Here is a 102,919-nt window from a genome sequence, read left to right on the forward strand (position 1 = left end):
CTGATGTAATAAAAGTCAGTCTCACCTCCACCTACTTTCCATTTACCTCTAGTTGGCTTTTTTAAATTAATGATATGGAGCACAGTCATGTCTTACTGTCTAATTACTTTGTAATTAAATAACTATCATGATGCAGAAAAAGAAGTCAGTTTGGAATTAAACCTCTCAAACTTAATTATACGTGCAAATTACTTCATTAAATATCCACATTTCCATCAAACGTTTTACGCTGTTTCAACCAGCAGGGGCGCTGTGGTGTCTGTGTCCTGGCACAGAAGGTCACAGGTTTGATTCCTGCTTTTGTCAGTGATGTTTGTCCCGCTGTTTAAATAAATTACTGTGTGATAAAATAACAGCTCAATGGGTAAAAAAACAAACAAACTCCGCTATTGTTATAAAATATGAGGGCTGTCAATAAAGTAACGGTCCTTTTTATTTTTTTCAAAAACTATATGGATTTCATTCATATGTTTTTACGTCAGACATGCTTGAACCCTCGTGCGCGTGCGTGAGTTTTTCCACGCCTGTCGGTGACGTCATTCGCCTGTGAGCACTCCTTGTGGGAGGAGTCGTCCAGCCCCTCGTCGGAATTCCTTTGTCTGAGAAGTTGCTGAGAGACTGGCGCGTTGTTTGATCAAAATTTTTTCTAAACCTGTGAGACACATCGAAGTGGACACGGTTCGAAAAATTAAGCTGGTTTTCAGTGAAAATTTTAACGGCTGATGAGAGATTTTGAGGTGATTCTGTCGCTTTAAGGACTTCCCACGGTGCGAGACGTCGCTCAGCGCTCTCAGCCGCCGTCGTCAGCCTGTTTCAAGCTGAAAACCTCCACATTTCAGGCTCTATTGATCCAGGACGTCGTGAGAGAACAGAGAAGTTTCAGAAGAAGTCGGTTTCAGCATTTTATCCGGATATTCCACTGAAGGAATCGTGAATCTTGTGTGATTGGGGGCGTGTCCCTCCCCAAACACCATATGGGCGTGTCTCATGGCAAGCATGGAAACTGTTCCAGGCTAAACCTTTGTTTTGAATTGTTTGATTTTTACTGCTGTTCAACATGAAACAGTTAAAATCTCGCTTACAAACGGATTTTTCACAATTGTTTAACTTTTAAGGATTGTGTGATAAGATATGAGCTAAAAACGCTTCGACCTGGGGCCTCATCCGGCCCTCGAGCCGCCACTTTGAGCCCTTATAAGAAGACATCATAACCAACTCACTTCTCCCCCACCCCTCCTGTCCTCTTTATTTCAGCCTTTACAGCTGCTCTTCTCTTTTCTCTTTTTGTTGCCTTTTCATCCCGCCCTCCCTCTCCAGCCCCTCCCTCTCCTGCTGGTGACTCTCATGTTGTCAGTCACTTTAGCAGCTGAACAGACGGCAGCAGGAGGAGGAGCGGAGACGGTAATCCCCCCCTCTGGACCCCACCCCTCTCCAAAAGCCAGAATCTGGAAGCGCAAAAGGCGACGGGACGAGAACAAAACCTGTTCGATCCTCATGGACGCGTCTGTCAAATTCAGAGGCTGAAGACGATGACAATGATGGAGGTGGAGGAGGTGGTGGGGAGCGTTGAGGACTAAGACGTGGGATGTGAACGTGGAACCGGACCCTGACTGTGGGATCAGCATCAGCACCGCTCGGCGGATGGTGAGGAGGATGAAGATGATGCCGCAGGGTGCCGCATTGCCTGGCCGCCTTCAGTGAACCTCGCTGGCGGAACCGGGATGCTGTCATCATTACCGACACCACGCCACCAGGACCAGATCCACGTCAGGACGGGGATTTAAGGCCTAGCAGAAACCTTCTGCGTGCGTTGATCTGATGGATTTGTAGGAGCGGAACCGCATCTGGGCCAGTTGAGGTGGATTAGCGGGCGTCTGCAGCAGGCCTCCTTCTGAACACACTGCTCCTGCAGGGGATCGAACCATGACTCACTTACAGGCTGGCCTCTCCCCAGAGACTCTGGAGAAGGCCAAGTTGGAGCTGAAAGAAAACCCAGAGACGTTGCATCAGGACATCCAGGAGGTCCGGGACATGATCATCACCCGGCCGGATATCGGCTTCCTCAGGACGGATGACGCCTTCATCCTCAGATTCCTCCGCGCCAGGAAATTCAACCACTTCGAGGCGTTCCGGCTCCTGGCACAGTACTTTGAGTACCGACAGCAGAACCTGGACATGTTCAAGAACCTGAAGGCCACAGACCCTGGTATCAAACAGGCCCTGAAGGATGGCTTCCCAGGAGTGCTGGCTAACCTGGATCGGTACGGCAGGAAAATCCTGGTACTGTTCGCTGCCAACTGGGACCAGAGCAGGTACGAACAGGTGTGGGTTCATGGTGCTGGAGCACAAATAATCTTTAACCGGTTAAAAGTGAATTCACAGAAAAACGCAGGAGGAACCAGTGGAAGAGAGGAGCTGTTCTTTCAGCACCACGCTGTCATTAAGATCGAAACCCAAACTCCAGCTTCAACTCTGCGAATCCGGATCAGCTGTGATATTTAATCAGCTCTTACAAATGAACAATTAGAGAGAGAGAGAGAGAAAGTAAATATTCTGCAGGCTCATCAAGTAAACTGAGTAAACTCCACTCATTGATTCAAGCTTTTTAGCAGGGATGTCAAACTGGGGGCCCCAGGGCCAGATGCAGCCCTCAAAGCACGTTTACAGCCTAGGGGAGGTAATGGTCTAGTGGTTAAGGTGTTGGGCTTGAGTCCAGAAGATCATGGGGTCAAATCCCCGCCTGACTGGAAAATCACTAAGGGCCCTTGGGCAAGGCCTTTAATCCTGGTGTGTAGTGAGCGCCTTGTATGGCAGCACCCTGACATCAGGGTGAATGTGAGGCATAATTGTAAAGCGCTTTGAGCGTCTGATGCAGATGGAAAAGCACTATATAAATGCAGTCCATTTACCATTTATTATTAATCATATTGTTGTAAGTGTTGCAAAAAGCTGTTCCAAAGCTGTCATCTCATGGTGTTTTTGGCATTTTATGCCTTTAGTCCTGTTTATATGATGCCTCTTTATGGCCATCATCATGAAACATTTTGTTTTAATGTTAATTTATCTTCTTTGGAAAATGTTTATAAAAGGCCAGTTTATTAAGCAAGGTGTTTATTTATTTATTTAATCCAGTTTGTGCAGAAATCGACAATCTGAGGTTCTGACCTCTCATATAACTGTGGAAATGATTATTACAGCTGAGATGACTAAGGACCAGTTGACGACTAATGTTGACAATAAATTAATAAGGTGAAATCTAAGCAGCGGGCAGCACAGTGGATGAACGTTTAACACTGTTGCCTCACAGCAAAAAGGTCACAGGTTTAATTCCTACCTGTGTCCTTTCTGTGTGGAGTTTGCGTGTTCTCCCCGTGTTTGTGTGGGGTCCCTCCGGGTGCTCCGGCTTCCTCCCACATCCAAAGACATGCAGGTTAGATGGACTGGAAACTTTAAATTGTCTGTGGGTGTGAATGTGTTTGTTTGTCTGCATGTGTCCCTGAGACAGACAGGCGTCCTGTCCAGGGTGAACCCGCCTCACGCCCTATAGGCTCCACCCCCATGATCCTTAATTGGAGTAAGCAGTTGAAGTTAAACAGTTAAACAGCAAAACTACAAATTGATGATGAAAAAGCCCCTCTATAGATTGAATGGCGGCCTGGTTCTCTGTGTTTGAGTCCTTCTTCTTCAGCTCCAGGCTCATTTCTGGAAAGTGATTTTTGGCTCCTCGTGTCTGTGCTGGAGCGTCTCAGACTCTTTCCTGCAAACTAAAATTGATTCTTTGCTGGAAACAAACTGAAACTGAGTCCTGGAGATTTCCTGATTCTTGGAAATAAAAGTAATCAGTGATCAGAGGGAAAACAACCACATGAGAAATGTGGACACATAAATCTAACATTACTTCAACGGTTATTTGAAGCAGATTGTTTTAGTTTATGTTTTTAGTTGAATGTTGTTCACTGAATAGGAAACTGTCCAAACTTTAGACTGGTAGTGCCTATAAATAGTTTTAAAAGAAAATTAATGAGAATTGTTTGTTTTTTAAGAGGAATGTCTGTCCAGGTTCAGATTTCACTTATTCTGGAAGTGAGAAAATTCCCCTGACACTTTGTGAAAACATGATGTTTTCATGAACTTGATCTGAAAAGAGTCACTCTCAGCTGCATTGTCGTGAAAATGTTTTCACGCTGTGCAGTTGTCTTTTTTTACCTTTCTGTTTTATTTGATGTTTTGACCGTTTCTGTCTGCGTCCAACAGCTGCTTCTTTTTCTGTTAAGTGTTGTTTTCAGATGTGTTTTTTATGTTAATGAGAAAACAATGAAAGGCTATTGTTCTGCCACTTTCATGTCCCCCTAAATTTATGTCAGCTTCACAACACCCTCCACAAATAAAAAAAAGAAAAAAAATCTGTAACCTTTTCCCCACATTTAAGGTAATCTGGGACACTAAATACTGAGTCTCTCATCACTGTTTTTAAGACACAATTTTTATTTTAAGCAGTGAAAATCTAATTCTGCTCAGAGCAGTGTTCATCAATCAGCCTTTATTTATGTAAGACCTTTCCCATATTTTAGCACCTTTACACCTTTACACCTAAAATGGTGTGTGTTTCCATCTCAGGTACACATTTGTTGACATACTGCGAGCGATCTTGCTGTCACTGGAGTCGATGATTGAAGATCCAGAGCTCCAGGTCAACGGCTTCATCCTCATCATTGACTGGAGCAACTTCACCTTCAAACAGGCATCCAAACTGACTCCCAGCATGCTGAGGTTGGCCATCGAGGGGCTACAGGTAAGATGTTCTGCCTCCAGGGCGCATGATGCGTAAGTGGAGCATCTCCAACTGTCAGGTGACAGGAAACCATTATGATTTTTAACTGTCACTTTTTGTCCGCTACAAATGTGTCTTCAGTCATAATTCCAAGGTTCTCCTGGAGAGTCTTGAGTCCATCATTTATATGAAAAACCCAACAAGCTTCATTCAACAAGGAGTCGGGCCATCCAAATGTCACATCTCCTGTTGTGATCGTGACCATCGTGATGAGGAAATTAAATTTCAGCCACTTGTGATCTCATTATTCTGGAGGCCAGGATTTTACTCATGTCCCAGCAGTAATGTAGATCACCTGCTGGTTGGATGAGTTGTAAGTCCAGTGGTCAGTAGGGGTGGGGCATCTGCTGGCTCAGTTCTGGCTGCTTAAATCCTGATTGCCACCTGATTAAGAAAAAAAAAAACTAAAAACTGGAGCTGCTTCGTGTGAGGAAGGGGAGAATTCTGCATCATCAACCATTATTTCAACATTTTAAGTACATTCAGGTTGGGATCCTGAGTTGATCTGAATCCAAAGTTTAACATCACTTTGAGTAAACTTGACTTTGCAAGTTGATCCAACATAAGTTGGGAAAACTCAAGATTTTTGACTGTGGGCTGCCAGATGCAGAGTGCTTCAGTGGCTTATGTGAAGTCGTGGTATTTCAACTTCCTACACGTGTGTCTGAGAAGGATTTTGTAAAGTGGAAAGTCCTCCAAGATCCTCATAACAAGAACCAGGCCTACAAGTGTCACTGATTTCACTGATGTTTGAACTGCAAGTTCCATTTATTCATACCTCCAAGTGAGATAAATGAATAGAGTCCAGACATGACCCAGGAGAAAAAAACACCTGAGACTGAGCTGACCCAGGTCTCAGGCGGTCTGACTGTTGAAGACAAACAGAGAAAAGTTATTTTGTGGAACAAATGACCATCGACATCCCAAAATGCCAATCCTGAAAACTCTCTGTGGAGAGATTATAGAATGATTTTATTAATCACTGAAGTCTGTGTAACTGTCTGAACAAATGGAATTTGAGCTCAAATTGTGTGATTATCACAGTCATCACTGGAGGAACATCTGTGGCAGGTTTGATATATGTTCTCTCAATGTTTTAGCTGGTGGATTGAAATTTGATCTTAAGTCCATCTACATTTTGTCAAGATTAGTTGAAGATCTGTATTTTTTTGGGTCATTTTTACAATGTGCAGTTCATGGAAAAAATCTGCCACTTTGTTTGTTTGTGGTGATCTGTCCTAGGTTAGATGTTTGTTGGTTTGGTCTCAGGTTGTCTGACCTGAGAACATTAGATCACTGTTGATTTTGGTTGGTCTGGCCTGCTCTGAACCCAGTGGTGGTTTGGTCTTAGGTGGTCTTGGTAGGATGCATGCTTTAGCTCTCCATGTTCCCCTGAGGTAGAACAGGGATTAAAAATTGTTTGCTGGATCAAATATTTGCCCTTGTTTGTCTGGAAAACGTGCACAGGTTTACTACAGACTGGTATTCATTCATGTACCTGTTGTTTTTGTGTTTGAATATGGAGTTTGCTCTAAAGTCTCGGTGAGGGTTTTTGGTTTTGTTTCAGCGTGTGCAGCAGCTTGCCATCACACCATCCACTCTGGAGTCAAACGGTTCCACTTAAGAACAAGTGAAGCGTCGTGTTTGAGCTGTGAGCTTTAACACAGAGCAGCGGAAGGAAATAATGACATTTCCATTCTGATTACAGACCACTGCTGTGTGCTTTCTTCACGCCTCGTTTAGCAGGTAGATGATGCAAGAAGAAAGTGATTTTAGTGGCTGTTGCTTTGCTTTTCCTTCTTCTTTCTCTAATGAGAGCTGCCCGTCTTCCACTCGGCCTTCAGACAAGCAGAGGAACACGTGACGCTGCTGACTGGAGTTGTAGTGGTGAGTTCTGTGGAAAGAAAGGACTCCAGGAGGAAAGTCTCAGCTGTCCTCTGGTTCCCATCCAAACCTCAGTCGTGGTGCTGAGAGAGATTTATTGTGTTCTCAACATCACTGTGAATCATTTGCCACTTGGTGCTGGACTGCGTTAGTCAAAGTGAAGTCTGAGGGGAGCATTGAGTCAGACCCAGCGAGGCCTCAAACATCATCTGATCTTCTTCTGATTCAAACTATATTCGAACCTTCAGACCGACGTCTTATAAAGCAGAACTACAGTGGCTGTAAGACGTCCTCAGCATCAAATTATAAAGAAATAAACTCAATGTCTTCATACAATCATTTAACAAAGCTGCTCAATCTCAGAGTCGAACTAAATGTCTGCTGGATCTAAACTAAATCCAAATATGAGAGGCCTCCACAATAAGGCTCAAATAAAGTTGATGTTCACTGGATTCTATAACATGTGACATATGTTACCCTGTAACATGATAACTAAGTGTGACAGATGGTGCAAACTATTCCTTTTTAAAACCCTCTTAATCAATAATTTGCATAGGTTTTTAACAAAATGGGTCAAGTTTAACTTTTGACCCCTGTCAACATAGTTGCTGTTTTTACCCCATAACTCCAGAACATTCAGTCATAGATAGTCCAAACTATACCTTTTTAGAATCTTTATCGTCAGACAAACAATGTCATATACATTGATATGATTGGGGCTTTTTTTAAATGTTATATGTAGAATCCTTCATTGACCCTGACCTGGCTATAGCTACCACCCTGGGATGGCCACAGTACATTTTGGGTAGGACATGGTACACTGAAGCTGGTGTTATTTAGTCCCCTTAAGTTGTACCGAAGCCTTGCTTGGCTCGCAAACTAAACGTCAGGATTGGCCTTTTGGTTTTACGTCTTTCCCTGCAGTCACAAGAACTTCCCCAGATTCACTCCAAATAGAGGAGTATGTAACTTTAAAGCCACGTAAATCTGGTAAAAACAGAGTTCCTGTGTAAGACAGAGAAGAGTGAGGGAAGCCACCAACACACCCATGATGAATCTGAAGGAGTTAGAAGCTTTAGTGGTTGTGATTAGAGAGACTGTGATGTCACGAGCTTGGTTATTGCTTCATCAGTCACAGTCGAGATGTAAATCCAGTAGATTCTTTGTCTTTATTTTAACATGGCCTAACAATGTCACTTTACCATTAAGTTGTGACTAGCAGAGTCAGAATCAGAATCACCTTTACCTTTATTGTCATTGCACTGCAATCAGCACAAAATTTGCTTGTGCTTCCTCAAAGCTTTACCTTGACAGCAGTTAAACGGTGGAACCACTTGATGTTGAACAGCTGACAGAGGAGGGCAGAGATTACATGATCACTCATCTCAAAAAGTCATTTTGTGTCTGAGATGGTCATCAGCTCTGGATCAGCTTCAAATCATTTCCATTTTTATATTTCTATTATGTATTATGTATTCTTTTATGTTTTTTTTTTTATCATGGGGCTATCTTTATGACATCACAAAGTTCCAAAGGTATCTACTCTCCTCTGTCAGTTAACTTTCTGAGGACATTTTGTTTTTTCATTTTTCTTTTTTGTCTGACCAACAGTCCAATAATCAAAGATAATTAAATTACAGTTGTAAAAAGTAAATTTTATCTTGAACTAATTAATTGCTTATCAAAGTATGTTGATAGTTCGAGGATTTAGGGCACAGATAATCTGCCTCAGTTTGAGTTGGCATTTTGTCATGGCAACCATGACAATATCATTTTGGAGCACTCGCGTACAAATAGCATGTAGGTCACGTACTTTGGGACACAGTTTGGTCGCTCAAAGTAGAAGCTTTAAAGCACCATCCAAGTTAGCGCCCCCTGGAGGCTGTGGTGATGTCACAGAAGTGTTGGGCACAATAAACTACACACAGAGTCTTTGTTTTCTTGAGGTCTCTGAACATTATCAATATTAAACTTGACCTGAGAGCGGCGTTCGCTTACAAAGCATGAAGAACACAACATTTCCCTCTGAGGACGGATAATTTTCACCAACTGTTTGGTGAAAATCTTTTGACCATGTTATGTGTGTGAGGACAACTAACTTGTGAACACGAGTGAAAATGTTTGTTGCGTTTCATCACATTTGTATGTGGATGTTGATAAAATGTTGCAGTCAGAACATTTGAAATCAATTCTTAGCATGAGAGATCCATCACTGTTGGACAGGCACCAACACATGTTGAAGCTTTATTGGAAGATAGTCTGTTTATCGTTTATTACCACAAACTGAGCGTGTCAGTTGGACTCAGAGGTGTTGTGTTACCATGTCCGTCCTCAGGTTGGTGGTGTGAGTCATGTTGCTGAGGTGCTTCATAGCAGGTTGACACCATCTGACTTCAGTCACAGTGATGAAGATCAGAACCTCGGACAGTTCCTGCTACACTGTACTTCATCTGACCAGGTCACAAAAGCCTTTGTTTTTGATATTGACAGTTGGAGGAGGAGCCAAAAGGCCGCGCCTCACAGAAGTGGTGAGGAGGACAGTAATGGACATTGTTTGAAAGTGTTCCCATCTTTGTGATCCATTGCTGGTGATGCCACATGTCCATCCACAGAAGAACTACAGAAAATAATGTTCAACAAAGTCATATTTTAAAAATGATGTGGCCGGACTCCAGACATCACAGCACAGCTGACGGACGGCACACGAGGTGCACACTGACATTTAAATTCACACTTGTCTTCTGGGGATAACTGGTTTAAATGTCAGTCAGGAGGGAATACATTTTGGCCTGCAGGCCCCTCCCACTGACATTAAAACAAATGTTTTTGACGCTGACAGTCTAGTCAGACTTTCTGCAGCCATATGTCATGACCTTTGACCTTCTTCAGACATGAGTGAATGTTAAAGAGCTACATGTTTAGCTTCAGAAACATGCAGGAGTCAGATGTTTGAGTTTTTAACACTGGAACCCTTCACTGCACGGCCCCAGTGCTCCCACCGCTGAGACGGTCATCAATACCAGTGGCAGTAATTAAACCATTACTTAAAAAGCCATCACTTGACCCAGCTATCTTAGCTAATTATAGGCCAATCTCCAACCTTCCTTTTCTCTCAAAAATTCTTGAAAGGGTAGTTGTAAAACAGCTAACTGATCATCTGCAGAGGAATGGTCTATTTGAAGAGTTTCAGTCAGGTTTTAGAATTCATCATAGTACAGAAACAGCATTAGTGAAGGTTACAAATGATCTTCTTATGGCCTCGGACAGTGGACTCATCTCTGTGCTTGTTCTGTTAGACCTCAGTGCTGCTTTTGATACTGTTGACCATAAAATTTTATTACAGAGATTAGAGCATGCCATAGGTATTAAAGGCACTGCGCTGCGGTGGTTTGAATCATATTTATCTAATAGATTACAATTTGTTCATGTAAATGGGGAATCTTCTTCACAGACTAAAGTTAATTATGGAGTTCCACAAGGTTCTGTGCTAGGACCAATTTTATTCACTTTATACATGCTTCCCTTAGGCAGTATTATTAGACGGTATTGCTTAAATTTTCATTGTTACGCAGATGATACCCAGCTTTATCTATCCATGAAGCCAGAGGACACACACCAATTAGCTAAACTGCAGGATTGTCTTACAGACATAAAGACATGGATGACCTCTAATTTCCTGCTTTTAAACTCAGATAAAACTGAAGTTATTGTACTTGGCCCCACAAATCTTAGAAACATGGTGTCTAACCAGATCCTTACTCTGGATGGCATTACCCTGACCTCTAGTAATACTGTGAGAAATCTTGGAGTCATTTTTGATCAGGATATGTCATTCAAAGCGCATATTAAACAAATATGTAGGACTGCTTTTTTGCATTTATGCAATATCTCTAAAATTAGAAAGGTCTTGTCTCAGAGTGATGCTGAAAAACTAATTCATGCATTTATTTCCTCTAGGCTGGACTATTGTAATTCATTATTATCAGGTTGTCCTAAAAGTTCCCTAAAAAGCCTTCAGTTAATTCAAAATGCTGCAGCTAGAGTACTAACGGGGACTAGAAGGAGAGAGCATATCTCACCCATATTGGCCTCTCTTCATTGGCTTCCTTTTAATTCTAGAATAGAATTTAAAATTCTTCTTCTTACTTATAAGGTTTTGAATAATCAGGTCCCATCTTATCTTAGGGACCTCGTAGTACCATATTACCCCAATAGAGCGCTTCGCTCTCAGACTGCAGGCTTACTTGTAGTTCCTAGGGTTTGTAAGAGTAGAATGGGAGGCAGAGCCTTCAGCTTTCAGGCTCCTCTCCTGTGGAACCAACTCCCAATTCAGATCAGGGAGACAGACACCCTCTCTACTTTTAAGATTAGGCTTAAAACTTTCCTTTTTGCTAAAGCTTATAATTAGGGCTGGATCAGGTGACCCTGAACCATCCCTTAGTTATGCTGCTATAGACGTAGACTGCTGGGGGGTTCCCATGATGCACTGAGTGTTTCTTTCTCTTTTTGCTCTGTATGCACCACTCTGCATTTAATCATTAGTGATTGATCTCTGCTCCCCTCCACAGCATGTCTTTTTCCTGGTTCTCTCCCTCAGCCCCAACCAGTCCCAGCAGAAGACTGCCCCTCCCTGAGCCTGGTTCTGCTGGAGGTTTCTTCCTGTTAAAAGGGAGTTTTTCCTTCCCACTGTCGCCAAGTGCTTGCTCACAGGGGGTCGTTTTGACCGTTGGGGTTTTACATAATTATTGTATGGCCTTGCCTTACAATATAAAGCGCCTTGGGGCAACTGTTTGTTGTGATTTGGCGCTATATAAAAAAAAAATTGATTGATTGATTGAATACAAAGTCCAGATGTATGCATTATCAAAATATTCCAAAAGGTTCCCTCCCCGTGGGCAATGATTTTAGTTTTGGTTCAGCTTTGATATCTTGAGTCTTTTTCAAGATATAAACATCTATTTTGAAATCCTGAATCAAGGTCATTTGAGGGTCAAGGTTCAAAGAAAAGTTCAGATGCAAAGCCACAGATGATTTCTGTCCTTTAATGTCCTTTGCAGCATTAGAACAGCCACGTTAACAAGATATGACTGCTTCTCCTCAAAAGCTCACACGTCAGTGTCTCAAATCAAGGTCACTTTGAATGTCAAAATAAAATGTGAGGTGCAAAACTAACGGACTGCCCTCAATCCATATCTGACCACATCACGTTTATATGTGTAGCCATGTGGGAGGAGATTTTGTCACAGAATGACAGACGGACACCAACCCTATGGCAAATCTAAACAAGCTGTTTATTAGCTTGAGACTATATTTCCACAGACACAGAATGCAACAGGAGGATCAGCACAAAGACACACACACACATCATCTATTTATCTATCATATGTGTATAATATATATTGGAGCTTTCTGAAAATATTAACTCCCACTTCCTCCTTTCCATGTGACCAGCTGACATGTGTGCATCACTCTGGCTGGTGATGTGTGTCAGATCTTTCCTGGTGTGCCCAAACAGATGCTCACCAACTGTGGCAGAATCGCTGCCATCATGCCGATGTGCACCGCCGTGTCTCCGTAAACACTCTGACCGTCCTCTGCAGGCTGTGAGGTTACTAAAGGACAACAGAAAGCATGTCTGCACTCCATCATCCTCTTCGCGCCGTTAATTCCTCTCTTGCTCCTCCCCCTTTCACCTCTCCCCCCTCTCTCTCTTCAGTCTCTCCATCATTGTTCTGCAGATACGCCATTTATGTGATGTAACTTTTGAAAAGCATCAATGCTTCTCTGAGATCTTTTGCTTGAAGACAGTTAGTCATAACATGAGCACCGGTTCCATGGACATGAATCATTTTCAAACGTGAACAACAATCAGCGGTTTCTATAGAAACAGCATCAAGTCTGTTTTGGTGTTTGAACTCCGTGTCGTCACTCACGCCCACCGCCCCTCCTTTGTCCAACCAGCCCCCTCTTCCCACCCTCTGTGTCCACTCCCTCCCACCACATCCTGCCCACCTTACGTTGCCATGGTAACATATCAGCCTGCCATGCTGTCTGATTTGTCCTCGTCTCCAGATGGGCTTCTTTTGTTGGAACTTTTGTGAAGCCAGACAGAGTTTTCCACTTTGGTCTGTTTGAGTTTGTCTCTGTGGGCTGATCACAAATGTTTAGTTTACATAGGGGGAAAAAAGTGATGTGAGCTGACCTTGAGCGCCACCTATAATCATAGAATTGTAAAGATTTGCCCTCATATATTTGATTATTGAAAAAATATCTTGGAAATTAAGAGTATTTAAAAGAGAAAGCTGCCAAATATTTTTGTCACAGCAAATTTCACATTTCAGTCATTCAGAGCATGACCTTTGGTGACCTGTGTCAGAGTCACTGATGAAAATTTTGTTTAAAAAAATGTTCATTTGGTGGCAGGTATCTTCTGTGACCTAAATTTGAAGATAACTTGGAATAATCATGTCACAGCAAAGTGTCATAAAGGCTCTTAAATGAATTCAAACATGCTTTAAAGTGGTTCAAATCATAACATATTTGCCTCAAATCATCAAAACAGACTTTAATCTGGTTAAATCACAGAGGTTGTGGTTTTAAACTTAATCAGATGGTTTGACTGTCCACCATTCGGTGCATCACTTCCACGAGACTCGTCTTCTGTGTACACCTGTGTGTGTCGCGGTCACTTCTTTTTTTTTTTTTTTTCAGTCTCTCAGCAGCACATGAGATTCTTCTGTTCATCTTCTGTCACTTTCCATCCACATGAAGACGAGCAAATATCTCCTCCATTTTTCTGATGCTTCTCTGAACTAAATCATTTTTAGGGCTGAAGGCTGATCTGAGTTATCGCTGACCTTAAAAACCACAAATAAGCTCTTTGTACACTGAAACTTGCTTGTTGCACTTTTCTCCATAGTATGAATGCACTTCATAAATTACAGTGCATCCAGAAAGTATTCACAGCGCTTCACTACTTCCACATTTTATGTTACAGCCTTATTCCAAAATGGATGAAATTCACTTTTCCCTCAAAATTCTTCACACAACACCCCATAATGACAATGTGAAAAAAGTTTTTTTTTTTAGGTTTTTGCAAATTGATTAAGAATAATAAAACAAAGAAATCACATGTACATAAGTATTTGCTCAGTACTTTGTTGATGCACCTTTGGCAGCAATTACAGTCTCAGGTCTCCTTGGAAATGATGCCACAAGCTTGGTGAATTGGATTCTTGGTCACCTCCCTGACTAAGGTCATTCTCCCACGATCGCTCAGTTTAGACGGGCGTCCAGCTCTAGGAGTCCTGGTGGATCTCAACTTCTTCCATTTACAGATGATGGTCACTGTGCTCAATGGGACCTTAAAAGCAGCAGAAATGTTTCTGTTCCCTTCCCCAGATTTGTGCCTCCAGACAATCCTGTCTCAGAGGTCTACAGACAATTCCTTTGACTTCATGCTTGGTTTGTGCTCTGACTGTTAACTGTGGGACCTTATATGTAGACAGGTGTGTGTCTTTCCAAATCATGTCAATGTCACAATCATGTCAATCAACTGAATTTACCCCAGGTGGACTCCAGTTAAGCTGTAGAAACATCAAGGATGATCAGTGGAAACAGGAGGCACCTGAGCTCAATTTATGTGATTTATTAGGTTTTTTTTTTTATAAATGTGCAAAATCTAAAAAAAAAAAACCTTTTACATTGTCAGCCTGTTAACCTTTGACCTCATCAGTATGTAGCATCAGAGTGGCTAATTAGCTCAGGACATGCTGTGTGCAGCGTTTGTGTCTGGACTCAGAGGTTGTTAAAAATGCAGACACATAAAAGTTTTCTTGCATTGTTTTACAGTGATGCAATTGGTGTGAATGTAAAGAAGGTGGGTTTGAACTATGTGGACAAATTTAAACATGTTTTAAAGTGCACATAGTTTCCACAAAATAAAGCTGTTTTTTTTTCCATGAACAGTCGCTGCATGGTCAGAAGTCTGATAGCTTGGGGGAAGAACCTGTGGTTGTTCTGCAGGTCTGAATGTTTCGGTACCTCTTAGCAGATGGTAGGAGGCTGAAGAAAGTGTGTGTGGGGTCACGCGCAATGTTCCTGGATATCCTGTTACAGCGTCTTGTGATGGCTGGGAGTCGGTGCGGTTCCCGAAGCAACTGCTCAGGATACTGTCAGTAGCCCGTCTGTCGAAGGTGTTTTGGGGATGATTTGACCTTTGTCACACACACAGATCTGTTTATTTCTGTGCACGCACGGCTTGACGTCTGAGACTTCATGTTTTTATGCTGCCTGTTTGGTGCTTTTTTTGGTTTAAATTCAGGCAGAATATGGTTTTGTGCATATTTATGTGTTTTTAGGTCAAGCCGTGTTCCCTGGGCTGACGGGACCCGATCTTCTGCTAAATGACTTAGATCACTCGTTTCCTATCCTCTTCTTTGATTTCTGTTTTTTTTCCCCAAGTCTTCACCTCCAGTCTGAAGACTTTCTGCTCATTCTGAACTCTTTCCCCCTCCAGTCTGTTCTTCTCGTGCACTCTAATTCCCACCTGTTCAGCCCTCTGCTGCCATTTTTAGTGTTGCATGTTTTATGCAGCAGGTTTCTCCATCAAAGTGAAAAACACCATCAGAGCATAGGTCAGGGCAAAGGTCGTGCTTCAGGGGGCAGCTGATGGTCCAGACCCAAGTCTGACCTCCTTTGTATCAGCAGCTGCTGACGAGGATCATTTTCTCCTCCCCGTCTCTTTCTTAGCCAGAAAAGCTCTTCATGTCTCCTGGATCAACCAAAAGAACAAGAACTCAGTCTTTAATTGTAAAAACTATATATATATATATATATATATATATATATATATATATATATCAAAAATTATGGAATCACCGGCCTCAGAGGATGTTCATTCGGTTGTTTAATTTTATAGAAAAAAAGCAGATCACAGACATGACACAAAACTAAAGTCATTTCAAATGGCAACTTTCTGGCTTTAAGAAACACTATAAGAAATCAGGAAAAAAAATTGTGGCAGTTAGTAACGGTTACTTTTTTAGACCAAGCAGAGGGAAAAAAATATGGACTCACTCAATTCTGAGGAAAAAATTATGGAATCATGAAAAACAAAAGAACACTCCAACACATCACTAGTATTTTGTTGCACCACCTCTGGCTTTTATAACAGCTTGCAGTCTCTGAGGCATGGACTTAATGAGTGACAAACAGTACTCTTCATCAATCTGGCTCCAACTTTCTCTGATTGCTGTTGCCAGATCAGCTTTGCAGGTTGGAGCCTTGTCATGGACCATTTTCTTCAACTTCCACCAAAGATTTTCAATTGGATTAAGATCCGGACTATTTGCAGGCCATGACAGTGACCCTATGTGTCTTTTTGCAAGGAATGTTTGGCAAGATGCATTATCATCTTGAAAAATGATTTCATCATCCCCAAACATCCTTTCAATTGATGGGATAAGAAAAGTGTCCAAATATCAATGTAAACTTGTGCATTTATTGATGATGTAATGACAGCCATCTCCCCAGTGCCTTTACCTGACATGCAGCCCCATATCATCAATGACTGTGGAAATGTACATGTTCTCTTCAGGCAGTCATCTTTATAAATCTCATTGGAACGGCACCAAACAAAAGTTCCAGCATCATCACCTTGCCCAATGCAGATTCGAGATTCATCACTGAATATGACTTTCATCCAGTCATCCACAGTCCACGATTGCTTTTCCTTAGCCCATTGTAACCTTGTTTGTTTCTGTTTAGGTGTTAATGATGGCTTTCGTTTAGCTTTTCTGTATGTAAATCCCATTTCCTTTAGGCGGTTTCTTACAGTTCGGTCACGGTTCGGTTCGGACGTTGACTCCAGTTTCCTCCCATTCATTCCTCTTTTGTTGTGCATTTTCAATTTTTGAGACATATTGCTTTAAGTTTTCTGTCTTGACGCTTTGATGTCTTCCTTGGTCTACCAGTATGTTTGCCTTTAACAACCTTCCCATGTTGTTTGTATTTGGTCCAGAGATTAGACACAGCTGACTGTGACCAACCAACATCTTTTGCAACATTGTGTGATGATTTACCCTCTTTTTTAGAGTTTGATAATCCTCTCCTTTGTTTCAATTGACATCTCTCGTGTTGGAGCCATGATTCATGTCAGTCCACTTGGTGCAACAGCTCTCCAAGGTGTGATCACTCCTTTTTAGATGCAGACTAACGAGCAGATCTGATTTGATGCAGGTGTTAGTTTTGAGGATGAAAATTTACAGGGTGATTCCATAATTTATTCCTCAGAATTGAGTGACTCCATATTTTTTTCCTCTGCTTGGTCTAAAAAAGTAACCGTTACTGACTGCCACAATTTTTTTTCCTGATTTCTTATAGTGTTTCTTAAAGCCAGAAAGTTGCCATTTGAAATTACTTTAGTTTTGTGTCATGTCTGTGATCTTCTTTTTTTCTACAAAATTAAACAACTGAATGAAAATCCTCCGAGGCCGGTGATTCCATAATTATTGCCAGGGGTTGTGTGTATATATGTATGTATGTATATATATATATATATATATATATGAAACTATAAAACTATATATAAACTATAAACTGTAATGTTTTTTAATGCAAATGGCCAAACATAATTCTGAATTATTGTCCCTGAACAGACATATGAAGCAAAATGCATCTTTTTTGCAAACCTTTGGATCTATGTAGTAGGTCAGATTTTGTTTTTCTAAAATTCTTAAATGTTAGTGATTTTAGTTCCACTGAGTGTTGATCATTTCGGCCTCTCTGTAATCTGGACTAACTGTGCTTTATTTTGGTCAGAATATAATCTGACTAAAGACAAACTGTCTGACACACAGCAGGCATCATTATTCTGTGACAGACCTGCTGATTGTAAAATGGACTTGACCATTTCCTCTGGACGATCAGATTAGCGCCATCTTACGAAACTAATTTAATTAAAACATGCATAGAACGCATGGAGGTAATTTTTCATTTGCTGTAATGCGCCTGAAAATAATCCTCTTATTTGAAAATGGTTCTTTGTTTGTCAGAAAACAGCTTTTATGAACAGATTTTAACAAAATAAATTTTTTTTAAATACTTCAAATATGTTGTAAACTACTTTAAAACCAAACCTGAGCCTCTTGTGAACTTGATTTAAATAGTTCGAAAGCAAAGTTAAAATAGTTTAAACAAAATTTTGGTTTTCCCATTTAAGGGACTTTAAATACAATTTAAATGATTTTAAATATTAATGGTCTGTGCAGCCGCTTTAAATGGTCGTAACTGTTTTGAATTGTTCCACAATGAGTACCTATGGACATAATTTTAACAAGCTCAAAGAAACTTCAATATGTTCACAACAGCAGTAGCATAAAGCACTGCAATCTGCAGAATAAGGACACATTTATTTATCAGTACATTTGACCCAGAATACATTGCATTGGTGCAAGGTTTTTTTTTTTGTTTGTTTTGTTTTTTTGCATTGGTCCAACTCGAAGTGGTGGCCACCTTTTATTCATTCACAGATTATTCACCTTTTGGTGCATGTGCATTGGTATGGTACTGACTGTCTGACTGACTGAGAATTTACATACCTACCATACCTGGTTCTTAAGACCAGGCACCTAAGTGGCTCTACTCTGCATGTCCGGTGTTGCCGACTGAACGGTCCCCCCTACAAATCGGTCTGCCCTACTTCACTGTGCATGCGTCATTTTTGAATGTCAGCAGCGATTCACGGATTATCACCTCTTTTCTGCTTCAAACTGGCTCTAGTTATCATCTATCTCAGCAACAGTTATCTGAAGCTTTTGGACAACAATCATTTCCACATAAATTCAGCATTATTTCATCATAAAAGACAGATGAAGCGATCAGAGTGACACAGCAGCACATCTGATTCTGACGTGCTGTTGTGTCGACGTCATTTTGGACCATCAGTAACGACTCACAGATTATCACCTCGTTTCTGCTTAAAACTGACTTTAGAATGATTTAAGAGGTTTTACTCTGTCATCTGATGGCTAATAATCACATTATTCCCTTATCGCTTTGGGTGTAGAGACTCAGACTGAGAGTCAAGGTGCCTTGACGCTTGATTTGATGCACGTGCTGTGTCATGCAGGAGAGTAAACTTGTCTTTAGCAGGTGCAGACTGAACGTGAGAGGGACGCCGGCGTGTGCAACTGCCCAAACAGAATTTTGACATGTTCAAAAAATCTTTCACGCATAAATGTCGTGCAGTGTGGCGCGATCTGCTCGCCACCACTGTGTGCAGTTTGTCAAGTCAAGTAAAGAGGAAGTGAACAGAGCGAGTGATTGCGTCAGCACACCGCATCAGAGCGCAGCTCATCTGAAGGATTATAACGAGATGTTAAATCTATCATAAACATACTTTTACAGCTGCACACAAGAAGGAAAGAACATGCAACTGTTTTACCAAGCCATGACAATGTAAACATGACAAATAATTACCTTTTTAAACGGCTCCAACGGCTTTCTCCAGCTCGTTCAGCACACATGCGCGAATGGCTCCGGCTGGAGCACTCCTCTGTGATTCAGGAAGCGATTAGAGCTGTGTTCAGCAGCCAACTTGCAGAGAAAATGATTAATCTAATACGAAATACTTATTTTATATACGCAACGTCCAGCACACAGCGCATGGCAGCCGGTGGAACAAAGCGCGGTGTCCAGCCGGGAACACAGCGGGAGGGATCATCATGACAACATGCTTGCAAGTGCACGGATCAAACTCGTGTAAGTGTCAGGGCAGCTTCAGTCTCAGATGCATGTGCAGTGAAGGCACGGCGGACCGATTATTAGAGGGGAACATTTGGTTGGCCGCACCAGATCAAGAGAGAACAGCCAATAGCTATTTTTTTTTTTTTTTACTCTGGAGATGGCAACACAGGAACCAGTTGCACAATGGAGTTCCTCTTGACGGGTAGGTCACCGGCTATGTAAAATCAGCATGTATGAGGCCACAGTATACACGGAGAATGGTTCTAATATAAAGGCATACTTTCCAGATATTAGATATTGGACGTTATTTCTTTCCGGTGCATTCTCTCCACTGATCTGGATATCTCATTGGCCCACACACTCCGGCCATCTTACCACTCACAGGTTATCCACGAGCTGATTTTCTCATCTCCTTATTTTTGTTCTCCAGATAATGTAACCTTCATCCCTCCTAATCTATGTCTGCCATGATTAGCTATTTGATTTATTTCCTTTCTTTCTTTTCGTACTTTGACACATTCTTCCCTTCTATTCTCAATTACTCATATCTCACTGGGACAAATTCTAAAAATGATGATTTTTTTAATCAAAGCTTATACAAATTTTGTGCAATCATCAGCAAACTTATACACACACATATATATATATATACACGTATATATATATATATATACGTATATATACATATATATATATATACGTATATATACGTATATATACACACGTGTATATATATATATATATATATATATATATATATATATATATATATATATATATATATATATACACACACGAGGTCTGTGATGAAAAAAGCGGTCCTTTTTATTTTTTTCAAAAAATAAATGGATTTGATTCATATGTTTTTACGTCAGACATGCTTGAACCCTCGTGCGCATGCGTGAGTTTTTTCACGCGTCGGTGACGTCATTCACCTGTGGGCAGGCCTTGAGTGAGGAGTGCTCCACCCCGCCCGTCGGAATCTCTTTGTCTGAATCGCCGCTGCGGACGGCGCGCATTGCTTTATCAACATTTTTTCTGGACCTGTGAGGAATATCTGAGTGGACACTATTCGAGAAATTAAGCTGGTTTTCGGTGAAAAGTTTAATGGCTGATGAGAGATTATGGGGTGTTTCTGTCGCTGTAAGGACTTCCCATGGAGCGGGACGTCACGCAGCACTTCCAGGCGCCGTCGTCGGCCTGTTTCGACCTGAAAACATCCTAATTTAAGGCTTAATTCATCCAGGATGTTGTGAGAGAACAGAAGATTCAGAAGAGGCCGGCATGAGGACTTTATGTGGACATTCCACTGTTTAAGGACATTTTTTAATGAAAGACGTGCGCGCAAATTCGCCGAGTCGTTTCCGTGACGACTCGGCGAATCTGTGTGCGCCGTGACAGGAAAAACACCTCCGTGTTGAAAACCATTTGTAAAATTCAGGCAGCTTTTGATGGATTTCAACAAGTGAGTAACTGAGAAATTGTTTAACAGCTTGGGCATGTTCCAACTTGCCCGTTAAGGTTTCCAATGGAGGTGTTTTTCCTGTCGCGACCCCCCGCGGTCGGGTCCAGCCCGACATGCGACTCTGCCCGCACGTTCTTTCATTACAAAATGTCTGTTAACAATGGAATGTCCGAATAAACTCCTCATGCCGACTTCTTCTGAAAGTTCTCTGACGACTTACTGGGTCAACAGAGCCTGAAATGTGGAAGTTTTCAACTTGAAACTGTGAGACGCTGCCGCCTCGAAGTGCAGATCGCCGTCAGGTGCCGTGGGCCGTCCTTAAAGCGACACTACCAGACCAAAATCTCTCATCAGCCGTTAAAATTTTTACCGAAAACCAGCTGAATTTATTGAATGGTGTCCACTCAGTTGTGCCTTACAGTTTTGAAAAAATTTTTATCAAACAAAGCAACAGTCTCTGAGCCATTCCTAAACAATGAAAAAACGACGAGAGGGTGGACGACTCCTCACTCAAAGACTGCCCACAGGCGAATGACGTAACCGACAGGCGTGAAAAAACTCTCGCATGCCCACGAAGGTTCAAGCATGTCTGATGTAATCACACGTGATTCAAATCCATATGGTTTTTGAAAAAAATAATAAGGTCGGATACTTTTCTAATAGACCTCGTATATATACATAGGTGCCATATCATGAACAAAAGTGAACAAGAACAAAAGTGGGTGGATAACAAAAGTCATGATGGATAATAAAGCAAGTGATTTTTTTTAATAGTTGCACTGAAAAAAATAGAACACCACTTAACTAGTTACAGGCGAGTTAGTTTTCCCTGCAGTGACAATATTTATCACACACAGCTCTATGAGCTTCAGCCTAATATTAGTAATAAAGCGTACTTACTTACTGTGCTTTATACTGTTATTATTATGTTTTTATTTCTTTTACTCTTTTAATCGTGCTTTTAATCTTTTAATTTGTTTTTGGATTGTTTGTGTGTTGTGTTGTCTGAGTTGAGGCTCTACAAATTGAATAAACTGAATTGATTTGAAAGCTCGTAGCATCAACGCCTAAAGCTCCAAAACTAATAAATGTCTTAAAACAGTTCGTCCAACAACACAAAACTCAACATTTGGCTACACACAAGCCACTTATTATTATTATCTTTGCCTGTTGAAATTATTGTTCTTTACTTTCCATTTCAATCATACTCACAGGTGAAATGTTCATCCACAGCCTTTGAACTGGAGATTTGCGCAGTTTATAGCTGCACATGAAGGCATTTTTTGGCAAAATCATAAAGAATAAAGTTGCACGTGCGTCTCATTAAAGATCAGGAGCGCCATATGGGAGTGGTAATATGGCGGCCGATTTGCTTCAGAAATACTGACCAATGAGCGATCCAGTGTTATATCCACATCAGTGATTGTCTCTAAATTCACTCACCGTTTTGTTTTTTGTTTTTTTTTCTTCCCTCCCTCATTTTCACAATTCCTCATTAGCATAAGCTACATCAGAATCCAGTAATGCTCCACTTAAGCAGTCGGTGGCGGTAATGCACCGTGTTGGTTTGCAAACCGCCAATACAATCCAAAGAAGAAGACTGGCTGTCGCTGGTTGATGACGACGGTCGACGCTGCATCGCGTTCACTTCGGACATTTTCCGCGTTTGCGGTGTCGGTGACGACGTCAAGGTACGTTATTGTACATATTACTGTCAGTTTACGGAGTCTACACGTTTTTGCAATGAAGAGCGAAGACGTTTTTGTTCCGCTTGAGGACGTTAAACCCGTCGTGGAGCCTGCAACGGCTCATGCTGCGGTTCGGGCCTGGAACCCGTGGCCCCACCTGGAGGACTTCTTTGTCTTCAAGTCGGTGGATAAGAGCAACAACAAACTCATGTTTTTCCGCTGTGCCCTGTGCCAGCCCAAGCAGACAACCATCAAGGCACACATATCGAGCCTCTACAACCTGAAGTCCCACGTTAGGAGGAACCACTCGGCCCAGATCACCCGGTTCGAAGAGAGGATCAAGGCCGGATCCTCCCGCGGGAAACGCAGGGAATATCCTGGAAGCTCGCTGCAGCCATTTGCAATGAACACGTGCCAGCTTTCCCAGCCCACCATCGGAGAGGCGTTTGGTCAGTCAGCTGCTGGCGTCCATCAGTCTGTGGTGGACGCGAAGATTGTGGACCTGTTCGTCTGCAACATGCTGCCGTTGCATGTGGTCGAGTCCCCCAGCTTCATCCGCCTGATCAAGACCCTGGACCCCAGCAAGACCTCCATGTCGAGCCGCACCCTGGGCAGGAGGATCTCGGCCAGCCATAAGCAGCTGGAGGAGCATCTTATAAGGTATTTTTAATTTATACAAGTGTATTAAATATTATTATTTTTAAATATGATCATATTTTCCAAATCTGCCACTGTGTTCCAATTTTCCTCATTTTGGTGTAACTTTGTCATTAAAATCTTTAGAAACGCAATTTTGTTACACTTAAGTTGATTTTCATATCTTTTTTTTAAAATTCTTAACCATAAGAAAGGTATAATAGTGTGTGTGTGTGTTTTATGATTTTAGTCATCCTAACAGGCTTGACAGCTTAACATTATTGCTATTTGCTGTAATGTTGTTTAATGCTAAATTTATTTCTATTATTAAAATTAATAAATAAAGATAGTCATTACAGCTTATGTCTCTTTATAATTTTTTTTTAATTACAGATTGTTGAAGGATGTTCCCTGGGTGGCAACCACTGCAGACTGCTGGTCGGCTCACAACAGGTCCTACCTGGGGATGACGGCACACTGGCTGGACCCCAAGACCCGCACAAGACAGTGCGCAGTCCTGGCCTGCTCTCAGCTCAGAGGGCATCCTACCTTTGATGTTCTTGTTGAGGCCATGGTGGACATCCACTACAAGTTCCACCTGCAGGACAAGGTGACCAGGACCACAACAGACAATAGCATCAACTTCGTCAAGGCATTTGTACAGTTTAGCACAGAAGCGGAACTCTTTCCAGACATTCCTGAACCTGCCGCTGATTTTGACATGGATGTCAAGGATGTGGATATGGACATGGATGCCAAGGCTGAGGCGATGAACGAGGTGGAGCACATCTCTGTTGAGTCTGCCCTTGAGGTGTGCAGTGGCCTGGGCCACGACCTGCCAGTGCACATGAGGTGTGCAGCCCACACCTTCAACTTGGTAGCCAGCGTGGATGCTGAAAAGGCACTTGCCAGCGCTCCATTTAAGTTGGCCTACAGGAAGGCCATGTCCAAGGCACAGGCGCTGTGGAACCAGCAGTGCCGCAGCACCGTGTCAGCGGACAGCATTCTAGATGGGTTGAACAGGAGGTTGGTAGTCCCCAACGATACCAGATGGAACTCCACGTATGACTCTGTTGTTGTCCTCAATAACCTCCTGCAGAATAAAAGGGGAGCTGTCCACCGAGTGATGACGCAGCTGAAACTGCAGAACTTCACTGATTCTGAGGTCTGCTTCCTGAAGGAGTATGCCCAGGTGATGTCCAATGTTGCCAAGGCCTTGGATAAGGTCCAGGGAGAGGATCAGGCCTATCTCGGGAGCCTTCTGCCAACTGTAGCAGCAACCATCATGAAGTTGAAGGAGGTCAAGTCCAAAGGCCTCCTGTACTGCAGTCCTCTGGTAGACGCAATCCTGGCAGGCATCATGAAAAGGTTTGGGCCCCTCTTTGAAGACGAGGAGTGCCAGCTGGCAGCTGCCTTCCACCCCAGGTTTCGCCTGTTCTGGCTGGAGAAGCATAATCACAGCCAGTTCAGCAGAGTAAAGAAGGCCATGGAGACTGCTGTGGAGACGGCCCTGAGGGAGATCATTGTGGAGGGCAGCGGCGCTACCAGCAGTGATGAGGATGACGAAGATGACTTCTTCAGCAGCATCACACAGCCCCAGGAGTGCAGGAGCCACAGGTCAGTGAAGACCAAGGCGCAGAACTTGGTGAAGACCTGGCTGGAGGCCAGTTCGAAGGAGGTCCTGACTGACATTGCCTTCTTGGGTGAGCAGGTGTTGGTGGACATGTTTATTAAGTACAACACAGCCATCCCGTCCAGTGCTGTGGTTGGGCACCTGTTTTCTATAGACAAGAACATCTTGAGGGCCGGGAGAGCCACCCTGTCAGATGATGCCAGCTTTGAGAGGCTGGTCTTCATACAGGGCAACAAGCATCACCTCGATGAGATGGAGCTGCAGGAGGGAAAGTCAGAGTAAATGCAGAATACATGTGTATTTTTATTTCTTAATACTTTATGTTTAATAAACTGTATGTTGAATGTAAACTCATTTAATTTGTTCATTTAATTATTTATGTACATCTTGATGATCTTGGCATGCTACACCTTTTTGGAAAGTTGTGTGTCTTTGCTGTCAGATAATAAAGTTTCAGCTCTCTAGGTTTGTTTTCAGGGTTTTGGAGCCAAAAAAAAATTAAGCCAAAGCTAAATTCACTCGATCCCACATGGGCACCGGGTCTGTGAGGTCTTAGTAGCGCCGGCTTGAGTGACAACGATAAGTCAGTTTCGTGTTTATCAGCGCGTATGTGCAGAGAGCTAGCTAACACTTCCGGTTCACAGGTCAAAGCACACAAGCGCTGGTAAGACACTGCTGTTGTTGCAGCATAGAGCTGAAAGAAGTTACCCTGTGGACAAAAACAGTATGTAAGCAGCTCAAAAGTCAGTTATTTATTTTTCATGTATTTATTTTGTGTTTTATAAAGGCAATACGGGTGAGCAGTAGCTGCATTAAGGGTTTATAAATATATAATCTAGAGATAAACTGACTTCTAATACTACGGTTTACTGCTTTTGATAAAGATGAGTCTTTGGAGTTTTATTTCTTGTTTGTTTTTGTGTTTGTGATCCTGGGAATGTGCAGGTTATGTGACTTGACCTTTTGAATTTAGCCCCTGCAGCACTTAAACTCGAAACTGTCTTATCAGTAGCCGACAGTGTAATCCAATGTGGCCGCAACTGTCAATACTAAAAGTTAGCAGTTAGCGGTAACTCATGCTTTAATTTTTAGTGGTTTAGTGTTATAAAAATGAACTTTTCAGTTAGCAGATTAATGGTTATCAAAGCTAACTTTTCAGTTAGCTGTGCCCACCACTGTCCGTGGGGAGCTCAGAGTAGAGCTGCTGCTCCTTCGCGTTGAAAGGAGCCGTCTGAGGTGGTTCTGGCATCTGGTAAGGATGCCTCCTGGGGAGGTATTCCAGGCACATCCAGCTTGGAGGAAACCCCGGGGAAGACCCAGGACTAGGTGGAGAGACTATATCTCTACACTGGTCAATGTGGCCCGGGAAAGGGAAGTCTGGGGTCCCCTGCTGGAGCTGTTGCCCCTCGATCCAATCCTGGATAAGTGATTGAAGATGAGTGTTGAGAATCTGGTTGTTTCAAAAAAGAAATGAAAATTAAAACTGGCTTAATCAGGCAGGATGTTGCCTGTATTTATTTATTTTTTTTTTTTTTCTGTTTCTAACAGGACAGTTTTCCAGCCAGATTTGGAGGAATCCACTTTGTGAACCAGCCGTGGTACATCCACGCCCTGTATACCGTCATCCGGCCATTCCTCAAAGACAAGACCCGGAAGAGGGTGAGACCACAGCCCTTCACACCAAACGCACAAAGTTAGGAAGATTAAAATGGTCGGAAACTTTTGGAAGGATTTTAAGTGAAAATATGTAGAAAAATCATTGTGAGCCTAAGTATTCCTCAAAGATAAGGTTCCATATTGAACCATCCTTCAGGATCTGGAAGAAGAATGCAGAAAGTCCTGACTTTCTTAATTTAAGTTTGCATTTTAGCAGGTTCATGAAAGTTGTTTTTCTGGTACACTAATTTCAAATACAGTTTTAATATAGTTAAAGTGCAAACGCAACACCAAGACTTTTGCTTGATCTCAAACCAAAAGTAATGCTGCGACGTCTGTTAGTTTTAGCTAACCTTCTCATGCTCTTCGCAAATAGCAATTTAGTTGCTTTGATTTTGTTGACAATACCTTCATACTTAGGGAAAACAAACAAACAACTTAGCTAGATGTTTGTTTCAGCAGTTTAAAGTTTGTCAGTTAAACTGGTTCAGCTGGTTGACCAGATTGATCTCGATGTTGTCCTGTGGGTCTACTTGGATGACCTGGTCCCTATGTTAGGTGACCAGCCTGATGGTTGACCAAATTACTAATCAATTTAATGAAAACACGCCAACCCTGTCTGCAGTTTTCGGAGTGTATTTGAAGTTTTCTTTGGCACATTTAGAAATATCTGAAGTGTTGTAACTTTTTTTTTTTTGCTGTCAGATCTTCATGCACGGGAACAACCTGAACAGCCTCCACCAGCTGATCCACCCTGAGATCTTGCCATCAGAACTCGGTGGCATGATGCCGCCATACGATATGGGTACGTGGGCACGAACTCTGCTGGACCACGCCTACGACGAGGAGACTGACTACTCTCCAGAGTCCTACACCCTGTCAGTCCAAGATCTGGAAAGAGATCTGGAGAAGAACATTTCCCCAAAAACCATGAAGAGGTGCAATCATCTTTATTTACGTATTTTAGTCTTTTGCTTTTAATTCATTTTTGCTTTAGTATTCTGTGTGTGTGAATACTTGTGTTGATGTTCACACACATGCACAAAAATCACATACCATATTTGCGGAATATAAGTCACAGTTTTTGTTATTAGTGTCAGTGTTCCTGCCACTTGTACTCCAGTGCAGCCTTTATATCAAAATTTAGGCATTTGTTGCTGTTAGTATTACATTAACAACAACAATTTAGGTCTGCTTTTCCCAGGAATCAACACAATAAAGAAAAGAACCTCAAAAATAAAAGAATAAACTCCAATAAAGTGCGCTACAATAATGCTCAAATGCCCAAATTAGAAAAAAACAATGGCCTCACATTTTTATTGTACAATAAATTTTCCCCACTTGTCGTCTGTTTTTGACCGTTTCAAGGCTGCAAATGAGCACACATCCTCGCCTCAAGTGTGAACTAAACTCAGCATTGTTCACTATGAGAATGAACCCTTTAGATACTCCATGACAGACGCTTTATCAGTTTTATTGAATATTTGTGACCTCTAATAGCCCGTCTTTCATCGATGGCCAAATATAAACAAGCCATTGAGTCATCTGAAGAGTGTAACTCAATGTAATCCAGTGTTCATAATTCTGGGCTCACTCCTTCGTTCCGAGGTTCATCCAGACTGCGTGGGTAGTTTCATGTATAAATCTGTGTGTAAAACTGAGTGTGTCGTGCTGTTTGCTTCCAGATCTCAGTCAGTGGTGGAGCCGGGCGTTCTGAAACGGCCAGATAAAGTCAAGAGTGAAGAAGACAACATGCAGCCGCTGCTGTCGCTGGACTAAAGTGCTCACACACAAACACCAACAACAGCAAGTGTTCCACAAACACACAGACTGACTTTACAAACTGTCATCAGCTCGCTTGCTGCTGTGGATTCCGCATCTTTCTCTTGAACTAGAAGAAGCAGTCAGACTGTCTTCATAAATGAGACGGGATGATGTTTCCTCAGGCAGGAAGGCGTCCCGAGAGCTACTGGTGGTGTTCCATATTATTTATTTAGATATTTGTCAAGTGCCAATTCCAAAAAAATACATGTAAATTTCTGTCTGTAATTAAACCAGGGATGTTTTAGCTCTTAGGACAAACACAGCACCAAGGTGAAGTTGTGATGGTGCCACATATGTGTGAAAACCATGTTTGTTGCAGTTGTAGAGTTTTTGGTTTCTGCGTGTAAAAAACAAAACGGAAACCGTGCGCTTAAAAGGATCAAACTTTTTTTCTTTGTACAGACGACATTGACAAAATTGCCCCATACAGGCGAGAAGCACCGCTCAGGATTAGCAGTTGTTCATCCTCCTTGACCAAACCGGTAGGTGAGGGGTTTAAACCTTATTCAACATCCAAGCCATCAATCTCACTCCTTTTACCTCTGTCAAAGGAGAGCTATAAATCATGAGATTTTACCTTTAGTCTCTTCTTCCTCCCCTTGTATAAAATACTGCAGCCAGTTGGCTTTTTTTTTTTCCCCAGGGGTGGGTGGGTAATGTTGCAATACTAAAATTACCTTCATTTATTAGGATTGTAAAACGGTTTCTCTCCTTTAAACATTATGTTCAAACATGTTTTGTTCTACAGCATTTGGCATTTCTTTTTATACTTTTGATCCCTTTTTGAATCACACAGAAAGCTTTTTAACTTTACAGCTTGTATTTATCTGCAAACATTATTGGTTCATTTGCACAGTTCACGGAGATATTTGCAAATATAGTCGTGATCAGAAACGTTACCACTGAGACGTTCTAGGGAGACTAGTTTCTGCACCAGGTTAAACGAAAGAAAACTAGGTTTGTGATGGTAGATTTCCTGTCTGAAGCAATAGTCAAACTGGCTGTTAAAATGTGCAAAAAGCAGGAAGAGTTCATGTATTAGGATTCTGTCCTGCACTTCCTTGGAAGGAATTTGAAGAGTTTTTTTTTTTTTTTTTAAATGAGGTGTTGTTTCACATGTTATTCAAACAGTATTTCTTTAAAATATTTAAACTTCTGGAAGCGCACAGTTTTACCTCAGTGATACTTTTGCAAGTTTGTCTGTTAGAATTGTTCTGAAATTAACTCTGAACTGGAACAAGGAGCGAGTTGCATTTTCCACCTGCTCTGCCAGTTATTCCTCAAAGTAACTGCATTTCCAAATCCAAAAGCCTCATCGTGTTTGAACTGTAAATGACATCCGAATGTAAAGGAGTCAGTCGGCCTGTTCGGCTGTGAGGGTCAGAGTGAAGGCAGAGAAAGGCCGGCGGGCAGGAAGTGTGAGGTGCTCAGCTGGGACGCTAAACCATCACACCAGCGGACTTGATGTGCCGACCCCATTTGGAATCAGGCTCTGCACAGATCCCCCTGTGGTTCTGCCTGGACTGCATTTATATAACGCTTTTCCATCTGCATCAGACGCTCAAAGTGCTTTACAGTAATGGCTCACATTCACCCTGATGTGAGGGTGCTGCCATACAAGGCGCTCACTACACACTGGGAGCAACTAGGGGATTAAGGACCTTGCCCAAGGACCCTTGGTGATTTTCTGGTCAGGCTGGGATTTGAACTGAGGATCCTCTAGTCTCAAGCCCAATGCTTGGTCATGGTTAAGCATTGGGCTCTCCCAGCGACACTAACGATGCAGTCAGGCGGGCGCCACAGCGCTTTACCTGTCCTGATGGACAAACAGAACTTCTCAAAGCAAACCCAAATGGTAGCTAATTCCCCAATTTATGTAGCTGAACAAAGTCAAAATGTCGAGCAGTATGTGCTTTACAACTTTATTTAGAATGTAAATTACATTTAACATGTCCTATTTTGTACCAGTTCAAAGTCAAAGGTGAAATTTTAAAAAGTCCTCCAAAACAATTCCCCCCAATAATGTAGCTTTTATTTGAACTTGTTAGGAATTGTTGATTTTGAATTGTTCTCAGAGGGGCAGGTTAGTTTTTCTTGACCTCTAGAAGACCACTTCTTTTATATGTAGATGAACATTTCTGTTAGCTGGAATGCTGCTGTATCCACATTCTGGTTGCCTGTTTTCAAAATATCAGTAAGGCTGTAACAAACAAAGGTCAAAGGAGAAACCAAACAACATATTTATGAGACTTAGAATGATTAATTTAGTAACTGGTGACATTCAGTGTTCTAATATGTTCAAAGATATGACAGAGCCACTGTCAATGCTTCCAGTCATCACTTTACGTTTACATGAAATAATCGTCTGCATACAACTTGACTTCTGCTGAAGTGAATCTCACCCAAAGCGCTCTACAGGTTTGTGTTTTCATGCTCTCCTTTTGAGATTTAAATGCAAAGTATTTGAGGTTGATTGTTTCGCTGTAAAATGTATCATACACAAAAGAACGTAAACATAAATGGTGAATTTTTAGAACATTTTACTACAAATATTTATTAGGTGATGCTTTGTGCTATTGCACATTTAACATTTTTTTTTTTACGTTTTTGTCAGTATTTTATTAATATATACTTTGCTATTTACACACCTCATTGTTGAATGAATTGTATCAACCTAGAAATTGCTTTTATTTGAAGAATTCAGCATTTTGAATGTTTTTTTTTTTTTTCTCTCTCTCTCTCTCTCTGTGTTCTGTCTTTTCTGTTGACCCTGGTTAGATGTTGCTGAAGGCCAAAATAACAGGTTTCCTGGAAGCCAAACTTTTGATTATGCCCAGTGGACCTACGGAATGGTGTCAAAAGCAATTATCAGGACATTTGTAAAGCTGCTGCAAAGCTTCAAGGTTTAATACCAGGTTTTAGTAAGATGTCGACGCCACAATCCTACTTGGTGACAGAGAAAATTTTCTGTTTGGCATCTGAACTAATTTGGCCTTTGTGATTAAGTTTTTTTTTTTTTTTTTTTTTTCATATTAAATCCAGTTTACTAAATCAGTTTTCTATTGGTTTAAATGTCTAAATGGTTTAAAATACTCTAATCTCTTTGAGAAATTTTAAGCATTTTAAAATAATCTTAAAACCAGACTATTTTTAGTTTTTCAGATTCAATCCAGTTTGCCTTGAGTTTTCTCATACTAAATCCAGTTTAAATCAGTTTGCTGTTAGCTCAGAAAGATTTTAAGTAGTCTAATCTCTGCAGGGGTGGTGGCCAAGTGGTTAATGCACTTGGTTTCAGTGCAGAAGGTTCCGGGTTCAAATCCCACCCCTGTCACATTTCTCCATGTAATGTGGAGTTGCGTCAGGAAGGGCATCCGGCGCAAAACCTGTGCCAATTCAACATGCAGCTCCACCTTGGATTTGCTGTGGCGACCCCGAGTGCAAACAAGGGAGCAACCGAAGGGACTTACAAAGTAGTCTAATCTCTAAAAAAGTGTTTAAGGATTTTAAACTTTAAGTCAGCCTGTTTTTGATTTACAGTTTGAATTCAGTCAAAACTCATTTTTATAAAACAAATGAAGCAAGCTAAGTTTAGTTTCACATCAGTTTCAGTTTGTCTGATGTGATTTATTTTTTTTCTTCATATTCATGTGCTTCATACGTTTCACACTAAATTGCTATAAAATGAAAAATGTCATTCTGAGTGGCTGATGATGGAGATGTCCTCTGAGCTCAAAGGTCAACCTCTAACCAGGCGTCTCCTGTAAACAACATGCAACCTGAAGATCAATGACGGCGTCGTCAGTGTTCTTTAATATTTTAATGACAAAGTAATGTTTGTGTAATTTAATGGAATCATACACCAGCTCTCGCAAATATCTGCTGTATGAGAACTTTACGGACTCTTTGAGTTACTGATGTACTGAAGAAGTTTCAAAGCAGCAGATCTTTTCCACAATGGTTTTTGAAACTGCAGATCATTTGTTGTTTGTTGGTTTATTTGTTCCTGTTTTTTTTGTCAATGATTTCTCAGCCAAAGCCTCTTCCATTCAAACCTTAATGTATTATTTCTGTGACTGTTTGTACTTTAAACACACTGAATGACATTTTAAATGATTGATCATTTTCTGCAAATGAATGCATCACTTTGCGTTGGTGATTGTTTAATTTTGATATCACGATTCTTTGATTGTATATTTGCAGTAGCTGTACGGAGGCCAAACCTGGAGCTGAATTGTGATGTTCTTATGGAAATCCAGTATCTTATAGCAGCAAAAGCTGTTCGGTTAGCAGGTGTTAAATGTATAAATGTCCTCAAGACAATTTGCTGAAATGTAAATGAACAAAAATAAATATGGACGTGTAGATTTTCTCACTAGTTGTATCTCACTTGTTTTTATTTAAACCTAAGAAGCTTGTTCTAATCCTACAGACTGTCCTCATTTTATTCTGATTTTTTCTTTTGTTTTTTGTTTTTTTTTCTTACATGGATGCACGGGACAAAAATGACAAATGGATCACAACCATGAGAAAGCTGCTGAACATGTCTGGCTGGTTTCATTCAGATTTTTCCACACGGACAGGCTGTTTTATTGTCCACTTCCAGAGCATGGGTGTTGGAAAACAGTGGTTTTTCTGACCTGGTCCAACCTGCTCCCTTAAACATCCACTCAAGATAAGTGACCGTATCCGTTCATGTCATTAATTCCACCCTCATGCATCTTACAGGTTCTACATTGATCTGCCACTTTCCTCATTTAGTGCAAAGTTGGTCAACCTTCATTTACACTGCAATGGATCAAGTAAATGTGTTTTAGGGAGAACTGTCCCATCACAAAAATCACACAAAATAAACAATTGAAAATATTTTTGTGCATTTATTCAAATTATGACTCAAAGGTTACATTTTTTATTGTACATTTTCCTGACAGACTTTTATAACAGTCCAAGTGTCATCATGATGGCCTGAAATATCACTTGTGACATTAAAATTGTGCACTAAACATTCCATTGCTGTCATTGTTGCAGGTATTTAACACAATCTCATAAAAAGTGCATAAAATTATTGCACAAGTTACAGTTCCATGTACAGAGGTGACATCACAAATAATTTTTATTTTCAAATTCACACTGACTTTTATCTCTCAAGCAAATGTGCTGCTCTGTAATCATGAACTGAGGTTTTATCTTTTGTACCAAACTGTCGTATAAGAACATGATTCGTCGCTATAACAACAAATCTACGTTTAAAGGTAGCCTTAATGTGCCAATTTCATGCTGCAGTGTGATGCTTGGAGAGGCCTGGGTTAAAACTCAAAATGTCATGCATAAAACATAAATCATTAAGAAAATAGTTCTTCTACTAAAGCAAATATCCCAAAATCAGATTTATGTGGGTGAAATAACTTCAAACCAATTCTAAAGCTTCTACCTTAAGCAATTACTCAGCAGTTATGGCTGCAACATAATAATCATATTCCCAAAATTCCATCACTGAGATTAATTCTTGAAATATTTCCCCGAAATCACTCACAAAAACAAGCTAGTGTAAAGTGGTACAGGAATTAAATATCAAGTTTAAAATGCTTACTAGCATTTTACAATTTCCTTTAAAGGTGTGTGTGTGTGTGTGTGTGTGTGTGTGTGTGTGTGTGTGTGTGTGTGTGTGTGTGTATATATATATATATATATATAATTTTAAAGGAAATTGTAAAATGCTTACTAGCATTTTACAATTTCCTTAGCGCCTTGGGGCAACGGTTTGTTGTGATTTGGCGCTATATAAATAAAATTGATTTGATATATATATATATATATATATATATATATATATATAGTGACTATGGCTAAACCTGGAACAATTGATTAGTTAATTGATTGACTTCTGATAAATTAACTATTTGAATCATTTGCTTTATTAAACCACATTCAGTTTTCCCTTCTTCAGTGCATTTGATGCTGTGCTCTATTTTAGTATAAATTAAATTGGTTTTGTACTGCTGTTAAAAAAAAAAAAAAAAAAAATCAGTCATGGAAAGTGAGATGCCCATTTTTCTGCAACTGTCTTACATTTTATTGTCCACATAATCAGAAAAAAATAGTGATTAATAAATAATAAGCATTAATTACAGCAGAAATTTGAGAGTGAATCCTGAATACTTGTTGCCATTTAAAAGCATATTAAAAAGCAGCAAAGTCATCCTAAGCTTTTCCCTGTACACATTTTGAGTTGTAACTGCTGATGTTCTTCTTTTGAAGTAAAAAATTTTCAATGTATTTGGACAAAATTCCACTTTAACTGTTTTTTGTTTTTGAAAAACTCAAATGTCAGATGTTTCCAGTTATTTCACAACACAGTATTTTCTTTGACGTTTGTAAGAATTGTTGCTACTTGATTGGATGCTTCATCTTCAGTTTACATTCATAAACTTATGTCAGCCAGAAAATAAATCTTCAAACTATTTTTACAATGAAATGTGTCTTGTTTGAAACATACTGTATGCTATTTAATTTATGCAATTAAATACAATAATCGACTTCAAAAGAGCTTCTGCTTTTAGCACCACGGACAGCTCACCTTAAGAGGGTCTGAATGTCTGAGGTATGAAGTGTTCACGTTTCAAAAAAAAAATTAAGAACATTTTGTGTTTGTGTGTGAGTCCTGTGTCGGGGGTGGGGGGGGGGGGGGGTGCGCTTGGCGCTCCCCTTAAATTCTACTAAAATAATTGTCTTGGTACAGAGACATATACAAGTTACATATGTTACAAAGCAGCATATACATACAGATTATTTTTTTTTTCTTGGCCTGTCATAAGTTTATCTACAATGAATGACTTTTCTAATAAGTAAAAACACAATTCAGCAGTCAGATGCAGATTTACAATGTAAATATTGTTTGTTGCACCAAATGTCTGCACAACAAAAAGCACAAAGTCACAATATAACTGCTGTGCTCTCTGCCTGCTAAAATACATCTACAAGACTAAAAGATACATTTCTATCAACTAAATGTTTCACACACAACGTAAAACATCATATGCTGTAAAAATACAAGAAAATATAAAAGTATCAAGGTGTGACTTCAGTCATTTTTTGTGAAATATCTGAAAGAAAAAAAAATCACATACTGACTTTTTGAGCAACACTAGTTAACATATTGCCTGATTATTAAATACAACAGCTTTTCACACTTTGCATTTCTTCTTTGCAGGGTGACAGGAGCCCAGAGGCTCGCTCCACCTCGAGGTTCACCTCCATGTTTTAACACATTCAACAACCGTCTTCTGGATTCTGACAGTGATTAAATATATCAACACTTCAAGCTGCATTATGGCTCAATTATCATGCCATTACACCCTGATGTCACCTGCTCAGGACATGTCACTGTCACTGCTTCCAATCACACCTTGTCTGTTGGTGTTGTACTTTTTGACATTTATCTTGCACACTGACTTCATGAGGACATCATTATCATGCACATGATATGCATTAAGCATTATCACAACCACACGTGCATTATCTGTTAATAATAATAGGATGTCTCTGTGCACATTGTCACTCAAAACAATGGCAACCTGTTGCACGGTCTGTTAGCTTTTATCAGGACAGTGTATTGTACATTGATTATTTACATCATCTTGGTTTTGCATCACCACCTCACTGTTGATTATTACTTCAAAAATGTCAACGAACATTCACATAAAGCTGATAGCAGGAAGCCTCGGGTCCGAATCCAGTTTTAATCACAGTGACAGAATGCATTGGCTTCTTCTTAATATATTTTACTTTTATTTTTTAGTAAGACAGTAACTGTAAAATTCTAGTGATATTCAGCAATAATGCTGTTGGAATAATGAGGCTGGCCTGTTGCTCAGGGTCATAACCTGAGCGATGATGGATCAAAGTAACTTTAAAGGATCATTTCTCTTTAAAACATCAAGCTATCTGACATGCATGTAACTGAGTTACATGTTCTTTGTCCGTCACAGCCGACATCACGTCTTAGAGGTTGGTCGCATCAAAGGTTCAGACTTCCCGTCTCTGAATGTATGTGCTGTGTCCAGTACCCAAATACTATTATATTGACAAGGAGATTAATAAATGGTGTATTTACCACATTTAGTGATAATTAACTGATATTAATTGAACTTTATTAAAAATGTTTTAGTAGTTTGCTTCCCATTTGTATTTTTAATTTTGCTTTTTCTATTTTAGATTTCATGTCAGCATCACTATAAATAAATAAATATAATAAGGCACTTCTCTGTACTTGAAACTCCCTATTTCTTGTGCAGCTTGTTTACTCCTTGTGCATGTTTTTAAAGCTACATTCATACAGATGTAATTATATATTATGGCTATATGATTAGATTCAAAGTATCTATGTTTAAGTATAATGGCTGAAAAACCTGAAAACTAAAAGGTTTCTAAATATACTGGTCCTGGAAATACAAGAAAGTACAAAGTTTAGTCACTACAGGTAGAATTGGCTCAGCCTTTGACCTTGTGCTGGTGGTTTTTTTATGCCTTTGGTTAAAAGTGATGCAGCTCATGTTTGTGTATTATCAGTTGTAAACAGAACAACAGGCCTGAAACACAGATGCAGGCCGAGTAATTATGAAATATACACGCTAATCCTACAGACATTAAATGAAATTATGATCTGGACACACGTGCGCATCAATGTAACATGGAATATGTTAGTCCGTTTGTAGCAGCAAACGACACACAGCGACGGGAAGCTGTTGGGGTCAACTGTAGGAGCTCCGGGGATTTGACCTGAAAACATTTCACTTTTTTATGCCTTTTGCGGATACAGACACAGTACATGATGGTGATTTAAATAATCAATTAAGGTATAACTTCTAGACTCTACACATACAATTCAGGGTGTACACAGCATGCCTCAAATAGAATAATCTATTTATGATTTAAAAAAAGAGAATGTTGTCAGTTCAAGTAGATTTAATATGTTTCAAACTCAGCACTATATTTTTTTTTATTAAAAAGTGACTAATTTTAAGAAATGCCACTTAATGTACAAATTTTTTTTATTTTTTTCCTAATTCCAAATGTAATGTGGCAGCATAAATAACACATTTAAATAGGCTGAAAACTCGACTCTTATTGTGGCTTAAACTTTTATTGCTGCTTATAAATTAGACTTGCAGTAATTTGTAAAGAGCAAAATGTCAAACCCAAACAATGTCATCAGTGTTCATTCAACTCTGTGTTAAAATCAACACTATTCCTGACTTTATGTAATCCTCAGCAGTCCCAAGTTCAAGTCATATGAACCCATTGAGATAATGTTCTGACACTCTCCGTTTTACTTTCATCGTTGTAGCATGTATCGCTAGTGACGCCTCACAAGCAAAGTGTACTTCATGACATATGAAAGTGTTTTCAACACTGTAGAGAGTTAACACTATTCAGATTTCAAAGTGCAATTATTTGTGTGTTATTAATAATAAATACCTCAGTTTGGGTTTAAATCAAGAGCCTTCTAGTTGTGAGGCGAAGGGCACCGTCGTAACACCACCACTGAAAACTCGCAACATAGCCGGGGTTAAAATTACACCTTCAGAGAGTTGAGTCAAAACTATAATCTACAACTTTCACTGTCAAAATAAGACTTGGAGTTAAAATCAACTCTGAGAAATTTGACTTGACTTCTTGCTGTGCATGGTTTCTCTCAACACTCAGCGCACTACGACAAGTCAAATAGTCACAAATTCTCCAGAATATATACGACATGTGGAAGAAAATCAAAAGTGCAGCAAATCCCGGAGCTCAACCACGTAGAGAAAACATAAAGTTACAGACAAATTAATTACGTCCACTTACGACCCTCATGTTTCTGCTTGTGGTCGTCCTCGGAATTTAAGGAATCCACAGAGTGTCACATCTCCCCCTGCTGGGCTGGAGGATGCAGTTCTATCATACATGAGGTGAGACAGGTTGGACTTTCCTACTGTCCCGATGACCGGGCTGCTCTTTGCTGATCCAACATGGACCGGAACGCAGGTGACATCGTGGCGGGGGACATAGCTGGGGTGAAAGGTCGCAAAGGGTACTGTGCGGTTTTGCCAGGGACATAAACGCACTGAAAGTACCTTTGGCCTGTGAAGACGGTTAACAAAGACAGTAAACAGGACAGACAGATGGGTTAATAATGGTCACTGTGAAAGTTACACTTCTTTCTCACATTTGTTGGCATTAAACTGAACTATTCATGTTAATAACGTTGAATTATGATGAATGGTTCATATTCTTAATCTCTGTGGTGGAGGTCAGCAGACTCTGACCAGCTTTATTATTAAAATCTAACTTTCAAAGACTGACGTAAACACCTGAGGAACACCGTGTAGTAAATGTATCACAGCGCCACCATCAGGTCTGGAGGTTTGAACAATTTGCGTGCAAGAACACGATGTAAAAATAAGAGATACCGCCGTTTCATCAGGCCACATTTCTACAACTCCAACCTGGTTTCTTCTTTTCTGTGATGTTCTCTTCAGTCTGAGTCTCTTCTGTAAGAAATGGGAATAAACTGATCAGGGTGCGGGAAGACGGACGACAATAGCAAAACTATGGGGGAGGAACAGGAAAGTTGGCCTTGAAAATAAAAGAATTTCAAAAACACTGGTTTTTATTCATTCATTCATTCTTTTAAAGGTTAATGACTTATGAGCTCATATTACTGTGGTTTGCATTTCTCTCCTCTCTTTGTTCTGATTAATAATATAAAGGACACTTTTATTACGTCCCTGCCTCCATCATCTCTCAGCAGACAGTTACCATGAGCTAACTTGCAAAAAAAAAAGGAAATAATAAAAACAAATCAGGCCTTATTAAAGTCACAAAGTGTACATGTTCCATGCAATATCAGAACTGACTAAGTTTAAGAGAAAACAATTTGCCAGGTTGTTGGGCAGATGAGTCAACTTAGGGCCTTGTTCCAATTTCAGAAGTATGCAGTGCCCTCTTGGAAGTGGTGGGCAGTTTTTGAAGCACAAAACCAAATATCCTCTTTCTGATATTATGCAGAACATCTTTGAATGGTTCTACTGTAGCTCATGCTGCTGTGAAATGCAGACTTCAGTATCTGTTTACTACCACAGGTTCTCCCTGTGATTAACAGAGCAAGCAAACTACTGGAGTCAGTCGCTGAATCAGCAAGCAGGTCGCCAAAATGTTAATAAGTTAGTACTTAGTACATGCAAATTTTAGGTTCTTACATACAGATGCAGGTGACCATCAGTGAACCTCCTCTTTTGGGCCATGTTGGCAGCTTTAACTTGCAGAAATTACCATCAAATAAAGTCAGTTGGCCTATTGAACTACGTCTGAAGCCTTGTTTCTAATTGCAGGGTGTTGGAGGTCACAGTTGTTTGTTATATATATATATATATATATATATATATATATATATATATATATATATATATATATATTTCTTATTTTTTTTCTTAGAGGGTTGTCATTGTTATCTTAAAGCTTTGTTGTCCAAAAGTATAGTATCCCTCCATTTATACTGGAGTTGCATAAAAAGTCTTACAAGCCTCTGTGTGTTTGATGGCTCAGACAATTATTTTTCTGTGGTTTATTTGTTTCGCATTACAACTCAGACATTTAAAGAGAGAAAATTAATTAGTTCTTTAGATTGTATCAGTACCTTCCCGCCATGACTTTATTAGCCCGTTAAAGCTTCAAAAATACAAAGTGCAAAATAATAATGATAATAATTACGACGGTCCGTAAATGCACCATAGTTTCAGCTTTTCAGCGCAGATTTGTAAAGAAGTCCCGCCCCTTTCAGTACAGGCTGATGATTCGTCTGCTAGCTGTCAATCAAAGCAAAAGAGGTTCGATTGAAGTGCGTCTTCAGGGCGTCGTTAGCGGCTAGCCCAGTTAGCATAGCTAATGAGATTAAAACACGCTTTGTTAATGTTTCTGATCAACTCAAGAGTTATACTAAAACAGAAAGAGGAATCACTCCTTTGACTCTGAGGTAAGTTTCTCTTGTCTTTTCTCCTACATTTGTCATATTTGTTAAGGTTTTTGAGACGCTTCTTTCGTCACTGTTGACACTCGAATTCATTTGCATGTCATTTGTTACAGCTGAAATAAAAATGATTTAATTTGAAATAGTTTTCCTTTGTGTTCAGTCTACTCAAGTTTAATGATGTTAATAATTCCAAGTTGTGTATTTTTTGTCTTCAACTGAAGGAAGGATGTATGGTAATTAAATAAAAAAAAAAATTCATAGTCCTTATTTGAACATCTAAATACATTTTGTGGGAGCAAACAAAAAGCAACAGTATCTTCACAGTCTGGCTTACTTGGGGTTCTTATTATTTTTGTTTTTTTCAATTAAATGAAGCAAATTTGAAAGAAAAATGCAGTAAAATTAAAAAGTTGAAATCAAAGTGTGTGATTATGCTGAGAAACCGTCATTGATATAAAGTTTGTTCATGATAGTGAGGCAGGAGTGATGTGACGTGACTGACAAGAACAGGACATCCCAAATTTATTACTTTGTGCCTCATGGATTTCATCATTTCAACAAAATATTCTTTAAAATTTACTCTCATGATCTCACTCCCAATCAGCTCATCTCATTAATTCTAATCACTTATGTCATGATGATGATTGTTTTTTCACACTGAGTCAGCCAGTGGAAAGACGGTGGGAATTAACTCTGTACTTTACGTGTTATACGGAGCTCTGTTCTCATTCTCTACAAACCAAGTTCTCATTCTCTACAAACTCTCTCAGGCATTCAAATCATGTTGCTTTTTGTTTCTCCAGTCATCCATTCATTAGTGATGATGAATAACAATCTGACTCAAAATAACTCTGCTATAATCCAGCTAGGATTGTTCCCTTTGTTTTATTATTAACACTTTCACAGACAATAATTCGAGCACTTTAAATGCCTCAGTCAGTCACAGAACGTGCTTCATTAAACAAACAAACGCATGTGTTAGTAGGTGTGGGGAAAAATGTTGTTTTCTCTACAAAAGGAGACAATCACAGAAACCAAACCTGGAAAAACAAATGCCATTTAATTGTTTTTGTTTATTGTAGGTTATTGGCTCCACAACTTGGTCTCAGCTCGTGTAAAACAACAAAAGTTATCAACACCAAATCTTTTGAATAAAAACATCTTGATGAGAAATCAGTTACACCAACTAATCATCACTGAAATACAAGTTCGGTGGAATTTTATGTTTTGGATTTTCTTCAGACTATGTACATTATGTTTATGTTGTCAGACTTACTTGGCTGTGGTGGATGTTTCTCTTTGTCTAGGATATGAGAGATGGAATAGACAGAAAGAGATCAGTAAAGTGTGAAAAGCTTGTTGACTGCTCTTTGTATGTTTGGTTTATCTTTTACTGTGAGCATCCTCAACAGATTTATGATCAGCTTTGCCTGCCACAGAGAAACAGTGTTATAGCTCAGCACTGTATATATGCGATATGTTCTTACTCATTTGGCACGTGCACATCTATAATACAGTATAGAATTCTCTGTTGCACAATGTCTATATGTTGTATTGTACTTATACACTAGATTTATCTATGTTATGTGTGTAGTGTACACGATATATTGTAAAGTGTGTATGCATTGTACACTACTCTGTTCTGTACAGGGTACTGTGTATACCTGCATTATGTCTCAGGGTTGGTTGTAGCTTGATTGAGATTCCTCACTTCAAAGTCACTTTGGATAAAAGTGTCACCTAAATGAATTTTATAAAAAGTAATGTCTTCTTGCTAACCAGTAAATACAGATATTTCCTGCCCCAGTCTATATTGATGAATGAATGAAAACTGTTTATTTCGAACATTTGATACAACAACAATTACAAGATAGATCAGTAAAGACAACAACAAAAAAGTTCCTACTGTGTACCCAACATGTCCGAAAAGGGGTAGGGTGAAGCATCAGCTTATTTATCCCTACCCCTTCTTCCCCACAACCAGTAATACCCTTTGCCACATATACACATAAATTCCTACACACCTAAACCGATATCAATATATATATATATACATATATATACACACACATACATATACACATCAACATACACATATATACACATATACATATATACACGTATATATACACAAACATAAATATACACCTACACATACCTACTTACATACAAAATACTATATATTTACAAGCCGAAGCAAACAACAAAAACACCCTAACCCTCATTACCCTTCCTCCTCCCTATACCCAGAAAAAACCATATTTTTGTACTGCTGTTTGAACTGGTTCATGCTTGGACATTGCTTGAGCCCCACTCCCAATCTGTTCCACATCCTCACCCCACAGACAGAAATACAGAAACCTTTTAATGTTGTTCGTGCCCACTGATGCTTTAAATTAAATTTCCCCCTCAGACTGTAATCCCCTGATCTGTTAAAAAACATATTTTTAATATTTGCTGGAAGTAAATTGTTTATTGCTTTATACACAATTTGTACTGTTTGAAAATGAACCAAGTCTGTGAATTTTAATAATTTGGATTGTAAAAATAGTGGATTTGTATGATCTCTATAGCCAGTATTATGAATAATTCTTATAGCTCTTTTCTGCATTACTGATGGTGATTGTGTTGTACCTTTATAAGTATTACCCCATACCTCTGCACAGTACTGTAAATATGGTAAAACCAGTGAGCAGTAAAGAATGCGGAGTGAGTTGTGGTCCAGAATATGTTTCGCTTTGTTTAGAACTGAAATGCTTCTTGACAGTTTACTTTGTATATGTTTTATATGAGTCTTCCAGTTTATCTTATCATCTATTATCACCCCCAGAAACTTATTTTCATGTACCCTTTCAATATCTACCCCCTCGACTTGTAACTGAACCTGTATGTCTGTATTACAATAGCCAAATAACATGTATTTTGTTTTACTTAAGTTTAATGATAATTTATTTCTGTCAAACCATATTTTCAATTTTCCCATTTCTATACTGATCCTCCTCAGTAACTCCTGCAAATCCCCCCCTGAACAAAAAATGCTTGTCATCTGCAAATAATACTAATTTTAATATTTTGGAAACATTGACAATATCATTTATATAAATTAGAAACAGTTTTGGACCCAATACTGACCCCTGTGGGACGCCACAAGCATTGTCCAAGCATGATGATGTATATTCCCCCAACTTCACAAACTGTTTTCTGTTACTTAAGTAGCTTCTCACCCAGTGCAACACCAACCCCCTAATCCCATACTGTTCAAGTTTACTGATTAATATGTCATGATTGATTGTATCAAAAGCCTTTTTAAGGTCTATAAATATTCCAACTGAATGTAATTTGTGGTCTATGGCGTTTGTAATCTCCTCAACTGATTCTATTAATGCAAGTGATGTTGAACTATGTGCTCTGAATCCATATTGACTATCAGTAAGTAATTTATGTTTATTTATGAATTTGTCTAATCTATTATTGAATAACTTTTCTAATAATTTGGAAAATTGTGGAAGCAAAGAAACAGGTCTATAATTTGTGAAGTGGTGTCTATCCCCAGTCTTATACAGCGGCACAACCTTAGCTATTTTCATTTGATTGGGAAATTTACTGGTTTGAAATGATAAATTACAGATGTATGTTAATGGTTCTACAATCCATTCAATGACCTGTTTTACCACCACCATATCAATTTCATTTAAATCGGTAGATGTTTTATATTTACAATTATTCACAATGTCTATAATTTCATTTCCATCCACTGCTGTGAGGAACATTGAACAGGGATTTCTTTCTATGAGATTATTATCCCAATCCTCAGGTTGGGAATCGGGAATTTTTTCTGCCAAGCTTGGTCCAATATTTACAAAAAAATTATTAAAACCGTTGACTACCTCATCCTTATTTTCCTTCTTGACATTATTATCAATGAAATACTGAGGGTAACTCTGTTTTTTATTACCATTTTTGATAATGCTATTTAATATATCCCATATTCCTTTAATATTGTTTTTGTTATTATATAATATGTTACTATAATATTCCTTCCTACATACCCGTATAATATTAGTTAATCTATTTTTGTATTTCTTATATCTATTTTCTGCCTCTTTAGTCTTTAGTTTTATGAATTCTCTATATATTCTTGAAGTCATAAATACTACTCGGTACTGAAAAAACTGGAAAACCAACAAACTGGATCAAAGTGAAAAGCAGATGCTGCATTAAATTATTTATACACTTTTGGTGAATCTTTAAATTACTAGGTTGGATAAAATAAATTTTTACCTAGTGTGATGCACCACAGGTTTTTTTTTGCAAATTTGTCACAGATAACTGAAGTGTGATGTTCAACAGTGATGATTCTAGTCTAAATCGGGGTGGCCAAGTTTGGTCCTCGAGAGCCACATTCCTGACACTCTTAGTTGTCTCCCTGCTTCAACACACCTGAATCCAATGAAAGACTCGTTAGCAGACTTTAAAATGAGCCTTTCATTGGATTCAGGTGTGTTGGAGCAGGGAGACAACTAAGAGTGTCAGGAATGTGGCTCTCGAGGACCGAACTTGGCCACCCCTGGTCTAAATAGAGATATTGATACATATACATATTATGGGTTTGGTAGAAACAGTTACTTACTTTTCTTTTCTCCCAGTACTTTTGGTCTTGTTTTAGCTGAAAAATGCAAATAAATTACTGTGAGGTTTTACGATAATGCTGCAATGATTATTTGATTGGTTAACATACAGAATATTAATCAACAATCTCCAACTGTGTCTGATTGTCTAAAGAGACACCGTGCAGAATTAAAATGCTGCTTCACAAACAGTTCAAAGACTTTATCACATGTACAGGTGTCAGGTGCCAGTTGGTTCTACATCTTCATCTTGATGATGAAGAACCTTCTTTGACAAATCATGAAGTAATTTAAAAGTAGACATTCAAACATTTTAAGGGAGAATTTTGTAGCTTTGTCTAAATGTGACTCTTCACTCAGTGTTTTGGGATTTGATTGGTTGAATCCAATGAGCATTTTTTAAAACGTGACACTGAATAACTAAATTTAAGATACTGTACCATTCCAATAGAAAAAAAAATCTAATTGATCAAATAATCACACAGGCTCTGAATTCTAGGTCAGTGACGTAGAAGCAGTAATTCAATTCAAAAAACTTTTTGTCCCCAAGGGGCAATTCAAATGCCAAGAGCAGCAACATTTCAGACAAAAAAAAAAAAAAAAGTGCATGTAATTGTTTTTGGCTGTCAAATTCCTCATTAAAAAATCCACTTTCAGGTTTACCGGGTTCAGATGGAGATCGGGCAGGTTTCTCCTCTTCACGCTGAATTGTTTCATTCATCCTTTTTACAGCTTCTAATCTGGGCCTCAGTCTGATTGGCTGTGGATCTGGAACATGAGAGAGGTAGGTATAGTTCAGTTAAAGGTCAACACTGACTGAAGTCTGTTGCTTGAGCCAAAATTAGGCTTCAGATGCGGGAAAAAAATAGATTTCACTTGGTGCCACATGAGCTTATTGAAACTAAACCTTGACCCAAATTCATTTTGAATTCGGACATATTTTACCTTTCTTGGCTGTAGATGCCTTGGCTTTGCTTCTGACAGAACATAGTTCTAAAAACAAAACAGTTTTCAGTTGTATTTCACGTCAGTGATTTTATGCAGATTAGCAAAATGTTAGCACATTGCTACCTGTCTTCTCAGGGGCTGATTTCCTTTTCTGTTGTACATCTGCGGGGGATAACAGCAAAAGGGACAAGTTCTCATTAGAGGCCGAGCCCAAAAGATATGTGTGTGTTTATTTATTTATTTGTGGGCCAATACTGAAAGTAGGAACAAGAATTTTTTTTTAACACCATTGGTCCCTCTCCTGAAGGGCATTTATGCATCATTCATAAATGATAAAACTTTGAACCTTGCTGCAAGAATGTTTTACCTTTCTTAGCACCAACAACGGCTTTGCCTTTCTCTTTTAAGACAGCTGTTGCTGTAAAATAGTGTAAAAAAATCTTTAAGATGAGTTATTTTCATTCTGTTTAACAGATTGCTTAAACTAACTTGCATTTCTTCAGTTTTTGAATACTATTAATTCAGCCACAAATGCAGTGACCGTTTACTTGGCACGAGTTGTTAAAAAAAACCCAAACTAATTTTAAATGTCCTAAATTGCCCCAACACCACAAGGCTGCTTCTCCGTGAACAGCACACACACTTACCTTTCATCACATGTGCTGCATGTTTGGATTTGTGTTTTGTTGCTGCTGACTCTAAGAACAAATAATTGTTTGATTCAGAAAATCTATTCATATAAATTATTGGAGTATTTGACAATATGGTTACAGAGCGACGGTGCTAACTCACCTTTCTTTGTGGCACCAGTTTTCAAAACGGCTGCTTCTGCAATTAGATTTGTTTAAATATGTTGTTCATATCTGGGTTTTAATAAATGAAATTAAAACCCAGATATGAACAACTCTAATAAATGAAAAACTGAATTGAACTGTCCATAATAATTTGTAGAACACACGTGTGTGTGTGTGTGTGTGTATATATATATATATATATATATATATATATATATATATATATATATATATATATATATATATATATACACACAACCCCTGGCAAAAATGATGGAATCACCGGCCTCGGAGGATGTTCATTCAGTTGTTTAATTTTGTAGAAAAAAGCAGATCACAGACATGACACAAAACTAAAGTCATTTCAAATGGCAACTTTCTGGCTTTAAGAAACACTGTAAGAAATCAGGAAAAAAAATTGTGGCAGTCAGTAACGGTTACTTTTTTAGACCAAGCAGAGGAAAAAAATATGGAATCACTCAATTCTGAGGAAAAAATTATGGAATCATGAAAAACAAAAGAACGCGCCAACACATCACTAGTATTTTGTTGCACCACCTCTGGCTTTTATAACAGCTTGCAGTCTCTGAGGCATGGACTTAATGAGTGACAAACAGTACTCTTCATCAATCTGGCTCCAACTTTCTCTGATTGCTGTTGCCAGATCAGTGTTGCAGGTTGGAGCCTTGTCATGGACCATTTTCTTCAACGTCCACCAAAGATTTTCAATTGGATTAAGATCCGGACTATTTGCAGGCCATGACATTGACCCTATGTGTCTTTTTGCAAGGAATGTTTTCACAGTTTTTGCTCTATGGCAAGATGCATTATCATCTTGAAAAATGATTTCATCATCCCCAAACATCCTTTCAATTGATGGGATAAGAAAAGTGTCCAAAATATCAACGTAAACTTGTGCATTTATTGATGATGTAATGACAGCCATCTCCCCAGTGCCTTTACCTGACATGCAGCCCCATATCATCAATGACTGTGGAAATTTACATGTTCTCTTCAGGCAGTCATCTTTATAAATCTCATTGGAACAGCACCAAACAAAAGTTCCAGCATCATCACCTTGCCCAATGCAGATTTGAGATTCATCACTGAATATGACTTTCATCCAGTCATCTACAGTCCATGATTGCTTTTCCTTAGCCCATTGTAACCTTGTTTGTTTCTGTTTAGGTGTTAATGATAGCTTTTGTTTCGCTTTTCTGTATGTAAATCCCATTTCCTTTAGGCGGTTTCTTACAGTTCGGTCACAGACGTTGACTCCAGTTTCCTCCCATTCGTTCCTCATGTGTTTTGTTGTGCATTTTTGATTTTTGAGACATATTGCTTTAAGTTTTCTGTCTTGACGCTTTGATGTCTTCTTGGTCTACCAGTATGTTTGCCTTTAACAACCTTCCCATGTTGTTTGTATTTGGTCCAGAGTTTAGACACAGCTGACTGTGAACAACCAACATCTTTTGCAACATTGCGTGATGATTTACCCTCTTGTAAGAGTTTGATAATCCTCTCCTTTTTTTCAATTGACATCTCTCATGTTGGAGCCATGATTCATGTCAGTCCACTTGGTGCAACAGCTCTCCAAGGTGTGATCACTCCTTTATAGATGCAGACTAACGAGCAGATCTGATTTGATGCAGGTGTTAGTTTTGGGGATGAAAATTTACAGGGTGATTCCATAATTTATTCCTCAGAATTGAGTGAGTCCATATTTTTTCCCCTCTGCTTGGTCTAAAAAAGTAACCGTTACTGACTGCCACAATTTTTTTTCTTGATTTCTTATAGTGTTTCTTAAAGCCAGAAAGTTGCCATTTGAAATGACTTTAGTTTTGTGTCATGTCTGTGATCTGCTTTTTTTCTACAAAATTAAACAACTGAATGAACATCCTCCGAGGCCGGTGATTCCATAATTTTTGCCAGGGGTTGTGTGTGTGTGTGTGTGTGTATATATATGTATATATATATATATATATATATATATATATATATATATATATATATATATATATATATATATGTATATATATATATTTCTCCATATACACTTTGCCTGGAATTTAAAAATATATATTACCTTTCTTTACATGTGTTGCACTTGTGGTTTTCTCTTTTGTTGATGTTGACTCTAAGAACAAACAAACACAAAATCTGTTCATTTGAAATATTAGCGTATTTGATTGACAGTATTTCACAGCGTGAAGGTGCTAACTTACGTTTCTTTGCAGCAGTGGTTTTTGAGACTGCATCATCTACAATTAGATTTTTTTTTTTTGTCGTGTAATATGTCAGAGTTTGGAAATATACAGATGATAAAGCAAAGTCATGCTCACACTGTTACTCAGTTGTATGACATTAAAAATGTCAAATGTTCTTGAAGGTGAAAAATGAATTACCAGTCTTTGTTTTTTCTTTCACTGCTGTCGATTCTATTGGATTAAAAACTGAAATGAATGAAGTGTCCGTAATCACTTTTGCATCATTATTATGTCTCTCCTTTGTTACATTGGATACATTAATTTTAATGTAGCGTGTACAGTGCATCTGGGAAGTATTCACAGCACTTCACTTTCTCCACATTTTATTATGTTACAGGCTTATTCCAAAATGGATTAAATTACTTTTTTCCTCAAAATTCTACACAAAATACCCCAAAATGCCAGTGTGAAAAAAGGTTTTATGAGATTTTGTGCAAATTTATTAATACTAATAATAAAAAAAACAAGAAATAACATGTACATAAGTATTCACAAGTATTTCCATGAAGCTCTAAATTGAACATCTCTGGAGAGATCTGAAAATGGCTGTGCACCGACGCTCCCCATCCAACCTGATGGAGCTTGAGAGGTGCTGCAAAGAGGAATGGACCAAAATGCCTAAAGATAAGTGCACCAAGCTTGTGGCATCATATTCAAGAACACTTGAGGCTGTAATTGCTGCCAAAAGTGCATCAACAAAGTATTGAGTAAAGGCTGTGAATACTTACGTACATGTGATTTCTTAGATTTTTTTTTTAATAAATTTGGAAAATTTTCAAAAAAATGTTTTTTTTCATGTTCTCATTATGGGGTGTTGTGAGGAGAATTTTGAGGGAACTAATGCATTTCATCCAATTTGGTATCAGGCTGTAACATAACAAAATGTAGAAAAAGTAAAGTGCTGTGAATACTTTCTGGATGCACTGTAACAATATACAGCCATACCACATGATGGAGAAACAGCAGAGTACCTTTCTTTGGAGAAGCCACTGTTGTTTTCTTCTTTGCAGCTACAAATAAAAATACATTTAGAACTGTTCACGCTAGTAACTTCAATAACAATTAAGCACATTATTTAAATTACCTTTCTCTGTTGAAGCAGCTTTCAGATCTTCATCATCCGTCTCTGGTTCTTTAATGGAAAATGGTTATGTTTTTATAATGATCTGTATTAGTAACACGATATTTTAATGCATTCTATTTGTTATTGTAACAATGTGTAAAGACATTGAATGATTTAACTACTGTTTAAAACATCTTTTAGTTGCATTTTGTGCCTTGTGTGTAATGATTCTATTTTACAATAATATTGTTTAGTAGCCAGTGATTCAGTGCTTTCTTATTTTTATGCATTTCTTCTGATGTGAGTTGATTCCAACAATCATTGTGTAAAATAACAAAACTTGTAGTGAAGATTTGATATAAGCTTTGATACATTTCTTTGGGGGGGGCTAATTGCACATTGTGGTGGATTGAGGACAGGCATGTTATTTGTGAAGTTTGGCATTTTGTTCTGTGGCGCCGAATGAATTTTACTGTCATTATTAATGTAACCGTTGTGACTTGATTACATCTGTCCTCTTTGTCTCACCGTGGATTGAAGCTGCAGCCGGAGCTTCAGCAGGTGGAGCCTGGATCTCAGGCTGCACAGGAGGTGCCTGATCGGTGGCAGCAGGGTGCACTGGTTGGATTGGTTCTGGTGGCGGCTGGACTGGTGGTTGCACTGGTTGTAGATATGGCTGATACTGGACATAAGGCAGTGGTTGTTGGTATTGAGGCTGCATTTGTGGAGCGGCAGGATGGGTGGTCACAATCGGAGCTGAGGGCGCTGAAAAAAATGTTTGTTTCAAGTAATACCTGACAAACATGTACGATCACAAAGGTGTAAATAAGACCAACAACAATTCAGCAATGACTCAGTTAGTCCATCAACAAAACCTTTTGATGATATGCTATGTGTCAGATTTGAAGTAATTTAAACTCCTCAAATGAGAGGATTTGTTAACTTTCTGGTTTTGAAAGTGATTTTATGTTATTCCACATCATGAATGATGGAATGACTAAAAACTACTAGAAAGCAAGAAATGCTTTGTCCTGCTTCCATTAGCAGTGACATCATCAATCAAGAAGAAGTGTACTGTTGTATATTCCTTCAGTCTGTCTGATTCTCTCTATTTGCATCATCATGTCTTTGACATTATATTGAGAGTTTGAACAAACAGCCACCAAATACAAATCTAACACTTTGAATCTATTCCAGATCTTTTATCATCTTAATTTTCCATAACGAGGCAACCGGTCACACCTGGTCATGAACGGGTCATCAGTCAACTGTCCAATTACTACTTAATTTCTCTGGAAATTGAGGGACCGTGTGTAAAAATGACTCGTCTTCCTATGTAATAGTTACTGTCAAAATCTTTATGTATCCAGCTGTGAGTTGCTCAGTGACGCGTACCTGAGATCGTCTGTGGGGGGTACGGATTGTCTGTGACTATGTGATGAACTGGAAGAGACAGGGTTAATTTCAGCAGGATTACATTTGTAGGTAAATTTAACAGTTGTAAATATTAAAAGCAGGTCATCACCTTCAGTTATGTGTTTTTTCTTCATGATAATTCCTACAAACGTTTGTTTTTTTATCACTTACCGTACCAGCCTGGTGGAGACGGACAGTAGACAGGTGCAGGCCGGCACGGACCAACTATACCAGAGAATAACTCTGTTATTTGAAAGTATGTGTTATCTCCCCAAACACAGAAAAAACCATGAGGACACAAGTCCGATACCTTCCTGCCCAGATTCTGTATCCTCAGCTTGTTTTTGAGTTCCTGTCAATGAAAAATGAACATATTTAGTGAGAGTAAAGGACAAAGAAGTACCTTTTATTCAGATATCCAAGAAATAAGAAAAATAATTTTTAAATGATATAAGCCATGATGGTTTTTATTATTATTAAATAAAATGTACTTTTTCACTGTTCATTTTGTGAGGCAACTACTGTCCCAGTTTTTGTTTTTCCAAATGTAAAATTTTTATTGAATAATGTCATTAAGTATTTTAAGGTATATTGTATATTTTAAGGAAAGTAGCACATATCCAAATATTTCAGTCTCTGTTACTTTAAATATATTTATTTGATGATTTGATTACATGAAGTACAGTGTAAAAAAAAAGAAAAAAAGAAAAAAGAACAGTCTTCCTTTTTAATGGATTTTGTCAGTGCCCTAAAATATCTCTAGGTTATTGACTGAAAATGTTACCTGTTTTAGAAATCTTGGCCTTCGTCTCTCTCGTGGCTTTTGTAAGGAAATTGACAAAGAAACATGGAATGAAATTAAATGATTTTTTTTCTTGCAGTATTAAGATGTTTGTAAGCTTATAAAATGTCAGAGCACCTTTTAGAAGACCAGGCAGACTTCTGATCCTCTTGACCTTCGGTTCCAAAATTGCAATTCTGGGAAGAACTGTTTGAAACGTGAAATACACAAAACAATTTATTAGGCCACAACAAGAATGACAAAACAAATAAAAATCTATTTGAGTTTTTAAAGACAGGAGAGCATTACCTTTTCTTTTTGGCTTTTCCCCCATCTTGGTAATGTGTTGGTCTTAAAATAAATGAAACAGAAAACACAGGTTGAAATAGTTTAGTGTGACGAGATGATGGTTCGGGTTCTCCCGACCTGTTTCACCACTCAAATGGTTCCCTTTATGCTTACAGATAATTAAATACATATATACAAGAAAACCTTAACTGTTTAAAAAATGAATGAAAGACAAAGGGAAAACAAGACCTGTATCCAAACCCACATTATCCTCAGAATCAACTTACAATATCTACTGGTCCAAAAAAATTTAATACTGTAAAAACCCTTCATCATTAAAGATGGTGAGTTGTGTCCACAAACAAACATGTATCAAAGCACATTTGTGCAGTTAATTTATTAACACATTAACAGATGTGCCTTTTAATATTCCAGCCAGTAAACTGACCTGAAAGCAGTTTTCAGCTCCATCTCATTTGCTTATTTGAGTAAAATATGGCTGAGAATGAGGATTTGAGCTATCTGTGTTCCATCCAGGGCTTTTAACCAGAGGGGTTTTTTTTGTTTGTTTTTGTCTTAACTGTTTTTTTTTTTTTTTTTTTCTGAACAAAAATGGTATTTTAACATTTCCCAACCTTCCCGAACCAGTTAATAACATTCCATGTCAGCTGCGGGGCACTTCTGTATATGCCAGACCGGTATGTAGTGCAGTAATGCTCCCATAAAAAAACAGGACAATACCGCGTTCTGTAGCAGGCAGCAGAAGCTTCAACTTTTCAAAACAGGACACTGAGTAAAATAAAGCCTTTCAAGAGAAAGAGGGTCTGACCACCTGAAATAGTCCTATTGTGTATTTAAAGTGAAGCAGTGCATTTCTTGTATTTTTAAAAGACATCATTGTGTTGTTGTCAGCTTTGCAGAAAAGCCTGAGCAAACCCACTGCTGCCCACTGATTGGCTCTGCAGCTAAAGCTACAGTCCTCACATGACTCCAACAATAACCCATAACCACAACAAGGCAGCACTACATATGAATGTTATTAATACGGCTACGCACAAATAGCCACTTCCTAAAGCCATTCACACACTGAGTAAATATTAATCTGACCTGCTGTGTCGTTTCAGTCGGATTCATCATAACAACCTGGCAAGAAGACATTCTTGTTTTGGAAGATGACATCTGGGAAATTCCTTATTGTAGACATTACTTAAAGAAATGCAGCGTTTTTAAAGAAGTCCCTCAGTGTTTGTCTGCTCTGGGTATGTTTCTCAGCCTGAAACACGGGACGGCAGCATGTCATCTCCGCCAACAACATCCAAAATAAGTTATTTTAAAAGTTGAAATATATAACTGCCAGCTTTGACGTATCTTCAGCATTTTGCTTGCGCCAAAAATAAATCCCATTTGATCCACCAAGACACACACACACACAAAAAAAAACTAATAATGATCCAAATAAATGCAGTGTTTTTAAAGAAGTCCCTCGATGTTTGTCTGCTCCGGGTATGTTTCTCAGCGTGAAACTCAGGATGGCAGCGCTTTGTCTCCGCCAACAGCATCCAGAATAAATGATAGGTGAAAGAGAACTTCACTGATTCGTCGTCTTCTTCTATTGAGTTTAATGGTGGTTTGCAAACTGACGTGCATACCACCATCAACTGTTTGGGTGTGGAGCGTTAATGGAGTCTAACATCCTTGCTGAGTCATTGTAAGCAGAATTCATTTCAAGAATGAAAAAAATAATGGTATCAACCAGTTACCATTATTTTAAATAAATGATTCTGTTCTGGAACATAAAAAATATAAAGTTTCTGGTTTCATTTTTGTTCCGAGCAAAATACCAAAAGTTTCTGGTTTGTTTTCGTTCCATGAACCAGTTCAAAGCCTTGGGTTCCATCTGAAGTTTCAACATTTACAAAGGAAATACACGTTCAAACCACCCAAAACTGACTAGGGAAAGTGTATCTTAACTTTTTACTGGTAGTGTACATTTAAAAAGTATTTTAAATTACTTTTCGTCTCAGGATTCAGTGTGATGTTCTGAAAAGGATGCATTTGATCATTTGAGGAATGGCTTTAAATTTTCTTTGTGAAAGACACTAAACTTAAACTCTTAAATCTTCAATAAAATGATTTGAATTGTTTGATAAGAGTGTGGGTGTGTTGAGAATGAGCAACATGGTCCTTTGTTGATGTTGTTACCTTTTTTTCTTCTCACAGCTGAAACTCTCCTGGGAGCTTCTGCTTCTGAAACACAGCAAACGTGACTGAGACGTCTCAACATCACCACCGACAGCCCAGCAGCTTCTCACACACACAAACCTCTTTTGGTTGCAGCCTTGGTGACTGGCTGTTTGGCAGAATGCAAGCAGGGACACACTGGAACCACAAAGACAACGGTAAGACCACACTGAAGGAGAACATGAACTAGCTCCCTGCTCTCGTCCTTCCTGACCTGTGGGGACAGACTTTGCTGTGTCTTCCTCAGGTTCAGGCAACGGTTTCATCACATCCACTGTTGCCTTTTCCTCATCGCTATCTTCGTCATACTCCTCTTTTTCATCATCAGCTTCGGGTTTTGGTGGCGCGGTCAACGGCTCCTCTTCATCTTCCTGCTCATCCTCGTCCACAGGAGCAACACGTTGACCTGTAACTGATCCAACAGGTAAGTTTTAATGTAGTTCCTGAAGTCTAAATGAAGCATTTTTCCACCTTTGACCAGTGGGATTGACTCGCTAACTAGAAGCACATTCATTAGAACGTAACACTTGCAAATGCAAACAAAATGAAAGACACATTTGTAGTATTCCAGAAATGTAAAGCATTTATCCAGTTTAATCTGGTCTCCAGGTGTGTGCATGTGCAAGTTCTCCACCTATAACAAAACAACCCAGTCATGGCTTGAAGTATGTAGAAATTCAAGATGTTTTTATGCAGTATAACAATTATATTATCACAGAAGAGGTATTATTTAAATTTCTTTGATTTATTTTGAAAGAATTGAAAAAATTGGAATCTATATTGTGTGTAGTGCCCACACGTGTTCTGCTGTGGAGAAGGCTGGGCTCCACATGCTGTACGTACAGTATAAGTATGTTTCTTTCTGCTCTTGTCTCTCCTATCTGCAGTTCAGTCAAAGAATTGCAGAATTTTTGTCACGTGACAGTTGGTCTCGGTCGACTCGTACAAGGCTTCAGTCGCACTGAAGAGTGCAGAATGTTTTATTTTTTTAACATGATCTGATCATGCAGAAGACTTACATTTGGTGGAATGGCATAGAATAAAATAATTATTTTACGTTTATATTTGGTTACTTTTTGTAAGAAAATATGTTCTAACCTGCCAGCAGGTTAGAAGTTTCTGTGCAACTTCTAACCTTCTTGTTGCTATTTTATGGGTATCGACCACAACATTTTACGGTTTGTTCTGTCAGAGCAAATATTTGCATGAACTTTTGTTCTGTAATCAAACACCCTGATGTGTAATTATAGTGAAAGAACCTTTTAAAATTTCCCACCTTTCTTCTGAGAAGTGTTTGAAAGGAAGTAGTGAGTTTTGTTCTTAAGTTAAACTGGAGCCGTGTCTCAGCCTTAATGTTCGACCACGTGTGTGTACAGAAACTAAGACTGACTGACTCATATATTCACCAAATATCTCTGCATCCGTCTCCTCAGTCTCATCGTCATCCACCTGTGTGACGTCATCGTCTTCCTCCTCTGTCTCTGCCTCAGGCTTTGCTGCCTCCTGCTGGACAGTAAAAGCTGCTGCAGGGGCTGCTGGAAATAAACAGCACTGTTAATGCATACAGTCAGTGTGCACGTCAGGATATTCTGGTCTACGTGTCGGAGGTATGTTGGCTCCCTCCAGAGTGCACACCTCTGACATCACAGACGATCTGGACGTAGTCCTGACTTAAATCACATTGAATTTGGTCGTAATCAGTCATGCAGCATGTACACTGTATTACTTTGCATTTACAGACATAATAATTTGGGAGAAACGACCTACCTTTTAATTTAAAATGAAAATAACATAAAATACAACCCCCGTTTTACTCCCTCGCCATCAGTATTACCCTCCACGCACAGTTTTTTTTTCTAGAAAACCTTAATATGCCAGAAGGAAATAAGGTAAAGTCTACCTTTTAGCAATGTGTCTTCTTCATCATCATCTTCATCTGTGAAGGACTCTGATGTGATCTCATCTCCTTCATCTACGTCAGTGAGGGATTCTTTCATCTCTGGATGTTCTTGGTCGAAGGTGAATTCCAGTGAGCTGGTGTCAACATCTTCATCTTCTTCACTGGTCGTATCATCAGACACATCAGTGCTGGAGACAAAGTCGTCATCTTCGTCCTCATCACCCAGCACACCACTGTCCAGACTCTCAAAGTGAAGAATGTCACCATCCTCTTCTTCATCTTCATCATGGATGTCTTCTTTGGTGACATCTTCGAGTTTGTCCAGAGCAGTGCTTTCACTGCTTTTTTCAACATGGACATCTCTTTCAAAGTCATTTTTGACATCAATGTCCTCCTCCTCGTCTTCATCGTCTGCAAATTGATCAGAGGACCCAACAGAGATGTCCTTGTCTGATTGGTCCACACGATCATCATCTTCAGTGTCTTCTACAGGAAGAGGAGGAAGGTGATCATCACCATCATCATAAGCAGGAGAAACATCTATATCATCAGCATCAGACAGTGGAAAGCTGTCAGTTAATTTAACATCGTCTTCGTCATCACCAGTGTCAGTCTCGTCTTCCTCAGTAGACAGAGGTGTTGACTCACTGACGTCTGAAATGTCACTGAATGCATCATCACTGCTGTCTTCATCAAGAGCAACGTATGATTCTGAAGACACCTCTGTCTCCTCTTCTTCAGAGGTAGAAACAGCTTCAGGAGAAACTTGAACTTCATCCTCAGCAGCTGCAGGTTCTTCTGAAGATTCCTCCACATCATCTTCCTCCTCTTTCTCCTGCTTATACTCGGGGACATCTTTTTCATCTCCTGCCTCTTCTTTCACGTCATGTTCATCATCTTCATCGCTTTCAGGAGGAGCTGCATCAGGGTACTTTGTGTCAGGCTCATCTTCATCTCCCATCTCTTCCTCCTTTTCTTCTTCCTCCTCCAGATCTTCACCTTCATACTCTTCTTCCTCCTCCCCTTCCAGTTCTTCCTCTTCTTCTAATCCTTCCTCCTCCTCTTCATACTCTTCTTCTTCTTCTGTATAGTATTCTTCCTCCTCTTCTTCAGCAGCCTCCACTTCATCTCCTTCCTCCTCGTGCTCCTTTGTTGGAACCACTGCTTGCTTCTCAGCTTGCATCCCTATAACTATAAGAAACGTGTGTATGAGCTGATGTAGACACGGGTTCCTGCTCTCGTTTGACTGAGAATAATTAAAACATTGTTGAACTTGAAAGAAAACCGAAAACTATTCTCGTAAAGAGAAGAGCGGTCCACCGGTGCACGCTTCTTAGAGATGCCATTGTTATGATTGACCAAACATCAGGGAGTGAAGAAAACCTGGAAGAATATAGATGGACTTTGCAAGATGAATTTATGATGAATAGATAAAATAATCTGCAGTTTAATGAGGTTCAGTGTTTGCAGAATGAAAAAAAACAAACATTTGTAGCAGAAATAAACCGACTGAAGTTTGGAGGGAAAAACTGAAAGAGGGTGTCAGGGGTGTTTTTTGACCTAAGAAATAAAGCAAGGTAAGATCTGCAGTGGTGTAAGAGACTGAGACACAGGCAGTGAAGGGAGTGCAAGAGAACAAGGTGGATCTGTGGAGTTAAAACGCTGAACAGAGTAAAAAGTCAGAAGATCAGAGGAACAAGAAGACTAGAAGAAAAGTATGAGAAAGTACTGAAAACTTTAGGTGGTTTAGACGTGATGAAAAAAGACAAATGCGTCCGAAAAAGAGGAATAAGAATCCTGAGCCACAGCTTAATCCTCCTACACTTTAATATCGTCAGGCTAGTTGAGTCGAATGCTAACATTTTACTGAATTTGTTCACTTTTCCTGCTTTACCACCAAATGTAATGGGTTATTCCAGTTTGCAGGACAAATTGTGAGAATGCTGTCATGATAAAATGAACACATCAGCAGTTTATGTAGTTATCTGTGCAGGTTAATCTTGCAGCAGAGTCATAGCCTAAAAATCTGTGGGTAGAAATTGTAGTTAACAGTATTTTCTATCCACAAAGATATTAGTGCAGCTACTGTGCTGACGAGGTATTTTCCTGTGTGGGTGTGGTCTCTGAACACTCATGAGAGCAGATATTACAGAGTGAGACATACCTTTACTTCGAGATGGCAGGAATTCTCCTAGAACACAGAAGGATCAGCGTTCAGTGTCGGTAAAATACAAGTTCAGCTGTCAAAGTGACGCCAACAGGAAAACAGTTTAAATTGTGCAAGTATTTAATGACAAAAGTACACAAGTGCACTGGAATGATCTGCCTGTTGGTGTTTGGTCCGTCGTACGGTCACTTGGACACAAACGGTGTACGGTCATTTTTATGCAGGTTATACGTGACGAGAGATGTCGGCACACCGAGTTCTGCACACACCTTTATTAGCTGATGTGAAAATTTAGTTTACCAATCTTCTTTACAGCTACAATCAACTGTGAGCCAAGTCTCCCAACACATCCCAAATTAAATACGACCGTCTACTAGTGACCTGCCTCCACTTTTCACGCCGGTTGCCAAGAATCTGACCATTTCATTTGAGAGCACTGCAGTTTGTAAGAAACATGTTTCAAAACTTATCTCATTAAATTTTAATCAACTTAGAAATGTCACTAAAATCATACTCCTGAGTTAGTGTGATCAGAGGATCCTCTGTTCAGTTCTGAACCACTAAAGGCCCTTTGGGCGACGTTCTTCCTCGCCCAGTTGCTCCCGGTGTGCAGTGGAGTGCCGTACATGACAGCAGAGTGACATCAGTGTGTTTGAAGGGTGAAGGTGATGCATCATTATAAAGTTTGCTTGTTTAAGAACAGATTGAGGTTCTCAGGGATGCAGGTTGGGGTGGGCGTCGCCTTTCTTTTACTGATAACGGTGTTGTAATGAAAGCAGGAAGAAAAGTCTGAACAGTTGCGTGAGCACAAACCTTTTTTTCTCACTGCGTACAGATTTCCTGAGAAGAACAGAAGGTGACTTAGTATTTAAACCACAAACAGTTCTGAAGTAATGGTCACACGTGCATGTGCGTGTACCTTCATCTTCATCAGGAGCGATAATGTTGACAGCGAATCTAAACATGGCGCCCAACACGCTTGTTGACTCATCCACGACATCGTTCACCGCCTTCATGGGGTCTGAGCTGATTTTACTCAGACTTCCTGGAAAAAGTCGCACATAACCGAACATTATACTCACTCATAATCGTGTTAGTCTCCAGACCGCCCGAATTGGAATTGGATCCAGTTACTGTGGAATTGTTGACTTTTATTCTGGATGTTACGTCTGTCAAGGAGGTCGTTTGTCAGCTGTTTACTCCAAAACAGGCTTTTTTTTTTTTTTTTAAATTGTGAAATAGAGTATGTTTCTATATTTGATTTTTTTTTTTTTTTTTTTATTCGACTATATGAAACTTTTGGTCTATTCTGCAAAACATTACTCAGAAATTTGGGGAGGATCTTGACAAATGGGCGGAGTCAGGCTGATGAGATCAACTCAGCCATTTTACATTTTTTACGATATTTATCAATGTGGAATTGAACTATGAGATTTGGAAATCTGTTTTTAATCACAGCAAAATGCGTTTAGGGCCTTGGCTGAGGTATGCACTCAGTAACTTCTCTTCTGTTTTAAAAGAGCTGTTTTGTTCCTTTACTTTTCACCTGCATTCAGGAAAAGCACAAGAAACAAACCAAACAGATGAAGGTTAATCTGAGGGGGTGCAACAGGAGTCCATACCTGGACTTTGCACACAGTGAATGATTTTGTATCAGACACACCCACCTGTCAGTTTAACCAGCATTTATAGTATAATGCTACAATGTGCACCAAGCCGAAAAAACAACAAAAAACACTAACACTCGTTTGTCAAGCCATGAAGGGTGTAGTCTGATTTAATTTTAACTACGTCGTAGTGACTTTGTTTAAAATGTACATGTGGAAGGGTGCAAATTGGAGCAGAAAATTATTCCATTTAAAAAAAACAGGCTGTATGGGCTGTGTGATCAGTAATCAATAATTCCATCACGTGGGAAGGCCTGGTCGCTGCACATGTCTAACATGGTTTGATAATGAGGGCTGATGTTCTCCGTGAAGACATGATTGAAACACCGAGCCAGAGATCAGTTGAACAGGATCACAAACAAATGTATTGGACAGATAATTGTAGATAATAATAATAATAAATAGGTATGTGAAATGCACACAGTTGTATATTATCACATACATTAGTCAGTGTCAGACGTGTATGATGTTGGTTTTACATTTTGTTCCTCTTCTAGTTTGAGTAACCTGTGTTATTACTGTAAATCAGTTGCTTGTTTAATTTTTAACCAACCCGTAGGACAAAACAGTTATTTAGTTCATCAGGCATAACATTTGATAAAAATTAGCCAGTTTAAATCCCTTTATACCTGTTTGCCATCACATTAGAGACATTTAAATTGTGCAAACAAATTTAAACTGATTTAAATACGGTTAATCTGGTTAAATTCATAATTTTTTTTTCAAATAACATGATCCTTAGAGAGTGTCCCAATAATACAAACTATAGACTATATCTCCATCTGCTACAGCTGTTTTATTAAGTCAGCACAAAACAAAGACAGAAAATACAAGAACTTACAACAGGAAAAGTGTCTCTGAGAAAACTAAATGCATTGTTTGAAACTAATTTTACAACGCACCATTTTCAAGTAATTTGGACTGACTTGATTTTATCTGTTGTAGACCCAATAAAAACAGTTTAAAATACTCTTATTGTATTTGACTGGCTTTAAGTGGATCTAGACCAGTGAGAAAATTTGTTTTAAACTGAACTGAATGTAGTGCAGTTAAATACAAAGTGGTTTTAAATTGTTCCAAATGGTTCTATCATTAGAAATAAATAGTGATTTAAAGTATTTTCATCATGATTTATGTGTGGCTAATGAAATACTTTAATATAAAATAATAATAAAACACACATGAAAACCCACATTACAATTTGGCCTTTCTTGTGACATTTATGTTAGGAGAATGAAATTTTTGCCAACTAACTAATCAGTTAATTAACTCAGGGTTGGTGTTTTAAGCAATGTCATCATGTATTGTAAATGATGCTGTGCGTGGCAAATAGTTTTGAATATCCTACAATGTTTATTGAATCCACTGGACTCTACATGGAAAGCAAACACGTAAAACTGTTTACTCTGAGAAACTGAAAAGCTGTAAAATGCATCGATAACAGCAGGCAGAGATTTCAGATCAGAATGATTTATCTCATTTTCCCCCCACATGACTTTGCATTGAAATAAATCATACTCATCTGAAATGATTCAAAAATTGCAAACCATTTTTTTCGTCATTCTGATCAAATTAGAGGAAGAAAAGTGTAAATTTTTTTTCTTCAGGATAAAGTGACACAGATAAACATGCTAATATGCATGCTAACAATATCATACTGTAGATTTGGTCTAAAGATCCACAAGCTACCGTCATCATGTGGGCGGTCACACTAGTGATTGGCGTCACAAACCTTTAAGGTGTGATGAAATAGGCGGGACTATGATCTTACAAGTTGTACACTGCGGCGCTAATCGTCATCGACAAATATCTAAATACAGTGTTAAATTCTTTACAGTGAATCACTGTGTAGCAGCTTGCCTAAAAAAGATGTAGAGAGCTACATGCTGACGAGCCAACTTAGCTAGTGTGCCAAGCCAGGCTAGCTAGCTTATAGTTATTACACAAGAAGTTACTTGTACAATCCAGTCTGTTCTTACAGCTAACAGCAAAAATATCAACGTGTTTTTGAGACTGTTTTTACTTAACAGGATTTGGTACAGCTTAATTTCACTAACCGTTTTCTGGGACATGTCTAGCTAACATACCGTAATAGTCCCAGCGATTGTGAACACTGTTTACTTTTTGTGCCTCAAGGGTCAGTCGTAATATGATGGCTTGTGACTGTGGTTTGTGAGAAATGACGTTGAAATTCTGATTGAAATTTAGCAGCCAAAAAGTTAGTGTGACCGGCCTTCATTATTAAAAACAGCATGAAGCCATTAGTAGCAGATCATGGGTCTTGCCTCTCTGCCCTGATTCCTTTAAAACTTTCCTGATGGCAGGAAGAGGGCGACCTGGTTGGATGAGAAACACAGTGAGCAAAAAGAGGAGAAGGTAATGTTACACAATATGTTCAGCAAGTCTTCAACGTGAAGGTAGGAAGAAGGTTTCAGTCCTGTGTGAACATCTGCTTGTGTCACTGAAAAGCTGTTGTTAAAGATAAGGTGTTGTGGTCAGTTCTCCAAGATCAGCCAGACTGAGGTCAAAAGAGATTCTGGACTTCCCACTAGGAATGGTTTACCACTGAAACAGAGGACAGTTTCAACATCCTGTCTTCTAGTTTTTGTTCTATGTTGGCACCTGAGCTGAAAATCATAGAGGATACATTGTGTCACCATGACTGGAGCCTCCTCAGGTTTCATTTGGACCAGGGTTGTTATTCCAGATCCAGAGTTCTTTATCATCGACAAATATTTTGGAAATCTCTGGAAATACTGAGAGTCTTCTTAGGATGAAAGTTAAGGCGTCTCAGGGATAATTCTGCTTTTCATTCAGACTTGGAATCAAGATTTTTTAAAATAAGTTTTAGAATTTATATTTTGTCACCATGGATCATTTATCAATAAACTGTATGCATCTTAAGATTTTAGATTTTTAAAATTTCAAGGATTTGTCATCTGGTGCTCTTCTAGAAGAACGCTGCCTTTGTTGGTTTTTAAAAATCCTAATCTTTGTGCCCTGCCAGATTTCAAAACGTGAGTGGTATCTGAAGTGTGGATGGCTAAAGAGTCTCTCTTGACAGATATTCATGTTGACTTCTATCAATGAAACACAAACGTCGGTTCTTACCCGAAATGCTTTTGTAGGCCGTCAGGTCAAAGATGATGACGAAAACGCAGGACCATGTAATGATGAGTGCCAAAACCAAGATCCAGGCCAGTGGGGAGCTGAACGTAGAGTAGAGGTCATCGGTGAAAGTTCTCTTTGGCGTTCGCACAGGCGTTGAGCCAGCATCAACATTTTTGTCAATTACCATGGTCGTGGTTGTAGATAGCCGCGCTGAGGCAAAAGCATGACCAACAAATGTATGAATGAGAATGTTTCAATATAGCATGCACTCCTCTGCTAGTCACCAGAATAGCTAGTATAAGTATTATCTAAGTGTTTTTAAATTCTCTGGACCTGTTTTCAAAATTCTAGTGTTATAATTCCAGGTCATGCACCCGATCAGAAAAAACATTTGTGCAAGATAAATGCACAGCATTTTCTTTGTGGGGAGGGATTCCCCCAAAAAATGGAACAGATGTGAGTGTAGGCCACACTAACTTTGACAGCATGTTAAGAATCAGTTCATAAGTAAAATGGTCTTAATATCCAGTATTATGAAAGTGATTTCAAATCACAGATTCACACCTTCATCTGGAGAAACTGCAGAATCTTGATTACATTTTGCTGATGTGTCAGAAATCAAAAATCAAATCAAATGATTGCAACAGGGTAGTTTGCCAGTCTTGGTGCCATCAGCAAATGTTTTGCTGATACTGTTTGGTTTTCGGTCTGATATTAGCTAAAATTAGTGGGTGAGACATTAGACACCCCCCCCCCCCCCCCCATACACACACACAGACACACACACACACCAAAACAAACAAACAAACAAAAATCTTCTGTTGCACATCTGGGTCATGTTGTGGCCTGTGCTGGTTTTCCTTTGGAGGAGTAGAATACTTGTTTGACAGTTTGAGGTGTTTTGTTAGATGACTGGATTTGCAAAGCAGATCCAGAAAAATGTAGATATAAACAGATAAGCTGCTTCAGTATTGCCTGAAACTGAAGGATCCAGCATGGGTATTGTTTTGGACATGAAAACATCCCTAGTTTTTCCTCAGCTGCAGCGAGTTCCATGACCCTGCTGTGAGCAGCTCATGGAGCGTGAGACTGTTTTTGTCCTGGGAGTCTCGTACTTTAGTGTTGATTCTGTGCTTTAAACCTTACAAACAGGAAGTTTGAATCCCTGCAGCTGTCGCTGAGAAACTTGCACTTCCTTTGAAGCATGGTAGTGTCCTGTACAGTGCGCTTGTGGAAGTCACTGCGAGGTCTTCGGCGGTGCTCAGGCCACCTGTTGAATGTCTTCAGTCTGCTGTTGGCAGCACATGCTCCGTTACTCTGTTCCTGCTGACTCAAACAGCTTCGCAGCACCAGCACGCCTCTACGTCTCTTCTCTGCTGACCCTTTGAGCTTTCTTGTGGTGCGGCAGGAACGTAAAACTGTATTTATTTTTTTGTAGAGCTCTCATTGTTTTTCTTTGTGCATGAGATATAGAAGGAAAACCAGGAGCTCCACCACTGTTAAGCTCTGCTTTTTGACCCTTACATGGTTTGACCGTCCGTCTGTGTACTCGTCCTCCTTTTATGGCGGACTTGTCGGCACACTGAGGCTGACATTTCTGTTGTTACTCTCACCGGGTATTCATGGCAGCTCACGCCACAGCAGATATTAAGAGTTCGTCTTTGGCTTAGTGCAGCAGACGTCAAGCGTTAAGGCTTGCTAAATATAATAGAACGTAGCATGTACACTTGTTTGTACAAATTATGTTTTGTTTTTTTTGTTTTTTTTTTGCTTCATAAATTAAGTTAATCCCTGACATGTAAGTCAGAGATGGTGTTCTGGGTTGTTTGGGTTTATTCTTTCTAGTCGATTTCATAATGTCAGTAACGTACATAAGATATTACCGTATTTTCCAGAGTATAAGTCGTGCTTTGTTTTACTAGTTTAGGAGGCCCTGCATCTTATACTTTGGTGCAACTTACATACCAAGAAATTATGCATTTGTTATTCATAATAATAACAATTATGGTAACTATTTATGTAGGACTTCTAGAGGAATCAAAGCACTCAACAAAATAGACTCCAAATATAACAGAACAAATGGCATTAATAAAAAGTACACTTAAACAATGGACAAAAAAAATCCCAAATTAATGAACTGATAATAAAGAAATTATTCCAGAAATATGGGAATAGGTATCTTGGAAAACTCAATTTGATGGTTGTACCACTAATACTACTGCTGCTGCTACTGCTAATTATTGCAGGTTTGAACCAAACATACAAAATACTTCACAAAATAAAATGCTAGAAAAGACAATAAAAACACCCAACATATGAAACACAGTAATTTAAAAAGAAAGAATTGATTAACTAAGAAATACAGAAAAGACTGTTTTAAAACATTAAATTATTATTAACTGCCGCCCATCCTGGATATGATTAGGTTCAATCCCAACACTCTCACATCGTCCTGCATTTTGCACAGAGTGTGAGACTATTGGGATTAGGCCTAAATCTGCATCCTGGTCTGAAGCCTGCAAAAAATCTCAGCACGGGCTCAGAGGTGGGATTAGAACTCACTGACGTCCACACTACAGGTGAAAGTCGAGTATCAGTGGAGTCGCACACAAGACCCATGAGGAACACGCAGATGGTTCCTTTCACAGCAAACCGTGTCCATCCAGACCTTCTACTGTAGCTTACGGTGATGCTAAGTAATAGTTTTAGGGAAACCAGCCCACTCTGGACCAAAGGGCAAATACAGTTTCTCATCAGGATCCAGATTCACTGTGGCAACCCCCAGCAAAAAAAAAAAAAACAGGAGCAGCCAAAAGAAATCATCATCATCATGCTGCTCATTTGTATTTTGTCAGACTGATATGACAGAAGTATTATTTCATCATTTTAGCCACATGTCAGTCATCGGACCGTCGTGTCCAAATCTAGGACACCGTTATTGTTTGTTTGTCTTCAAGAGGACAGACTTCCAACGTACTGCTAACACGATGATGACATGAATATTTTCTCTTCTTAAATAATAATAAAAAGTTACAGGTTGTTTATGATGCAGCCAACAAACATGGGAGCAATTGAGGTTTTTTTTTTTTTTTTTTTTTTTTATTCTGAATGTTTAGTCTATCAAAAAAAAAAAAAATCTTTATTTGCAGGATGCAGGGAGTTCAGTTTTGTTTTCTCACTCTGTTACGTTTGTGTAATCCGTACGGAGTGTAAAAATGGCGTCCTAACAACTACCGACAGTGTTTACAGTGTATAGAGCCTCCTCATACATTATAGTGTCGTATTTTGGGATTTCTTAAAGTCTTCTGCACAGCAGATGACTGATCTGAGTTCAAAACAAAGTGAGAGCTGCCATCAGTGCATCAGTCAGCGATAAATAGACTGCAGTGATCACAGGACGTGGACCACACGATGATGAAGTGTATGCTGTAAGTTTTAGTTTGACTGAATGACAGAGGATGATTGAAAATTGGTTTCTGTGACTCCCCCTCCCCTCTTTTTTTTGTTTTTGTTTTTGTCAGATCAATAATGTTTGTCAGTGGTCATTTTTTAACAGTTGGTTTCAAATCTTTTACAGTGTGCTGCTGTGGTCTCCACTTCCTGTTAGTTTTCAGGGTGCTTGACTTTCAGTGAGTTATTCCATGAATGTCTTGGAGTTTTTAGGTGAATTTGTAAACTCTGATCTAGACTTCCTGTTTTTAACCATTGGTTTACGTCTTGTAAACTTCTCAGGCATGAGAATACCTTGTGGCTCCATGTTTGTCTTAGTGCGAAATGGCCCCAATGCGAGGGATCGATGGAGCAGACAGTATTCTGATGCCAGCTACCATGTATTTTCCTCATGCAAAAGTTCAACCATTAAACAATGTGAACGTAGTCATGCAGGGAACTGTTTGGAATTTTTATTCCTGCCCTCTCTATTTACTCTGCTGAAGTCTTGTCGAGTCCCCCAACTTTGACACAGAAACACTTTCCTCTTGGAGGGTGTTATTGATCTGGCCAGATGTTGTGGAGAGGGTTTTCTATACTTGTTCTTCTTAAAACCTTTTTGTGTTCCTGAGCACCTGATAATGATTTTTTTTATATGTGTGTGTGTGTGTGGGGGGGGGGGGGGGGGTCACTGCCGGTGACAGTTCTTTAGACTCCATGTTGACAGTTAACAGTGACGTGTTCCAAATGTTGCACTCAAAACCAACTTGACCCGTTTTATCTGCCAATTGATGTGTGAACATAACACAGATCTGCAGTCAAATGTACAATTACATAGTTTTGTTCCCTTAAAACGGGGGGCCCATGGAAAAGTGTTATCATTTTCCTACGCGGTTCACCTGACTTGGTCGTAACCATCCTTGCACATGAAAAATTTCAGATATGTGATGTGACATCCAGCATGCTGTCACAGCTAGAATACCATAACAATAATCAGTTTAATAAAGCTTGTCCACTGTAACGTGATGATGCGCTACCTTCAGCTGTTTCAGTCATTGCTTGGAAATAGAAGTTTTAATCCCAGAGTTAATCCTTCAGATTCTTTGCAGAATTTAATCCCAGTGTTGAATTCTCATGGAGCAGTGACATGGGTTTGGTCGGTTCTGGGGATCCCACTTTGTAGAAGTCACAGATTCTTGACACAGGAAGGAGTCCAAAACATTGTGCGGTAGTCCAGAGAGCTGCGTCCGGTCCCAGTGGATGAGGCTGTGGGAGGACAGACGGTCTGCCTGATTGGGGCTGAGGGTTGTTGCTGGAGGAGCCTGAATGTTGACCCCCAACCCCCTCCGGCTCTGACAGAATTAGCCGCGGGGAGTGACGGATACTGGAGGGACGAGTGACATGGAGAGAGAGAGAGAGAGAGGTTTACTGTGACACTGTCCCAGCAGCCTCTGGAGTCGCATGATTCTAGTGTGGTCAGTATTTTCTCACTGTCAGTTATTATTATTTTTTATTTCTTGTGTTTTTGTTGTAAACTTTTTGAGTTGTTCTCGTCTGACAAGTAACTCAGAGCGCCTCAGAAACACCGTGTGTTGTTTCTGAGGCGCTCTGAGTTATTCTTAGAGCAGCTGTTCTGCTTTGCCTTTTTAGGCCTGAGGCGTGACCCCCGGCCGGCTCCCCTCCTCTGCGTTAAATAACCCCCCACCACCACCTCACAGTGCAGAACCCTGACCGAGCTGAAGCTTCTGAAGTCTCAGTTTGAATGTTGCAGCTGAAGTGAAAGTCTGACAACTTCGACTCTTTTTGTGCAGCTCACTGGAGCTGAAATCTAATAACTTCCTCCAAATCAGGTCGACGGCTCAGATTTACAGCATGTATTATATCTGCTTGTCCACGTTCAGGGAGCAGAAACTCACTCATGTTCATTTATGTGTGTTTTCCCACAGTTCTTTCATTTAAAGGCCAACAGATGGAAGAAGTCAGTCATTTCAAATGTTATATTTAGACGTCTGTTGCTGTTAACTGTCAACATGAAGACCGACGCCTGAGAGCGGGGCGGGGGGGGGGCACAGCTAAAAACCAGACAAACCATCAGAGAGGTCGCAGAAACGAGCTGCCAACAAATCTATCTGCCACTTTCTTCAAAAAATATTTTTGCTGTGACCTCAGGAAGGCCATGAAGAGAAAAAACTGGTGTAATACAGAATTGTTTGTATGTTAAAGAAAACCCCTTCACGATGGTTAACTAGATCAAGAACAACCTGCAAGAAATAGAACAGATGAGCTCTTATTTTTCTCTGCAATTTCTATTATGGCACGTCATAATTCATCACCACCAGAGGGCGATGTTTACTTTTAAACAACAATGTCCTCTGGCACAAGAAAATTTATTAGAACATCTCTCTCTCTCTCTCTCTCTCAAAGAATTCTAGCAATATAGGATTAATGCAGTTGGAAAAAGCTTTGTTCTTCACAGTTTACCCAAATATAATTATATGCATTAATGACAGGCCATTTAAACAGATATTTATGCAAATAAGATGAAATCTTACCACATTAGTTTCTGTGGACAAGGGAGCTGCCCCTGGGTATCGTGGCAATCTGTTACCATGGCAACACACATCCATATCTTTTTGTAGGCAGAGAAGAAACTACACAAACACAGAGGCAGATGATTGCTCATTCATTGATGAAGCTAATATCCCTTCTAGGTCAGCGCAGGTTTCATGAAGCAGCGACTTTAAATAAGCATCAAAGGGAAAAGCACTTAATGAAATGTGGTTCATGAAGGTGTTCTGGATAACACTGTGTGTGTGTGTGGGGGGGGGGGGGGGGGGGGGGGAGAGCCCACTAGGATGTCCTTGTTGTTGTTCTTCTTTCATCTGCTCCCTTTAGGGGGCGCCACAGCAGATCATCCATCTCCATCTCAGCCTGACCTGTGCATCCTTTTCTCACAGCAACCACCTGCATGTCCTCCTTCAGCTCATCTGTAAACCTCCTCTTTGGCCTCCTTCATCTGCACCTGCTTGGTGGCTCCATCCTCAGCATCCTTCTCCTTATATACCAATCATCTTGCTTCTACATATGCCTACACTGTCTTCACCTCACCTCTTTCACTTTATCTCCAAACCTTTTTATCTGTGCTGCACTTCCTGCTTTTTATTGCCCCCTGGAGGAATCTGTAGGTTGAAACAAATTTAGGTTATATTACAAAATTGACCAAAGAGGTGTCAAAGCGGCAAGTCAATCAAAGACGGCAATTTACAGTTAACAGTCAAATGAGTGAGGCAGCGTGATACAGGATGCATCTTGCAAGCAAACGGCTTTGAGGAGATACTCTGTGGCCTCCCCAGGTTTATTGCAGATAAGGCAGACTGTGCACAATCGCACTCTGACTAAAGTACTAACATTCACACGCAGCAGATGGCACAGTGAGCCGGCTCGTCACATTTGAAGGCTGATATCTGAGGTGTCAGCACTGCATCATTTCACGGAGTACTGCTGGGAAAGAATCCCTCTATAATGAGGTGTGTGATGGACATGTTTCTTACATAACAAGCAGACTCGCTGAGGCCTGATTTATTTTATTTATTTATATATATTTTGCTGTAAAGATATCAATGAACAGCTTCATAAGCCCAGAAAAACACTTGCAAATATTTTCCAACAATTGCAACATAAATGTGCGATTAATAAATTCTTGGTGAAGTCATTCTGGCTTCACAGAGGTCATAGGTCAGCTGCATCCAGTTGCAGTTATTTGTGCACATAAACATTTGTAAGATTAAATGATTAATCCTGTGGCAGCTCAGTTCAGTGGGGATCTGTCAGACCTCCCTTCAGAAAAACAGGAATCTGTTCATTATTTGTTTCTCTGCAGCATCCGTCTGTCAACTTCATCATTCTGTTTAAGAACAAAGAAACGAGTTTCATATTGCTGACATGCAAGGTCACACAAGGTTTTAACCTGTTTTATTCTGTCAAAGGAAATATGTTACCTCTAAGGATAAGGACTGGCCTGCCAACATGTAGACCTGGGTCTGATTCCCCCCCGTGTTCCTTGGATAAGATACTTATTCTGCATTGTCTCAGTCCACCCAGCTGTAAAATGTGGACTGGCTTTGGTTGGGAAGTAATCTGCGTTGGACTGGAGTCCCATCCAGAGGGAGTCGTGGACTCTTGTCTGCTTCACGCCACAGAAACCACAGATTAGCACCAACCCGCTGGGCCTCAGGGCCAATAAGGATTTACTATGCTTTTCAGATTAATTATGTTTCAGCATCTTTGCATAAATTTGCATACTGTTAATGCTGAAGATGACACAGCTGCTCTTGATTTTAATAGGTTAAAGGTCAAGAGGACTTGTATTACAGCTTTGCTGTTTCTTAAATTGTCTTGTAAAGCTTATGTTTCTCTGAGTTATTACAGTTCTTATCATTTTAAGGTTGGCATGAAATCATTTTTGAGGTACAAGTCAAACATCTGTAGCTGATTATCAGATTTATGTTCTGAATTCTTCTTCTTTTTTTTTTTTTTTTTGAACTGTAACTGGTTTGTTTGATTTCTGTCTGCGCCGTGACACCTGCTGCACACCGTCAGTCGGCAGGCGGTGCTAGTGAGCCATGCTGAAAACACAGCTTCCCGTCACCATGGTGACGGTGTATGCTCATTATGGTGTAAAGATGCTCCTGCAGGCGGAGTAGTTAACCGAGGAGGAGCCGGAGCGCGGGGGTCTGTTGTGGAATGAGCCATTAGCCTGCAGGGAGCAACAGAAACCCGCCTGTAAATAGACGGTGGTGTATCTGACTGCACCGGCTGAACCGATGCGTGGACAGTAGGTGCTGGGGCGGCCACGCTCACATGAGCATCATTACAGTCAACATCTGTCTGACACAAACCGACCCACAGTGCTTGTTGTTCCACCCAAAGCGACTCATAATGGAGCAGGCTGTGAAACCTTGAGGGCTTTTAAGTGTGGCTGCAGCTGGATGACGTGATCCTGCTGAAAAAACACAACCCAAAAAACATATATTCATGTGCAGCATGCTGTGAGCTTCACTGTGCTTTACTGAGCCTGAGTAATCCCATTTTAAATGACCTTGTGATTTCAGCTATACAGTATTCAAAGGGGAAATGTACTGTGAATTGTATGACACTTTATTCTTCTTCTGCATCTTTTTCCATGCTTATAGAGGCTTGTGTGGACAAAGTGCTCCAAGGGCACACATTGTCATTACACTGCCTTGTTCAAGGACACTCACCCTGCATGCCTTTGGTTTCCAGACGCCCTCTGTAGCTCCGAGCGCTGCTGAGGGGCGACTGGAGCTGAAGCACAAATAATTACTGTGTGTTTCAGTAAACACTTAAATTCACTTCTGTTTTTCTTTTGACACATTCCTCTCAATGGTTCCCATCCAAAATCACCTCCTGCTGATGAGTGTTGCTGACCTCAGTGTCCATCAGACCGAGGCTTTAGGAATGACACAACCTGACAAACGTGACTTCAGAACCGCACATACGTTAACAGGTGTGATGAGATTATTACCCACAACAGTCCCAGACGTGTGCTGTGTTCACACGAGTAAACTGTATATTAACAAAGAAATAATCAGTCTTGCTTTTCCTATTGATCTGCTCCATCAAAGCTGACCAAATTTTGAGGGCTTTTTCTTTATTATATTCTGTTTGAATCTGGAGACTCATGAGATGATGGTGGCACTTACTGTTTTTGAGAAGTTGTGTTAAACTTCAAGGGGGGTGGACTCCATAATCTCACAGTATTTTACGTCATGATATGTCTGTGTTTTGTGTCTGTTGGCAACAAGGTGCCCTAAAAAAGAAAAAACAAACAAAAGATAAAAGAAGTGTGAGTCTTGGAGTGCTGACCATCCCTGACGTTATCTGTCTCTCTGAGCACTGACCTTGCTGCTGCGCCTGAACACACGTTGCTTCTCTGCCTGTTTTTAAAAGTAAAATAGATTTGCACAAACAGGCTGTAATTTATTGTTTTGCCACCTCCAGAAGGGAGACAAATGAACTGTTTGGGTAGACATTGATAATAACAAAGTGGACATTGTGGTCACAAAGAAGATGATGTCATGTTCACCAGTGCTGCCTGAGTGTCATATAAGTGAGTGCAGTTCTTCGCTGATGCTGAGGAGAGCGCCCCCCCTGCACCTTCACTACTGACTCGATTGACTTCCTGTCGACTGGAGTCTTTTCATCAATAAGAACTCTGTGCCTCCATCCCTTGTACAGCAGCTGTTTATTGACAGTCAAGCTGTAAATGATGGGTTCCTCCATTAAAAACACCATCTGATCACTGTTAGCTTTGATGTGATGGCATCGGGCCGTTGTTAAAAAATGCTTCGATTGGAAGCTCGCCATCCGACGTGAATGGCCATCTGCTGTGGGTAGAGTGGCTGTAAACAGCTTCAGATGGTGGCGTGGAGAGGCCAACCGTTTGTCAGCTCTGTTTGCTCCTCTCTGCCAGCCTCTCCACCTCTTTTATATCATCTTTGTCTCTCCTCCAGCTTTTCATAGTTTTCTATTTTTATTGCTTGGCTCCATTCTGGGATTTGATGACTGAGAATAACTGTACACAAATTATCTAAGTTGCACTCTGTGATAATCTTTTACATATATATAATATTTTAGCGTGGTAAATTCTCTAAATGAGCAGATGGCAAATGCAGAGATTCAAACCGCTTTATAGAACATAAATATATATAAAACACATTAAAATAAGACATGTATCAGTGTTAAATATCAGCATCTCTCTACTTATGCCGGACAAGCAGGAAAACTATTTGGATATCGGGAATATTCCGCTACATTGTCTGAATCAGACACCTGCAGGTTTTTAGTTTAATTTCAGTCATTTATTTTTAGTGTCTCCACACTTCGCTCGGCAGTACATGTGATACTTTTGTACTGTTGTTTGCATCTCACAGCAGTGCAACTGTCTTTGGGATGTTTCTTCTACAGACAACAGCAAAAATGTACAGTTGTACACTGAGAGTGTATATTTGTTGATGGAATTTGGTGCTCGTAATATTTCATATTATATAACGCCTAAATGGATCCTTGTTATTTAATTGGTGGCTTGTATGTCACATGATGTGGATATTTTGTACCATTTGACATTTTGTTCCATTTAATGTGCAATTTTGGTTCTATATGTTTTGTGCTATTGCACGCCGTGAGCACCGCACGCTCACACTAGTGGTGACGGTGCTTAGCTTAAAAACAAACATGGTGGGGTTTGGTTTGGTGACAGATGACAATTTAAACAAGCTTATTGATGATCCAGTATGCCGTAAGGCATCTGGAGGCATTTGCAGTATTCACTAGGAAAGCAGACGGCGGTCTGTACACCAAGCAGTCAGTGCACGTCATCAGGTACGGACGACCTCGTCAGGATTGCTTTTGATCTGACTGTTTTTGCAAGTTTACTGAGAACAGTTTTGGAGTGGATTGGACTGCTGTTTAAGTTCATGTTGGACCCTTTGGAACCTCTTGACCTCAAAGGACCAGCGACACCAAAATGTAAGTGCCTTTTCTCTTGGTTATAAATTAATAAAATATCAAATGACAAGCATCTATTTTAGGTGTTATATAAACCAAATAATGAATGTTTTTTTGTTCGTGCAATGGAAAGAATATTTCATGAAGTGAAAGATGAAGTGATCCATTCAGAGAGATGCAGCAGAGTTGAATTTGATTGTTTTAATTAATGGCTGTTGCCATTGTTCATCTCAGCTTTGTCTCATCAGTTTACTTGCTGGTGTGAGACATGGTTGGTTGGTTGGTTGTTTTCCTTTCCTCCTTTTTTTTCCCATGATACTTTCAGGGCTCTGTGTAAGAGCTAACATCATGAAATATAAAAAGACAGAATAAGCCAAATATTTTGTAAAGAATTTTCCAAGAATTACTGGATTTCTGTTAGTGCACCACTATTTGTACAAAAGTCATTGTTGCGTTGATGTGATGTTTGACTCCTGATGGCCTGCATCAAAAAATAAAAAATGCTAAATGCTGTTAGTTGGACTGAATATACTAATGCTAACAGAGGTTAATGCTAATGTTAGAGTCAGCACAAAACCTAATGCAAACTACAGTTAATGTTTTCTTTAATACAGATGAACAAAACTTTCATCACTGATTTTAAAAAACAAAAGTAGATGTGATGAAGAGAGTAGATGAAGACATACAACAAAGAAAACAATATTTTCTGTTGTACCATGTAAAATCCAACCATTTGAAACTCACAATAATGCTTTGGGCTTTTTATAAAACAAGAGGTTTTTTTTTTTTTTTCAGGTTCTGAACAGATGACCACAGGAGCTTTTAAACACAGGCGCCATACGAGAAGAATCCTTTCCTTGGATTTCCACATTAAAACTGGACTGAAAGACTGCGTCCTGACCACAAGCAGACCTGGTAGTGTTTGGCCCATCCAGCTGCCTGCCTCACCCAGACGTACAGAGCTGGTCTCTGTATGTCTGGTTAGTGCCGCTCTTCCAGATGGCCGGCCTGCTGCTTCAGCATCGTGGCGCCGGCCAGGTTTGAAGGGTGTCGTTCATCTTCCTGTGACAAAACAATCGGCCTCGTCAGCACAGTTTTCTGCCACGTCTGGATGGATCCAGAGGTGGTGCTGCTCAGCTCGGGTCCAGCCCGGGCAGCAGTTGCTCCGTTTATTCTCCTTTGCTGTGCTTGGACACGTTATTGCTCTCGCTGTGTCTCGGTCCGTCCTGATGCTCGCTTTTTGTTCTGTTTGGAGTCCGCCGTTACGTTGCTGTGTAACTGACTGTGACACTTGGGCAGTCTCTGACCTCTCATAAGGAATTACTGTCCTGACCCACTTCCACATCCCCACGGCTGTGGAACGAGCTGCAGGCTGCCAAACCCATGAATCTACGTCAACACGTCATCACAGAGTAACACTAAACGGCTGAGTTTTACCAGGTTAGTACTGGGGGACACAAAAATTGTATCACAGTATTTTTCACATTTTGTATGGCAACAGTATTTGTTTTGCACTATGACCCCTTTAATACTGACCTTATTAACCTCGACTAGTTTCATTTGCAAATCTAGTTCATAGTTAGAATCTGGATGAAAAAACTTTATGAATTAAATATTTTTACAGTTTCATTAAAAAAAAAAAATCTCTGGTTGTGTTTTGCTGAGTGCGTGCACAGCACGAAAACCCCACTGTGTCACACAACAGAATCACATCTTAACCATTTCCATGACCATTATGTCTTCTTGTGAAATTGACATTCTCACTCCCCGTCTCCGGCTTTGATCATTATAACTGATGCTGACCAGAACCATGACAGAATGTCTTGATTTTCAAACAAATGCATATGTGGCTTTATTTTTCCTTATTTCATTTGCGTGATTTTTTTTTTTTTTTTTTTTTGCTGCTGTCATTTAATAAATATTTCTGGCCTGGTGGGTGTGAAGGACAAGCTGATGAACTATAAGATTATAAGATAGTTGTCATGTCTGCTTTGCTTATAACAACATGCCTTGAAATCTGTTTTGACTTTTTTACTGAAGAATAAAAACCTCTTACAGCAGCTTTAATGATGTAAATTCCAGAATGTGAAAAATGTAACTGGTCAGAGTGGCAGCAGCGTTATTCATACAGAGGAATTAATACATGTACGTAAGTGGATGGATGTTCTTATCACCAGCAAGCTGATTGGAAAAGCCAAAAACTAATTATTGAATATTTGCATATGATGTGTGACCTTTACTGCTGAGATTGAACCCTGAGAGGAGGCTTTTGGCTGCAGTTATTAAAAATATTTCAATTACCATTTACATGAATCATAGAGAATTGTCACTCATTTGCATATTGATGAATGGAACTTTTTAATAACTTTCTGCTGAGGTTGTCAGCACATGAATAAATCCAGCGTTCTATTGATATGTGAATAAGTGTGTCCGGTCATCCTGTCTGTCTCATACAGACTTCTTTAGAATGAGAACTGGTTATGATCTCTAAATTATTTATTTGTTTTCAGGGTAAAATTCATTGCTCGCTGACCTCACCTCTGGAAGCTGTGAAGCCGGTTCACATCAAAGCTTTGAGCATCACGTTCCTAAAATCACACGGCCCTGCAGAGTGTAAACATACGGAGTGGATCCTGGACTGTACCATGGATCAGCGCCACATCACCCGTGGGTGCCACATATCACTGGCCCCTGAGACACTGTGGGCCCGGCGGCTCTGGGCGTTTCACGCCCACTTTACAGCTCTTATTTTGACGCCGCCTCTCAGAAAGTGTTTTATAAACTGTCGAGTGTTTTTTGGAAGTTTCTCTGAAAAGACGAAAGGAAAACCTGAACAGCAGCGTTTCAGGTAAGTGACCCCCAGCAGGGGGACAACTCAGAAAACCAAAAAACAAACTGCTTCTTCTGTTGATCATCTTAACTCTACTGGGAGAAACTCAGAGTAAAAGGAAATTAAGCTTAAATGCTTTTATTTTTAACTTGTTTTTTTTTTTTTTTTCTTTCACTCAGTGGGGAAACTTAATTTGTTGCTTTGCTTCAAAGCTCCGTCTAATCAGGAAAAGAGATTAACATCAGTTTTGAGATTTTCTGTGTTTAGTGTGGCTGCAGTCGCTGTGGTTCAGAGTTTAGTAAATACTACACAAAAGCTTTTTCTTTAATGAGGTTTGGATCAGAAATTTTGAGTAAAACTTTGAAAGACTGATGAAAGATCAATGAAAATTTACATGACTGTCTTATTATTATTGGACACATTTTTTTTAATTTGATAGAAAGAAAAAGATGAAAGTTTGTGTGTTAGCAGGCAACACTGCTTCATATTAAAGGTGTCCAACAGAATTGTGGAGATGGAGAGAAAACCTTGAAGATGACCTGTTTCAGGCGGTCTTCACTGTCCTCCACATCGGACTGCACCCATCACATCAGTGCAGAAGAGAAGCTTTCTGAAGCTGATGGAGTTTGTCTTTCCAAACCTAGCGTTAAGCGTTGTGTCCATCACTTTGCACTGGGAGACGAGCAGTCCACACACTTGCTGTCACCTCTGCCATGGTCAAAGATGTATCGTTAAGTGGAAACGTGATGGTCTTGATTTTGTGAGATTCATGTGGGATTGTGTTTGTCAGCTTCAAAAATGTCAAGACGAGATCGTGTGTTGACACATCTCTGAGATGACACATCAACAGCACACCGGTCACCGTCCTCATGGTCCTGAGTCCAGGGATTGTTTCTCTAGTGGCTAAAGTTCTAATCCCACCACCTACCCTGGCTGACCCAGGTGCAGATTTTACATCATGTTCAGGACACAACGATGTGAAACACTCAAAAACAACTCAAAAACACTAGAGTAACTGGGATTCAGTTCGCCGTCCTTTGGATGGACGCTGGGGGATTGAAGGTAGTCAAGGTGACATGCTCCACCTCCTACCAACAAATAGCTCTTTTCATTTTGTGCAAGTAGTCCTTCAGCCAAAATGGTGATATAGAAAGTAGATCAGTGTTATCTGAGAGTTTCATCCAAATTCTACTGATCCGTCAGCATCCTGATACCAACACTACCGTCTGCTCCGTAGGGGAGATGGCTTACTTCATCTGGTTGATGTTGGTGACAGCCTGGGTGGTGCAAGCGTGTCCTAATGCCTGTAAATGTTCCAGAAAATCTGGTCCAAGGAGGTCAGAAGTCAACTGTCACAAGAGAGGGCTTCGTGCTTTTCCCGCCAAACTGCCCTCTGACACATGGATCATCAGACTCGGTACGTAGCTGCTTGACAAAGACGGGAAAGAAATCTCTTTTTAATCAAACCAAGACTCGAGACAGACGTTAAGTTGATCTGCAGCCTAATTTTCTTGTTTTTGTTTATTTCGCCGTGAATCAGAGATTCCTTTGGATTTGCCTGAAGAAGTAAGAGGCAAAAATTACTGTAGTTCAACAATATTTCACCAACTTAAATATTTGTGAATGTTGTGTAGCGGGATGAAAGTCCCAGGTCCCAATTGAAAAAGATGTTCCCGCTAGCTTGGCTAACAGGGAGTTCCCCTTTGGCTGACCTGGTAGAGGAATGGTCTTTTGTGCGAGCCGCGTGGGTTCGATCCCCACCGTCGTCCCGGCCACGAAGGTCCTGCTGCTTCAATCTGGCGTCACGAATAGGATGTGGGTCACAGAGTATGATAACATGCACCTGTGACTTTGGGACGAAGTCAAAAATGGTGGGGAGATGTGTAGCGGGATGAAAGTCCCGGGTCCCAATTGAAAAAGACGTTCCCGCTAGCTTGGCTAACGGGGAGTTCCCCTTTGGCTGACCTGGTAGAGGAACGGTCTTTTGTGTGAGCCGCGTGGGTTCAATCCCCACCGTCGTCCCGGCCACGAAGGTCCTGCTGCTTCAGTTGATGAGACATTTTTACCAATAGCATATAACTAGCGTGACCTTCAGACCTTCCTTGTGAGATGAACCATGTGATTCAGTTTGATAAAAGTCTGCTCTAAATATTGGAGTATAAACTATTCCAAAACGAATAGATGTAGTTTCCAGTCAATTTGAAGTAGAGATGAGACGGTACAAAAATTCAATCCATTGGTAACTGCTAACACGGTTACAGTGTGGCTAAAGGATTTGCGGGGCAAACCCCAGTGTGCCATTTTTGGAAGAAACCATTGTAGGGTGTAACTTCATGAGTAACTAATGACTCCTCTAACAGGCGAGAATGACATCACGCACCTGAAGGCCAACACTTTGAAAGCAGCTCCCAAGATTGAGAACATCAACCTGGAACAAAACTCTATCAAGTCCTTTCACCCGCAGGCCTTCTCTGGAGCAACGCAACTGATGCTCCTCAACCTTTATGGCAACCGCATCACCAACCTTCCACAGAGGGGCTTTCAGGTAAATACGGTTGGTTTCAGCCCAGTCGTGATCCAGTACAACGTTTTGGCCGTGCGCCTTGTTTCTCTGGGCATGATCCAGCATGATCAGATATTGAAATACAGTAGGACTCACAGATGTTAACTTCTAAAATGCTAGCTTGACTGGCTCCTGAATAGTTTTTCTACTTTTGTTTGTAGGACCTTTTGAATCTTCGCGTCCTCATGCTGGGACAGAATGAGATTTTCCTTGTGAAACCAGAGATGTTTGTCGGGATGAGAAACTTGTCAGATTTGGATCTCTCGCTGAACGCGCTGACGATGCTCCCACCTAACGCCTTCAGACCACTAATTGCGCTCAAAGTATTGGACCTCTCCCTGAATCGCTTGCAGAGGTTCTCACCAAAGGCCTTCAATGGACTCCAGCAGCTCATGTTCCTCAACATGGACAACAACAGGTGACGGTGACCTCTGGAGAGTGTTGTTGGAAAATACAGTACATACAGCCACACAAAAAACAAACGGGTTTTAATCAACGCAGGTCGATTTTTTTTTTTGTTGTTGAAACAGTCAAATATTTAATTTATGGTGAAAATCATGGAACATTGAGACTTGTTCAAACTTTTTACAAATGATTGATTAGTTTGAATAAATGAACTTCTCTAATTAAAGCAGAAGGAAACAGGTTTGCTAATTTTTTTCATAGCAGCACTTCAGTTTTCTGCTGTTTTCTACATTAATGTGTCTCCACGTCTCTTCTACTGAGCATTTAAGTTCCACTACAAATTCAAGATAAAATTGGAAGACTTGTACAGTGTGTTTGAGAAGATTCTGGTCCTCAAACAGCCTGAAGATGGTTCCTGCAGGATCCTTGAAGCCTCTGAGGTCTCTGGAAATGTTGGTTCTTGACAACAACCTTCTGTCCACGTTAAGCCCGTCAGCTTTGGAAGGCCTGTCCCGATTACAGGTAACACAGTACACCCTCAAAGTCAGACAATCAGATCTTCCTCCCAAAAATTTAATTTTTATAGTCCTTCAGTCTGTCTGCACTGTTGATGACGCTGTCTACAGCTTGCACAAATGTCTTCATAATGAACCAGGAACTCCACCTGAGGAACAACCAGCTGGCGCACCTGCCCCCTGATGTGTTCAGGAACACGCCGGAGCTTTCTCAGCTGGCCCTCAGTGGGAACCACCTGCAGACAGTCGATGGGAACGTGTTCAGCCGCACACCTGGTGAGACCGCCGGGCACTCTTTCTTTTCTCTCTGTCCCACTTTCAGAAGAACAAATTCCACTCAGACTAATTAATGTGTGGTCCTGCTCAGACATGAAGAAACTGTTCCTCCACAACAACCCCTGGCTGTGTGACTGTAACATCCGCTCCATGGTGCAGTGGCTGAAACGGACCAAATGCAACCTGTCATCCCGGGAGGCCCTGAGGTGTGAGAGCCCCCATGAGCTCCGAAACAAGAAACTCATCAACCTGCAAACCGAGAAGCTGCTGTGTGCCGCCTAGTGCCAAACGCCAGCAAGACGATAACATGGTCAGACTGCAACCACGGTCATCCGGACTCTGAACTCTGATCCAAGACATTACGTATTATCCAAAGCATTTTTGCACAAATTTCTAACATCTTACATTTAAATGTTAACACAAAAAGGTCATAATACTCTATAAGTTAATACCATCTCAATATTATTGAACTTTACTGCAAAGAAATTCTCCATAAATAAAGTTAACGTCATGTGTGAAATTTATTTTCATGTGGTTAAAACCTGCGCTGTGAGCAGGACATGTCCTAAATGTTGCCATGCCAACCATCTGGAACTGCTTTGTGTCCCAGTCAGACCTGAGGTCAGTCCTCAGGCCCCGCCCCAAAAAATAGAGACAAAACCCTTGTTTATAATAAATGGATCGTTTTTTTTGTTTTGAAAACACAAACGTGCTTCAGGATCTTATCTCACACTTGTGTGTAGTTTTTGGCGTCTGTGATTACAGAGGAATGTTTGTCCTCTTCAGCTCCTGTCGGACGGTTTAAGGCTGAGGTGGATTTTGATATTTTTTTATAGTGATGAGAAGCTATTTTTACTTTGTTTTGTTGTTGTCCCATTTTCTTCTTGGTAGATCTTTCTGTGGTTAGATACCCCCCCCCACCCCCCCGATGCAGGTCCTGTGAGTTGTGTGGACATTTGTGGCTTTAGTTTATGAGACCTACATTTTTGTCTTTAGGACTTGTAACTTTAAGAACTGATTTTGTCGCTGTGCCGTGACAGTAAACCCCATAAAGATCCTCATGGCGGTTGCCATGATGGAACTGCTCACTGCTCCTCTACGTGACAGTGATGTTCTGATCCTGTTTACAGATGGAAGGAGAGAAGTGGTGGTGTGAAGGTTAAAGGTCACACCAGAGGCAGCAGAGTGTGATATCCGGCTCTAAGCTTTCTGTAACACATCGACCGCTGCCATCCTCCTCACACAGCATCTCCTGCCCGTGCACAGCTGATAACAGCCATAATTTCCACCTGCGTTAAAGCTGAACGTCAAAGACCAATAAAACAACTTGGCTTTGTTCTGAGACGCAGCGTCTGTGGCATATTATACAGCAGAGTCGCCTACTGCTTCGGTTTCTTCAGGTGGGTTTATTTGTTGCAAAATGTCATTTCACAAATATAGAAACATTTCTGGATGGGCGCTAATTTTCCATTTGAAGTGTGGAGATGCAGCAGGAAGCAGCTGCTGCAGAGTGAATGTTTAAGTCTAAATACAGCTGGGCTTAATTAACTTTGCACTTCTGTGTGTGTGAGATTGTATCTGTGGCCATCAGGACTGTAAAAGCTACAACAATCACAACAATCTGACATTTCAGTCCAGTGACCAAACGATTGACCTCTAGCTGACTTTGCCCGTGTGTCACCACTTCTGTTCCACATCAGGGTGGAAATAAAATTCCTTGACTTTTGCTTCACTTCTTTCAGGGCCGTTTTGGGGTCAACTTTCATTGAATTTTGGTAGAAATCAGTAACAGGTCCTGGGAGGAGTAGACCAACAAGCACACAACCAGACATGACCTTGACCCCAGTGATGGCCCTTTGGCAGATTTGACCTTGCCATATGTGTGCCAAGTTTGGTGCAAATCAGAGGAAAAGGGAAAAAAAAGGAAAAGTATTGATAATTTTGACCTGAATGGTTTTAGCGCCAATAATCAACCTTTCTTAAATTTGGTCTGAATTGGCCAATTCCAGAATCCACCTGTGTTTGTGTGCCAAGTTTGGGGACACCTGTATTGGGGGGATCTAAATTTTGGCCCTCAATAACCTTGACATTTCCCAAATAAACCGTTTAAGGGCAGTTCTGGATTTGACCTTTATCCACATTCCACATCTGATTCAGATGGTTTGAAATCGGACCAAGAGGAGGAGTTGGGGAAGTAAACAAACCTTTATTTAGTTTGCTGTCCAGGTCTTGTTTATTTTATTGGTTTTCTGTATTTGTGGTTGAGAACTTTCCTCAGCAGGTTTTTAACCCGTACTGCAGGATTCTGACTCTAACAAGATGCTGTAGATTGAACTGAATTTCAGACTCTAACACTGAAAATAAAGGTTGTAATCTGGAGAGCAGCTGATGTGGACGCGTGCAGGAAACCTGCAGCACCGTGAGACCTTCATGTGGAACAAACAGTCCGTGTTTGCTCACATGGGAACGTCACAGCCGCTAGTGTCAGGAAATCTACACTGGTCACACCAGGAAGCAGTTTTCTCACCATCTGAAAACTAACACACTTTCAGGCAGGAAAAGATTTGATGAAATGTTCTTATTCAGAAAGCTGAATATATTGTGCCTCTGACTCCAGATGAGTATCATGAACAGTGTGAGGGAACGTCAGTTGCATCATTTTGACCATGTGGTGCATTTCTGAAGTTGAGGACTCCAGTAGCTGGAGAAGGTCAAGGACACGCCCACTTCCCACCTGGCTGTGACAGGATGGATGGTTACTTAAACAGGTGTGGATGGACTAGTTGTCTGCCTGGGTGGTTGCCATCCGGGACTCTGGGTGGTTGCCATCCGGGACTCTGGGTGGCTGCCATCTGGGACTCGAGGCGGTTGTCATCTGGGACTCGAGGCGGTGTGGTGGATGCTTCCAGGCCTGTAATCTTTTAAATCAATTGGTTGCTACCTGCCTACTCAAGGAAGGTTATCAGATATTTTGGTTTGGGGTTGTTAAGTGTTCTTTTGATACCTTCTATGGTAACAAAGTCCTGCTCAGCTCTCGCACTATCACGTAAATTCAACCAGCGATACATTTGGTAATGGACAGTACTCTGGGAGGAGACCACTGGGTAAACCAAGAACATACTGGAGGACAAGGTATCAGATCTGACCCAAGACTGGAAGAAAAGCTGGAGGGTTTGGATGGAAGGAAAGAAAGTCATCGAGTCCCATTCAGGTCTCAGGATGAGAAGTCATATCCCAACTCACTGTGCCTGTCTCAACTTGATAAGACCTTTGGGTGGATTTTCTTCGCAGGACGTTGTAGATCATAACCAGCAAACTCTCCCACCATGTCAACAGTCAACGTTCTTCCAACACAACAGCTGGACTCGGTGTCATTTCTGCCCTGGGTGGTCAAATGCATCTGTATGATTATTTAATTTTAACAAATGTGGTTTTAAAGGAACTCTGTACGGGGATGATAATGAGGTCAGGAGGCTCTCAAAGCTAACCGTTTACCGTATTGGGCTGTGTCAGCACTTTCTGGTCTTCATCTCTGACTTGTTTTTCTGGAGCAATGCTGAAGTAATTAACATGATGTGGTTATCCACAGAGGAGGAGCTAGGCGGCAGATAAAGGAGCTAAACAACCTTCTAAGGTTACATGAAGAACTTTACTGAAGAGAAACAACAGCGTAATTAAACCACCATGCACCAAAATCAGCATCCATTAAAAAAAAATAAATACCCACAACCTCAAAACATGTTTTTAAAGAAAATACAGGAATTAATTGCACAGTTTAATTATGATAACAAGACTCAAAGAATTGGAAAAATATCTAGACCAGTATTCCTACAGATGGTAGCGTCGCACCTTTGACTCCTCAGCAACCACATACACCAAATGTCTGAATATGCGCTTCCTCTCATGTTGACATGGGGATTCCAGTGCGAACTGTAGTGCCTGCAGAGATCGTCAAGAAGGTCAATTGTACATCCAGAGTCACTGACACCAGACCTGGTGAGGAAGGCAGAGTGACTGCCTCACTCCTCACCTCAGCCCAACCCATCGAGCCTTGAGAGCCTGTTCTTATCCCGAAGTTACAGATCTGATTTGCCAACTTCCCTGATTAACCTCGTTCTGACACGCCAGAAGCTGTTTGTCTTTGAGTTCTCCTTAGATATTTTCCCAGCAACAACACAACAACAGATGGACATGCAGTCGGCCATTTGCTGTAAGGAGAAAAATTCCAGGTTTGGAATTTTTGACATGCACATGCACGAGTGGAAATTGCATTTTTTTTAAAAAAGCTTGTAGGTGTTCCTTTTGATAAAATTGCCACTAAATAAAAAAAACAAACACTTTTCATGCAGTGGGGTTGTTTACATGATAGTCAATTTTTTGGCCAACAGCGATTAAAAACTGGTTGAATGGTTGATGTTCCTAGAACCTCAGAAAAGCCGCAGCATACACACTGTAAAACGCAGTGAGTGAATGATAGTGATAGATCCTCCTTATTGTTAACACCATAACTCTAAAACATTTTGTAAGCCTCCAGAAAACCAGACCAGAGTCCAGCGTCTCATCTGGAGCCTGGCTGCCGTTTGCCAGATGGATAAATAATTTTATCACCACTTACACTGCACAAAATGTCACATTTTCTCCTGACAAGTATTCCCTCCATTTCCTCCAGCAAGCTGTTACCAGAAAGTCGATGCTATCAAACACGTCATCATGTCAGGAGCAGGAGGGTTGTTGTCCCACAGTTCCATTTCGTAAACATGCCTCGCGGTGATTTCAGGATCAGACGCTTAAAGTAGCAGAGACGAATGTAAAGGAAGTGAAATGCTGCTGTTCGGCTGTTTTATTCCACAACCAGAGAACGGAGGTGTTGTGTTGATGTGAGAACATGGAAGGCGAGTGAAATGAAGCAGAGAAACACAAAGTCGTGAGAAACTGAAACTGCAAATGACATAATTGGACATGAATTTTCCTCCAGCTGCGTTTTGGAGAGTCAGTATCCAACATTAGCTGAAAATGAGACTGTCTCATGAAGGAATGTAGCCCTCAGCATCCGTAACAAAAACACCACAGTACAGTCTGTCAAACGCAGAGACAGAGAACATCACCAGCAGGAAAAAACTTCAGTTCTGGGTTTGGGTTATTGAACCAAGTGAAGGCGTTCACGAGCGAGGGGTCAGATGGAGTGTGAGACGGACAGACAGATTGGGGCGGCATCTGAGGCCCTGTGGACGCTGTGCCAGACCGGCGTGGTGAAGGAAGAGCTGAGACAGTCAGTTTCTGTTCGTGGGAGCTCTTAACGGCCAACGTACACACCTTTTTTGAGGGACAGCTGAGAGGATTGTCACTGGTTTGCTGGAAAGGAATGTAGTAGAGAAGCGGATTAGAGTCTGCAGCTCTTATGGGACGGGACAGCAGTCCATCGCAGGTTACTTCCTCAGCCAAGGCCAGTACCTGTTTCTGGGTGGGTGGACTGAGGCGATGCAGATGAAGTTTCTTGTTCAAGGACACTGTTGGGTAGCTTGACGGGGACTCAAACCCAGGTCTTATTGGACCTGACTGTGCAAGTGACCAGACAAATCCAGCAGAGGCGAGAATGGGAGGTGACTCGGTTTGCAGCGTACAGTGACTCAAACCGTTGTTTATCATGAAAACAAATACCAGTGATTGAGTTTATTTTTAGATGGCGCACAGCAAACATCAAAGAAGTAAACAGATTAGAGCAGAGAAAGGAACTGTTCTGTGCGGGATTTCCCGTCCTGACAACTATTTCTATTTTGGTGAGTTTGTAGCAGTCGTCATCGTGCGCTGAAAGGGAAACGACAGTCACAGAGGACAAAGACATGGCACACTGAGTTGGTTTTAGATGGTAGAGCAGAGATTGCTGAGGTGACAGCCGGCAACCTCTTTATCCCACAAACCGTCATTATATCCATCCTGCAGGTCCGTCACTTCAGCAGCACCGAATCACAGTGCATGAGTGAGGTCTTGACCTGCCCCACCCCAGGAGCAAACACACAAGAAAAACTCCCAAATCATTCACTGTTTTACAAGATGAAACCTGGAGCAGACCAGATCCAGCAGGGTGACCATCTGCTGTGGCCGTTCCACCCAGATGGAACAGAACGATCCCATCGAACAATCAAATGTAACTGTTAGCAATGACTGAATGTCGAATTTATTCTGTACACACAACAGTAAGTCAGAGAATCTGTGGCGCATATAGTCGGAGTGCATTAGGGGCGTGTCCAACTTCATGTTACCATTTCTGTGGCGCAGAATCTGAGCACATAATAACGTTGAGGGTGCAAATGGGTTGAATTTAGTCTCATGGTTGTGTTCTTCTGGGCGTAATGTGAAATTAACCAATCAGAGTGTCATCTGTCATTGACTTTCAGAGGCGTTTTTATAGAAACAGGCTCTTTGGGGGGGTAGGAATCACTCAGTCTGTCCGTCCATGAGTCCTGCAAACTCAACTCCTACACCCTCGAACACGCCCACATTGCAGATAAAACAGTTCTGCATTACAAAGGATTAATAAAGTGTCTAAACTCCTGTTTATTTTACATAAAGTTTTTACAGGCTGCTGCGTGATTTGTTCCATTCTTGAGTTTTTATACTGTTCTGGGGCAACATGGTGGATTAGTGGGTAGGACTGTTACCTCACAGAAAGGTCATGGGATTGATTTCCACCTATGTCCTTTCTGTGTGGAGTTTGCGTGTTCTCCCCGTGTTTGTGTGGGTTTCCTCCGGCTGCTCCGGCTTCCTCCCACATCCAAAGACCTGCAGGTTAGATGGACTGGAAACTTTAAATTGTCCATAGGTGTGACTGTTTGTCCATAAGTGGTCCTCTGACTGACTGACGTCCTTCAGAATGAAACCGTTGTTCTTTAGCTTTGAGATTGTGATGTGACTTCTGATCTTATCTCCCGTTAATGAAACAACATTGGGCCTTTTCTACATTTCTGCCACTCTCCTTGTACAGCTGGACTCATGTCAGGAAGACCAGCTGGCATAAAACGTGTCAAAACCACTGTAAATAAATAAATAACAACAAAAAGAGCGCGTATCGTTTGACATCAACAACTAAAAGGTTTTGCAGAGCAAAAGATTTGGATCAAAACAAAAACTTTCCAGGGTTGTCACATGTGCACAGTGTCAAGGGTCAGAGTGCAGCGATCCCGGCATGCACAGTGAATCCGATGTGCAGGAGGGCGTTTCGCAGCACATGGTTTTCTCCTGCTGTCTGTATCTCTTTCAGGTCTTTGGTGTTGTGCCGTCCTTCCTAATCTCGGTCTGTGTTTGCTGCTGCCAGCTGTGAGAACACACGTGCCGCACAGACTGTGGGAGGCTCTCACTGAACGGAGCCGTGTGTCTGTCCCTCTCTGGCTTTGTGTTTTGTTGTCTGTCTCACACGTCCACTCATGTCTTCCAGATGCCCGTCTCAGGTCGCCATCTTTTGTTTCTGCGGGTTAATTCTTTCAACCATCGCTAACGGGTGGTTCTTTAACTACGGGCACTATTGGCCTGGTAAATGTAATTTCCACCACACCATTGCCTTACACAATAAAGCGCCTTGGGGCAACTGTTTGTTGTGATTTGGCGCTATATACATGTGCTCTGATGTCACTGTTTATCTCCATAGAAACTACCCAAACAATCTTTCATACAAACTGTTTAAAGGGACATTAAAGTGTTGTGGTGGAAATTACGGTAATAGTGTGGGACAACTACATTTTGTTTAAAAAAAATCACAACAGTTGTATGACATTGAATACCCCAATTATGTTTTGATTATTTTACTGATATTTTATTCAGAGATATTTTAAAACATTAGAAAAAAATGTTTCTTTACCATTCATTTTTATCATTGAAGATCAAAAGTCTGGGTGTGGGACAAGCACAAAACGGCAATATTTGCATATGATGATGCTGAAAAAAGGTGAAAAAGTCATCATAGACTACTAGAACAAATTTCTTAACACTTTCATTGTAAAGATAACTATAAAAGTGTGAAATTTCCCCTTTTTTCTGTTTTTCATACAATATAATCAAAGGACATAAGTGCCCGTAGTCTAAGAATCACCCTAACGCTGCTTCCTCCTGACAGCAGTGGAGCTTCAAAGCTTCTACGAGTCATTGTCCTTATTCTGCACCCGCCCCGATGTTGGACAGGAACCACTGGACAGCCTAGGTAGTAATAATAATTATGTGCAGTAGTTTATTTTTCCCAAACAATAGATTTTCTCTGGGATTTTCAGGACAAGTGTTGGATTAAAACCCAGCGAGTGAGTGACTGGGTCCAATAACCTTCTGACCTGGTCATAAGATCCAGTTGTCACAAGAGGTCACTAGTTAATAGAGTTAAGGGGTCAATATTTAGGATATTATTACAATATTTTTTATGATATGAAACTCCGTTTCTGACTACCAGCTGAGCTCTCATGTGGGGAATTAATTCTGCTGCTTGCCTCAGTGTTTCTCTGTGTGGAGTCTGGATTTTTTACAGTGACCACAGGAAAAAGTTAATGTGAGATATCAAGAGGAGTTTTTCTGCCTGGTGCGCTGTGGCAGACGTAATATGCCAGTTAAGTAGAAATCAGCCAACCTTAATTCAAACTAGTTTTTATGCAGCCATGTCCAGTGTTGTGAAAGAGACACTGGACATGTAGCACTGTACTTCAAAACCCATTTTTTAAATTTAACTACCAAATGTACATTTCTCTGTGCAGCATGGAGGTGCCTGAGTGTTGAGGACCCCAGTGGGAGGAGAAGTCCAAGGGGACATCCACGTTCCACCTGGCTACAGCAGATAGATGGTTATTTTAGAAATGTGGGAATGGACTGGTTGTCTGCCTGGGTGGTTGTCACCAAGGACCTGGGGTGGTTTCATGGTGGTGTGCGTGCAGCAACGCACAGTAGCAGCGCACGCCCCCAGACTTGACATGACTTGTGCAGCACACAAAACTCCAAGGAAAAACAAACAAATTAGATGTGCATTTTATTAATTTATTTAATAACTGTGACACGATTGTAATCTCTTGAATATTAAGGTTTTTCCAGTTGTATAGTGTCACAAAAAGCAAACAAATGTGACGTATCATAATGTGAAATTACAGTCTTTGTAGAATCACATTTCTTAAGCATCACGATGCATATCTCATCTGCATCTTGTGATTTGTGGTGTTTTGGGAGACAAGTGTGTAGTCCCAACACTACTGATTATTGTCCAAGTCTCACAACCAGTCAGTGAGACAGGAAGCACCAGCACCCTAATCCTGGATTTTAGTTTTCGTCTTGTCCAGGACACTTGCTAATGAGGCACTCTGTTCCTCACTCAGCTTCTCAAGTGCTGCAGTCAGCATGTCATCACAGCTTTACCTGTGCAGTGGATGTCTGTAAACCGTAGCCAAGCCACCGGTTCCCATAACCTGAGCCGACGCCCCGCCCATGCAAACGCTGAACAGTTTAGGAGACACAAACTGTCTGTGTAGCCGTCGATCTCACGGATCTGTAAGGGGTCAGTTTTAACATATGATAATTCAAGACATGCCAACAAGTCCAGAGTTTAGTTTTTCAGGATTTCTGAGAAAATTCACTCCGTACCTTCCAGTGTTGTATAGTAACTAAGTAAAAATGCTTCATTACTGTACTTAAATACGTTTTGGGAGACTTTGTACTTTACTTGTTTTTTAAATTCAGCTTACTTTCACTTTTACTTCACTACATTTCTGACCTTAATTGCATACTTCTACTCTGATACATTTTGTATGCGCCATGCTGTTACTCATTACAAAAAAAAAAACACACGAAAACATACATGTCAACCTATACGGATTGTCCATAAATTATACGGATTTTTCCTAGTTGAGTCATACGGACGTATAAATAAAGTCTTACGGATTATCAGGGTTTGGTCTGCAGCGGGTCTGTAATCAACCGTTTCTGCAGCGCGACTCCACTTTGACGCGTGAGTCATTGAAGCCATGCTTCGAACCACTGGCTCGTTGGTTCTTTGATTCGCTGAAACGGCTTCAGAAACGGCAAGTCCACTTCTTAACTCCTCTCAAAGCCATTAAAATATCGTGAGTCGCTTTTGTGTGTATTAAAGTCACTAACTGGGACTCATCTTGTTGCAGTCAAGAAATGAGGATCGTCCTCTGTTCCGCGCGTTTGCTGAGACAGAGTCTAGTCGGAATTAATAACTTCAAATTTCCGCTTTAAATAAAATGACACCTCTTTCCAAAGGCTGTAATACAGAAAATAAACTACAATCGACTAAAATTTTTTTTTTTCTTCCCAAAATGAGATGTCCTGTGTTCTTTATGAATTAAACTGATGCTGACGTACAGCACAGCAGCTGCAAGAGCTCAGCTCAGATGTATGGAAAGACATTCATGCCAATAATGTCTGAAAGGAAATGCTTTTGACAAAAACTACAGATTTTGTTTATTCCTATTTATGTCCAGCGATCAAGGATCCACCATGTAGAGTTTATGTCCAAAGTTTAAGGATCCAGTGTCCAATTTCATATTTATTTACTTTAAGACTCAATAAAATGTTCAATTCAATGGGCTTAACGCAAAATCACAACAAAAGCCGTCTCAAGGCGCCTCACATAGAACAGTTCAACATAAAAAATTAAAAAAAAAAAAAAAAAAAAAAGAAATTCAAATACATAATTAAAAACAGAAGTAAAAGATTAAAACAGATAAAAAAAAAACTAGTCATAAGAAAGAGAATAAAAATGGGCTTTAAGGCTTGACTTAAAAATGTCCACAGACTCCAACTGCCTCACGGTTGCAGGAAGACCGTTCCACAGAGGGGGTGCACGATAAGAAAAAGCTCTTTGACCTGCTGACATAGAAAACCTGTAAAGCCTATTTTTAGTACACAAAAACAATCACAAGACGTATAGATAAGGGAATTGATAAGGAATCGGAACGATAAGCGGAATCGATAATGGTATCTATCGATAAAATCTTATCGATACCCATCCCTAATAAACACAGCGGCGAGGTCGAGGATCATCGACATGCCAGTCTGCAACATCGGCACTGGCAAGGCAATTTTCGATACACTTGATGAAGTTCTGAGGTATGTTTTATTTTCTTCATTATATTCGATTTATTTTTCATGATTTTATTAATGTATTTCCATTAGTGACACACAGTTCTTGTTTCTGTAAAAAAAAAAAAAAAATTGACATTCAGTTCTATAAAATTCAGCTTGACACATGAATACTAGATCTCTATTGTTTGAAATTCAACTGTGGAGGAAAAACTAATGATCCTGACTTTAATGTCATTGTGGCAACTCATAATATGTGGACAAAAACCCAGTTATGTGATACCGCTATGCGGTTGTGTTTACTGCAATAAAACTGATTTTGGTGCGACCTGGAGGTTATAAGGATTTTGTATTGATTTTACGGATTTTCTCACTTGGTTATACACGTGGACCCTCAAAGGGGTTGACATGCAAAAAAAGTCGTGTTTTCACCCAGACACACCACTGATTACTAGTGACTGCAACAAAGTCAGGCCGATTTGTCATGAGTTATGTCCGGTAGGCTTTTTTGCAGTTGCACACTTGAGGGGTGTTTGTCAGGAAAATGATCATTTCTCTACATTGATTACAGACCTGCAGCGGGTCTGTAATCAACTTTTCTGCAGCGCGGCTTTGCTTTGAGCCTTGAACCAATCGAAGCAGTGATTCGCAGATCAAAGCAGCGCTTCGATCTACGATTCGTGGAGTCATTGTTTTTCCCCACTAAAACCCTGAAGAGCACATATCTGTGAGTAATATTTAATATTTTATGTTAAACAGACCTGTTATGGTCTTCTGAAACAGTTGATAGATGTATTTTATAACTTAAAAATGGGACTGATGCTAACGTGTTAGCATGTCTATGGCGTTTTCAATGTTAAAGTTAGCATTAAGCTGTTCGCATCAACGCGTTTGTGTTGATTTATTTTCTGTATAATTAATGGCTCAGCGTTTGTTGTCGTAAGACTCAAATGGTCATTTTTAAAATTTATTTTATTCATATATTAATAATAATAGCAAAAAGCAATAATAGCCTACATAATAGACAATAATAGTCAATAATAATAGACTAATAATGTTACAATACAATTTTAGAGAAAGAGACAAAAAGAACCTAATGAAACAAAACACAACAGAAAAGATAAAACCATGTAACAATGAAAATAACTATAAATAACTGTTTCCTGTGAACACCTAGTGAGTAGCCTACTCTTGTTTAGGTTTTGAAACCTTGTTTCTGAAGTGTTTTTGTGTGATGTGCACAATTTTCAGTATTTTGACTAATACTACCAGTCATTTACAAGCCGAGATAAACTTTGTAATATAAAAAAATCAGTCCGTTTTTGATTATTAACATTTACTTGTACTTTTACTTTCAATACTTGAATACATTTAGTTGTACGTTACTTGTCATACTTAAGTACAGTAAATACTAGATACTTTAAGACTTTTACTTGTAGCATTTCAGTCAGTGACTTGAACTTCTACCAAAGTAATTTTTTTTAATGGGTATATGTACTTAAGTGTGATTTTCCGGTACTTTATACAACACTGGTACCTTCAGGCCAGTTAAATGTAGGAAAGTCCAGCATGACTGGCTTGTGAGGTCATTTTCTGTGTTTGTGTCCCTGGTCCAGTGTTTTATATTTTAAAGGAACACTCACTGATCTCATCTTCTAAAATGCCACGTTGACCTTTCTTTGGTCTGCTGAAGGTCACTTTAACATCAGTGAAGAAGTTCTCTCTTTACCACTCTGTGAAAATGCTCTGCTAATCAATAACTTTTTAAATGGACTAATTCTGCAGTGCTGTTTAATAAAAACGACTATCATTCATAAATGTTTGTATATAAAAAATTTTACACCAAAAAAAAAAAATCAGTTATAACAGAAAAATCAGTGAAACACAGCAGAGTCATGTGCTGGTTGCAGTGTGTCTGCACTGATTTAAAGACTGATTCACCGTTTATAACAAGAAAAAGGAAAAAAAAAAAAAACATGATTTGTGTACAGTAAGCACTGGGAATAAAATATATTCTTCTTGGCAGATTGTCCCATTAAGTTGCTGAGTCCAGGAGTGAAACAAGCATCATTAGATTAGTTCATTAGCCTCTCACTGTGCTCTCGTTGCCAACAAATAATTAGAGCGGAGCTCAGTTGCACGCGTTGTGATCTGAGCGTAATTGGAATTTCTTTGTGCATGTGCACTGTGTATGTGACAAGAAAAAACAGCCACATATAGATAGATGGATAAATAGATGGTTAAAAACACTTAAAAATGCTTGAAGAAAGAAGAGGTTTTGAAACGTTGCAGCTAACAACACGTTTGCTTGGAGTGGCCAAGCTTCCAGCCTGAGACGTTCTGTGATTCCATGTGAATGCACATGTAGAAAATATGCAGAAGTCTTCATGCAGCACTCGGCCTGCTGTACAGACGGGAACCCGACAGTCGTCCAACCTGTTTTTTTTTTTTTTTTTGTCTTTCCAGATGGCTGCTGACTTCTGGCCATCAAGCGTTAATCCTTTCCCGTCTCAACAAACTAGCTTGTCTCGATTTGGGGGATCGTCTGCTGCCTTTTTCTGTTCAAATGTTATCTGCAGAATGCAGAGTGCCACCGGTGTTTATATTCTTCAGGGTGAAGTTTGAAATGCTCTTCAAGCTCCAGCAGCTGCCTGAACTTTTTCTCTGGACTCGAGCTCAGCCTGTTTGAAACTAAAAAATAAAACATAAAAACCTGCACATTGAATGATGGGATAATTGTACATGGAAATGAGAATTCTTTCATCCAAAGAAGAAACTCTGAGAACAACGCCAAAGGGCCGGCAGTAATTGAATGTCACTCACGGAGGCGGCTTCGGCTGGCTGGCGTTTGACACGCAGTGGAATTGCATCAGTGGGTGTTCACAACGTTTTGGCGAAAATGACTAATAGAAAAGCGTTGCTTACTTTGTGCCGAGTCACGTCTGGTGGGGATAATAATTGTCACACGCTATCGCCGTGTCACTGGTGATGTGTCACACCACAGTCTCACTGCTGGGTTCCATTAACTCCTGTGACGTGTTTCACTGAAAACATCACAGTTTAAAAAAAAAAAAAGTGAAAAGGAACAAAAAGAGTTGTTGATGTCCAAAGGCCTGTTTGACTTTGGCTTTGAAAACTAGCTCACCTAACCTTTGGGTGCACACATGTAAGTTTGAAAACCCACATTTCTGTCCACTACATGCAAAAGAACCTTAATGCGTTTGCAGTATTTGATGTCATTTAATGTGTTTTTACTGTTCTGAACTGTTCAGATTGTCTGTTTGTTCTTTATTCATCCACTATTTCCAAAACTATAAACAATGCCAACACGGAACCAAATATATAAAACTTTTTTTGGTTGTTTGTTTTGACCTTTAATTACCTTCGCCAAGGAGGTTTTGTTTTCGGTCGCGTTTGTTTGTTTGTCTGTTTGTCAGCAGGATAACTCAAAAAGTTTTGAACGGATTTTGATGAAATTTTGTGGAGTGGTTGGAAATGACAAGAGGAACAAGTGATTAAATTTTAGTGGTGATCCGGATCACGATCCGGATCCCGATGCTAACGTGTTAGCATGTCTATGGCATTTTCAATGTTAAAAGTTAGCATTGAGCAGTTGCAGCTGTCATCACGTTCGTGCATTTGTTTTCAAATTGTAATATTTCTTAAATTTTTGTTTATATATTAATAATCTAATTATTATTATATACAATTTTAGAGAAAGAGACAAAAAGAAATAGATCACTGTGCCAAGGAGGGAATCTCTTTAGGGTCAGTGACCCTATGGCCTTGTTTAGAGAAGTGTTTCATGAATGTTAAAAAAATCATATATTTGCAGTTTAGTTGAATAATAAATTGAATTTTGTCTCTTATTTGTTTTTGTCTATAAGCACATGCAATATCAATATCAGTGCTCAGATGACAGTAGCTTCTGGGAAAGGTGCAAGTTGCAATAAACTGTGATGCCAAGCGCTAAGGATACATGCTATCCAGTCACAGCAGATGAAACTTTTTTACTACTGAGCAAACATCATTGTTAGACTTTTTTAGGTTCAATCATTCCACGGCGTGTAGATGTTATGGTGTCAGTGACCCCATGGCCTTGGTGGAGGTTTGTACTCTCTGAGTGCTTCTAGTTTCCCATTTAATACAAGGGTGAAAGTAAAAGTAATTAAATAACTAAAATTCCATCATAGGTCTTCTATGAGCAGTTTCTATTGAGCAACTTTCTTCTGAGGTCAAATTTGTCCTAAATGGCAGATTTCTTTTTTTAATCCTTAAATCATCTCCTAATTGAGATAGAATTTACAAAAACGTTGGTATAAACTGATAGATGGTGACTTTTTGACCCGGTTTTTCCCTGTTCCTCATTGAGGATGGTCTGTTTAGTTCCCACACAGAAGTCCAAAGTTTACTGAAGGAGTACAATAGTTCCACTTTGTGCTATATTTTTTATTCACCAAAGGTCATTTGGCTGTCCTGGTCAGTCCAGTCTTACTGAACAGTTCTGAGACTTGGGCTCCAACCAGAGACCAGGGTGATGGATGTCTTTGGTACCAAGTCTCTGCAGAATCTTTTGGTGCTGCTCGTTTAACTTTGTGTCATATGAGTGATTAATGAAGGACACTTGGAGGACATGTACTGTGTGCACTGTGAATGTTAGCTGTGACAGTGCATCCGTGTGGTCCTGAGCTTCATCCCCTGTCACCTGGCTGCATCACATAGACGACTAGTTCCAGTGGTAGAACATCAAAATTATTATGACAGTAAAACTTGCATATAATGGATTCAGGTGGACCAACAAATTTTGTCTGTTATAATTGAAATCCGCTATATGTATAAAATAGACAAAATCCGTTACACATATGTAACAGGTTAGTTACAATCAGGAGGCACTGAACGATCTACGGGGAATCCAAAGCTCCAATTAGGCTTCCGCATTTCCTTGATTAAATGCTTGACCTTGAATCGGGACCTGTCTCATTAAATGACCGGGTCAAAAGTTAGTCTGGAAAAAATTAAACTCCTGATTTCAATAAGCGCCGAACATTATGTGCATTAAAAATATTACATTTGGTCGAGTCACTCTTTTTTTTATAAGTGCTCTGTGGAGTGATACCTTAAAATCCTAAAGCCTGATTTATGCTTCTACAACTCTGTAACTCCATGGCCACGCAATGACATTGATGTCCGTGTGACACTTTTAATGTTCTTCATCGAGTTGGTGGGCGTCTTAATGCAGTTTACTGCAGGAACAGCTGCTTTTTCTGGATCAATTTGTCCCTCAACGAGCTTCACTTCTTTAAACAATCATCACCCTCCAAGCCAGTGGTACGGGATGTGCAATTTCCTTCCATGAATTGCGTGTCATTTGAGCGTGTCTGTAGTTTTCGACTGCATGTTGTAAAGTTGGTCATATTTGCAGACTTTTCTGCCAAACATTCCTCTACTTTTTTTCTATTTGATCCATGATCGAAATGTAATCAACATGTGCTCTGCAAAAACGTGCATAAAAAGTGTGCCAAATCCCAATTTGGACCTGTGCTGGATCTTCTGTGGCAACCTTGAATTACTGGGAGCCACTGAAGGTCAAACAGCATTCAGTGTCATTGGGGAGGTGATGGTCTGAAGGTTAAAGTGGGGGACTAGAGACCAGAGGATCCTCTTCAAATTACTGTTGGACTGGAAAATTACCAAGGGCCCTTGGGCGAGGTCCTTAATCCCAAACTTGGTCCCAGGTAGCAGTTGAGTGCCTTGCATGGCAGCACGTTGGCACTGGTGTGTGTGTGTGTGTGTGTGTTATTATTATTATGAATATTATTATTATTATTATAACTGTAAAGTGCTTTGAGCGTCTGCTTCAGATTTAAAAACGCTGTAGAAATGCAGTCACTTTATTACATCATTTGTCCAGGTGTGCCCAGGCAGGTATTTTCCACGTGTTCTGCTCAACGTTCAGGTCCGTATGGAACTCGCTGTGCATCCACTCTCACGTGTTTTGTGTTTGGAAGCAGAGATCTGCTGAGCATGGGAGAAGGTCTGGACCTCCTGATTGCTCTGACGTTGGCGTTGGACAGATTTGTCGACTGTTTATTTTCTCAGGACGGACAGAAGGACATTCTGTAGAGTCGGATTACAGCAGCTCAGAATCTGAGCAGGCTGTGATGAAGAGTCGGACTGTTGAGCTGAACACGCTCGCTGCGCCGTGCGGCGCTGACGCAGGTCACGGTACCTTAATAAGAACCCTGGGGGCAAAAAGTTGCTTTTGTCAGAATAATTAGGAATTTCACATGGGAGCGTGTAGACGGAGAATAAAGTCCATCAGCCTGGTTTAAGGTTGTTAGTGTGATTATATCTCAGGCCGTCAGTGCTGCTGTAATTATTTAGATGTTGTTTTAAACAGACAGTGGCTCCGTGTTGTCTTCTGCACTCCCAGGCTTGTTTTTCTTATCGTGTCCTTGTGGACCAATAAAACCTTATTGATATTTTCAGCCTCACTGACACGCTCCTCTTGGGTCCTTTGAACCCACACAGCCGAGAACACGAGTTATTAGACTCCACGGCCCACGAGACAGGCGACATAAACCAGAGGAGTAAGGGCCGGAGAAACGAGCGAGAGCTGGAAAAAACAAAACAAGTGCTTTGTCATCCAGCAGATGGAAGATGAAGTTTGTGAAATAACTCATGAAATGACTATCAAAAAAAAAAAAACTCCAATCTGATTAAAACTGGTTGATAGATTATGACCTCATAATTTAAACGGGATTTAACTCACATGTACCTGTTATGATAACGGAGATACAACAGATGTGAATAAATGCACTGAAGAAGAATCGCAGATGACAGCGTCTCGTGATCTGGTGAATAAGCGGCGCCATGCCAGCGTTTGGGTGCACGGCCACGTTTACGCATTTCAGTTTTCTTATGACTTCAAAATTTTTAAAAGAATACAGATTTCTTAGTCGTACAATTTCTAAAATTGTCATGTAAGTGCAGTTAAAACAAATCTGAAAAAAATGACACAAATTACATCAAAATACAAAGTCAAAATAGTGGAATATAAAAGAATGATAAAATTCGTGGCCGTGACTCAGTGCTCATAGTTTGTGGCTCGATGCTCGTAGTTTGTGGCTGTAGCTTGTGGCTCGGTGCTTGTAGTCTGTGGCCGTGGCTCGATGCTCGTAGTTTGTGGCTGTAGCTTGTGGCTCGATGCTCGTAGTTTGTGGCTGTAGCTTGTGGCTCAATGCTCGTAGTTTGTGGCTGTGGCTTGTTGCTCATGGCTCAGTGCTTGTGGCCGTGGCTCGGTGCTTGTAGTTTGTGGCCGTGGCCGTGGCTCGGTGGCCGTGGCACAGTGCTCGTAGTTTGTGGCCGTGGTTCGGTACTCGTGGCCGTGGCTCGTAGTTTGTGGCTGTGGCTCGGTACTCGTGGCCGTGGCTCGTAGTTTGTGGCTGTGGCTCGGTACTCGTGGCCGTGGCTCGTAGTTTGTGGCTGTGGCTCGGTACTCGTGGCCATGGCTTGTAGTTTGTGGCCGTGGCTCGGTACTCGTGGCCGTGGCTCGGTGCTCGTAGTTTGTGGCTTGTTGCTTGTGGCTTGATCCTCGTGGCTGTAGCTCATAGTTTGTGGCTGTGGCTCGGTGCTCGTGGCTGTGGCTTGTAGTTTGTGGCCGTGGCTCAGTGCTCGTGGCCGTGGCTCGGTGCTTGTAGTTTGTGGCTGTGGCCTGTTGCTCGTGGCTCGGTGCTTGTGGCTGTGGCTCGGTGATCGTGGCCGTGGCTCGGTGGCCGTGGCACGGTGCTCATAGTTTGTGGCCGTGGTTCGGTGCTCGTGGCCGTTGCTCGTAGTTTGTGGCTGTGGCTCATAGTTTGTGGCCGTGGCTCGGTGCTCATGGCCGTGGCTTGTAGTTTGTGGCCGTGGCTCAGTGCTCGTAGTTTGTGGCTTGTTGCTTGTGGCTTGATGCTCGTGGCTGTAGCTCATAGTTTGTGGCTGTGGCTTGTAGTTTGTGGCCGTGGCTCAGTGCTCGTGGCTTGGTGCTCGTGGCCGTGGCTCGGTGCTCGTGGCCGTGGCTCGTAGTTTGTGGCTGTGGCTCGGTGCTCGTGGCCGTGGCTTGGTGCTCGTGGCCGTGGCTTGTAGTTTGTGGCCGTGGCCCGGTGCTCGTAGTTTGTGGCTTGTTGCTTGTGGCTTGATGCTTGTGGCTGTAGCTCGTAGTTTGTGGCCGTGGCCCGGTGCTCGTAGTTTGTGGCTTGTTGCTTGTGGCTTGATGCTTGTGGCTGTAGCTCATAGTTTGTGGCTGTGGCTCGTAGTTTGTGGCCGTGGCTCGGTGCTCGTGGCTGTGGCTTGTAGTTTGTGGCCGTGGCTCGGTGCCTGTGGCCGTGGCTTGGTGCTCGTAGTTTGTGGCCGTGGCTCGGTGCTCGTAGTTTGTGGCCGTGGCTCGGTGCTCGTAGTTTGTGGCTTGTTGCTTGTGGCTGTGGCTCGTAGTTTGTGGCCGTGGCTCGGTGCTCGTGGCCGTGGAGTAAATGTCAGAACACACAGAAGTGAAGCGGCTCCTCTGCGATGTGAAATAGATGCTGATTGCTGACACTGATGTTAGCCGACAGTGTCACGGCAACAGGAAGGTGCTTGTTTTCCAGTTAAAGGCATGTTTTTTTTTTAAACTTTTTTCTTTTTTTTAGCGTTTGGACTTGAGAAACCTGATTGCTCAATTTTAAATACCCAACTTGAATTTTAGTTTGCATTTGATTCATATTGAGATCACAATATGGGAACAATTTCATGTTGACGTTTGATGTTATTTGTCTTTGATGTGATGAATCTTTTACTTTAGCAACTTTATGAAGGATATCTTAATTATTATATTTTGACACTTACAGAATCTGTCGGAACACATCCGTGAACTAACACTGGTTATCATTTGATTAATCACTCAAGTTCCTGGTACTTAACACTTCACTACCAATCCAGCTAATTATTTGTAAACACGTATGTTGTCCATAAGGTCAAAGAGCACATCTGTTAATTGATTTTTTTGTCTGTCAGCGCGTCTTATTTATCTGTTAATTGATTTTTTTGTCTGTCAGCGCGTCTTATTTTCAGCAAAAGTTAACTTCTCAAATGAATAAACAGTTGAGATCTTGCCACACATTTGAGCAGCTTTTGTCACCATCTAGTGGGTGATGTGAGTATTTCAGGGCTTCTGGTACGTTTCCTACTTGAAACACAAAATTAATTAAAAATGATTTAAAAATGTCAAATGTGTGTGTGTGTGTGTGTGTGTTTTTGTTGTTTTTGTTTTGGCATGCAGAGCTTTGACCTCTCAGTATTAATATATAAAAATTTTGATTTTGAGAGTTTTACAGTTCTTGAGTTTTAAGATATGAAAGTTTGCCAGCAGGATGTACAGAAGGATGGAATTTCTCCTGACGAGCACAACTTCCCCTTTTGAATGAAATGACTCATTCAGCTTAATATGTTGGTCTTCTTGGTCAAAAATAAAGCAGAAATTTGATTTTAAAATGCGTGCCATGGCTGAGCTGGCAGGAATCGGTAATCGGCGGTGGCTGATATCTCCGTTGGGGGCAAACACTGATTGATTAATGTGAGACTCTAGGCCTTGATAGGGCCAGATACTGGTCCCTGTTACTAGTTTGGACGTCCCTAAAATAAATGTACCTATTGATTCTGCTGCCGTATTTTCAGAACTGTTTGTACGCCTGTTATTCTTCTGGGGAAAAGGTAATAAATTGGAAATCAAAAGACATTCACCAGCTCAGAACACACAGTGGGTTGATTTTTTTTCTACATCGTTTCATTTGCAAATGACCTCATTTAGTTGTAATTAGGGTAAATTAATCCTTTCACTTCTCTTTCATAATCAGATCTCTTTCATCCTGCCTTCAGATCGTATTTCCGTCCCTCCCTCTTGTCAATCATCCTCGATGATGATGCATTCATCTGGAGTCTGTAAATCTTGCTACTCTCACTCGTCTCGCAGTCACTGCTGGAATTTAAACTTTGTGAAAAATAACCTTTTCAGACTGAGAGGAGTTGTTCAGGCAGTAGGCAGCCATCACGTTAACGCAATGCTAATTCCCTCTCATTAACTTTTCTTGCTGTCTCCTCTTTACTCCATATTATTAAAGCTTCTGATCAGGACTGAAATTATAATGTACACAGTGTGCCTCTTCGCTGAGTCATCTGCTCACATGACTCACTCTGTCCGACCTTCACGGAGGGCGTAAATACGGTCGCATACAAACGGTAACTTTTCCTGAGCAGTGATGCAGATGAAGCTCGAATCTTTTCAGTTACAAAGTCCTTCAGCGAACTTGCAGTCAACAAAAGTAACCGCAGAGTGAGGAGACTGTCCGAGGGTTGAACGGTCACTCTCCGAGTGACAGCAAACCCTTATTGGACAAAAGGACCTTGAGTTGGTGATAATGAATAATCTGGTGGGGAAGCAGAATTGATTACCAGTGGCAAGAAAAAGAAAGATGAAGTATTCTGTAGGAATCGCACCTAGAAAAACTTCCACTGACTATCACTGTGACGCTCGCAGGCACCTGATCTCCTGATCAATTATGTTAATGGGTGAGGAGGTCCGTGACATAACACAGGAAACGTAAATGGGTGATTCTTTAACTACGGGCACTATTGGCCTGGTAAATGTAATTTCCA

The 102,919-nt window shown here is 40.3% G+C and overlaps 5 protein-coding genes across 6 annotated transcripts; 3 read left to right on the forward strand and 2 right to left on the reverse strand.

Annotated features, from left to right (window-relative positions):
• Positions 1-1,363: 1,363 nt before the first annotated feature.
• Positions 1,364-28,566, forward strand: clvs2 (clavesin 2). Its single transcript, XM_034162732.1, has 5 exons — positions 1,364-2,312; positions 4,618-4,792; positions 26,433-26,543; positions 27,246-27,478; positions 28,226-28,566. Exons 1-5 carry the CDS (start codon positions 1,924-1,926, stop codon positions 28,317-28,319), a joined length of 1,002 nt encoding a protein of 333 aa, XP_034018623.1. The 5' UTR covers positions 1,364-1,923; the 3' UTR covers positions 28,320-28,566.
• On the forward strand, positions 22,565-25,249 carry LOC117503486. The gene is made up of 2 exons (XM_034162729.1): positions 22,565-23,275; positions 23,645-25,249. The coding sequence occupies exons 1-2, from the start codon at positions 22,671-22,673 to the stop codon at positions 25,164-25,166; spliced, it is 2,127 nt and encodes a 708-aa protein (XP_034018620.1). The 5' UTR covers positions 22,565-22,670; the 3' UTR covers positions 25,167-25,249.
• Positions 28,567-49,114: 20,548 nt separating the features above from the next.
• On the reverse strand, positions 49,115-57,765 carry LOC117502810 (probable serine/threonine-protein kinase kinX). Its single transcript, XM_034161917.1, has 15 exons — positions 56,698-57,765; positions 56,204-56,329; positions 55,012-55,209; positions 54,879-54,935; positions 54,759-54,803; positions 52,578-52,619; positions 52,407-52,475; positions 52,272-52,307; positions 51,798-51,839; positions 51,659-51,712; positions 51,467-51,514; positions 50,600-50,836; positions 50,093-50,140; positions 49,980-50,018; positions 49,115-49,179 (listed from the first exon to the last, which is right to left on the reverse strand). Exons 1-15 carry the CDS (start codon positions 57,656-57,658, stop codon positions 49,115-49,117), a joined length of 2,067 nt encoding a protein of 688 aa, XP_034017808.1. The 5' UTR covers positions 57,659-57,765.
• Positions 54,935-81,687, forward strand: si:dkey-1j5.4 (leucine-rich repeat-containing protein 15). Of its 2 annotated transcripts, XM_034162730.1 has the most exons (10): positions 54,935-54,955; positions 55,126-55,221; positions 75,394-76,038; positions 77,109-77,446; positions 78,666-78,845; positions 79,789-79,973; positions 80,153-80,409; positions 80,798-80,918; positions 81,052-81,187; positions 81,279-81,686. In XM_034162730.1, exons 5-10 carry the CDS (start codon positions 78,671-78,673, stop codon positions 81,467-81,469), a joined length of 1,065 nt encoding a protein of 354 aa, XP_034018621.1. In that variant the 5' UTR covers positions 54,935-54,955; positions 55,126-55,221; positions 75,394-76,038; positions 77,109-77,446; positions 78,666-78,670; the 3' UTR covers positions 81,470-81,686. The 2 variants fall into 2 exon arrangements, with proteins under 2 accessions (XP_034018621.1, XP_034018622.1); XM_034162731.1 differs by lacking the exons at positions 54,935-54,955; positions 55,126-55,221; positions 75,394-76,038; positions 77,109-77,446 and having other exon boundaries at positions 77,643-78,845; positions 81,279-81,687.
• LOC117502811 (triadin-like) lies at positions 57,788-68,531 on the reverse strand (the record flags this gene model as incomplete). Its single annotated transcript, XM_034161918.1, has 7 exons — positions 68,109-68,531; positions 63,643-63,852; positions 62,817-62,867; positions 59,784-59,909; positions 59,678-59,704; positions 58,862-58,888; positions 57,788-57,888 (listed from the first exon to the last, which is right to left on the reverse strand). Coding segments are annotated over exons 1-7 (561 nt in total), but the record flags the coding sequence as incomplete, so codon positions are not given.
• Positions 81,688-102,919: the final 21,232 nt, after the last annotated feature.

Source organism: Thalassophryne amazonica, chromosome 21 (assembly GCF_902500255.1).
Source record: "Thalassophryne amazonica chromosome 21, fThaAma1.1, whole genome shotgun sequence".
Lineage (NCBI taxonomy): Eukaryota > Metazoa > Chordata > Actinopteri > Batrachoidiformes > Batrachoididae > Thalassophryne > Thalassophryne amazonica.

Excerpts from the sequence above, each read along its gene's own strand:
- clvs2 (XM_034162732.1), top strand. The coding sequence starts at position 1,924 with ATGACTCACTTACAGGCTGGCCTCTCCCCAGAGACTCTGGAGAAGGCC. Across the intron at positions 2,313-4,617 it reads GCCAACTGGGACCAGAGCAG|GTACACATTTGTTGACATAC; the intron begins GTACGAACAGGT and ends TTTCCATCTCAG. Across the intron at positions 26,544-27,245 it reads AAGACAAGACCCGGAAGAGG|ATCTTCATGCACGGGAACAA; the intron begins GTGAGACCACAG and ends TTTTGCTGTCAG.
- LOC117503486 (XM_034162729.1), top strand. The coding sequence starts at position 22,671 with ATGAAGAGCGAAGACGTTTTTGTTCCGCTTGAGGACGTTAAACCCGTC. Across the intron at positions 23,276-23,644 it reads CTGGAGGAGCATCTTATAAG|ATTGTTGAAGGATGTTCCCT; the intron begins GTATTTTTAATT and ends TTTTAATTACAG.
- LOC117502810 (XM_034161917.1), bottom strand. The coding sequence starts at position 57,658 with ATGGGAGATGAAGATGAGCCTGACACAAAGTACCCTGATGCAGCTCCT. Across the intron at positions 52,620-54,758 it reads AGCTGTGAGAAGAAAAAAAG|ACCAACACATTACCAAGATG; the intron begins GTAACAACATCA and ends ATTTATTTTAAG. Across the intron at positions 50,141-50,599 it reads GGCTGCAGCTTCAATCCACG|AACCAGAGACGGATGATGAA; the intron begins GTGAGACAAAGA and ends TTTCCATTAAAG.
- si:dkey-1j5.4 (XM_034162730.1), top strand. The coding sequence starts at position 78,671 with ATGGCTTACTTCATCTGGTTGATGTTGGTGACAGCCTGGGTGGTGCAA. Across the intron at positions 79,974-80,152 it reads TTCCACAGAGGGGCTTTCAG|GACCTTTTGAATCTTCGCGT; the intron begins GTAAATACGGTT and ends TTTTGTTTGTAG. Across the intron at positions 80,919-81,051 it reads AAGGCCTGTCCCGATTACAG|GAACTCCACCTGAGGAACAA; the intron begins GTAACACAGTAC and ends ATAATGAACCAG.